General features: G+C 37.2%; 2 protein-coding genes across 2 annotated transcripts; one reads left to right on the top strand and one right to left on the bottom strand.

The window, feature by feature from the left end:
- The first annotated feature begins 25,225 nt into the window (after nt 1-25,225).
- On the top strand, nt 25,226-33,506 carry ERMN (ermin). Its single transcript, XM_047722917.1, has 3 exons — nt 25,226-26,153; nt 26,812-26,904; nt 30,393-33,506. Exons 1-3 carry the CDS (start codon nt 25,913-25,915, stop codon nt 30,908-30,910), a joined length of 852 nt encoding a protein of 283 aa, XP_047578873.1. The 5' UTR covers nt 25,226-25,912; the 3' UTR covers nt 30,911-33,506.
- Nucleotides 33,507-37,826: 4,320 nt separating this feature from the next.
- On the bottom strand, nt 37,827-84,077 carry GALNT5 (polypeptide N-acetylgalactosaminyltransferase 5). Its single transcript, XM_047723057.1, has 10 exons — nt 82,249-84,077; nt 67,474-67,640; nt 65,519-65,638; nt 56,439-56,574; nt 55,720-55,839; nt 52,905-53,022; nt 51,619-51,942; nt 46,345-46,425; nt 43,400-43,561; nt 37,827-40,475 (listed from the first exon to the last, which is right to left on the bottom strand). The coding sequence occupies exons 1-10, from the start codon at nt 83,697-83,699 to the stop codon at nt 40,335-40,337; spliced, it is 2,820 nt and encodes a 939-aa protein (XP_047579013.1). The 5' UTR covers nt 83,700-84,077; the 3' UTR covers nt 37,827-40,334.
- Nucleotides 84,078-144,179: the final 60,102 nt, after the last annotated feature.

Here is a 144,179-nt window from a genome sequence, read left to right as displayed (position 1 = left end):
AACAGGATACTGAGGGAAACAAGATCCCATGATGTGAATTGTTTCTGGATTATTGGTTAAGGCATTACAGAAATTTGTCCAACTTATGAAGGAATCATCATACTTATGTTATAAAATGTGATTCTCGGGGCGCCTGGGTGGCTCAGCGGGTTAGACCTCTGCCTTCAGCTCGGGTCATGATCTCGGGGTCCTGGGATCGAGCCCCGCATCGGGCTCTCTGCTCAGTGGGGAGCCTGCTTCTTCCTCTCTCTCTGCCTGCCTCTCTGCCTACTTGTGATCTCTCTCTGTCAAAAAAATAAATAAAATCTTTAAAAAAAAATGTGATTCTCACACCCTGAAAGTCAGGTCAGAGTCTCTCTATTTTCAAATAAGGAAACCACATTTTGGAGATATTGAGATCTGCTTAAATTTAGCAAGTAAGATCCAGGGTGGAACATGGAAAATAGATTCTTGTGTCCATGTATATTCACATCTTACTCTCATTTCTCTTTTGTCTCCCTCATTAATAAATGGTCTGGATTAGAGTCTTTTATTGGAAGAAGTAATATTATGTTCAGTTATGTTTTGTATTAAATATAGTACCAGTAATCCATTATTTCTTTAAGACTTAAGATTTAGTTTACCAATATGAACAAATTAATGGGTTAGAGTTATGTCTTAATATAATAGAATATTGGTATTAGAAGGGACTATACAAGAGATATTACTTAATCCCTCATACAAAATGGAAGTACTTTCTAGAGCATTCCTATGAGATGGTGGTATTAGATGGATCATTTAAAATGTCTGCCATTTAAATCCCCTCCTGAGAACATCTCTCATATAGGTTACAGTGTTTGCTATCCTATGATCACATCACCCTGGTCATGCTGAGTAGACCATGGCTGGATGGCTGTCTCAAAGGCAGCTGACTAGAGCATGCCATCTGTAAGATCATGAAAGAACAGATGTCAGAAGCCAAATAACAGAGAAACTAGTGAGAAGAAGCCATGAGGCAAGTCCTGCCTTGAAGTATGGAAAGCCACAAGAGGGAAAGACATTAGTGGGTTGTGGGGTAGGTCAATGCAATTAGAGCAGCAAAGAGGAGAAGCACTGTCGCAAGCATGGTCAATGACTAAAGTCACCATCAGGCCTACAAAAACAGTTCTTTGATAATCAAAGGGGTTATTCAATTCTGGCCACCAGTAAATCAAATTTTATTCCTTTTTTAAACATGGCTATGGCATTTCTGAGATTTCCTTTTTCACTACTACTGAATTTTCAGAATGCACTGCTATTAAGTGAAGTAACTGGAAAAATACCTCTGATCCTTGGTGACTTTCAAGAGATTATCTAACAAGCCTAATCTTGCAACAGTCAGTTTTCTTCTGAGACAGCTTATTGAATCATTTTGTTATATAACACCTCAACTTAATCCCTTATAACTATAAGTTGTTTCTCCTAGTTCAGGACTCTAAGAAAACACCAAGTAAGTTTATACCATTATCCTTATCACAGTCTTAACTATGGGAAGAATGTTAACTATCACATCTTAGCAACCTCATATCTCTAGTCAAGTATTTACATCAATTAAAAGATTCCCAGAGTCCCCAGTAAAGTAATGTGATATAGTTCCCAGAACTTTCAACTTCACTGTCAATGTCTGATTTTCATTTAAATTGTCAATATTCTATTTTAAGATTTCATTTTGGGCTAGATATACACCTAATCTCCCTTGACACAGACAGCATACTCTTATTAATGTAGTCTAAGATTTCATTGACTTTTTTTTTTTTTTTAATTTCTTTTCAGTGTAACAGAATTCATTGTTTATGCACCCCACCCAGTGCTCCATGCAATCTGTGCCCTCTCCAATACCCACCACCTGGTTCCCCCAACCTCCCACCCCCCGCCCCTTCAAAACCCTCAGGGTGTTTTTCAGAGTCCATAGTCTCTCATGGTTCATCTCCCCTTCCAATTTCCCTCAACTCCCTTCTCCTCTCCATCTCCCTATGTCCTCCATGTTATTTATTATACTCCACAAATAAGTGAAACCATATGATAATTGACTCTCTCTGCTTGACTTATTTCACTCAGCATAATTTCTTCCAGTCCCGTCCATGTTGCTACAAAAGTTGGGTATTCATCCTTTCTGATGGAGACATAATACTCCGTAGTGTATATGGACCACATCTTCCTTATCCATTCGTCCATTGAAGGGCATCTTAGTCCTCTCCACAGTTTGGCAACCGTGGCCATTGCTGCTATAAACATTGGGGTACAGGTGGCCCTTCTTTTCACTACATCTGTATCTTTGGGGTAAATACCCAGTAGTGCAATTGCAGGGTCATAGGGAAGCTCTATTTTTAATTTCTTAAGGAATCTCCACGCTATTCTCCAAAGTGGCTGCACCAACTTGCATTCCCACCAACAGTGTAAGAGGGTTCCCCTTTCTCCACATCCTCTCCAACACACGTTGTTTCCTGTCTTGCTAATTTTGGCCATTCTAACTGGTGTAAGGTGGTATCTCAATGTGGTTTTAATTTGAATCTCCCTGATGGCTAGTGATGATGAACATTTTTTCATGTGTCTGGTAGCCATTTGTATGTCTTCATTGGAGAAGTGTCTGTCCATGTCTTCTGCCCATTTTTTGACATGATTATCTGTTTTGTGTGTGTTGAGTTTGAGAAGTTCTTTATAGATCCTGGATATCAACCTTTTGTCTGTACTATCATTTCCAAATATATTCTCCCAGTCCGTGGGTTGCCTCCTTGTTTTGTTGACTGTTTCCTTTGCTGTGCAGAAGCTTTTGATCTTGATGAAGTCCCAAAAGTTCATTTTCGCTTTTGTTTCCTTTGCCTTTGGAGACATATCTGGAAAGAAGTTGCTGTGGCTGATATCAAAGAGGTTACTGCCTATATTCTCCTTTAGGATTCTGATGGATTCCATTGACTTTTAGCTTTGTCATCATCTTTAGACTTACAGTAGCACTTCTCCTGGACATTTTAAAATGCACTGTTGGCCTGAATTTTTTTTTTTTTTTTGGTCATTGGACTTTTAAAATATCTAATATCTAATTTAAATTTATCTGTATTAGTCTTATTGGTTTAGTTCTTTTATAGCCTTTGGCTGCCTTTTCCAAAATGCTTCCAGTGAAACAATCATGTGCTCACAAAGGGAGTAAGTACACAGGCACACAGACACACACAGACACAGACACAGAAACACATTTCTCATCATGTTATAAGTTTGAGAAGTTCTGCATTAAAGAGATATTAAAAAGGTTAAAAAGATTGAGCTCTACATGACTTCTTAGAGCCTAATCTCTAGAAGAGAGAAACAGCGGGAGCTGTTTTTCAAAAAAAATTATTTACCATAGAACTCATTTTGTAGAATACTTACCAACTTTTGCAGGAACATGAGTATCTCTGTGACCTCAGGCATGTTATGAGCCTTCTAGAATCATGACATCCTAATCCATAAAGTAGAAATAATAATATTCATCTTCTAGGTTTATTATGAATATAAAGAAAGTGATATATTTGACCCATAGAGAGTTCAAGGTTTTCCCTTGTTTTTTTCTTTTATTAAGATTTTAGCTCACTCAGGACGCCTGGGTGGCTCAGTTGGTTAAGCGGCTGCCTTCGGCTCAGGTCATGATCCCAGCGTCCTGGGATCGAGTCCCACATAGGGCTCCTTGCTCAGCGGGGAGCCTGCTTCTCCCTCTGCCTCTGCCTGCCACTCTGTCTGCCTGTGCTCATGCTCGCTCCCTCTCTCTCTCTAACAAATAAATAAATAAAATCTTAAAAAAAAAGATTTTAGCTCACTCTTTATGATTTTTTTCCATATATTGTTATATTTAGTCATGTAAGTCCACAAAAATGTTGACATTTGTCTTCAGTTTTCCAATGGAATTGCCAGACTCCTCTATGTTCCTTTCTCTATTCTTCACAGTATTCATTTTTACCTAGGGTTATTTTCATCTTGTGTTCAAATATTGAGTTGAAATTCCACTTTGTTAGCTAGTTTTGATTCAGTTCAATTCAACAGCTGTTTCCTGAGAATGAATGCCAAGCGTATTGACCTGGCCTTCTTTGCTGTGCCTCGTGGAGTCCTCATGTGCCTCTCCATCTATTTCTCACTTCCTAGAGTGGGTTCACATTGGGTCTAGGGACTTGCAGACTTTCTTTGACTATCTCAACCCAACTTCTAAATCAGACACACAGCTCTTGCTTATTGAGATGAATAGCTGGTTGCAATAAAGTAGTTATTTTAATTAAGAACCCAATTTCAATGTGATCTTGGCCAATATTTGCAAAGGCTTTTCAGGTTTTGTTTTGTTTTGATTTTTGTCTCTTTCTGTTTATCCTGTGGTAGAAATTGAAAGAAATACATGAAAGTCAAACAGGGATTAGGACCATATTTGCAACTTCTCTGTTTTGGTGGATCGTCTCTTTATATAGAAATAACAGTGCTTCCCTTGTATTTCCCCACCCAGGTGTCTGGGTCAGTCACAGAAAAAAAGCCCCAGCTGCTTGTTCAGCTGTGGTGTGCAGACCAGAAAAGAGCGAGGTGGTGAAGGGAAGGAAGCCAGAGCAGGGAGAAGATGTGGCTGACCTAGCATATTTGCTTTAAAATACAACTCATTGTCCTCATTGTCATTTGGAATATTAGAACCCATTCTACTTTACATTCTTATTACCTCCCTCTGGTAATAATTTGTCCACAGAAAATTTTATGTTAGGAAACTATGTGTATGGGAAGAACTCTTTTTTAAAAAATATTTTATTATTTAACAGAGAAAGAGAGAGTGCACAAGCAGGGGGAACAGCAGGCAGGGGGGAGAAGCAGGTTTTTCACTGAGCAAGGAGGCTGATGTGGGGTTCCATCCCAGAACCTTGGAATCATGACCTGAGCTGAAGGCAGATGCTTAACTGACTGAGCTACTAAGGTGACCCTGGGCAGAACTCTTGAAATTATTCTGAGTCTACCCTTTCCTTTTCTTTGGAAATCTGTAGTCCCCAGGCTGGGTGTCACTGCTCTGGAGAATTTTATGTATGCACGTTACCCTTCAGCCCTTCACCTGCCAGGTAGTGGATGCAGGGGATCTGGGTCCTCTCAAGCACAGATGGGAAATCAGTATTTCCACCCTTTCATACCTCACAGTTTCCTTTACTATTTCAGGGCAGACTTTCTTCCTTAATCCTACAGAAGGCAGCTGTGTTAGAACCATACTTTCATTTCCATAAATACACATAACTGGTGTGTGTGTGTGTGTGTGTGTGTGTGTGTGTGTGTGTGTGTGTGTGTGAAGTATGTGGGCAACATTTGGAGAAGACAGCTAATCTTTAACACCTTTCTACTCCTAATTTCCTCTGTAAAGTGAGGGCTCATCCTGATTTGTCTTCCCTTTCTTAGCAAGACCCCGATCTGTCCCCCTCTTATATCTAGTCACAGAACTTTTTCTTCCTGTGTGGTGACATGGAAGTTAACAAGTTAATCAATATGTTTCCTTTTATGTCACTCGAAAGACTTATGTTCATGTTGTCACTGTGCCACTTTCTATCTGGGTGATTCTGGCAAGTCTCTTAATAATTCTGGGCCTTCGTTTTTTCATCTGTAAGAATGACTCTTAGGTGCTATCCAGTTGTAAGCTGAACTTTAGTTTGTAACCAAGGAGATGGAAATTTTCTTCATTCCACAAGTGTACCATTTATTTCTTGGTAGAAACAACATGGAACTCAGAGTCAGATAACCTAAGTTCTCTATCTCATTTCTTATTAAATTACATCATTGTATCAGTCGGGGTCTTACCAAGACAATAGAAACCACTGTGGGGAACATTGCAGGCTCCCTATGACTTAGGACGCATTGTTTTCTCTTCAGAGAGATGTGGCAGTTTGTTCTTACGGGGAACTGAAGAGTGGTGGTAATAAGCTGTTCCAATAAATAATAATAGTGGGCTTTCTGAAAACTGTGGTCCAAGGACTTCTAGAACTTCATAAGAACATTGTTGGTGTAAGAGGTCCTGTTGGGGTTTCATCTAACAATTGTATTTTTAGAAGAATTCAGAGAAGGGTAGCCCAAATGTAGAAGGAGGGTATGTTTTAGAGAGTAAATAGAGTTTTGACCTAAGGATATGGTAAAGGAAGAATACACTATTTAGGAACATGAAGAAATATATATAAATATAAAATCCCTATATTCCATGCTGTCTCTATATGCAATAAACAGGTGCTAACTTGCGTTCCTGGTCAGAATTTGTGAGTCACAGACTTACATATGGAAGCTTTCAGAAGACAGCCAATTGTCCCAAGTTTGTTCTTCTCTAGCTGAAATCTTGTCTTCTTTGAGAAAGCTGAAGGGAGTATAGAATACTTCCCCAGCCTTCATATACATTCATAGGAGGAATATTATTTGCAGTCTGCTCATTCCTATTCCAAGTGCTGATATTGGTGTGTTAGAAATGCTGACAATGAGCTCCAGAGGTATGACTTTCTTGAACTTGATAAAAAAGAAACAGTAAAAAGTTATTCATGGTAAACACACACACACACACAGAAGGTAAGTAGAAAAATAGAACTTGAACAGAAGAAGCTTGGGAATCTGAATGATGGTCCAGTTGTAAGCATTAGTAAGACTTGGAAGTCCATTTATTTTCTGTTTTCTGCAGAGATGACAAGAGCATAGTAACCATCTTTAATTTTAGCCACATATATATGAACTAACAATAATAGCATTTTAACAGAGGAGCTGTTTCACCATCAAATTTGCCAGAGAGGATACTAAATATCTTTTGAGAGTTAAATTTCTGATTGGGCAGATGAAGAAGAATAGTTGCTTTTCAAGGCAAATAATAAGCTAATATTGGATGCAAGTCAATTGAAATACTCCTTTTAATATTCTAAGACATTCTTAAGATTGACATTATGAATAACACTATTATGGCGCTAGCTGGTGTAATAGAAAGAGAATGGATTTTGCATTCAGACAGACCTGGATTTTAACCTTGCTCTGCCCTTCACAAGTTCCATAACCTTGAATAACTTACTTAACTTTCTAAGCTCAGGTTTCTTACTCCATATAAAGCAGCCAGCAACACTACCTCACTAGGTTGTAGAGAGGATGATGGGAGAAATTGTTTAAAAGCAAAATGGTGCTTGGTCTTTCACAAAGCAGTTAAACCAGATTCCTACTTGAGGGCAGATGGAGACTGCTAGAAAGCTTGTTATCAGCGAGCAGTCAGCCAGCCCAGTGTTCAGAGGATTCAGAAACTGAGGCTCCAATGAACAATCTAGCACGCCAGACAAATGTCAGAATTTTGGCTTCTAGCCAATTATGTTATTTTGGCAGTCATCCATGTCACTTTCTTATTAAGGGCCTTAAGACCAAGAGTCAGAAAAAAAGGAAAAACATAGTACTAGTTGAGAGGGTTATATATGCTTAAAGAAGCAGCTAATCAATTGGAAGTGGTATGAACCTACTAACCTGGCTTCATGGGCAGAGGATTTTAAATCTACCTCTGACTGGCCTTCCTCTTCAGCTTTTGGATTTCCTTTTAGATATTCTAATGAAAAATAATGCTTCTCATGAATATTTAAATATTTTCCATGATGAGGTTCTGGAAACATTTTACATTTCTTTTTGGCTTAGGACTTTGAGCAACTTTCTTTGTGATTAGAATGTAGAGGAGTTATTTTCCCTTTCTTATTAATTATATAGGATTCAAGTACTTCAGACATTGAAACATCAGCAGCCCACAGAGAGTATGGATGTAGATGAGATCCCTGAAGAGTAACATCAAAGGTCTCACCTTATGACTGTTGATAAAGGCGCTCTTTACAAGATATGTGTTGTCATGGTGATGGGGAGAAGGGACTGAATTGGGAAGGAATTAGAGAAGACAGTATAGCATGGTAAAAAGGCTTAGCATATATAAACTACGGAGAAAAGTACAGTTCTTTGATCTAGTCTTAGACATCATACAGAATGTTTGCAGGGTACTGGCACATGTTAGAGAATCAATATATAGCTGAAGATTCTGTGATTCCCAACCGGATTCTTTCGTCTCTAATTTATCTGACCTATAACTTCAAATTTGAAAGTACAAGTTAGGTGCGGAAATTGTCCTGGTAGTTAATAGCTGGAGGTACTTTGAGGAGAGCTGAGAGGCACTGATATCTTAAACATAAACTTCCCCTATATGTCTAAATGTCATTTCAAACATTTGAATATTTACTTAGCAACTGTTGTGCACTCAACACTCTGATGGTTAATGTAGGACATGCAAAGGAGGCAGGATATTACCACTAACCTAAAGGAGATAGAACCAGATATCAAATACAAGTTGTATTTTTATTATTTATTGATGAATCCTTCTAAAGTTATATGTAAGTTCCGAGAATCAGTCTGAGACCCTGTACCAAGCACTAAAGAACTATTTTTTTCTTAGTAATAAGAAATAACTCGTATTAAGACTATTACTTCATTGATAATACTGTATAATACATAAGAAACATATACTTTGAATTATAGAATATTTCCTCAGTCTTTTATATACTAAGTTCATGACTTTTGCCAAAGCTGAACACATCTGTAATAGGCTTTATTTGTTATTTAAATAAATCAATTAGAGGTGCCTGGGTGGCTCAGTCATTAAGTATCTGCCTTTGGCTCAGGTCATGATCCCAGAGTCCTGGGTGGGAGCCCCATTTTGGGTTCCCTGCTCAGCAGGGAGATTGCTTCTGCCTCTCCCACTCCCTGCTATTCTGCCTGCTTGTGTTCTCTCTCTGTCAAATAAGTAAATAAATCTTTTTAAAAAATCAATTAAAAAAAGGTTAAATTAGTTTATTTGAAAAAGAAATGGGAAATTGAAAATAAAATTGCTTGCCATAAATAGAAGGTAGTGTTAAAAATAAATACAACTAAAACAAAATAATGTAATTAAATCGGAGATAAATGCTATTGCCAGCTGAAGGGTAGCCTATGACCTAGTTTCCCTCTGTTTAAAGGGGAGATTAACAAGTGTTAGACAGGTATGAAACCATAGTAGCACCAAAAAGAGATTTTCTTCTTTATATAACTAGAAAGATCAAAGAGAATTGAAATAATTTTCTTACAATGTGACTTAGTAATGTTATTTAATCCATGTCCAACAGCCATCTAAAACATCAGATCTCACATTTTGGAATTCTTGAGGTTTCAAGGTCAAGTTCTTGCACACTATTTTATTTACCCATATGAGGACCTTATGAGATCGGCACTAACAGCATGTTTATTTATTTACTAACCCAATTTTAGAGTTGTGGAAGCACTGGCACAAAGAGGTTAAAAGACCCCTTCTATGTTTAGTTGATGTTAGACAACAGACAAACCTAGTTTTTGGAAAACAAAGCTCTTTTCTTTTTCTTTTTGACTTATTTCACTGAACTCTTTTATTATTAAATATCTCAAATAAGTGAATAACAATAGAAATCAGCAAATATTTTTTTCATCAAGAAACTGATTTCCCTTATTTCAATATCTTGATGATAGGTATTTTATTTTTTTTATTTTGTTTTTTTTTTTTTTTTTAAGATTTATTTATTTATTTATTTATTTGACAGAGAGAGAGATCACAAGTAGATGGAGAGGCAGGCAGAGAGAGAGAGAGGGAAGCAGGATCTCTGCCGAGCAGAGAACCCGATGCGGGACTCGATCCCAGGACCCTGAGATCATGACCTGAGCCGAAGGCAGCGGCTTAACCCACTGAGCCACCCAGGCGCCCCTGATAGGTATTTTATTAACTAGAGAGGTAGTCAGCCTCTACTAGTGATTCATTTCAAGAGGGTCCTAGATTAGAAGTAAATTTTATTTATCTGCATCTGTATAGAGTGAATTAGATGTATCGAGAAAAAAGATATTCGATGTGGGTGGCAGTATAGGAAGTGTACTAGACTTTCTGATGACCCCTGATTTAGAGCAATGGAAACAAGGGAGAGTAAATGTTAAAAAAAATATAAGGTGACAACACAGTGGAAAGCAAAGATCTGAAGATCAGATTTAGAAAAGCTCAGGTCCAAAATGGGTTGCAACTTATGATAAAACCAAAAATGATCAACAGATCTTAGTTACGTTTAGGACAAGAATAAGATCATCATAAGAATGGGCTCAGGAAGGGTGCCTGGGTGGCTCAGTGGGTTAAGCCGCTGCCTTCGGCTCAGGTCATGATCTCAGGGTCCTGGGATCGAGTCCTGCATCGGGCTCTCTGCTCAGCAGGGAGCCTGCTTCCCTCTCTCTCTCTCTCTCTCTGCCTGCCTCTCTGTCTACTTGTGATCTCTCTCTGTCAAATAAATAAATAAAATCTTTAAAAAAAAAAAAAAGAATGGGCTCAGGAATAGGACAATATGTCACAATTCGTGGATAAAGCCGACAGCTGACATAGCAGAGTAGTACTCTTTAATTCTTATTTTGCTTTGTCTTTTCTGTGAAAGAGACTGACTTCTACGCTAAACTTTATAGAGTGAGAACTGGTATGGAAGAATAAAGATAAAGTTGGGATAAAGTAGTGTAAGATAAACCTGCTGCTAAAAAATGAGTTCGAATTTTCTGCTGTGGGAAAAGCGAACCCCAGAGTACAATATCCTGGGGTGCAAATGAGGACAGTGATATATGAAGAAATTTTAAGGACAGAGGGGAGATGAAAGATAGGAAAATGCAAATGTAGATTCAAATTTTAAAAAGAGGAACAAAAAAAGAGTGTATTCTGCCATTCCAGATTAGTGAACTTTAAATTAATTTTGGGCAAGCTTCCAGAATGAATTTTTAAAGAGATGATTCATAAAATCCTAGAAGACGATTAGCAAAAGTTCACTATGATCAATTCATGACATAATTCATCATTTTGATTTTTAGTAAAGAAAAAAAAAACAAAAAAGAACATTGCCTGCTTTCTGAGTATATCTGATATTCTACAGGCACACTGCAATTTTTTCATAAAGTGTCTGGGGAAAGGGTGGAGAAGTATACATTTAAAGCAATGGTAAATAATACCCTATTGCAAGACGGTTCACATATGCCCAAACAAGGGGTGCTTAACAGAATGCTGTCATCCAAAGAGGAGGTTCTTAGTGTTACTTCTCAGGATTCTTCCATGTTTAACATTTCTTGCAGGACAGGTTTGCTGGTGATGAATTCACTCAGTTTTTGTTTGCCTGAGGAAAGTCTTTATTTCTCATTCACTTTTAAAGGATAACATCACAGAAATGGCGTTCTAGGTTGGTAATTTTTTTTCCTTCAGTAATCTATTACATTCTACTCTTTTTTTTGCTTGCAGAGTTTGCTGTCATCCTTATTCTTGTCCCTCTGTAGACAAGGTGGGCGCCCCCACCAGCCTTGTTCATCACTTTCCCTTTTTGTGTTTGGTTTTCTGCAGTTTAAATATGATACGATGAGGTGGTTTTGTTTGTTTGTTTGTTTGTTTTTATCTTATTTATCCTGCATAGTATTCTGATCTCCCTGGATCCATGGTTTGGTGTCTGTCATTAATTTGGAAAATTCTTGGCCATTTTTACTTCTAACATTTCTTCTGCTCCATTCTCTTTCTCCTGATGTTTTTTTTTTTTTAAAGATTTTATTTATTTATTTGACTGACAGAGATCACGAGTAAGCAGAGAGGCAGGTGGGTGGGGGGTAGCAGGCTCCTTGCTGAGCAGAGAGCTGGATGCGGGGTTTGATTCTAGGACCCTGGGATCATGACCTGAGCTGAAGGCAGAGGCTTAGCCTACTGAGCCACCCAAGCACCCCTCTCCTGATTTTTTATTGTACATGTGTTATGACTTTTGAAATTATTCCCTAGTTCTTTGATGTTCTACTATCTTTTTTTTTTTTTTTAATCATTTTTCTCTTTGCATTTTTGTTCAGGAAGTCACTATTGACCCATCTTTAAATTTGTTGATTTTTTTCCCCCTCAGCTGTATTGGGTTTACTAATGAGCCCATTAAAGGCATTCTTCATTTCTATTACAGGGTTCTTTTCTTTATTTTGAGAATTTCCTTTTGATTCTTGTTTCAACTTTCCATTTCTCTTCTTGCACTACTCATCTGTTCTTTCATGTTATAATTTTTCCATTATTTTTTCCATGTTAATTTTTCCATGTTAATTTTTCCATTAAAACCCCTAACATATTAGCCATTGAAATTATATTATAAAATCCCATTCTGATTTTCAATATCATTTCAATATCTATGGCATATTCGAGTCTGGTTCCTAACGATTGCTTTGTCTCTTCATACTGTATTTTTTTTCATTTTGGTGCTTCATAATTATTTTTTTGAAAACCTGTCAGGTAAATATGTAATAAGACTTCCATGTAAGGATTTGTGTTAAGCTGGCTAGCAGTTAGGCTGTCTTTAATGTTCACTAGAACTTAGTTACCAGAGGCTCCACATTTTTTCTTAAATACCTCCCCTCCTGATTTGGGCTTCTCTGTGTACTTTTTTCAGAGAGACTTCGTCTTGCAACTCTATCATCTGTAATCCACTGTTGTTATATCAGAGGCCCATTGCTATGGTGGGAAGGTGTGGGGACTGGAAGCATTTAATAATTTCATGATTAAATCTCAGTCTTTCTTTGTGGGGGTGGTGCTGTTTCTCTGGACTGTCACCTTCACAACTGTTTATTCAGTGGCATAACTTTTTAATTTCTCCCTTAGGTTGTACAGGAAGGCTAGAGTGGGCTGGGCTGGGGGAATGCCCTCCCTTAGCTAGAATAAGGCTCAGGGCAGTCTGACCTCCATCCCCAAGGGTAGGCTTTTGTTATGGAGAAGACTCCAGGATATTTCACACTGATGATTCTTCCCCCATTTTCTGCCACAGACAATAGGGAATCTTTCTCAGGTCTTCACAGGGAGAAGCTGGCTGGGTTTCTGGAGGTAAAGCTCATAGATATGTGGGGTCACCCCTAAGACTGTGACATGCAGAAATTGTTCCTCACACACTAATCCTCACTCAGCCTCTAGCAAATTGTCAAAATTACTCTGCAAATGTTCCTAATGGTTTATGATTCCAGTATCTTCTGCTCTAAGTAAACACATATCAACTATGTCTCTCCAGATTAGAGTGATGTTTTGTCCTAAAACCTCAGTTCTCTGATGGGTACAAGAAAAGTCACTGAGTTTTAGTTTATCCAGATATTTTCATCATAAGGATAGAAGGAATGACTTCCAACTTCATTACATATTGAAGGTGAAAATAGAAGTCCTCAATTCTTCTGTTTAACATTTATGATTCTTGGTCTAAAGATCAAGAAAATATGGTGAGCCAGTCTAAGAATGAGTTATACCAAGTGACCAGACAGGATGAGAGAATTGTGATATTGACAAGCTGAAACAACCAAACATGAATTCAACCAAAGGTAATAAAGGAGGAAGAAAATTAAATTCCTGTCCTTGGGTTCAAAACACATTTTTCAAGGATGGGACAGGTAAGCTGATCCTTAACAATGACACAAAAAATACGTGGGGCTCTGAGTCATCATTTAGATTACCATGACTCAAAAGTGAGGATCAGGTTCCAAGGTATTTAAAATGGTTCACTAAAGTGTTTTTGGGTATTAAAGAAGAAAAGAGTCAAACCTCAAATACATTAGGTAAACCATTTTCTTTATTGAAGACTGTCTTAGAATCTTTAATGTGCTCAATTTCATCATGATTTTGCCAAGAGGATAAAGAATTGGTAGCATTTCCCAAATTTATTTGACCATTGATCTGTTTTTTCACTCTAACTCTGGCACTTAATAGTTGTAAAACAATGGGTAAAATGTGCAACTTCTGAGGCTCTTAGTTTTTGCATTTATAGAATAGGAATAATGCTGACTACTTTATAGTCATGCTATAACAACTAAATGAGAACATTTTGAAAACATTTAATCAAGGGTGGATTTGTGTTTAAGAGCATAGGCTCTGGAGCTTTTTTGGTTCAGAACCTGGCTCCTGGCTGTGTCCCATACAGAAAGACCTTGGCAAGTCACTTAAACTTCCTTGTTTCCTCATCTATAAAATGATGACAACAAGAGTGCGTATCTCAAAGGGTTGTTTTGAAGAGTAAAGGCCTATTGTATTAAAAGCTCTTTGACCAGTGTTGGTGCATGATAAGTGCTAGAGTGTGTTGATTATGACTCTTATGACTATTATTTTTTATTATTACTATTCCTAGATGTTTATCTCAAGACTTTAAGTTTTAAGTCCTCCAAGACAGTTGCTGCCTTTTACTTTTTCCTTGGTTAGGGGTGTGTTGGAGGTTAGAAAGTGTAGCGCTGTTTCTTAGAATGTATACCCGAATCACCCAGGTACTTGCTTATAATACATATTCTGGGCCCTAAGCAAATGAGAATATCTGACATCTGGTAGAAATCCACATTTTAAATGAGGAGCTCAGACGACTTGGGGCAAACTGAACTTTGATGATAGCTGAGTAGAGCCAGCATGCCCTGCTTTAGCTCAATCACAAGGGCAGGCCCTTTTGAGAGCATGTGTCAGACACCAGCCACTGGGCTCTCTTAATCTTCACAAGAGGCCTCCCGGGGCAGGTCCTATCATAATCTCAGGTTTTCAGATCAAGAATTGTCACTTTCAAGGGTTAAATGATTTGCCTAAGATCTGCTGGTAAGCAGCACATTGAAAGATGGGATTGGGTCTGTCTGGCCAGAATCTGGTCCTAAATATGTCAAACAAGTTGTATCCTGTCTGAGCACATGCTCCTCCTCTGTGGAAGCTTTCTCCTCTGGGAAATTTGACCAAAAATACTCACTTTTAGATTAGGGCTGACTTAGAAACCCCTCTACTACAGGATATGTAATATATTCTTCTAATACAGGAAGAATGTATTAGCCACTGTACATTTTACAGAGAGGGTCTGTCCAGTGAGCAGCCAGGAGGTGGATGAGAACAGCCTTCTGTGTAGCCATAGAGCTGTTTCATTTTCTAACTTAAATTCTGTCTTTTGACCAGTAGGTGGTGTCTGTAGAAAACTCAATGAATGTTTAGATCCTGAATCCCTAATATTTAATAAAGACAAATTTATAAAAGAAGGATGGAAAATTGGGTCAGGAATATGTTCAAATGAATTTTACTGTCACATAGAAACCTCTATGGCCAATTCAAAGTGTATGTATGTAACACAGACCATGAACCAGGTGCAATGCTTGCTCCTGCAGGGGGGAAAAATCATAAAAAACTTGCAAGGAATTGATAATATATTAATAAATAGTATAGCTATTATAATTTGGCTCTCACTATGTGTCAGACACTGTAATAGGTTATCCACATATATTTTGTCACATAATCTTTTGAAAAATTCCATGAGGTTAGCACTCTTTGGATGCTCTGAGGTTCTGAAAATTAAGTAATTTGCCCAAATTCATATAGATTTTCAGTGCAAAAATGAGATTTAAATTGAGATCTTTCTTACAACATAAAATTTTTTGGTAGTGAGGTAAAACAATTGTACAAATAATAATGCAAGGCAAAATAATGAGATTTCAATAAAACATAGAGATTAATTGTGAAGGAGGCTCAAAGAAAATATCTAAGTAGAAACTGTGAGTAAAAGTGTCTTAAGATACTTTGTAGAGGATATAATGTTTGTGATAGGCCTTGAAACATCGCTTTGACTTATGTACAGAGTGAAAAGGATGCTAGGTGATGTGAGGATGTTCACACAGGTGTTCCATGTATGGAAAAGAATGAGCCAAGACATGGAAATAGGAAACCATGTTTGGTAATACAGAATAGTTGTCAGTGAGAAGGGTAGGAAAAAGAACGAGGCAAATTTTAGTAAGAAACCTGAAAAGTAGCTGCATCACATTGTAAGTTTGTACTACTTAAAAGGACAAACAATGGAGCAAATGGACAAAAGCTAACTTTGCGTGTGTGTGTGTGCGCTCATGTGTGGACATAGGAGATTATGGCAAAGAGAGAATCTTTAAAAAATTCATTTTTTATTGAACATCTACAGTAAACCAGATAATGTACTATGGGATTATTCACAATATCTCAATTTGGAGGTGATGGACAAAGGATTGTAGATAGTAGCAGAAGACTATTAAATGGTCCACATGAACAAATCTGAGGGTCCCAATTTACTTTACTGTGTCGATCCCACTAAGTGAGTGTACCATCTTAACCACTTTTGTCTTGAGTTGTTCAGCTCCTGAAGTACATTTTCTGTTTGCCTTCAAATGGTTGGGGATGATTAAGTGAGTCAATAAAGCTTTAAAAACACTGGCTCCTGCCCCGCAAACCCTGTTCATCTAAAGGTCGGGAGAATCTACACAGCTATACAATGTTCCTTGGACTCAACACAAAGTTTTTACAAGAGTTGTAAATCTATATGTAGATTTATTTCACTCATCGAGAATGTGTGAATTTTTCCTTTGTACCCTGAGACAAAGTTTACTGAGCCAAATTATCAGAGGCATCTTAGGAAAAATTATATTTGTTCATGGTTACAACACTATCACCTTCTTACAAAAGCAGAGATGGCTTTTTTTTTCTTTAAGGAAAAATGTGTCTAATTGTTTTGTTGCTTTTCTCCACTGAAAAACAACATGCTGCCCTAAACTCCTAGTGACATTCAAAATAGTTCAGGAGAGATGCTGCTGATAGTGATATTACTTTCATACAGCTCGGCTTTCCCAGGAGGATTATAAAATACTTTTAAACTACCAAGTAGACTATATACATGTACAGTTAAAAATTCTTTTCAGTGGTTTTGTAAACACTGTGCACATTCCACTTCTATCTACTGAGCACTTATGGACTCTTCATGAATAGGGAAACAATTCTTTCCATTAAAAAGCATCAAGGAAAATCCCACTGTAAGTAAAATAGGATTATAACTTCCTGGCTAAAAGCTGTAGAGAATCCAGTCCACTGGGGACACTCCCTTATGCATGCACGATAGTATACTCTTAAACTTATTTTCTGGGGCTTCCCTCTTCTTTATCTGTGCAATTGCTCTCCAGTACTCTCAAACATAATTCATTCTCTACTACATGGATTCATGTGGGAGATAGGTCCATGGGTCAGGATTTACAGAGCTACCCTATTATTTCATACTTTTTTAAAAAAGATTTTATTTATTTACTCAACAGAGAGAGAGATCACAAGTAGGCAGAGAGACAGGCAGAGAGAGGGGAGGGAGGCAGGATCCCTGCTGAGCAGAGAACCCGATGTGGGGCTCTATCCCAGGACCCCGAGATCACGACCTGAGCCGAAGGCAGAGGCCTAACCCACTGAGCCACCCAGGCGCCCCTATTTCATACTCTATAAGGATTAGTTTCCATCAAGTCAGTGCAATGGGGTATTTGTAGTCAGCATAAACTGGAATTCACACACTAATCCCAATCCCAGGTAAGAAGGATGAAGTCATGGTACTCATCCCAGTGTGTGTTATTAGATGGAACAGATGCCACCATTATTTACAATAATCCCCTATAGCAAGCTGTTTTAAAGGTGCCAATAGCTAAAATATTTCCAGGGACTATGAGAAGGGACAGGACTGAAGCCACATTAGATCTAAACTCCATGTATGTATACAGGTCTCAGGAGCAGGCATGTCTAAGCCTCCACATTGTCTTCTACTGATAAAAAAGAGCCCTTCAGTGATCGAACTCCACCCAAACTGCTACAAATTTCAGTCAAAACTGTACCATCAAAAAAATGAGAGAGAAGAAAATACAATCTTACTATGAGAGGTCTTTTTGTCCTATAACAAACAGTCCAAGATAGCTGGAATTCAAAAATATATATCCCACAAATGGTTGGAAAGTTAAATTTTCTTCCTCTAGACAGTCAATGGAAATGAAGGCAAAGAAGCAAGAAACTAGGTGTATTAGTTTCCTATTACTGCTGTGACAAAGGACAACAAATTTAGTGGCTTTAAATGGTACAAATTTATTCTTTTTCAGTTCTGGAGTTTAGAAGTCTAAAATCAAGGTGTTGGTAGGGCTGTATTTCACATAGAGGCATCAGGGGAGAATCTGTTTCCTTGCCTTTCCAGCTTTTTGGGGCTGTTTTTAGCTCAGGATTCTTTCTCAGTTTCTCTCCAAATTATTGCTGTCTTGTCACATCTCCTACCACTCCCTTTGACCTTCCTGCCTCCCTTTTATCAAGATCCTTGTGATTATCACCTTAGATCTGATAGTCCATGACAATCTTTATTTATCTTAAGTTCCTTAATTTAATGTTTGCAAAGTATCTTTTTACTATGTAAGGTAACAATTCACAAGCTATAGGCATTAGGACTTGAACACCTTTGGGGTGGCCATCATTCAGTCTACTATACTCAAAGGAGATAGGGGACCCAGAAAAAGACTGAGCCCTGAGGTTTACCCAAGTACCTCCTAATCTTCTAATATTCATCTTGTTTGTGATAGAGAAGGAAAGGTTACCTGTGACACTGTTTAAATGCTTGGATCCAAATAAGTAGAAAACCAACCCTAGACTTTCTAGTTAAATAATCTGTTAGGTTCACAGAGTTTAAGATTCTTCAAATCAGTTTCTATCATCTACAACCCAAATAGGCCTGATTCGTACACTTGCCCAGGGTTAAAAAGCAGCAAAGCTAGGATTTCCTTTCAGGTCACCTGATGTCTGAGTCCATCATCTTGACCACTATAGGGGTCACTGATGATAATGCCCATCTGTCCTTTATTTGAGGGTTCTTCTTAATTCTTGGTTGATGCTCTTATCCTCATGCCCCACCCACCCCTCCTTATCTTGGTCACAGGGACTTACGTTGTGGCTCCCTTCTTTCAGGGTATACTCTTCTCTCATTCTCAACAAATAGCCAGCTTGTTTCTTCCAGTATATTTCCTTAAAAAGAACAGTGACTCAGTGAGACTCCAGGCCACAGACTCTAGGACCACACAGAGATATACCTTTACTGAGGTATAAGAGAGGCTTCATCTTTACAGAGATGAGGGGCATCCCCCAGCCCCCAATCCTGACTTACCTCCAAGATTGGAAAGCATGCTTCTTGTGAGATATGGTTAAATTTTCAAATTCTATTACATTAAATTCTTAAAACTCACATGCTATCCATAGACTTCACTATTGGCTTTCTGGGAAAAAAGCAAAAGAACAACAATAAAAAAACAAAAACAAAAAAAGCAAAAAATAAACCACAGAACATCCTCTATACTTTAAGATCTTATAGTGTCAAAATGGCAGCTGTTATTTTAGACCAGGCACAAATATAAGCACAAGGTACTAAGATGATATCAGATAATCAACTTTATTTAATTTATACTAAGAGGCAGGCAATTTTTTTTTTGAAGTGAAATATAGGGATACTGATACACTTTATTATGTTATATTTTATATTTCTGTTCACTTTATCTGGGTTGCTCTTTTAATTTGGAACGTTAATCCCTTCAGTGAAGCAATTCAGATTATCCCGTCTCCTTCAGTACTGCACATTCCCTTGAAGCATTACCTATTCCATATAGAAGATTCTATGGGTTATGGGTAGGATTTTGAGCTGAAAATTTACATGTGGTACCTCAATGGCTTAGAGAGGTGCTGAAAGTCCATGGTGCTGATGCTATTTGTCAAGCTGGCCAGTCTAAACTACATTTCCCAAAATTCCCTTTCCTAATTGTTTCCAGGAAAAGAAATGTGAACTAAAAAAGGACATTCTTGTGTGAGATTTGTGGGGCAAAGGTGAAGCAGCAACTATTTTGTAACTCAACTCACACACTCTTATTAACCTGTTGGCTTACCTGTTGCATGACAGCACTAAGCCTACAAGTGCCCCAACTTCCTCTGGAGCTTCCTTCAGCTTCTCTGATTCCAAGGCCATGGCATGGTAGATAGACAGATCACAATAGATTGATCTATAGATCTCTTAGTTTTTCTACCTTTCTGTTTCAACCCTGATTGTTAGAGTACCCCTTTTTCAGTCATACAAATCTTTTTGTATAAGAATTGTCTCCAAGCTGATCGTTCAAATTGATTTATTGTTGTTATTCAGTGATCATTGGTCATCTCTTAGATATAATATTGACTTGTGACTTGGCTTTTTACATATTATTAAAGGTCAGAATTATATGAGTTTTCCCCAAATCTTATTTCTGGACCCAGTATAGTCTTAACATTAATCATTTGGTATTTGACAAATGGAGTTGGATATTTATGTATTTTTATTTTGATACTTCTATTCCCAGGTGATGATCCTTTCATTATTATCATATTTTGTTATAGACTTGATGATGGTTACATTTATATGATGTCCTTTATCATTAAGCATAATAACTAGGAAAAAAGACAAACACCTGACTAAACCATCTAAAAAAAGTCATATTTCATGCGTGGAGATTATGCAATAGTATTTGAAGTAAGAATCATTAGTGCAAATTTTAACATACTGTGCAAATCATAGGTTGTTATGGAGGAGGAAAAATTTTTGTCACCCCAATATATGATTCTGGGATGTTCATTATTTTAAGCTTTTAAGAAACTATAGGGAAAAAAAAATTGAAAAAACAGGTACAAATTACCCTTTTTAAGAGATATTCACATTTACAAAGGAAATTTCCATTTCTAAGGGAGTCTTGCTGCTCTACCATAAAGCAGAGAGTGACTCAATCTCTAGAAACTCTTATCAGTGGGGAAGACAATGACTTAAATCCACATAACAAACTTACCCTTATTTACTGTGCTTTTCCTGGTAAGCTTCCATAACTGACTCCCCGTCCTTAACATCTTTTATCTTTAGCTAAAGATGGTATTTAAACTGATGGCTTCAGCTGTGTCAGAGAGTTACTTAGTTTTCCCGGGTCTCTCTTGTGTATATAGGATGTATATGTGTTATTAAACTTTCATTTGCTTTTCTCTTGTTAATCTGTCTCATGTCAATTTAATTCTTGGGCCAAAAAAGAGTCTTGAAAGGTACAGAAAAGTTGTTCCTCCCCAACATTACAAACAATCAGTGACAACTTAATTTTTATGGACGAAATACCCTATATTTTATTTGGTAGATCTTGGTGATCTAGCACAGATCTTGGTACTAAATGTATCTTGTGTTGCCATGTGCTTGTAGGAAAGATAATGCATGTTATAAACCAGTTACAAGTAAATGGTTATTCCATAGGACAACATTAAAACTATGCTTTTTATAGAGGTGAACATTCTGATTACACAGAACTCAGAGTTATTTTTCTGTGTTCCAAATATGAAATAATTCTAATGTTAGGAAAAAAAGTTCAAACCAAAGCAGTCAGAAAGAAGATAATCCAAAAAAGAAAAATGAAACTCCCATAAAAACTAAAGTATAAATTGCACATTGCTATAGGGTCACAAAAATCTAGGTGTAATTGCACATTGCTATAGGGTCACAAAAATCTAGGTGTAAGAGAGAGATAAACTAAACTCTCTAGACTCCGCTACATCCTTGAATTGAAGTGTACAACAGTCTTGAGGGAATTGTGAATGATTGGAGTCAAGTGTTTAAAGTTAATGTGAGGGGGCACCTGGGTGGCTCAGTGGGTTAAAGCCCCTGCCTTCGGCTTAGGTCATGATCCTGGGGTCCTGGGATCGAGCCCCACATCGGGCTCTCTGCTCAGCAGGGAGTCTGCTTCCCCCTCTCTCTCTGCCTGCCTCTCTGCCTACTTGTGATCTCTGTCTGTCAAATAAATAATAAATAAAATCTTTAATAAATAAATAAATAAATAAATAAATAAATAAATAAATAAAGTTAATGTGAGCATTTCTCCATTTCTATGTTTATAGCTGGACATTTTGTTGAAATTTTGTCACTTCCTGCCCTTAAGAGTCTCATAATCTAGAAGATAAAATTATGGAAAATAACGAAGCTGAAAATAAGACAGAAAAGAAGCTATTAAATCATGAATAAAGACATGTATATGTCATAGGAATCCCAGAAAAAGAAGTGTGGGAAAAAGGGGTGGAATGTTTATTTGAACAAATTACAGCTGAGAATTTCCTAATGTGGGGAAGGAAGAAGGCATTTCAGTCCAAGAGGCCCAGAGAACTCTCCTCAAAATCAACAAAACAGGTCAACACCAAGACATATCATAGTGAAACTTGCAAAATACAAAGATAAAGAGAGAATTCTGGCAGCAGCTAGAGACAAAAGGTCCTTACCCTATAAGAGTAGACACATAAAGTGTGTCTGTGTGAAGCAGACCTGTCCACTAAAACTTGGCAGGTCAGAAAGCAGTGACATGATATATTCAACATGCTAATTGGGAAAAATATGCAGCCAAGAATACTTTATCCAGGAGGGTTGTCATTCAGAATAGAAAGAGAGATAAAGGGTTTCTAAGACAAGAAAATCCTGAAGGAGTTCATGAACACTAAACCAGCTCTGCAAGAAATACTAAAGGGGCTGCTTTGAGTGGGAAAGAGAGACCAAAAGCAACAAAGACTAGAAAGGAACAGAGACAATCTATAAGGCTAGTGACTTTCCACATAATATACTAGCACAACATTCATATCTTTCAGTAATTACTATCAATGTAAATGTACTAAGTGCTCAAATATAAAGACATAGGGTATCAGAATAGATTAAAAAAAAAACCCACAAAACAAAACCCATCAATATGCTACTTACAAGAGACTCATTTTAGACCCAATGACACCACCAGATTGAAAATGAGGGAATGGAGAACCTTCTATCATGTTAATGGACATCAAAGAAAGCTGGAGTAGCCATCCTTATATCAGACAAACTAGATTTTAAACCAAAGACTGTAATAAGAAATGAAGAAGGACACTATATCATAATAAAGGGCTCTATCCAATGGAAATATATGATAATTTAAGTATTTACACCCCCAACTTGGAAGCAACAAAATATATAAATCAATTAATAACAGACTTAAAGAAACTGATTGGTAATAATGCAATAATGGTAGGGAACTTTAACACCCCATGCATAGCAATGGACAGATAATCTAAGCAGTTGATCAACAAGAAAACAATGGCTTTGGGGGCACCTGGGTGGCTCAGTGGTTAAAGCCTCTGCCTTCAGCTCAGGTCATGATCTTAGGGTCCTGGGATCGAGCCCCACATCGGGCTCTCTGCTCACAGCGGGGAGCCTGCCTCCTCCTCCTCTCTCTCTCTGCCTGCCTCTCTGCCTACTCATGATCTGTCTGTCAAATTAAAAAAAAAAAAAAATCTTAAAAAAAAAAAAAAGAAAGAAAACAATGGCTTTGAATGACACATTAGACCAGATGGACTTAACAGATACATGCAAAGTATTTCATCCTAAAGTAGCAGAATACACACTCTTTTTGCATGCATGTGGAACATTCTCCAGAATAGATCACACACTGGATCACAAATCAGGCCTCAACCAGTATAGGAAGATAGAGATCATACCATGTGTATTTTCAGACCACAATGCTATGAAACTTGAAGTCAAGCACAAGAAAAAATTTGGAAAGACTACAAATACATGGAGGTTAAAGAACATCTTACTAAAAAATGAATGGGTTAACCAGGAAATTAGACAAAAAAATTTAAAAAATACATAGACTGATGAATGGATAAGGAAGATGTCATATGTATATGATATATGTGTGATATACATATGATATACATGTGATATATCTGTATATATACATATATATGTGTATATATATATAAAAATGAAATATTATGGAATATAATCCCATATATAATAATGGAATATTACTCAGTGACCAAAAAGAATGAAATCTTTCCATTTTCAGCAAAATGGATAGAACTAGAGTGTATTATGCTAAGTGAAATAAGTCAGTCAAAGAAAGAGAAAACTATATGATTTCACTCATATGTGGAATTTAAGAAACAAAACAGATGAATGTAGTGAAAGGGAAGGAAAAATAAAATTAGATAGAGACAGGGAAGCAAACTATAAGAGGCTTAACTATATAGAACAAACTGAGGGTTGCTGGAGGGGAGCGGGGCAGGGGATGGGCTAAGTGGGTGATGGATATTAAGGAGGGCACTTGTAATGAGCACTGGGTGTTATAGGTAAGGGATGAATTGCTAAATTCTACTTCTGAAACCAGTACTACACTATATGTTAAGTGACTTGAATTTAAGTTAAAAAAAAACTTAACTCAGTGGTCATTGTGATATTCTAAGAAATTAATGCAGCAATTTTTATTTTTAAAGCATTTGGCTACATTAAACTACCCTCTTTCTGCTCCTGTTTGTCGGAGCAGCTTGTATGGTTTTAATCTAGATTTTAAATAGATTTAATCTAGATAACCAATCACTAGAAAATGCTGATCTACTTTACAAGGAATCATACTGTTTTATTAGAGTTTATTCTCAAGCTAACACTTTTATTTTTCAGTTGTATTTGATGTTATTGTTCTGTCTCCTTTAAGTCTTAAAGGATTTTTTTCCAGTTCTTAAATTATTGGAGTACCATGAGTCAAATTTTCATATGGAAAAGAACCTAAACTTTGAAGAAGTTGGTTTTCATTTTGTTTCTAACAGAAAACAAATTCGTGAATTATTTTTTTTAAATTTTTATTTATTTGACAGAAATCACAAGTAGGCAGAGAGGCAGGCAGAGACAGAGGAGGAAGCAGGCTCCCCGCTGAGCAGATAGCCTGATGTGGGACTCGATCCCAGGACCCTGATATCATGACCCAAGCTGAAGGCAGAGGCCTAACCCACTGAGCCACCCAGGTGCCCAAATTAGTGAATTATTCACTGAAAAAATTTTTGCACATTTTGTTTGTGAACATGTATTTCAATTCCTATTTTCAATATCACAAGGAAAATAATGTGAATCTTTAATGTGTTTCCATTGAAACTTAATGAGTTTTCATTGTGTCATAAATTAAATTAAATTAAAACAATTAAAATTAGAAATTAAAATAAAATTTAAAATATTAAATTAAAATTTAAAAAATAAAAAAATAAAAAAAGTAAAGGTTGGTAAGTAGTGGATGTTTTCCATAATTATCTGTTTCCCCCAAGGGCAGGCTATGTTGGTGCTATATGATTTTACCAGCATCATGCAACATCAGTAGGGAATATTGAGAATAAATCTGATAGGGGAAAGGGAAAACTCCATGGAGAAAATTATATTATGGGTTCAAAGGATAGTTTGGGCCTTAATAAGCATAAATAAACTAGAGAATAAGAAGCTACAGATCAAATGAATTATCTAAATGTAAAATTTTTGGTATTGGCAAGATGGTAGAATTTCTTGTTTGTTTTTTTTCCTTAGGTCTTTCCTCTGGACTCCTGAAGCACACTATGGAATCTGCTGCCAGAACCACTTACAATAAAGTCGTCCCATTTACAGGTTTTTGATAAGCTGATTTTATTCTTTAATGAATAAGAAACGATGCCATTATCCCCTACAAAATAGCTAAGGTTTTACTTGAACATAATCCGTTTGGAAATGTTAAGCTGGTTACATAGAACTAATATGCCTCAAGGTGGTCATTCTCTCTGGATTAAAGCTGTGGAACAATTGTGGCTCCTGTTACAAGGAAAATGACAAAGGGCCATTATGAAAAGGGACAAAAATCTCTGTTCCCAGAGGGGGACTGACAAGCTGAAAGTCCCCTTCTACATGCCAACACAAAAGCCTGATTGCCTCAGATTGTTTGTTTATGTAAATCAAAATGCTGCCATTAATTCAGCAAGTGGGCTGCTCAGAGACAAAGAAGGTGGTGATTGGCTGGATGCTTGCTTCTGGGCTGGTGGCAAATCTGACAAATCCTATTGCTTCTGTTCTAAGCTCTATCTGGACACCTTTAGGAAAAGCAGCTTGATACTAGGTACTGAAGCAAATACTTTGTATTCTTAGAGTAGGAGTTGGAACTATAGAACTTGAAGGGGAGAGAACGCATCTATCAAGGATCCTTTCACTCAGTTTCCTCATAGCTCTCTCTGCGTCCTTGTACTCAACTCTACATCATGACAGATGTTCCAGGGATACTGAGTCGGGCTGAGTGCAATGGGGATACACCACCTGAAAATGGTCAACAATCGATCACTAAAACAAATGAGGAAGCCAGTGATGTGGATGGTACCCCACTATACTACCGCATAGAACCCCATCTTGAAGACCTACCCACAGAAGGAAATCAAGAGAAAAGTGAAAAATTACAAGGGAATATTGTAGGCAACTGGTCCACGGATGAGAAGATTCTAAAAGGTAAAGCATTTTTCCTTTCTCCTTGATTTGCTCGATTCAATTTGTAAATTCATTCGTAATTCTTTTGATAAACTGTTATGATGGAAATGTGCTCTCCATCCTCCTACCCATGTCCTTGCCCAAATGTGGTCTCTTATTCTACTGGGGCTGGATAGCTAAGGACCAACCCTCTGCCTCAGGTCAAATCCAGGTTTATTTATTTGATAGCTTTATGACCCTGGACAACTTCCCCAGCCTCCTGAAGCCTTAGCTTTCCCAGTTAGCAGAAAGCAGAAATAGAAGTACTGATATTTGAAGGGTTGTCGTGAGGATTACTAAGTGTTGGTTAAATGTTAACTATATTATTTATTATTATTATGGACAGCCCCGATATTTTTTAAGCAAAGAAAATTCAGCATTTCAAGTTTTCCTTCTGAAATATACCTGAACTTGTCTGAATTCATGGTTCTATAACTTACTAGATGGAAAAGGAGAGGTTATCCTTATGTTTATAAGTAGGAACCAATGAAGAAATGAGTTGGGAGAGTGAAACAGTTACTTTTAATGATCACAATTGCAAATCAAATCGATCTACATAGCTAGAGTCTAAATTGATAATTTATTTAAACTTAAACTGCTTAAATATAGTATTAATCTTGTGAGTATTTTTTCCCCCCAGAAAAACCAGAAGAGAATCTTTTTATTGTTCATAAGGCTATCACGGATCTTTCTCTCCAAGAAACAAGTGTTGATGAAATGACATTCAGAGAAGGTGAGAGGAACTTCCATTTTGTACACAGACGTTGTCTGACTGAATATGGATGGTAGTTTTTGCATGGGATGTTCTGTGAGTGTGATGTTGAAAAAGCAATCCAGACAGTGCCTTCAAAAGCTCAAAGCTGCTATAGGCAGATAAGAGAGTAGTCTTGATTATCTGTGGGTTTCACCTTAAAAAGTGTTCCAGAAGCATCAAGACAGAGACTGCATGGGTTGGTCTAACTGATTGGCATGCCTTGACCTGACAAAATGGTATCAGTCTCTTAATAAGTTAGTCCACTAAGATTTATTTAGTGTCTCTAAATCTGTGTCAGGCACCTTGTGAAATGTGAATGTTTTAAAAATGGGTTTATCCTAAAAGCTTACTATTGACATACATTTAAAAATAGTATTATACATTTATTTTATCTATAGAAAAATTTTAAGCTTCTATGTAAGCTGAAAATGGTTATCTAATTCTTGTTAAAGAAATCTACCAGGTAATGAAGGTAATTTTAATTGTGGTCTTTTAGAAAATGAGACAATAAAAAGAACATTGATTTTTATATTTCAGATAAACCCAAGAGACTAAGAAACACAAAACCTTTTAGATTTTACTTCTAAGAAGATATCTATGTTGAAGCAATTTCCAAATCAAGTTCAGGATAAATACATATTAATTAATCACTCATTTCCTCTTTTGCAACCATAAGCATCTTATCTCAAAACTGAAGTTGGTTCTTTAGACCTTGAGCAATTTAGCTTAGTTTGGACCTTAACAGGCAAAATATGGAATTATTTTTTAAAAATTTTATAACATCACATAAAATTGTAGATGTCAAGGAAGACAGGGATGTGACTGGCAATTTTTTGGGTTTGTCTACTTTGCCTGGATACCTCCCAGACTATCTGCTGTCCCTATGTAGCAGTGGAATGTAGTAAGGAACAACCATTATTAAGCGTTTATATTAACACAGGTAATTTATAAAACTTAAGCCTTAAGCCCCATAAAATGAACTAAATAATTTCTCTGCCCTTATCTTTCTGATTCCAATGTAACAAGTTCTCATAGGCAGGGATCTCAAGGTGCATGTAGAGACCCTTTCAATTTTTTGTTTTAAGATTTATTTATTTATTTAAGAGAGAGGCAGCATGCACACACAATGGAGAGGGGCAGAGAGAAAGGGGGAGAGAGTCTCAAGTAGACTCTGAGCTGAGCATGGAGCCTGACTGGGGGCTCAATCTCATGACCTTGATATCACAGCCTGAGCTGAAACCAAGAGTCTGGCTCTTAACCAAATGCACTACCCAGGTGCCCATAGACCCCTTCAAATATCTGATCAGGAAATCCACTGGAGATAATAGTTTGCTAGGATCTTTTGTTTTGTCAAATACAGAATGAAAGCAGTCTGGATTTTTAAGTAGATGGTGTCAGGGTGAATTTTTCCCTGAATGAATTCTTTTGTGTTTGGTGGAACATATGCTTTTCCTGTAAGGCACATGTTGGTGTCTTCTATTTTCACAATGACAAACAGCTATAAAGTCTCCAAAGAGAATACTCCTGGGTTGAAAAACAGCAAGATGCTAAAAATATTGAGGAAAAACTATAATTTAAATTCAAGAAGTAATTTCATGCATGACAACTCCATGCCTGAGTCATGTTGTGAGCAAAAAGATCAGCTTCTTTGGCTCTTATGGGAAAAAATAGAATAAAAGAAAGCTTACTTAAGATTACAGAAAACATGCTAATGTATATTTATTTATAATGTAAAGAACATTAACTGGGCACCAACAACCCGATAGGAATTGTATACAACCAGTTAGGAATGAAAATCCATCTTGACTTCTATCTCTTTCTGTAAGTGTACAATCTGATCCCTGTGTTGGGAAAACAAAACAAACAAACAAAAACAAAAAGAGAATGAAAAATCTTTTTTTTTTTAAGATTTTATTTATTTATTTGAGAGAGAGACAGTGAGAGAGAGCATGAGCAAGGAGAAGGTCAGAGAGAGAAGCAGACTCCCCATGGAGCTGGGAGCCTGATGCAGGACTTGATCCCGGGACTCCAGGATCATGACCTGAGTCGAAGGCAGTCGTCCAACCAACTGAGCCACCCAGGCGTCCCGAGAATGAAAAATCTTGAATGGAAATGGACTTAGAACATCTTTCAGTGAAAGTAGAAAGCTGTGATGGGGAAAGACAAAGATGAACACTGCCTCTCACTCTATTTAAAGACTCTTATGGTGTTGAAAGGGAATAGTGAATGGAAACCTGACAAGGCACACAATCTAGACAATATTTTAAAGTCACACATAGACTGAAGCTTCTCATAGTAGCCCCTTTAGAGGTGAAAGCCCAGAGAACAACCTCCACTCTAATTCTTTCTAGCAAGCTCAATAAATATTGTTAAGGATATGCTGATGCGATCTGTTTGAAAAGTGAAATTTGACATGAATTAAGCCTTGTAAAAGTCACTGTACGGTACCAAACGACTTGAGTTAATTAGTCGTTATTAGGGATATGTCTAACATGACAGGCTAATCTACCAATATATAGAGATGACCACAACAAGATTTTTAAAGTCTGGCTCTCTAGAAATCAATGGCAGATCTTAGATGACATTGTGTGTGCTTTGATGGGTTTGGTGTCACTGTTAGCCCAACAAAGGACTCCTGACCACCCATGGCTCCCTGCTCCTCCTTCCACAACTGGTACTTTAGCACAACTCTGAGAATCATGGTGGCAAATACTGAATGTGCTACTCTGAGCATGCCCATTTGGGAGAAGTCATTGTTTTTACTACTAGAAGAAAACCTTTTTTCTCCTGTGAGATATTTTTCTAATTTTCCTTGAGGAATGTGGTATGTGTGTGTGTGTGTATGTGTGTAAAAGATAGGTCCAAATATTTTACTTTCTATGTTCACATTTCTAGTCATTACACACTAGACAGGATTTTAAAAGTCTGTCTCAGGAACATCAGTCTCACTGGATACAACAGTCCACAACAACAAAAAAACGTTTTATGGTCAAATGAAGTTGAGTCATCAACTTCTTAGAGATCCACAATATTTATTGGCATTTTAAAGGCTTGCATAAATTCTGAGGCTTACTTAACTGTGTTTAATGTGATGTTTTCCAAACTAATTTGATAGTACAACCCATTTTATTGTGTAAAACATATTATTAACCCACAGAATAATATCCTATAAGGTATGTGTAGGGAAATGATTGTCCAGAAACACAATTTAAAGAATAAGAGTTGGGTATCTCGGGGCGCCTGGGTGGCTCAGTGGGTTAAGCCTCTGCCTTTGGCTCAGGGAATGATCTCAGGGTCTGGGATTAAGCCCCGCATCGGCTCTCTGCTCAGCGGGGAGCCTGCTTCCCCCTCTCTCTCTGCCTGCCTCTCTGCCTACTTGTGATTTCTCTCTCTCTGTCAAGTAAATAAATAAAATTAAGAAAAAAAAAAGAATTGGGTATCTTAATTACTAATTGATTTTGCTACAGGACATCAATGGGAGAAGATTCCTCTGAGCATCAGTAACCAGGAAATAAGTAGAAAAAAGGAAAGGATTGCTGAACAACTTCTAGAAGAGAAGGAAGAGGAGGATGGGAAGAACAAAGCTCGCCAGGCAACTGAAATTGAATGGTTGGGATTTCGGAAACCTAGCCAAGTTGATGTGTTGCATTCTAAACATGAGGAGGAGGAAGAAGTTTGGGATGAAGAAATTAATAATGATGACGATGATTGCAATGATGATGAAGATGAAGTTCGAGTGATAGAATTTAAGAAAAAAAATGAAGAGGGTTCTCAATTAAAAGGGGAAGGTGATGCAAACGAGGACTCCCCACTGAGCAGCCCCAGTTCCCAACCTGTGACACCTGAGGAGCAGCCAGCCTTTGGGAAGAAGAGTGATATCTCTAGGAATGCTTATTCAAGATACAATACAATATCCTATCGGAAAATCAGGAAGGGGAACACCAAGCAGAGAATTGATGAATTTGAGTCTATGATGCACTTATAAATTAAACAGAACTGAGGAATTCTCCTGCTCACTAAAGCAAAATCTAATTCTATTTTCCTGAGACGCATCTTTGCATGTCTTCTTTGAGTCATCCCCTTTAAAGATGTGAAAGCTTAACCTCTATTTCACTGTAGAAAAATATGGAAATAATCCTAGACAAAATTCAGTCTGGTAACCTCAAGTCAAAAAGCTTTAGATTCATTCATGGGCATTTGCTTTTTAAAATTTCACTAATATGGCCTTGTGTGATAAGCACTAAACAGCAAACAGCAAGCACCCCTAGAGAATCTGGCATGATTTGGCTTGTTAAAAGTAACAACACTGGGAAATACAGTCATCAAATGAAAGAGGACTATGAGAAATGACCTGTATTTCTTTTGGTGTCTTTCTTCCTGTACATTGAGGGTGCTAGAAAGTCTAGTATTAAACCTCTGTTTCATTTCAACTTGTTATAGACACCGGCACTAAGCTGTCCATAATGTTTTGCCTTTCCTATTATCTTCAGAATAGATTTTAAGTGGCTTTCCTTGGCATCTACAGAGTGAAAAATCTGTATAGGCCTTCTTCCTAGGTGTTACCATTCAATGAATTTTCTCACTAGAGGGGCTGAGCAGTTGTCAAGTCAGGAAAATTCTGTTGACTAAACGTTGGTTTTATGCAGTCAAGATGAATAAAATCCATTGTGAGGTTGATACAGGGAGGGGCTAGAAGATTGGTGGGCAATAGACTAAGGAGTCAGATAGTTTATTTTTGTGACTGAAAATAAAATCTCGTCTAGCACAGTTAAAGTCATTAAAAGCGAAAATGACAGCTTTAGCACAGTTTTAAGAAAATACCCTTCTCTATTACCACACTTTCTCTTATTAACAGTATCTCAGAATAATTTTCTTTCCTTAGAAACCCAAGACAACTCTAGTCATAACTGTACTAGTTACTATGAAAATGGAAATAATTATCTTAGGATATTTTCAAAGTAGAGTGTGAGCATGTATTTTTAGTAAGAAAGCTCTGATAGTCGTCGGGAATATATAATTTACTGGACCTCAGCCCAAATCAAGATGCTTAAAACTGTGCCTATGGAGTTTCACTCAAGCCATTGTATCAAATAATATATTAAATATTTATGAAAAGGGAGAGTCTATATTTTTATTCTTAGATAGTTTCATAATTTTTCATTTCAGGCTTCCATATATATCACCCTGAAATTTCTGTCACCACGGATAAAGATATTTTTGGCCCTGCAAATAAAAAACAATTCCTTATTGTCTGAATGTAATACAGTCTTCATTGTACTATTCAACCCTTTGTTTATTTCTTTTTCATTTTGTGAAAAAACCTGGGTTAGGCCTTCTTAGATTATTGCTTATTTATGTGTAACAAATCCCACACATTCTAATGGAAATTTCTTTAATTCTTCCTGGTCACATAATATATTTCCAGGATATCATATACTATTATTTACTGTTTACAAGACTCAATTTTGAATTCAAGATTGAAGTACTTCTTTTATTCTTTCAAACAGATATTTCACAACCTGATCATGTAAAAGTGCTGTTGCTCTTCATTTGTAGAACCTATAGATTTCATTCTTGATGATGCAGGTTTTTCAGAAGAAAGCCAGAGAAATCAGGTGTTTATTGGTAAATTTAGATAAAAGATTGGTACACTCAGACAATTTCCTATTTATTTAGATCCTCTAAATCGTTCCACCTGGGCAACCTATTTTCTTTTCTGGGTTACTGATGAGCCCTACAATTTTCTACTTAACTTCAAAGCACAGTATTGTGTTATCCATCAAGGAACAGGAGCATATTGTTAACCTACCATCAACAGAGCCTCTATTTTTAATTGTTCTAACAGAAGTGTTGAATTCCTATGGAATCTGAGTGAGCTGGGTGGTCCATGGTGTGACATAGTCAAGCGACTGGCTCTTATGGGGATCCAGTACATAGTAACACTGGCCTTTAAAGCTTTGTGCTCTTACCATATAATTAACCAAACATGAAAGATATTGTCCACAAAGACTTTTTCAGGGTACGTTCAATGAGCAAATGCTTAATGCTTATGGATGAGGCAGTGCAGTTACAAAAGAGCACTGAAACTACTCTTTGACATTAACACCCAGTGCCTGTGCTTCCATCTTACACTAAGGCCACAGAGTTAAAGTGATCAGAAGCAACATGATGGGGTTAGGTGACTATTTGATTCTTTATAACCTAGGAAAGGCAAGGGTATGGTTCTGATTTCATGAGGGATATTTAACATATTAGACATTCCTACAGAACAAGTTAGAACACAAATTGGTAATAATACTGGAGGATTTACTGCTTTTGTGATCTAAGGTTCGGGTTGGATGGAAGAAGGACTCTGGTACCTGGCTGGTAGGAGGGAGAACTGATTTCTTGTGAGAATGTTGCTATTTCTTACATGACTTTTAATTTTTCTTAGTTTTGGGGTGAATATGAATTAATAAAATCTCTATTTCTTTGTCAATATAAAATTTACTTTTCATATAATGCTATATTGGAAGACATGGAATATGTCAGAATCCACCTATCATCTGTCTACAGTTTAAATAAAGAACTGCTCTGTCTGACTTGCTCTCAGTAACAGTGTGTGTCCTTGTTTTTGGTGTGAAGGATTTATTTTCTTTTGCTGTCCTTTAAAATTTAGGAAGAATGCTTGCATATCAGCAGCTATTAAAGACCATTAAGAAATGATGCTTTAGAAATCAAGAGAACACTTTATTTTAATCCAAAAAGCATTATTTATTTCAAAAAGGTCTTAAAATGATTGTGTACACAATTGTAAAAAGAAAAAAAAGAAACACAAAAACTTCTGGCAGATACGTAATGTATCTGGTAGATACCTAATGTTCCTGAAAAATTTGTATTATTTTTATAGGAACTGAGCTCTTGTTTAGATACACCTTAACTCCAACAACCTGAAAAACACGTATGTATCTCTCTAGTCATCAAGGTAATACATTTAAACCATGCTGACACTTTTATAGTAACTGTTTCTGCCTATTTACATGGGCTAGTACTTTTGGCACATTTTCAAATGAAGAACGGACATTTAAGTTTTTCAAAGTGATAGGAAAAACATTTAAAATAAATAATAATAGAGAATTATGGAAAAAGATGAAGCACCAGAGTATTATAAAAAAAAATATGTTTGACCATATGAGAAAGGCAACTACTTTTATTTTATTTTTTTTAAAATTTTTAATTTTTTTTAATTTTTTTTAATTTTTTTTTAGTTTTTTTATTTTTTCAGCATAACAGTATTCATTATTATTGCACCACACCCAGTGCTCCATGCAATCCGTGCCCTCTACAATACCCACCACCTGGTTCCCTCAACCTCCCACCCCCCACCCCTTCAAAATTCTCAGATCGTTTTTCAGAGTCCATAGTCTCTCATGGTTCACCTCCCCTTCCAATTTCCCTCAACTCCCTTCTCCTCTCCATCTCCCCTTGTCCTCCATGCTATTTGTTATGCTCCACAAATAAGTGAAACCATATGATAATTGACTCTCTCTGCTAAGGCAACTACTTTTAAGGGCTTAACTTTCATTGCTCTATAAAAACAAGAGGGCTATAAAAAGTAATGTCAAAAGTTGTAGCAAACATTTGCCAATATTAAAATATCAGAGAGTAACATAATAAATATGAATACAAAAATGTGCATACAGCTTATGAGGAACACAAAGTGAGTCAACCACACAATCAACATAAACACAATGACACAGGTAGTAATCAACAGCAGAAATCACCCAACAGATACATGGCAAACTACAAAATCAAAGGACAATGCCTCATAATCAACTGCTAGTGTGGGAGAGTTTTGGAAATGAATTTGGAAAATAATCTGAATCTTTAGTGACTTAAAATTACATATTTGATTCCTTCTTTATGATAACATCAGTTAGTAGAGGCAGAAAATTGGGTACTTCAAAATGTTCAACTTAACTCCAAATTCCTTTATATTCCATTGTTTCAATCTTGTTCTCCCATTAACAGAAGTTTTTAGGTAATCAATAAGAAAATTCACTAATCTGACCTTTGCCTTCTCTTATTTTTCTGTCCACCTTTAATAGCTAATATGTATAAAACTAGCAATGTTTGGACAGTTGTTTGAAGGAGGAGAATTAAGATGTGCATAATCTGAAATGTATAAGCATCTTGATAATTTAGAGTTTGGTTACTCCCTTCAAGTATGGAAAGTGATACCCAGATCAAAGTCCACTGGAGATACTTTTGTACAGAAGGCCAGATGCAGACAAAATTGTGCACTTAAAAGAATTAAAATTATCCAAAAACATTTCATAGTTTTCTTTATATTTGTAAGCAGGAAGTCTTGGTCTTTTTTTTCTCCTACTTCAAAGCATAAAATGTAGAGATTCATATATATAATTATATATACACACATATATGAATATATACACATACTTTTCTATATGAATATATATGTATGTATATATACATATATATTTACAAAGACAGATACATTTTGGTCAAGTAATGATAATCTAGTCCCTCAAAAAATTGGTTTTTATATCTAATATAAAGGTTTTATTTTACATAGATATTTATAACTGAAATCCTTGAACTGGTAAATACCAATCAATCAATAATAAAATAGCCTCTGTTGGGGCGCCTGGGTGGCTCAGCGGGTTAAGCCGCTGCCTTCGGCTCAGGTCATGATCTCAGGGTCCTGGGATCGAGCCCCGCATCCGGCTCTCTGCTCAGCAGAGAGCCTGCTTCCTCCTCTCTCTCTGCCTGCCTCTCTGCCTGCTTGTGATCTCTCTCTGTCAAATAAATAAATTAAAAAAAAATCTTTAAAAAATAGCCTCTGTTTTCAAAGATATTATCTGTTATTTATTTAATGGCAACTGTCATCATTAGAAACTCACCATATTAGAAGTTGTTCTATTTGCCGAAAAATGAGAACTTTCCTGTGTTTTTGCAAAACAATGATTCACATAAAGTTGAAAAGAGACCTAATTGGAATGGTAACTACTAGTTGACCCATTAGGTTGAAAACAGAGGCATTGAATCTGCTTATCGTGATGGGAATTTTTCCCCTTTCTTTAAGGTTCCAACACCTACCTGAAATACGATCCATTAAACCTCATCAGCAGTATTTAATACTTTACATAGCTTACGCAAACTTGTCCACAGAATGGTTGTTTGCTAAAAATAAGTATTTTGTACATTAGCTTTGGTTAGTGTTCCTTTTCTCATTTCAAGGCTTGTGGCTCATAGCAATTTTTAAACAACCTACACAAAAGTTGTAAAAGCACTATGGTGACAATCTACACAATGAAGTAAAAGTTACAGGTTTTGGTGTGTATTTTAAATTAAAGGACTCTTCAATGTTTACTTCCCACCTCTGTTCAAATTGGGCAATCTGTCGGCTTTGATTAATGGGTTGGGGAAAGAAAGAGTTGGCAGTATTATTTAAGGGGAAGCAATTTCTCTATGTCTGCTTCTCCTTCTCATATTTATTATAGGAAATGGAAAAGAATATATCCCGCATGAAGTCAAGGAGATAGACCACTGTAAACCATGTGGGGATAGCTAAACTTAAGCCCACATTTCAGGTGATTAACAGAAAAGGTGCAGACTCTATATCACAACCAAGGGAGACCTAAGACTTCACAATAAAGGGATTTTAATGGAGCCCACCTGAGTTAACTCCCCCACTTAGAGGAAAAAACAAGTCATAGGAGCATGAGACTCTTTTCTTCTACTTCTCCTCCTCCTCCTCCCTTTCCCTCTCCCCTTCCCCCTCCTCTTCCTCCTCCTCCTCCTCCTTCTTTTTTTTTTTCCAGTCAGGTAGAATGGAAACTAGATTTTAATCTCTTACTAGTGGGATGTTCTTAGATAAAATACCTCTCAGCCATCCTCTTTGTCTGCATAATGAGAAGAGTAAGACCTAACTCTCTGAGTTGTGCACAACAGTGAGATGGGGAACAGTTGGTGCCTAGCACATGACAGGTACGCAAAGATAATCAGTTCTCATCTGGTTTCCCTTTATTCCCTGTAAATTCCTTGTTTATACCAAAGATATTGGGACCCTAATCTGAGGCATAATTTCTTTTCTGTGTTTGAACATGGAAGTTAAAGTTGTTAAAACAAATAAAGATGGTACTATCTGGCCAGCTTCAACCCCACTCTCTTTGCATGAGAATCCCTTGAAAATCATCCTAAGCCATTCATAAATTCAGGGTTGACTGGAGAATTTGAATTCCTATACACTATAATTGATATCTTTGCCCCTCTACAATACCTAAGGCAATACTATAAGCAAGGTGTTTCCCTATTTAAAAGAATATTTCCAAATTAGTTGTGGAGACACTAACAATACATTGTGATTGTGGCATATGGTGGTTTTTGGCCCTGTGAATGACAGCTGATTGAATGTCAGCAAGCAGAATTGAGCAAATTTGATGCTGGTGATAAAACATGGTTGTACCAACAACAGCTGTGTCATCCTTCAGGGAGAAGCTCTGGGTAACTGCTAAAAAAGAGAAAGGAATGGTACAAACCAAAAAGTTCAGAAGCACTCAGATGGTCTGGTAAGTTAGGTTTTGATCAAATAAGTCCTGTAAAAATACCAAAACTATGCTTGTGTTTAAAGTAACAAAACGTATAGACACTTCTCTAAGAAAAGGCAATGATTTAAGCCAACCCACGGAAAACTCTGATGTCTCCCATAACACAGCCTCCTACTAAAGAATTTAGGGTTGGGGCACCTGGGTGGCTCAGTGGGTTAAGCCTCTGCCTTCGGCTCAGGTCATGATCTCAGCGTCCTGGGATCGAGCCCCACACTGGGCTCCCCACTAAGCAGAGATCCTGCTTCTCTCTCCCTCTGCCTGCCACTCTGCCTACTTGTGATCTCTCTCTCTGTGTCAAATAAATTAAAAAAAAAAAAAATCTAAAAAAAAAAAAAGTAAAAGAATTTAGGGTTGACTAGGACCCTAATGTGTCCCACTCAGGGGTTTCTCACTAGAAGTACCAGAGGCCTAGTAGCATTTACGATTTTATTTTAGTCTTCTGAAAACAAAATATTGAGGGTAATGCTTAAAATAGTGTTGGTAGGAGATTTCACAATTAGTCAATACTCTGACGTTTAGGTCTATAAGATTTCCAATTAGTGATTAGTTCCTTGCATCTTAGAGTAGTTGAGCAAATACAAGGAAAAAGCTCTTTTTAAAAATTTTTTCCAAGAACAAACATGTCATGTATGGAAACAATCCTTTGCTATATTGACAACCATATAGCTTTGTATTAAGTCAAGGTGAAGTCAGGAAGAGCACGCTCTGAACAACAGACTGTAGAAGTTTTTTTTTGTGAAAACATTTTAATTTCTTTTATTGCTATGTCCCGAGGTAAGTGTTTCTGAACCATAATTTGTCTTTTTCTGAACAGACTTGATGTGTTTTGTGGAAACTGTTTTTGAATAAAAAGCGTCTTCAGACAGGGGGCAAAAAAACCTTTCAACATTTTTGCAGTTACACAAAGAATTGTATGAGGCACTCAGCACATTCAGTTTGGTCAGCAATTCAGTTAGTCCTTTGGCAACTGACTTGTGTTTTATCCCCCATATGGCTCTGTTTTGAAAAGAATTATCTCATTTTCTAGTCATTCTCTTATCTCATCTGCAATGTCAATTATCTAAATAAAACATCTTAAATATGATGCAAATAGGCAGAACTCTTTCCCCTTCTGAGTCATAGCTATAGCTCTGCTTTTGTGCAATTAATTGGGAGATAAAATTAAATTTTAAATAGGAAGTCAGAACTAAAGATGCCCAGTTGAACCACCAGCTCAATTGAACAAAGCTTCATTTTTATATTAACAAGCATATAGCACGGTTTTCCTCCAGACACCCAACCCCAGCAAAAACGTTTATGTCTCTCTTTCTTAAGAATGCTGTGGAACAGATTTGTTTAGGCCAGCGGCCTGGGGCAGTGAACTGAGCCCTGTCTCTAGGGATCCAAATTCGAATTCTCATCTCTAACTGGTGTGGGACTCTTATGTAATATGTTTTCCGGGCATCAGTTTTCTTACAAAAAATGAATATAAAGGATGTTAGGATTTCTAGACTCTCTTTTGGTATGCCTAAATACTGGCATATGTAAGGTTAGGAATTCAATGTGGATTGATGAAATATTGTTTCCTCAGATTTTATCAATGTTATCATTAGACCCACACCTATGGCCTTATCTCCCAGCCCCACCCCACAGAGGTGCCAGATTCCTTTTCTTTTCTGGCAAGACTACGTCAATTTTTTTCTTAACTCTCTTCCAGAGGGTTTCTTACCTCATTCTCTTCCCCTTTCATTATGTTTACTTCATTTTATTCCTACTTTGAAATCTTTTAGAGCTTACTTTTAGCATATTTCATCCTTGTGAATGCTGTTAAATCTAAAGTCTTATTTTGTATAAATCTTTAGTAATTGTTAGTGCTCTGTCGCTGCTTTATTCGTTTCAGCTCCTTTTATTTGGTCTTACATTACAGTGCAATTAGTGTATTTTTGGTGCCTTTTTGGTGACTACAGTGCCTTATGGCCTAGCCTCTTTCTCCTTGCTTTTTTTTTTTTTCTTTTTTCTTTTTTAAATGTCCACCTAAGTCTTGGAAGTTACTAGTATGACCGTTTCTTAAAAGTGTAGCTTTAAAAGCACAAAATGAATTGAAACAATGTCCATATCTGGAACTGAATAAACATTTGACTTCCTCACTTAAAGTTTTTTCCCACTGACTCAGATTGGGAAACAAAAAACAAAAACCAAAAACCATTATGTAGTCATCTAGATCAAAGTCCTACCATTGAGTAGTATGATAACCAATACTCATTCAAACTGTTAGGTGCGCAGGCGTGTCGCTGGGAGGGACTTCACCAAGATGACAGCTGTGTGTTTCTGAGTTCTTTTTGCCATAGGAACTCAAGTAACTTTTTTTTTTAATTAAAAATTTAAAAAAGCAAATAAAAGAATAGGTTCTCATTGATTATACCTACTTATGGGCCAAAAGAGCGGGTTATTATCCAACTCAGTCATCATGAATATCATTGTATTTCCTTAAGTACTTTTGGCTTCATTTCCTGTATTTCCTGTTACCTGTTTGATTGTTTGATTGCATGGGGAAGTTTGCAGGCTGAGGTCCATCCAGCATGGGGCAGGAAGCATGCAATTCAAAAGGCCACCTGGAGCTGAAGACAGACTCCAGTTCAATGTTAGGTTGTTTCCCTGAGCTCACTTTTTGTTTCTCAAATATTGCGGGTTTTTAAATCTCCTATTCAAATGCCATTAATTTTGAAAATGTAAACTACCATGGATAAATACAGTCCCTATGTCCACTGTCATTTTCACAGTGTCTAATGGGTTTACTAGATAAAAAATATTCGTTGTTCTTTAGTCTTCATAATATTTTTCAAATTTCCACTTTTGGTATTGCTTCTCTGGGTCACAAGCAGCAACTTTCAGGGTCTTCTGAGAAACATTTCCTTCTAAGCATAACAACTGATGATAGTTCCCAAAAACAATGTGATTCACCTAGAAAGAAAGGGGATCTGGGAATGAGCCACACAATGAATTTGACAACTGAAATATAAAGAAATGAAAACTAATAAAAAATTATATTTTTGATTCATTAGGAATTCTTCTGAACTAGATGAACAACATGAATACAGTCTTTGGACTGTATTAAATTTGTCTCCATCTCTAACTTCTCACTTCTTCAAGCTACAGGGCTTTTAAGACTTTTATGACTTCCTTAGGGAGGAAGCAAAAGATTTATTTTCTGATGATGGGTCTGGTAACTGTATTATTTAAAGGAAATAATTCCATATGGCATTTGCTATATTTGATGGATGACGGCTCTCTAACTGATGGTGGTCATGAAAAAACAACCATCACAAAAAGCGAGTCAGTTAATTTCTTAATTAAGTTCATACCTTTGAAAGCAAACTTAGAATACAAAGTGCCAGAAATTGTGTATTTATTTATAAGCTATCCACAATAATATCTGATAGTATATAATGCCTGATGTCCAGAAAATCCAGATGTAATTAGAAAAAAATCAAAGGTATTTCAGAGTTCTATTATTTGTTAATATTTATTGAATATCCTAGAAATAATAGATAACCAACTTAGAACTTGCTCATGACTTTATAATTTTTTTCACCTATTAATCCTCTCATTTTTTCCATGACTATGACAAAGATAATCTTAATTATATGTATATTATTTTGAAATGTTTTAAAAAATATAACAAATAGGGGTAACTTCATAATAGTGTATTTTAAAGATATTCCTACAAAACCATTGTCATCCTTGTAGGACTTTGGAAATATGATGTTTGAGTATGCTCAAGGTTTTGTAAAGGAGTTGGCCTTGAGCAAAATCATCCTGGATTATCTACAACATTTTGCCAGTGGATTGTAAAGAGGTAATTGAATAACTTGTCCCCAATCTAAAGATACTTGATGAAGGGACAAGTGGTGGAGGTTCATTCCATGTCACAGTACATAGGAACTACCTATGAAAGAATTTCCTCTTAGGGGTCTATAATCCACAATACTTGGAGTGATCTGGCCTAGAGAATATCTTTCAAATGTAGATTAGAAATGTATAATTTTAACAATTCATTGGTATTCAGGATCAAACTCACTGTTACCCTATTTCCTTCTAAGAAGCTCTCAATTCCTAATGCTAAAGGGAGAGACATGTTCCTGTTATTCAGTATTTTTCTCCGTTTATTTTTTAAAGACTTAACAAGATATGGAGGACTCAGGAGGTTTAGTATGAAAATTACCAAAATACTGAAAATATAGGGAAGACTATTATCAAGATATTAATCTCCATGACATCTAGCAGCATGGAAAGGGGAACTTAAGGCAGAAGAAGACAGCTGTGTGACATGCTACAAATTCATAAGCACAAACAGCATCGGGAAACATTGAATTATTGCCATCTTAATTAAATTACTGTCTTACTAATTGGCTTGCCATTTAGAAGGACCAAAATTAAGCCTATATGAAAATCAGCTAATGAGGGCTTAAGTTCTCAATGGGGCCAACCCAGTTTATAAATAAGACCTATGTGATTAAGGGCTGCTGGCTCCTACATATTTTCTAACTAGCTTGAATTTTCTTCTGGTAACAGATTCATTTCCGGAGATTAAAAATGTGTTCTCATTCTCATCCTTTCTCACCCCTGGCCCAACCTCCAGCTTTCTTTGGCATAAGGTTAACGAAGCAGAAGGTAATATTTGATAGATGTTTATGGATTTTTCCAACATTATGCAACATAAAATTAGTAACTGGTACACTACTAATTTCTAATTTTTCTAAATAACTCAATAGTAGTCATTATCACTAAAAAGAAAAAAAAATGAAAGATTGAAAGGGAGAAAGGGATTGAAAGGGAGAAAGACTGGGTAATATGATATTGACCCCAAGTAGGAAGAAAAATGCCATGGAGTAGTCACTGATTGTGACATCAAAAAAAATGGAGGCACTTCAAGGAGGAACCAAAGTGCTTACTTTGGCGACAACCCTGAGCAAAATGATGGTCTTCGTATACCCAGTGTATTTTGTGGATTTGGTGGTCACTTGCAGTGAGATAATAGAAAATTTAAGAAGGTTGACCTGAAATTATTTTTGTCACCTCAAGATCTTACACCAAAACTTATCACTTTTTATCTTGTTAAAATAGAATTGGGGAAACCGATCAGAACTTTAACATTTATCATTTTGGATAGAGCAGGGGCGGTCTGGTAAGTATTAATAACTGGACCTCTGGAAAACCATCCCTGGATTAGTAAGTAATATAGGGTTGTGTAATTTCTCCCACCATGGCTGGTTTCAAGCTTTCAGGGTGATGTCACTGAATGTGATGTTAGGAAGTGCACGTGGCACACTGTCAGCTCCTATGACAAACAGGTGGGAGCTGCCTCCAACACCTGTTGAGGCCCAAGTCTCTGGGAATGAGACTTGGGGGGTGAGAAAAAGTCTCCCTTTATGGAAAGGAGTTAGAACACTGAAAAGCAGAGTCATTCTAAAGTGCAAAGCTTGTAGGAAGTACACTGCTTCTTGCTTTCCCTATATACTTTCCTTCAGGCTTCTCTGATAACCAGTGAGAACCAGTTCTAGCCCATAAGCAGGATTTTTGGCATTGTTAGTTGACTGAAGCGAATGACTTATAGAAACAAAGATGCTGATAGCAATATAACCAAAGCAAAGGGTGACTTATGTTTAAAAAATAACAGATTTGAAATAAATTTTGTAAAAGAAAAAAAGGACTTGACAATTTGCAAAAATATCTGTTTATCTCTCTGTATGAACTTTTTACACTCCCTCTTTTGCCATAAACACACTGAAAGCTTCCGACTGAGGACGCGGACAATGAGAGTTTTATGTCCCATTTAACCAGAAGTTGGATTTGCGATAAAGAAGAGGTACCCGTATTTTGCTTACCAGCTCTGGTTGGAAGACTGATGTTGATTTATGCAGCCATCTTAGCCCTTTGTTTCTGTTATCACAAGGGTGCAGCCTCAGGGCCCCAGTTTCAGGGACAGGAGCTAAGCACCACTCTCCATGTTTAATAAGTCTTAGCCAGGTGTAATTGAATTGTTGAAGCTGTGGGGAAATGAACAAGGAGAAGGTCACTTTAGGCAGCAGATACAGGTAGGGGCTCTGCCAAACATTTTGGTTGGCGGTGGTTAAGGATATAGGCACTCGGGTCAAATGTTTTGTACCCAAATCCCCAGTATTGTCACTTTCAATTCTGACAGCATGGATATATTATTACCATATTTAATTTCATTTTTATTATTTTTAAGTTGGATAGCAATAGGGAGTATCTCAGAGAGTTGAGGTAATGACTGTGAAGTTACTATAAGCCCTCAATAAACATAAGCTGCAATAATAATAATTATTTAGTACAGTTAGCGTGTATCTGCAAATGGAGGTTATTTTAAGTGGTCTGAATCCTAGACAAGCCTGGTGCTTGAAGTAGTGGGACATTCAAACCATGTGTAGCCATTAGGGCCATAAGGAGATCCAAGTCATAGTCCCAAGTTGCTTTGGTGGAAATTATTATGCTTCTTTGTTTAAGACTATCCAGATTACCAGATTCCTGGAGGTTTTGTAGGAAAGGCTAAAAATCTTTCTTAAGACTAAAAAAAATGTTCCTATTTTAAGAAAGGTTAAAAATCTTTCTTTGGTGATAGCAGAAAGAATCATCAGGTTCTGCTCTGTTAGCATCCCGTGGTTCATAAGAACTACTCTTGGGAGAAGTCCAGTTTTGGGGAGTTGCCAATGTCTAAAATAAATACTGATTCAGATAATGGAATCATGTTTTCAGTTTTTATAAGTAATTTTTCCAGTTACTTACACCCTAGTATCATCTGCCTGGTCAATTTATTCTAAGTCTGTGGGTCTGCGGGAAATTTGTTGTTTCTCACCCATGTGAACGTAAAAAAAGTAGACTGCTGGTAAAAATCTATCTAAATGCCTTTGTGTAGAGAATCATTTGTGATGTAATTGAGATTTAACTTAGATCATCAGGTATATCATTGGGTTAGACATCACCACTCAAAGGGTAGTCTCTGGACCAGCAAAAGCATCACCTGGGAACTGGTTGGAACTGCTGAATCTCAGCCCCACCCTGAACCTATTGAATCAGAAATCTATATTGCAACAAATTTCCAGGTGATTTGTATGCACATTAAAAATTGAGAGGCATGGTCTTATGTCATAATAAAAGGAAGTTATGTGGCTACTAAGAGAAGCTAGACATTACGTTTAAAAGGGACATCTCAAATGGTTGAAAAGTTAATAGCTAAGTGGACTTTCTAGGTAAAGTGAAGGTTAAGGCTTGGTGGTTCAATCCTCGGTCTTTATTCCTTTAGAGCTTCTTTTGGATGAATGCTATAAACTGGCTTGGTATTAAACTTCATTAATTCTGCCAAAATAAATTAACTTCCTCCAAGTCTCTTTACTTTTTGTTATTAAGACAAACTACACGCTAAAAATGAGGAACAAGACAAGAAGGGAGATGGGGGTTTGTGGAAAGCAGGGGCTACATATTCATACTTTTGCCTCCCAGTATCCCCTTGAGAGCCTCAGTGGTTATCCAGACCACAACTTGGGTCTTCAGATAAAATCCTGGTTAATCAGGTACAGAAAATCACAAGAAGAATGCATCTTGAAGGACTGAATTAAATAATACCTTACTTTCATATAATTTGGACTACTTATGGTTTTATTTTGCAATTTATGATTTTATTTCCTCTTTGAATTGTTAATATGAGTTGTATCTTTCAAATGATTTCTGACACGTTTCTCTTCCTTCTACCTCCTCTCTTTCCTAATTAAGAAAGAGCTTCCTCAGAACTCAAGTTTACAGTCCGTAGCTGAATTGTAACAACAGAGAGGACAAAAATGTCTTTTCCGCTTTAAATTAAGAGGTAGAGAGAAGATGTGGTCAGAAATAGAAGCAATATCCCTAAGTCAAAGCAAACAGGTAAGCCCGGGGAAACCTAGATTCTCACCACAAAAGAATTTCTTTACCAAAGAGTGATCTACAATTTTAGGAAGCTGAGTTCTACTCATGAATTGATGTTTCTATGAGTTGTATTTGGCATCCAAACCAATAATATCTGCACAGAATGAGAATGGGTGGGGCACATACACTGAAGAGGGAAGTACCATCACTCAGAGCTCACCTCCAGCTCTGCAGAGTCCCTGCTCTGGGTGTCCCTGGCCCTCCTTCCTCCCCTAACCATTGTTTTCTGAGTTTGTCAGAGATTGTTGAAGGGTTTCCACCATGGATCATGGATTATGTAATTTGCATTACTCTCAATATGTAGGAGAACTGAATCAACAAAATGGCTCCCTTAGATTATTTGAAAATATTCTCTGCCTTTATTTCCTTTATTATTTTACCTTTATATGTAATTTTTATTTTTCACATTTTTTGTCTTTATTATTAGAACAGTAAACGTCTATGGAGCACTGAGGGTTAAGTACTGGTCTATATGCTTCATCTGTATGACATAATTTGATCCGCAAACCTGATTTAGGGGTTGGCTCTGTTATAACTGCTGTTTACCTAAAAGTTAAAGGATTGGCAAAGTTAACGCACTTGAAAGTGATGGAGCAAGAACTGGGTCCCTGGTGGGTTGACTTTGGTATGCATAATTTTACTCCCTTAGTCACTATCTTTACATTGAGTGGCGGGCTACCTTATCACCAACCTTATGATCATGCAGCAATTTATAAATTAATTATTGTTTGTACAGCAAAAATGAATTTCTCAAGTGAGCAGTAAATGTACCACACTCTGCACTTATCAGGTACACCTGGACCATCTATCAACTGTGTCTGTGATGAGAGAGAAAACCCAGCCCATCGGGTACCTTGCTGCTCGCATCACAGTCTTCCAAAGTGGCTGTGGTGTTTTCAATGGAAATGCATTTGCCCAAGGCCACATTAATAAGCTAGGGAACAAAATATAAAATATGCATTAAGAAAAAAATATTTTAAAGTAGAACAAGACATTCAGAAAGCACAGACTATAAAACTATAATAAGGTTAAAAGATAGTTAAGTTGATAGCTTAGCATTACTTAGCACTATACGATTTTATTGGTTGCTATCTCTAACAGAGACATAATGTAATCTTGCTAAAGTACAGCTTCAATCTGTCAATTTAAACCTATGATTCAGCCTCAGAGCCAACAAACAGAAGCTTTTAATTAACCCTTGCCTGGAATACTGAATAGGGAATGAGCAAAAGGTAGCATGAAAAGTAGTTATTTTCTTGTCTCAAGTTTTTCTGATGCATACATTAAAAGTCAATGCACAGACTTGCAATTTAATCAAACCAACAGTTATGGGCTCTGTTCCCTGGCTGACCCCTTCAAGCAATTTCACTGCTTAGGCACTGAATCATAGATAAATTGAGTCCTTCAAAGAATAGCAGATTCCAGCTGATTCCCTGTCAGAATCTTCCTAATGACTCAGGCAAGCCACAATTCATTATAGGAAAGTCATGAAAGCTAATACAGAGCCAACCTTAAAGGCACTATTTGGCAGGCCCCCAGGTTTTTAATGGATTTGCAGGGTCAAATATGGAGGCAGCTTTCTATAAGTCACCATTTAATGCAGAAAAATGTTGATTCCCTTGCCCCCTTTGACATTTGGGCAAGGCTAACGAGATGGTGAGTTAACAGTGCAATTTAGACTTCTTAGATTTCTGGAAGAGCAGTGTAGAGTCAAGTCTACACTCAGGAAAGCCTTCTGAGCTGGGAGGTGGTGAAGTCTATGTTGGCAAGGACACTATTTGTGCCCCGTCCTCTTCTGCGGGTGTTGTATGATACAGCTGTGTAGATCAGAGTTGAAAACCTTCATGACAGGGTGCTCTTGGGGTAGCCCTCCCTTTTACATGCATAGTTTAGCTTGCAAGAAAATCAGGGACATCTTCGGGGACCAGAAAATGCAGAAAATGAAGTAAAACAAAACCCTTTAGAAAGTGGGAAAACTGCAAATACTGTTAGGCAAGGGACCAACATTATTAAGGACAGGAGAAAAAACATGGGTAAGCCAGAGGGTTGGAACCGCAGACTTTCACATAAAGATGGATGACTAAAGATTTAGACCCTCAGTAGAACCGTGTCCTAGGAAAAACAATTTACCCCGTAGCACAGGGAGACAACATGTAGCTAGAGTCTCCCTTGGGAATCTGAACCTTCTGTGGACCTTCATCTGGGTTTGAGATACAAGTTTACTCTACTTCCATTGGATAGGAACTCTGACAGACATAAAAATAGTACCAGGTTGGGGGCCCCTGGGTGGTTCAGTTGGTTAAGCATCTGCCTTGGGCTCAGGTCATGATCCCAGGGTCCTTGGATCCAGACCCACATCAGCTCAATTCCAAGGCCTGCAGCAAAAGGCTCATTCATGCTCAGTGGAAAGTCTGCTTCTTCCTCTCCCTCTGCCCCCCTCTGCCAGCTCATGCCCCCCACCCCGCTCTCTCCCAAATAAATAAAATAAAATCTTAAAAAAAAAAAAAGTACCAGATTGGTTACTTCTTGGGTGGCTGGCATGTGAAACAAATCTAGAAGGACAGAATTTCCATCAGAAATCTTCAGAGAAAGCTTATTCACAATGTAGAGTGACAAATATGGGAAGAGACTATCCACCAGTAGTAAATGGAGACGTCAGGATGCACAAGAGGAATTAACTTCAGAGAAGAGATTTAATTGAAATGCATGAACGTAGGATAATCCTGGAGATTAAAGAAAGGAAATGTGCTCCAATTGTTCTCTGGATTTTAACAGAGATAAACATAAACTTCTGTATTTGTGGATTACCCAGAAAACATTCTCTCTTCCCACGGGTTTAGAAGCCTGGTTTCAATATAGCTGAACAGGTTGTACTGCTCCAGAATCTCACAGAACTTTGAGTACGTTAATGTTTAGCTCTCTGCTGTAAGAGGGAATGCAGCGTGAGCGTCTGCCAAGTATATTTGGCCCAGGATCCTATTTCTGGCAGCACAACTAACATTGCCCAAAGCAGTGTATGGGAACCCCTGGTTTAACTGATTTCTTTGTATTTATTTTGTACAGTCCCGTCTGCCAAGCATAGAAAAGCATTAGATAGAGGGGGAAATTTTTCTTTCCCTTGCTTTCTGCCACCCTTCGTTTTCTCTGAAGATTTGTTTCCCTTCTTCCCTACCAGAAATTTCTGGAGAAACTACTTTTCTTCACACAGAAATGATTTATGAACTCCTAAGGAGTTGTTACTCTTTATCTCATTATGAATGGTTTTAAAAATTGATTCTTCATTTATTTTCAAGGAATTATATTTATGCTTTTATTGTAAACCATTTCAATCTTTTTGAAAAAAAAATCAGTCAGTATATAAATTTTAAATCACCCATTTTGAATTATTTCACTTTCTAGTTTAGGAGGTGGAGTTCCCCACAGTTTATCACAGAATTACTAAACATTGGGCTATAGGCTAGTTGCTAAGCATCTAATTCAATACAAAGACACATTATTAGTGAGGTTCTCTCATTCATTAAGTATTTTTGGTTCAAAAAGATCTGATATGTTCTTATAGAAAAAAAAGAAAAGGAAACAAAAGACCTTGCACTGGATTTAAATTCCTAAATTAGTTGAAAGAAGGAAAATGTGGAGCAAATAACAAAAAGTTGTAGAGTTTATTTTCTTGGTACTTTTCAAAACTGTCTGTTCAAAATAATGGTCAAGTTAATCTTAGTCTGAAATGTCTGGAAAACATCTTTTAAAAAAATATTAATAATGCTCCTTACTGGTTATTTCAGAAGGCAGGAAATGATATCTTCTTTATGATTTGTGTAAGGAAAGCAACAAATAGAATTTTAAAAAATAATTTAAAAATATTTTCTGCATTTTAATATATTATAGCTCAGACATCAACAGAAGGCTGTTTTAAGAGCGTTTCAGAAATTTTCATGGGAACGCAATTATAAGTTAACCTCACAGAGGAGGCAAAAGGTAGTTTTTTAGTTCCCTCTGGTGGTTAAAGTTCAGTAATGCTCTTGCTGAGAGTGTGTTAGGACAGGAAAAAAAATTACCATGGTGAGAATTTCTTTTTCTCTTACTCAGGAGTTAGAATTAAAAAAGAAAAATATAAATTTATTTTACAGAGCATTTTTTGAACAGCATATAAATCCAGCATATTCTTTCTAATGGGTTACCTAGAAAAAAACACCAGGTTGAACCACCAGAAATAGTTGCTATTCTATTTTGACCTATAAAAATGACAATTTTATACTACATTATGTTACATACAAACAGGTCACATGTACTGGTTTGTCAGTTGAATTTTTTACATTTTCTCTCTTCCATACTCTTCCAGAATTCTTCCCTGTACTGTCAGGGAGAATGGCTCTACTAAGTCCTTGTCATCAGGAAATTTCCTAGGCAGAGAGTGATAGATTTGTACAATTCACTTTCTAGGGAGACCTGAACAAAAATGGCCTAAAACAGCAGACTTACTGATGATCAAGCCTGAGAACCTCTTTTATGAAGAAAAAGAAAATTTTTAAAGAAAATGAAATAATGCCAGGAATATTTATAAATAAAAATAAATGAGAAAACAATAAAACAGATTAACGGTATGCATGACTGGGGAAGAGCTCTAGGTCAAGGCTTGACTAATCACTTCTAAACCCATTCTATGGTAAATAACCTCATGTCTTGCCATCCTCTTCAAAGTAAGCCCCACTCCTAGAATGGGTTTGAAATGGCTTTCATCCAGGTTCTCTGCTTTCTTGCTTTAATTTCTTAGCTTTGTATTCTGTCCAACCTCTTTAGTGTGGTTTCTTCCCCTTTTGGTACATTACACAGTGTGCTGGAATTTTCTTTGTCATCATTTGGCAATTTCTTTTATATTCAACCCGTTTGACATCTGTAAAAATTGAATTAAATCATGTCGTACCATTGCTTAACCTTACTCAATAACCTCCTGTTACATTCAGTAGAGGCGGCAGGAGAAGAAGAAAGAAAAAGAAAAAGAAAGAAAGAAAGAGGGGCGCCTGGGTGGCTCAGTCGTTAAGCATCTGCCTTCTGCTCAGGTCCTGATCTCAGGCTCCTGGGATCAAGCCCCACGTCGGGCTCCCTGCTTCTCCCTCTTCCACTCCTCCTGCTTGTGTTCCCTCTCTCTCTGTGTCAAATAATAAATAAAACTTAAAAAAAAAAGAAAAGAAAGGAAGGAAGAAAGGAAGAAAAAGAAAGGGTGGAGGGAAAGAAGGAGAGGAAGGAGGGAGGGAAGAAGGAAGGAAGAAAGAAAGATCCTTACTCTGCCTACAAGGCAGAATGAGTCTTTCTCCCTCCTCCCCTTCATATCATGCCATTCCTCTCCTTCATACCCTGACAACATTCATCTTCTTGGCAGTTCTTCAGGGCCTGGACAGTCATCTATCTTAAGAGTTTTGCACAAAGATCATCCTCTGCCTAAGACTCTCTCCTTCAGAGCTTGGCTGACACTTGTCTTTCAGGCCTAGGCTTCAACATCTCCTCGGAGTTGAATACTCTAGCTTAGAAAGATTCATTCCTTACGACCAGTTCCCTAAACGAGAGCCATTCTATTTTTTATTTAAACATTACATACTCGTACCTTGTTTTCCCTACTCAACTTTAAGCTCCACAAATAGGAATCAAGTTTGCTTTATACATCACCCTATAGTACGGTTCTGAAATGCTATCTGGTTTATTGATACCCAGTAGATATTTGCTGAAGTAATCAATGAACCTGACTGCCTAAAAGCTTCCCTCAAGTTCACCTATATTTAACCCTTAACAGTGCTCTCTCATCTGCACTCATACTTGGTATTTACTTGTAATGTAAACCTTTATTCTTTTCCACACATTTTCAAGAGCTTTTAAACTTTATTTTTATGGGGGCGCCTGGGTGGCTCAGCAGGTTAAAGCCTCTGCCTTCAGCTCAGGTCATGATCCCAGAGTCCTGGGATCGAGCCCACATGGGGCTCTCTGCTTAGCGGGGAGCCTGCTTCCTCCTCTCTCTCTCTCTGCCTGCTTCTCTGCCTACTTGTGATCTCTGTTAAATAAATAAATAAAATCTTAAAAAAAAAAAAACAAAACTTTATTTTTATGGAGTCAGAATTTAATTTCTGCTTGAACTTACCACACCCTTAGCCCTCACAATGGGAGCCTTCAAATCAGGAAAAACATTCTCCAAGTACCATTTGAAACTTTTGCATTTTAGTTTCTTTCGAAGTTCCCGTTGCTCGGTGAGGTTTCCAACATCTAACCCTTGGTCTATGAGGTGGTCCCCATGGCCATAGAATAGCTCCTTGTATTCATCGAGCCAGACCTCAGCAACCCGCACCAAGTTCCGTTCTACTGTCTTCATCCGGTCTTTGGGGAAGGAGTATGGATTGTCATTTCTGAATATGTGGCCCACTCGGGAGCAGGGAATGATTTCAATTTCACCACCACACATCCACACCTGAAACAGTTTGATAATAAACATCAATTATCAAATGATGTCCCCAAATCATGGGCGTTAGTTAACAATAACAACCACCTGGTGACCACTCCCTCCTCCCCCCAGTTTGAAGTAGTTTTGTCCAATAGTTTCAAGTTAAACTCAACAGGTTTATTTAGTTTTGTACATTGCTGTGGACCATTTTAGGATTGGTAAAATATATATATGTTTTTCCCTACCCTGTAGTGTACTTCTTATTTTATGAAGAAATTCTCACTGAATCCCAAAGTATAAAACATGGAATATGGATTCCTCTTTTGGTTGGATCAAGGAAAGGAGTATATATTTCCATGTTTTCAACTTTCCCTTCTCATCTTGGGATGACCCATATGGAGCACAACTTGAAAATGAGCTCAAAGTAATACCCCTTTTACAATATATCACCCCATTCCTCAGGAAAGAAGTTGCCTTTTGGATTCTCTTTACTCTGGCTGTTGCCAAGACTTGCTTAGCTGTTGATCAATGATTATAAATACCCAGACCTGTCTGAGATGTCCAAAGTTGCTGCACCATTGCCTGTTGATGGCCTGCTCTAAAGGCACTTTATGTACTTCTGTCACTTGCGCTAACGTGACCCGTTACTCAATGATTTCATTACTTCCGATATACTAGAAAAACATTCCTGGAGATATTTTGTATGAAGTATGAATCCCACAGCACTTATACAGAATGGCAGACAATTATTTCCCCCATAGTCACATGTAGAAACAGTGTTATAAAATACTAGGGAATTCTAATAAATTTCATGAGAGCCATTGATTCATCCAAATTTAACCTGTGATATTAAAACATTAATCTAGAGGCCCAAAAATTTCAGTAGAATTTCCTCCCCGAGGCACTCCCATATCTAATTATATTAGTAAAATGAAACCAAATGATAAAGTCTTAATTGTAGAGAGAATTTGAGGACCACTTGGTAATACCTTGAAGGAGAGCTCCATATTTTCTCCACCCCAGACATCAAGCCCAGGGTCATATGTTCCAAGTTCAAAAAAGTAATTTTTATCAATAGAAAACAATCCACCTGCCATGACGGGGCACCTACAAAAAGAAATGTTTGTGTTTTTAAGCTTGCATGTCATGGGAATTCACTTTTCAAGTGGGTCCCCTGTGCAATTGTGATGGCATTAAGAGCTATTTCAAAATAGCTACCAAGCATGGGGAGGTCTTAGAATGGAGTCACAAATAGCCCTGAAGTCATCATTCCATGGTTCATGGTGGCAGAACTTGATTAGGGTCAGGAAAGATGGGGCTTGGAAGTAGGATTCTTATTTGCCCTTTACTCTCTGACACAAACTCTCCAGATAGGTTATTTTTAACAATGCTTATTTAACAGTTGCAAAAGGAGTACCAGGCACTGTTGTATTATATATGTACTATCTCAGACTTTATGAAAATCCTACAAGTATGTACCATTAAGAAACTACAACACAGAGGGGCACCTGGGTGGCTCAGTGGGTTAAAGCCTCTGCCTTCGGCTCAGGTCATGATCCCAGGGTCCTGGGATCGAGCCCCGCATTGGGATCTCTGCTCTGTTGGGAGCCTGCTTCCTCCTCTCTCTCTGCCTGCTTGTGATCTGTCTGTCAAATAAATAAATAAAAATCTTAAAAAAAAAAAAAAAGAAACTATAACACAGAAATGGTTAGGAATTTCCCAAGGTCACAGATTACTATGATGTACATCAGGGGTTCAGTTTAGGTGGTCTGGTTTGACTCTATGATCTCTCACTCCACTCTACTGCCTCAACTGTAGACAGAGTTTGCTGACAGCTTATTAGGCGGCAAACACTTTTTAAAGCATGTCATATAAATCGGATTTAATTCTTAGATGATAGAGGTAACTTCTTTTTTTTTAGTCTTAATGCAAAATATGAGGAAATGAGATTCAGAGAGGTTAAGAGACTTTTTAAAGCTTACACCATTAGGAAGAAGTAGAGTTGAGATTTAAATCCAAAGAGTCAGATTCCAGAGCCTTCACGACTGTTATAGATTATGGGGGATAGAAACTACACTTGAATCAGCAGCTGGACAAGGCAGTAATCACTTCCCATGGTGGCTACCACTGACACAGTTGAAAGGTTTGTGTGGAGAGCCTGTCTTGGGTTTAGGGTACAACGCAATGTAAGATAATTTCTGCCCCACATCTACTTCCCCTCCCCTACAATTTATGCACATATTCTGTCTGAATGCCCAAATGTCCTTTCTAGTCCATCCAGAATGCATTCTCTTCCTAATGTTACGTGGTATATAATCTGAACTCAATCACTACACTGACCCTCAAAACGGGAGTCTGATAAAGGCAGAGGTTCTTTATTTTATTTTTATTTTTTTAAGATTTTGTTTATTTACTTGACAGACAGAGATCACAAGTAGGCAGAGAAGCAAGCAGAGAGAGAAGAAGGGAAGCAGGCTCCCTGCTGAGCAGAGAGCCCAACATGGGCCTTGATCCCAGGACCCTGGGATCATGACCTGAGCAGAAGGCAGAGGCTTTAACCCACTGCGTCACCCAGGCACCCTGGCAGAGGTTCTTTAGATGTGGGATCAGATTAAATGTCTTAAATTCAGGCAGATATGGGTTTGAATCCCAATTTGTTCTTTTACTAACTGTATATCCCTGGGAAAATTACCTCTTTTAGGGTCAATTTCCTCATCTCTAAAATGGCAATACTACCATCTCTCTCCTAGGGTAACAGAGAGGGTTAAATGCACAGTGTTAGACTCACTAGGAATAACAATTCTGAAGGGATCACACCTAGCAAGGAATGAGGCATGCTTTATTGAGGGTTAAATTCTGAGAAATAGTGCTATAATCCACTGTGGCCGGAGGCTTTCTCTTGGCACTTTGCTCAACTTCTCTCTCCAAGGGGGAAGGCTTTGGGATTCCTGCTGTTCTGCCTGAGGCGGGCTGCATGCTTGTTCTATAGGTCTATACTCTGGAGGAAGTGTTCAGAAGTTCTCACTTTGGCTTCAGGTCTAAGCTGTGTTCTTCAATTCAGCTTCTCCAGCAATAAAGCCTCACTTTTAATTCATATCTTCCTTCTGTATCTATTTCTCAACTCATTCACAGAATTTGGCACCCCTCCCATGGAAAGGGTAAGATTAGAATTGAAAAGAAAATCCTGACAGTAGCTATTATTACAATATTTTTACTACTATTACTTACTCTTCTAATTTTTACTCATGTTGGCTTTAACATTATGTGTGTTTATATAGCATTTATGCAGCATATTCAATTAGTATGTATTTCTTTTTTTTTTTTAAAGATTTTATTTATTTATCTGACAGAGAGAAATCACAAGTAGGCAGAGAGGCAGGCAGAGAGAGAGGAGGAAGCAGGCTCCCCGCCGAGCAGAGAGCCCGACGCGGGGCTCGATCCCAGGACCCTGAGATCATGACCTGAGCCGAAGGCAGCGGCTTAACCCACTGAGCCACCCAGGCGCCCCAATTAGTATGTATTTCTTAGGTTGTAAACCCCAGAGAACAGGAATAGTATTAGTGAATTTCTCTGGGTTCAGGGTGAATAAGGTGCAATTGACCATACAAAAAATGAGTTTTGGTAGTGGAAAAGTAATACCTTAGGAAAACTTTGCTCACTTTTGATCATCTATTGGTTAAAGTTGTAATTCTTGATGGTCTACAGAATGACAGGAAATACTCGTTTTGTATTTATAAAAAGATACATGATTGCTTTATAAAAAGATACATGATTGCTTTCTAATCTTAAATTTCACATACTTACCTTATTATATCTGTTTCTTTAATTCTGTTTTTTACAACAATGTCTGGAGGAATTGTTCTCCAACCAAAGTTCATGGGCCACACAAAGATACCTCTTTGAAAGTTGTCTACTGTCATGTAACTAACACAGAAAAACAAAAAAACAAAAGTGCTCCCTGAGATCATCACATATACTTAATCAACCTGATACCATGTCTTGTTCAAATGAATGGAACAAGTGCTTACACAAATGATTTTAGATTATCACAAACTTTTTAATAACATTCAAGCAAATTTATGAGTGCAAGTCATATTAGTGACTAACTGGCTGGATTGTTAGTTTTTAACTTATACTTAACTTTTAATAATGTTCTGACTATTTTTGAGGGGAAAAAACAATTTAGGAGCAAATGTATATTTCCCACAAAAAGATGAACTAATCTTAAGGAAGGTAGATATTTTCTGGGTTCAGGTACAGCTGACTAGAAAGAGGAAAGAACTGGACAACGAATATTAGGATTTATTGCTCTTAAGAGTTAAGTATTTTGATGACCAAATAAACTACTGGATTGACTTTCTCTGATCCCAAGATATCAATTATGTATTTTCATTTATTTAAATGGATGAACTGTATATTTCTTAGATTTCCAAAAATGTGCATTTTAGGAATATGACCAATACTTTCTGCTGTTGTTAGTTAAAGATAACTTAGAAGTATCTTGTAGAATATGACAGTATTACCTCATATCCTTATCATTGATGACTTCAATTACTGGACAGGCTACTTTCTTTCTACTTAAATAAACTCTTTCCAGAAGAGGTTCCAACCAACCAACATTACATTCCACGTGAGAATCTAAGAACGTCAACACATCACCTAGAGAGGCAGGAAAAAAAAAAATTTGAAAATGCAGATTTACTGAGTGTGTGTACTTCATGTTCAAAGGTCTTGGGGATTGCTCCAGAAAGGTGATTATAAGGGTAATAGTCTTCTTACTGAATTCCTGGTCCCTAGAATTTCATTCTATAGTGAAATAAAATGAATTTTGTTTCTAGAAGTCCTTAGGGCAAGCATCATTTTTGCTTGTGAAAACTTGATAAGCCACTTAGAATGGATAGCCAAGACTCTGAAGGGAATCCTTAGTAGTAAAGGTGGCTGCTTTGTCTTTTCTAAGGAGGGTGGGTCCCATTAACCTGGAATGGGGGCCTGTGGACCAGGCAGAGTTTGGTATTCCAAGGTGGGCTTTAGGAATGACAAAAAGGAGAAATCATTCTGCATAACAGGGGTGAAAACAAAAGAGGAAGAATCAGCAAAGCTAGAAGGTAGTGTAAAAAGGGTTACAGGGAGGGCGCCTGGGTGGCTCAGTGGGTTAAGCCGCTGCCTTCGGCTCAGGTCATGATCTCAGGGTCCTGGGATCGAGGGAGCCTGCTTCCCTCTCTCTCTCTCTCTCTCTGCCTGCCTCTCTGTCTACTTGTGCTCTCTCTCTGTCAAATAAATAAATAAAATCTTAAAAAAAAAAAAGGGTTACAGGGATAAGGAGGGAGAATAGGGAATAGTTTAATGGGTACAGAGTTTTAATTTTGCAAGAGGAAAAGTGTTCTGGAGATTGGTTGCACCACTGTGTGAATATACTTCAGAGTACTGGACTGTGCACTGAAGAAATAATTAAGATTTTATGTTTATTTTACCACAATAAAAAATCAAAAGCTTGCAGGAGAGAGGAAAAAAAGAAAGAAAAAGAAAAAGAAAACTTGGAGTCCAAAAAACAAGCATTAAAAATTCTTTTTCCTATTAGTTGTGTGAGGTCACACTCTCTCTGTAGCATCTACATTGTTCCAAATGATTTTACACAAGTGGGGTGTGTGTGTGCGTGTGTGAAGATTAATAATAACCTGAGGAATTTGGGTTATGACCAAAATCCTAGATGTGCTTTTTCAGGCCCAACCATAGCCAAATTACAAAGGCTTTCCCAGCAAGTCCTCATGTGTGGAGGCTGTCCTCTCACACCAGACATGGCCTGCAGCCAGTACACCACAGCCTGTGAAGGGACCTGCAGTCAAGAGGACATGCTCTCAGCATAGCTTCATTCCTAGCTCAGGTTCCTCCATTGGAGGCCTCCTTTAGGCCAAGATCTCTGTCTTACTGCCTGGTAGGTCAGGAGGTCTCCAAGACATTTTCCTCCACCTGCCTCAACATTCAGTACTTTCCCACTCCAAGTCCTCTCCTTTTCCCACTGTAGGCCCAGGCTGTAATGTATATAGGAGGAGCCTTTTGTTCTGGGCTCCTTAGGCAGTGAGATGATTCTCACATCTGCCCAATCTACCAGCCCGTTTCTATACAGGGAAACATGGAACACTCAGGGAGTCAGAACTTTCTTCTGTTTCAATTCTTATACTTCCTAGTTATATTAGTGGAGGAAATAAAGGTTTGAGTGTTACTTTCCTTTTGGCTTTATTGTTTGAATCGACCACTCTGACACCTGGCTGCTCCCCTCAGCTCTTGACAAACCTATATCAACATCAGTTACCTTCTATTAAGTGCTTACTCTGTGCCAGACACTGTCCTAAACATTCTTCATGGTTGTCTTGTTTAATCCACACAACAAACCTGAAGTATAAATCTAATTTGTCTTTCCATTTAAGAAATGAGATGTAGGTCTGAGTTTTATTCCCATTTAATAGAAACAAAGAACTTAAGCACTTTTTTCAAGTTTGCTCAGTAAAGTGGCAGTTTGATATTAGAAAACACATAGTTTATTCCATTGCCTGTGTTCCTAAAAAAAGAAAGAAAAAAAAAATGGTCATAAAGAGGCAGGGCTATGAGAATGGGAAAGCTTAAAGTTAGCCACTAAAAACTATAAACTACCTCTTAATTAGTGGTTCCATATCTTATTAACTGGTCAACAATGGTATTTTTGCATGAGGGTAAAGAAACTGACCTTAGCCAAGGTCTTGCTGAGGAATGTCCTTGAGAATTATCCAGGCATAACCAGGCTGTGCTAGACTAAAGCCCCTCTTCTCTTACCCCCAACTTTTGGAGACAATGGTTACAACCCCTATCATGCTGGTGGAGTCCTATTTTCAGAGATTATGGGTTAGTTGATTATAGCTCATAATCAACTAAGGGTGTTATTTTGCACAGCCCACTCCCTGTGTGGGAAAGTTCACAGGGGTTATCTAGGTATGTAGGGTATGCAAGCGTGGCCTGCTTAAGGTCCCACTTGGCTATGAATAGCATATGCAGAAGATAACCTCCTTTTCTCACTACTTCAACTCTTGGTCCATTCAAACCAAAGAGCAGTCTCTACCAGACTACCAGTCCCTATCCCCAGAATAAGCTGGTAGGGTCAAAGATGCCTAGAACGACTTTCTAAATCCCTGGTGGCAGCCGGATGGGTACCCAAACTTACATTCACTTCCCACCTGGCCCAGATTCCCATACAGATTTTCATTCACTTGTTGCCAGAACCCAAAGGAAGCAGCTTCTGCCCAAAACATAGACTGGAATTTTATACTGTTTTATTTTGGGTGAGAAAAGAATCCTCCCATGCATGAATGTCATTGCTCCACTTTCAGACACTTTCACTTAAAATAAGATCTCCGGAACTAGACCAGGGAGCTGTCTATGTAGCTGACTCTGGCTAGGACTTCTACTTGTAGTGGGTATGGTCTGCGGACATTTCATACACTCTTCCTAACCCCAAGTGTCATGGTGAAATGAACATAGGATCGAAGCCACAGAGCTCTGCTTTCCTTAGCCACACTGGATAATTACTTAATCACTCCGAGATTTACCTTATGGGCATAGTTCTAAGATCTATCTAATACCTAAATTCCTTATAAATAGCTAATGTTATTACTGTTTTTTCAATGAGTGTTTAAGCTAGAGCCCCAAAGAATCCTATCTTGATGACCACGTGACAGGCTTTTCTGTTTCCTGAGTAGATAAAAGTGATGCTGGATTGTTTGCAGATGGGTTTGATTGTAACTTATTTATTTATTTACTTTTTGACCAATCTAGAGATGCACAACGGGCCAGAAAGCTTTGGTTCCTTGTTGAGTACAGGCCCCCCATTTCTACTGAGCCAACCAGCTTGGGATATTGTTGCCAGCACCAATTAGTGTTGGCATGTTGTGTTTAGGGTTCTTTGAGGGATGTGGGCCTGGCTGGCTGTTTAGTTTTACATAATAATTTATAAGTGATGCTAAGGAAACCATCTGTTTTACTTGCAACAGAAACAAATTGTAGAAACTTACAGAAGGACTATCACTTTTCAGGAGACCTCAGGGCTGTCCAGGAGTTAGATGTCATTTTAGTTCACATACTTAAAGTTAGCCAACTGATTCTTTGGAACGCTCACGGCAATGTCATGTATTTTGCCAAATGCCCTTGTTATAAAGGAAATGAGAAACTAATCTCTACTTTGACTCTCCAGAGTGTACTGTTAAACCTGCCCATGCAGACTCATCTTGGCAGGGCAATAATTTGCTCTTTTGTTCAATACTCACATGAGATCTGAATGCTCGGCTTGTTCACTTTGTACCTCAATTACTGCATCTCTTTTTATTCCTGTTGGCTTCCTGCAGGACACTTTCCCTAGAGACCCACTGACCCTGGACTGCTGTTCAGATTTTTTTTTTTTAAAGATTTTATTTATTTACTTGACAGATAGAGATCACAAGTAGGCAGAGAGGCAGGCAGAGAGAGAGAGGAGAAAGCAGGTTCCCTGCGGAGCAGAGAGCCCGATGTGGGGCTCAATCTCAGGACCCTGGGATCATGACCTGAGCCGAAGGCAGAGGCTTTAACCCACTGAGCCACCCAGGTGCCCCTGCTGTTCAGATTTTTTTTTTTTAAAGATTTTATTTATTTAACAGACAGAGATCACAAGTAGGCAGAGAGGCAGGCAGAGAGAGAGAGAAAGGGAAGCAGGCTCCCCGCTGAGCAGAGAGCCCGACGCGGGGCTCGATCCCAGGACCCCGGGATCATAACCCGAGCCGAAGGCAGCGGCTTTAACCCACTGAGCCACCCAGGCGCCCCTGCTGTTCAGATTTTTAAGTCCTACTTGAACTCTGTATCTCCTTCATCTCAGGAAATGACTGATTGGACCCGATCTTTTTGCCTGAATCATATCCAGATGAAGAACCTGTCATACACTGGAAACTGAACATGTAGTGAACATTGCTAGTCGTCATAGAGTCACTGTTTTGCCCTTATTATTTCATATTACATACTTTTGGAGAGTCTAATAAAACCCTGGGACCAAAATGGGGCCATCTGGCTAGTTTCTGTAGGTCCTTGGATCTTTGATCTCATCCTTGCTTGTGGCTTCCCCTCCCTTTTCTCTGAATCCTAAAGGAAAAATCCTTTAGGAAACAATAGCTGTCAGGGCCTGTCAGATTTTGAATTCAGATTCTGTCTCTCATCTCTTTGTTTGGCTGAGGCGGTCTAGAGAATATTTCTGCCCTGGCATCTTTGCTGATCTCTGATTACAGAGACTTTTCAGGCCCACAATGTCTCCTGCCTGTGCTTTACTTGTGATGGCTGCAGAATGCCCAGGGAGAGTCTGGGAGAACGAACAGGCTGGCCAGCCCCACTTAGGGCCAGTCCCCGAATGGTCCTTGAATTATTTCCTCAGCCAAAACTGGTACAGACTTCTGAATCCCCTTGAATTGCCCACAGGAGTCAGGTACACTTTAGGGCTTTTGGATGTATCCTTCGACAAGGCTGTTACTAATCCCAACAGAACACACTTTTCAGCTTCTTTCCAAATTCAGGGATTGGTGTCCCGCCAATGCTACTCAAAGTGTGGGCCACAGACCCTGCCATCAGACACAGGAACAGAAATTGAAAACGAATGCTTTAAAATTCCAGCAGGTTGCTGGAATTTGTAAATTTATTCTCTGTTTTATATATGTGCATATATATAACTTATATGTCATTATTTATGTTGTGTATTTATGTTATGTCATTTTTTATGTTATGTATTTTGTCTATGTTATATATACATACATGTATATGTTATGCATAATAAATTATGCATATATCTATACACATATAGTATAGATGTATGCATATATAATTGTGATTATAGCTTTATTTTTTCTATTTCTCTCTTAGGTAGTTTATCTTTATTATAATTTACAAAGGGGTGGGTCCACAAAATTTGGAAATTAGAAAGAAAAAAAGTTCTTCTCTGATAGTTTGAGAAGCAACTCTTCACTAGACAGTGGCAAGCATTTAAGATGCACCTAGCTGGACTCTCCAAACTAGAGTTGTGACCCATTAGCAAGTGATTGCAACAATATGGTGAGCTTTGTCAGACTCTAAGAAACAAATAAAATAGAAAAGAAGGTATTAGAACCTGCTACACATGTTATTTCATGAAATGTCTACTGTAGTTATATGGGTAACATATATATGCACTGGGTTGTGATGTAAGATTTATTTCTTAACATGGGTCATGGTCCAAATAGTTTGAGAGTTACCCAACAAAAACTGAGCTAATGTGTTCAAGCGTGCTAATGACTGACTGAAAGCCAAGTTTATATTTTTACATTTGGATTTTCTAAATTCAAAGAAATTATTTGCTGGCTGTATAAACTCAAGTACTTGAGCAGGCTGATTAGGCAACTGCTTTGAGCGAGTTCATGCAGCCCATCCGAAGAGGACTCCCGTGTTGTCTAACAGTTTGGACTCTTCTGGAGATCATCGCCAGCATGCTCTGTGCTCCAGGCAGGCACAGAGAAGGTTTTTATAAGCAGTACATTTTTGGTTCTGCACTTGTCAGCTTTCTCTACATGGATGTCTCATTTTCATCTCAAATTTACATGGACAAAATCAGAACTCAACTGCAATCCCAAATCTGTTCCTCTGGTTATGGCCCTACAGCCCACCAAGTTGCTCAGATGCCAATTCTAGGGTTTTGTTTTGTTTTCTGGGGTTTTTTGGGGGGACTCCTTTCATTATTACTCTCTTCATATCTTATCTGATGACAAGTCCTGTGGTCTCCATGTCCACAATATAGTCTTACTCTGACCTTTTCCTTCCACTGTCCTTGTACCTCCCTTGTGCTTGGACAACTATAATAGCCTCCTTTTTTCCTCTTTAAGATTTTTAAATTTATTTGAGAGAGAGAGAGAATGAGTAATGGGAGCGCAGAGGGAGAGAGAATCTTCAGGAAGACTCTCCTCTGAGTGCAGAGCCAGCTGTGGGGCTCAATCCCACCACCCATGAGATCACAACCTGAGTGGAGGCTAGAAGTGGACACTCAACTGACTTGAGTCATCCAGGTGCTGCTATGATAACCTCTTAATCGGTCTCCCTCCTTCCTTTCTCCTCTCCCTAATACCCATTGTCTAAATTAAGCCAAACAATTTTATCCTCCTCTTTAATGTACTTCATTGGTTTCATATGATACCAAGAATAATGCCTACACTCCTTGAATGACTCAAAGCTTTACAAAAGCCCACCTTTGCCTTGCCCCACAGATGAATCTCCTGTCACTCTCTCCAGGCTCAGCACCCATCAGCCATAATAAGCTTTCCTTAACTTTAATACACAGAATATATTTCTCCATCAGGACTTTGCACTTTTCTTTTTCCACTTGCCTGGGAAGGTTCTTCAACCAGATCTTAGCCCCAAACTTCCCCACTTGGACTATTTCCTTACTATCCTATTTTTGTATCATTTGTGTGTAATTATTCCCCAAAGAAATCAAACATGGATTTTTACTTAATCTTTCAAATGCGGTCTATCATTAAGAATCTTAGTTATCACCGCAATGTCAATTTTGGTGTGATGTATTTGTAGTTTATTTTAGATTTCCATTACAGGCCAAAGAAATTTGTTAGCAAACCAATGGGATAAGAAAAGTTCAAAATTTGGGGTCTAGTTATAAGGAAGTATAACTAGATGAGCAGATAATTTATCATTAGAACGTGCTTTTAAATGTACGGCACCTGGGTGGTTCAGTCAGTAGCATCTGCCTTTTGGCTCAGGTCATGATCCCACGGTCCTGGGATGGAGCCCCACATCAGGCCGCCTGCTCAGTGAGGAGCTCCTTCTCCATCTGCCTCTCCCCCATCTCATGTTCTTTCTCTCTTTCAAATAAATAAATAAAATCTTAAAAAAAAAGAAAGAACATGCTTAAATTCAAGCTGGTGAGATCAGTAATGCCATAGCTTAGAGCAAGAGTGGCTAGATGTCTAGAGGTAGGAAAATGTAGCAGATAAGAGTGCAGATTTGGAGCTAAGTTTTCTGGGTTCCAATCCTGCTATAGCACTTACTAGCTGGGAGAACTTGGGCAAGTCATAACCTCTCTGTGCTTCCATATCTTCATCTGTAAAATGAGGAAAATTATTGTACCTAGCTCCTAGAGTTATTGTGAGGATGAAATCAATTACTGTAGAAAGTATTTAGAATGGAACCTGGTACATAAGTTCAGCTATTATTACAGGGAATAGGTCTTTCCACAGAAGGCTGTGAAAATAAATCAATATGTTTAATGTTTTTTTTAGAGTACTCATGGGCAGAAGAGATTTGGCTCCTCCCATTCACTCACCAACACCCACACACTAAAAAGAAGTGAAGAGAAGAAGATTATATTGCTCTTTGGGAAGACAGCACTATTAGAAGAGCAGACATGCACATAGGTCAAGGAAGAGAAAAGTAGACAATTCTAAATCCACAAATACCAATGAGATGAGGTCAAAAAAGCATAGGCTTGAAGGGGCTCCAAGTGGTCCAATTTGGGACAATCTGAGTACAATAAGTAAATAAATAGATAAATGAAGGAAGGAAAGAGGGAAGAATAGACAGAAGAAAGGAAGTTAATAATATACACATAGAATTTTTTAAAGCATAAATGCCTGCTGATGGGAGCATAAGAGGGGAAGAAGAAAGAGAGAGAGAGAGAGAGAGAGGAAGGGAAGAATAAAAAGAGGGAGGGAAGGACAGAGAAATGGACAGCCTTCGGTGTAATAATTGATTCAAGTAATTATCATCAATGGGTGCAAAACCATTGAGTAAAATGTAAGAAAAAAAGTATTCATATGGATCAAAGTATCACATTACAAATACTTCCTACCCCATAAGAAAAATCTGACTGTCAATATTTTAACCAAATGTTCAAAATTACTATCATCCACAGTGGGACAACCTGACATCATGTGTCAATGATTTGAAGCCATTAAGCAATATGTAATTCCTACCACCTACATAATAGAATTTACGAACTATTCATGCCAAAAACATTTATCCTGAGTGTAACATCAGGAAACAATGAGAGAATTTCAGAATGTGGTCCCATGTACAAAACAAATGGCCTGGACTCTTTAAAAACACGTCAACAAGAAGTAGTGTGTTGTCTATGCTAGACTGAGGAGCTGGGAAGACTAAACAACTAAATGTGGTGCATGAAACTTAATAAGATCTCAAATTTCAAAAGAGAGAAGTAGCTATACAAAACATTTTAGGAGCAATGAGGAGGTCTGAAAGAGTATAAACCAGATGATATTTAGAAAGGGAAGTGTGCTTATCTAAGAGAATGTCTATATTTTGCAGAGATGCCTACTAAGGTACAGAGAGCTGTAGTGTCATGATGTCTGTGAATTCAAAAGTTGAAGACAAAACTGTGTATGTATAAACACGGGTTTGTGTATGTGTGTGATGAAGCACATGGTGCAGAAAGTTAAAATTAGTGGCATGATGATGGCCATGTGGGTGTTCACTGAAGTATTATTTCAAGTTTGCTATATATTTGAAAGCAAATAATCTAAAACGAAAATATAAGTAAAACAAAAAAGAATTGGCACCTTCTTACCTGTTGCATTCTGTGCTCCCGCCAGCCTGGCTCTTATTAAGCCATGTCTCTCTTTGAGACGAAGAATCCGAACTTTTGGAAACTGAGACATGTATTTATCCAAATTACCTTTTAGGTAGTCTATATCACAGTAAGAACAGACAAGGACACATGTTAAGTAACAAGATCGGGATAATACGAGCAGTGGCTTCTCAACATCAAATTCCAGAAACCATGTTTACTGTAGTCAGTAAATTTTACTCCTCGGGGCATGATTTTATTTTCTGATGTCATTTTCTTGGGTGAATTTTTTTCTGTATTCAATACTCCAAGCTATCTGTTTCTCAAATTCCAAATCCTTCTTTTTAGTGTTGCCAAGTGATGCATAGGAGGGCTCATCTTTTCTAAATATTTGTCAGGACAGGGGCAAATTTGCCCTGAGATAAATGAAACTCAGGTTTCTGTACAAAATTCCTGGCTTACAAAGACCCCTTCCAAGACCCAGACCAGAGGCTAAACATTGTATGCAAACTGGAAAATTTGTGAAAGGAAGATATTACAACTGCAATTGGTTAAGGGCACTGTCACTTCCCTACTATGACGCCATCTGAGCCATACCTCTTTTGTCTTTTGGGTGGCCAAGGAGGAATCCATCTAAAGGAATGTTGTTGGGGTTTTATGGGATATATTTACATGACTTGCAGTCACTTCTATGTGTAATTAAGCTATTGACAGATATTCCAGGTAGGAATGGTTTCCAGAAGTACTTCTGCTGCTCACTTTCCTACTGACTTTGTGGGATTTTTTTTTTTTTTTCCTTAAAGAGGACCCTGAAAACCATGTAAGCTCTAGATCTCTCCAAATGTTTCTTCAGGTCCTTGGATCTGTCATTCATAAAAAGACTGTTATTTGCTTGGTGAATGGATACTATTTCTGTTTATGCTTTCAAGGCCCTTTCTCAAGATTTTCAACCAGTTTTTTGTTTGTTTGTTTGTTTGTTTTTAAGGCATTTTAGTGCTAATGGACCTCAGGGTGATTATGGTAGGAATTCTGAGGCTGATGAAACTGGCTCATGCCATTTTGGTCATGAACAGAACTGAGTTGTTCTATTGGGGCTGTCCTCTCTTTGCTATTTTCTTTCTTTTTTTTTTTTTTAAAGATTTTTTTTTATATATATTTATTTGACAGAGATCACAAGTAGGCAGAGAAGCAGGCAGAGAGAGATAGGAGGAAGCAGACTCTCTGCTGAGCAGAGAGCCCGATGCGGGGCTCGATCCCAGGACCCTGGGATCATGACCTGAGCCGAAGGCAGAGGTTTTAACCCACTGAGCCACCCAGGCGCCCCTCTTTGCTATTTTCTAAAAATTTCTAAAGTGCATTGCATTTTGGGAATTTGTAATGTGGTGGCTATGGGACCTCAGGTGGAAATGGACCATTTACATACACAAATTATGTGAGGACCCCAAGAGGAGATTCTTCACTTCTTCCAGACCGTTTCTGCCTTTGCACTCTGTTGAAGCCTCATCTCTTTGGTTCTTTTGGCAATTTGTCTTCTCAACACTTAACACATAATTTGCTTTGCTATTGAGGAAGAAACCATCGGCCTTCCATTTCTTTGTTTTCCATAGAGTCTAACTCTGACTTGTTATTACCACTGGGAAGGGCATCCTATTAATTGTGAGGGTACTAGCTTATTAGATTTCATTAAAACCGTTGAGTATCTTCTGGTCTCTGGGATTTCAAAGTGCTCCAAGGAGCTATAGTTAGAAAATCATTTCTACATGGCAGAGAAGGCACTGCGGAAGGGAAGTCTGAGACAGCTAACTGAAGATAGAATTCACTTTCTATATCCCATAGATGCTTGGCTTTATGCCTTCAAAGCACCACATGAAACAATGATTTGATATTTTTGCCATCCACCCAAACTGCTATTGCCTCATATCAAACTTCCAATTTTTCAGGAGTGGTTTTCCTACCTTTGGTGCTGAAGTCATCCACCAGCAGAATCTCCTTGATGAGATGTGGAGGAGAGCGATTAAGGACACTGTGAACAGACCTCAGGAGAGTGGACCACACTTCATCCACAAAGCACATGATGACACTGGTGGTCGGGAGGTTATTGTGAACGAGCTGCTCTGCACACCTGGGCCAGGACGCAAGCAGGACTCATTTTAAAACTAATGAGATGGTTTTACAAGTCACAGAGGGCAGTTGTATATAGATATACATACACTCACACATTCTGTTTATCTGTTTGCTTGTCTATCTGTTTGTCTGTTTATTCATTCATCCATCCAACATCAACTATATATATCAGTGATGATTTTATCATGTGTTTTTCTTGGGGAGGGTTATAAACAAAATAGACAGCAGAGTAAGAATAGCCAGTAACAGTAGTTGCTGTGAAAGGACTAGCAATGCAAGATAAGACGTGAGAAGTCCCTGTAGTGGCAACTCGCTGTTGTGGACAGGAAGGACATAGGCTTTGCAGGTGGTTAGACACTATTTTGAATCTCACCCCCAATATCTCCCAGGTCTTTATCCATTGATACCATATTAATCACTCTGTATCTCTGCTTCTACATCTTTAAAATTAGGTAAAGTTTCTTATTCAACAGAGCTTTACAGTCTAGTGAGAACACACATGAAATGTCTAGCACAGTTCCTGGCATAGGAATTCACCAAATGGTAGCTAGTGCTATCCTACTTAGACCATATACCACAAGAGAACACTCTGACTTATTTAATGTTACCAAGTAGTTTCTGATTGCCCTTCCAAAGGGCCTCCTGCCAAGTGCCAAAGGAAATATTTTTTCTCCCACCTTGATGTGAGTGTATTTATGGATGTATATGGAGATATATAATTAAACTCTTCATCTTCTCTATCTATTTAGGGGTTACTTGCTGAGACTCTCTGTGCTACAGAGTAACCACAGTTGAAATAAGTCCTGGGATAGAGAGGAGGATAAAGCTACAGTGGGAGTTGGTATTCAGGTGGGTTGTAATTGGTCTTGGGTTGTTTTTTTTTTTTTTTTCCACACCCTGCAATGTGTACTGCCTCACTGCTGGCATTCTTCCATCCCCTGCCTGTTACTCTTCATAGGAGGGTGCCGAGTGGAACCTCACGAAGAATATTTGCCATCCTCTAACACAACTACTGTTATAATGTCATAATTAAATTATAAAGACCATAAATAAATATTATAGGCATGATGTATTATTTCAATTTAAACCAACAACATCTCTTCCCTTTTTTATGGATGAATAATTAAAATCATGGCAAGGCAATTCATGATTATACTGTTAGTAAATGGCAGAGTTGGGACTCAAACTCTGTCCAGCCTGGCTCCAGAAATAGCCATTCAGGAAGCCTTAAGTTCTCAAGAATAAAAGAAGCTGGTAGCAGATGTAGCATTTTGTGGGAGCAGGCACTTCTGCCAGACGACATAGCTACACTTTGCTTAGTCCCTAAAAAAGAAATAGATAAGAGCAAAAACCATAGTAAAACCACATTTCCATGCACTCACAATTTATCAATAGTACTTAATAAAATATTATCATGTAGATAACTATAACAACTGTCTGAGATCCATATTTTTACCCTCTTCTCTAAATAGAGCAAACTGAAGCTGGAGAAGTTAGATAAGCTAGAAGCTTATCCAATATGATTCACCTAGAAAGGATATATATGGAAATGTGAACAAATTGTTGTCATTCTACTGCACTATCCTGATTTTTCTGTACTAAGAGCATGGGTTTTGGAATCAGGTAAGTATGTGGTCAAATACCAGATCCCCTAATTACTGGCTTAGATAAATTGTGTAACTCCTTTGAACCTCAATTTGCCCGAGATTAAGAACATCCAAGCAGAGATGAAGAATGGATTTATTGTGAGATTAAGTGCAAATATTTTGTAAAACTCACCTACTATTTATCTGACACACAGCAGACACTTAAGAAAAGATAGGCAAATCCAGCTTTGGTCTGTACTTTCAATGGTTCCTTAAAGTGGATGGTTATGATACTAACCTACAAAGCCTTATGAAAACATACATAGCCAATCACTAGCCCCAGAAATTCTATCCAGCAGTTCTGAATAGTCCCTGAGAATCCGTGTCTTAAAGAACAAACAAACAATGTAAGTAAAGTTCTACAAACAATGTAAGTAAAGTTCTACAAACAATTAGACGACCCACAAGTTGTGATAGGCCAGTTTGGGAATCTGAGCTCTAAGACAAAGTGGACTTAATTTTACTTAACATTGGTAGATAATCTTTAAAAAAATATATATTTGAGGGCTGATAGGAGCATGTCCCAAATCTTCAAGTGATATAAAATCAAAATGATACATTTTTACCAGATACCCTGATCTAGTAATCAGGTACCCAGTGTTAACATCAACTAGTAGGCAACTCAAACTGATCTGATTCTACATTAGAGATCAACGAATTGGCATTTCTAAATAATGCAAGATATCCCTAAGGGCTGTATTAGTTTCCTGTGGCTGCTGTAACAAATTAAAAAAAAAAATCTGCGTATCAGTTTCTCTCTCAATTTATCTCTTTCTTCTCACATTTTACTATGAAAGAAAAGAAATACCAGTTCACACCCTCAACATCTGACTTGGAATTCTCTTCAGTTAACTATCTAAGTTCATGGCTTACAATTTCTGCTTCCACACAGCTATTGGTCACAATTTAGACTAAGTTTCTGCCACTATCTTGTGAGGGTCATTGTCACTCCTGTTCCCAGTATTGTAGTCTACATTTACTTCTGAACCCTCACAAGATGCACTTAGAATGGTTATATTTTTTACCAACATTCTGTTCAAGTCAGTGTGTGTATTCTTAAAGACGACAGAAGCTTTCTTTTCTGTACTTCTCACTTCCTTCCAAGCTCTCACCTGTAGCATCTTTAATATGTATGTTTCTACCAACAATTTCTTCAAGGCAATCCAGGGTTGGCCTGTTGTGCTTCTCAAAATTTTCCCTGCTTTTATCTATTATTCAATTCTTTCGATATTACTTGAATAATCCTTCCACATTTTTAGGTGTTTGTGACAGCAGCAACCCACTCTTTGAAACCAAATTATATTAGTTTCCTCTGGCTGCTGTAACCAAGTTCATAGCTTAAAAAAACAGAAACATATTCTTTCATGGTTCTGGAGGCCATAGCATTAATTTATTGATTTTATTTCTTATTTTCTGCATCCAGAATTTCCTGCTTACTACCATGCTTCTAGCATAGTTACACATAATTAATGTGTATTTGGCAGATGTGTATTAAATGGGTGGATAAAAAAATGGAAATGGAATGGAGCTTAAATCAAAAGATTAACGGTGGAAGAAGACATTTTTCTTTGAGATAGGAAGAAAAAAGGTGGTAATGTATACAGATGAGTTTATGCACAGAGAAGTTGAAAGAATTTGTAGCTCATGTTGGAGGAAAGGTTGTTTGTTAATGTGATAGGGTAGGGCTTTGAGAAGAATAGAGAGTATTTTGAACTGACACTATGAATAATGGGAGGGAGTACTGGCCAACTACTTATGAAAGGATTTCTGAGGGGCACTGAGTGCTTTCCTGAATTAGGAGATCTGAAAATTTTAGTCAAAATGCTGGTGTGATTTACTCCACCAGGGTCTGTCAGCCTGAGTTTAGGAGGAGATAAAAGAAGATTGGTAAATTAATCCAAGTCTAGGGGTCATCAGAGCAAATGAAATAGAAAGGAAAATGGTAGAGGATTTTTGAGGATACTGGTATAATATGGGTAAAAGTTCCATCGTGAACTATATGTTGGGAGAGAATAAGTAAAGAAAGCTAAGAGGAGTTTAATAGCTTGAGGAAGACATCAGTGACTCCCTATGACTTCCTCATCTCTAATTTTATAATGCAAATGGATGGAAAATGCACATTTTACACTTAAATACTCCTTACACCATTCAGTGCTAAGAAAAATAAACCAGTTCTAAAAAGAAAGGGTCAGCTGCACAATTTCTGCCAGATCCGTCTGAACCAACATGCCTCTCTGTGAAGTCCTGAGAATTGCTTTACTGTTAAAATTTGGTTGATATTAGAAAATCTAGTTATAAACGAGAATACATCGGGGAGTTAACCTTGTAGGCTGACGCCGATGAATCTTCTCATATAATAATAAATCAGTAGATTTTTGGTCTCTTTTAGAAGGAAGTTCCAAGAAGTGTTGTCATATTAGCCAGTTTGAAATTAGAGATTGGAAGAGCTCTCAGAGATTTGAGATTTGGGGAGAGGCACCTCCATTAACCAAATATCTGAGCTTTCATTCTCCCCATCCCATCATGGTGCCTTAGTTTTAAAGTTAGAAACCCAAATGGGTGGGGTCATGAAGGATTCCACTAGATGCCAGAATCCCAGGAAATAAGCAGGAAATCTGCCAATTATTGGCAGACATGTATTTCGGATGCATTTAAAGAACCCACTGAAGAGGACTCTGTGGGAGATTATATTGTACAGGTCACACTGGTGCCTGGAAAAAGAGGCAGCATCAAAGGATGGGGAAAAGGGGCACAGAAGGAGCTGAGAGAGACTGGAAATACAAAGTTACAGAGTGTGCCTTGCTTTGGGTGGCTGAGAAGTCGGGCCACGCTAACATTTATATGTACCTGGTTTCCTGCACAACTCAGCAGGGCAAACAAGTTTCCAGGTGTCTAGTAGCTAGCTAGCTTTGTTTAAAGGTGCAGTGCATCAGACAGAAGGGCTTTCCACATTATCGCCTGCACCCTTTTTTTTTTTTTTTTTTTTTTTTTTAATTTTTTTTATTTTTTTCAGCATAACAGTATTCATTATTTTTGCACCACACCCAGTGCTCCATGCAATCCGTGCCCTCTACAATACCCACCACCTGGTGCCCCCAACCTCCCACCCCCCACCCCTTCAAAATTCTCAGATCGTTTTTCAGAGTCCATAGTCTCTCATGGTTCACCTCCCCTTCCAATTTCCCTCAACTCCCTTCTCCTCTCCATCTCCCCTTGTCCTCCATGCTATTTGTTATGCTCCACAAATAAGTGAAACCATATGATAATTGACTCTCTCTGCTTGACTTATTTCACTCAGCATAATCTCTTCCAGTCCCGTCCATGTTGCTACAAAACTTGGGGATTCATCCTTTCTTTCTTTCTTTTTTTTTTTTTTTTACAGCGTTATAAACATATATTTTTATCCCCAGGGGTACAGGTCTGCGAATCGCCAGGTTAACACACTTCACAACACTCACCATAGCACATACCCTCCCCGATATCCATAACCCCACCCCCTCTCCCAACCCCCTCCCCCCATCAACCCTCAGTTTGTTTTGTGAAATTAAGAGTCACTTATGGTTTGTCTCCCTCCCAATCCCATCTTCTTTCATTTACTCTTCTCCTACCCCCTCAACCCCCCATGTTGCATCTCCTCTCCCTCATATCAGGGAGATCATATGATAGTTGTCTTTCTCCGATTGACTTATTTCGCTAAGCATGATACCCTCTAGTTCCATCCACGTCGTCGCAAATGGCAAGATTTCATTTCTTTTGATGGCTGCATAGTATTCCATTGTGTATATATACCACATCTTCTTTATCCATTCGTCTGTTGATGGACATCTAGGTTCTTTCCATAGTTTGGCTATTGTAGACATTGCTGCTATAAACATTCGGGTGCACGTGCCCCTTCGGATCACTACGTTTGTATCTTTAGGGTAAATACCCAGCAGTGCAATTGCAGGGTCATAGGGTAGTTCTATTTTCAACATTTTGAGGAACCTCCATGCTGTTTTCCAGAGTGGTTGCACCAACTTGCATTCCCACCAACAGTGTAGGAGGGTTCCCCTTTCTCCGCATCCTCGCCAGCATCTGTCATTTCCTGACTTGTTCATTTTAGCCATTCTGACTGGTGTGAGGTGATATCTCATGGTGGTTTTGATTTGTATTTCCCTGAGCCTGCACCCTTTTTATATACTGACAGTCATCTAGGTTATTACAGGTGGTGAAAAGAATTTCAAATGATCCTCCACTGACCAACTAAAAGCAAATTTCCTTTCTTCCTTTTGCCTCTTGGAAACCCTGCTTTCTGCTGTAGTGAGGGGAGGAGTTGCAGCTCAGGTGAAGTCTCATTTAAACGCAAGCTATTCCTGGGTTTGTAATCTTTTTTGAGGTCAAGAAGTCATATTTTTATTCTAGATGTTCATCCATTTCACAAGTCAGGTGTTAGAGCCCACAGACTCCGTGCTATTTCTAAAAACTAAGCTGATCTGTTCCGTTTGGGGGAAACCTGGACCACATCATGGCGGCCAATCCAGGTACCGACCTAATTAATGGAGGCTCTGATGTGAGGTCAAGCTGACCAGCACGTGGCTGAAACTACTTTGGTGGAACAGCTTTCTGGACTTTCTCTAGACTTGAGAAAGATGAGAAGGGACTGAGTTTTGATTCCTTTCTGACACTTACTGGCTGCGTGACCACAATTAAGCTGTGTAACTGTGCACACCCTCAGTTTCTTTACTTTTAGGGTGAAGATTACAATGCTTTCCTCACAGAGTGTGAAGATTTGATGTGATAATGGATATAAAAATACTGTGTAGGGTCCATAGCAAAAACCCATGTGAGGACTTGAGAGTATCCACAATGCAAACACACACATTTTGACTGGGTACACTGACCTTTTCTCAGGCAAACCTTTAGTTCAGATCTGTCAAGGGCTCGTCAGTTATCAAGAGACTCAGGGAGTGATGTGTTTTGCCTTTTTGGCTTGTGAGTGCTGAATGCTCAGCCACTAACCTGATTTGAATGTAGTCTGTCCCATAAGGAAGGTTTCAAATCATAAGATTGGGGAAATGATAACATTCTTTCATTTTTATGAATTTTTCATTTTATTCTGAAACCATCAAAATGTACTATGTGGGTCAAGTCTCAGTCTTCTAAGGTTTGAACAGAAGGTCGTGGAGAATATTTCTCAAGTCCGATTTGCAATTCAACTAGTGCCTGGAGGTAAGCCTTCAGGGGCCTTCACTCTCTGAGCTCTGCTATCTTTGGGAGGATCAGAAGGGGGAATAGGGCATCCCACTGAGGAGCTTCCTCCAGAATTATATTCTTTTCTAGGAGATGTTTGATATATTGGGGCTTCTTGACTTCTCCCTGATAACAGGGTATAGTTATATAAAAAGTTTACTTTTGTGTTTTGTTCTTTCTAGAGTAGACAACCCTGACATTCAGTCAAAATTGCCTGACTGCTAATTTAGAAGATTTCAGTCACACTCACCACCTCTACCCCAAAGGTCTCAGCCAGCTGAGGCTGTGGTTTCTGAGGTTGCCTTATATCCATCAAAGCTACTGGACTCTGGATCAACATTTCTCAGTTTAACAATGGACTATTTTGAGCAGGCAGCTGTTGGAGTGAAATCAGCATGAAAGGGAAAAGAACAGGGGTGATGTCATGTGGCAGAAATAATTCTGGGTGACGGTCAGGGCATCTTGGGGGTAGCTATGACCTTGAGCAAGTCACTTCCCTTCTCAGACTTCTCTCTAACCTAAGGGACTGGATTAGATCAACTTTGATGCTTTATCCAGTAGTAACATTCTGAGATTGTCTATGCAACTTGAGCCTTGTTCACCTGTAAGTGCTTCCCTCTGTGTCACAAGACCCTTGAGAAAAGGTAAATCAAATGGTTTTATTTTCCACATTTTCTCACTGGTCCTTAGAAGAACCTTAACAAGGTTCTGAGGGGATCTGTGTTCTGCTTACTTTCCATGGTCTCATTTCCACAACACTCCCCAACCTCATGTCGGATTTCCTTCAGTTTCTTAATGGATTTTTTTTCTTTTTACCCTTTTCCCCCACTTCTCTGACTCCCTACCCTTTCAGGTCTCTGTCCTCTCTCAAGCCAGGTACAGGGTCTCTCTTCCTTACTCTGGGAATACCCTGTGCTTCCACAAAACGTTCTGCTGTCCTTGCCTTGGAGGCAGGGACCTTGCTCAGATGGTAGATCACCTAGTGGGAGCTTAGAGCCATTTGCTGTGGTTGACAGCAGTTTTAGACTCCCCTTTGCTTAGTGCTGTATAGAAAATACTTTCCTACCAATTTTCTCTCTGAGGAGGTAGCTGATATGCAACACTAATTCCTTTCACACAACTCTGACTCATGTGTAAGGAAGAGGAAGAGAGATCTTTTAATTTGTCAAAGTTGTATGATTATAAGGAAGCAAAGGAAAAGGAAGGAGGAGATGTATCCTTATGAAAAGAGGACTGGGATTAGATGTTAGGAAGTTTTAGCAATTTGGCTATTGGCTTGCAGGGACAGCAGATATATCATCCGTTCTTTTCAAGCCTCGGCCTCATTTTCTCACCTGTAAAACATCTGCGTGGTAATATGTCTTTCATAGCATTGCTGTGAGGGTTGGTTGGAATAAAAGTGTGCATACACATACACTTATAAAATCTACACATACATGTGCACACACAAACACAGCATTGCCTAGAACATAAATAAGCCCTTTTTCGGTGAGGCCCCGCAAGTGAGAATCCCCTTATTCAGACAGCCTCGGCCAACACAGGAGAGGTGAGGGTAAGGGTCACTCTGAGGCAGGAGGAGCTGGTTGGGGGAGAGAGCCAGCCCCGGATGGTGGAATCTTTATGGAGTGAGGAAGTATCAGAAGGCTGAAGTTTGCGTTCCAGTGATGTCGCTTGTGAGCGGTTGAACCCTTGGCCAGAATACCTTTCCTTGAGTTTTTTTTTTTTTTTTCTACCCCCTCATCTCTTCAGGGGATGTAACACTTAGCAGTATGGCACGACTATTGTAAGGCTCAAGTGGGAAGGTGTGCGTGAAGGATGAACGGTCCCAGCTCCCTGGTACAGGGAGCCCTACTCCTGATAGGCGGTGAGCAGACAGCACATGGAAGGAAGGGGACTGCCACCAGTGAATTACTGGCCGCTGTTTAAAAGCTCAGCTGCCTCTTCAAGGTCCAGTTTCTCCATAGGCAGGGCTGGGATGGTGACTGTCCCTGCCTTGAGGGACGGTTTTAAGGATCAGATGACAGGAGGTAAGTCGGAAGGCCCTTGTAAATACTGTTTCTCCGTACGGCTCCTTCTCACACATGTCCATATAACAACATTTTAGAAGCGGAGCCAGTTTTGGAGATAATTTAGTTTGGAATAATGTAGACTTTTTTTAAACATAGAAGGGACTCTAAAAAGCTCCTTTCATTTTGAAAGCAAACAACAAAAGAGAGCTTCTAAACACTGTTATTTTCCCCCAATTTTCTGACCCTTGAGCAAACAGTGTTTCATTCTTGAGAGGCTCTGCAGGGGATGGGTCACCCAGAACAGCCCAACAGGTAATTATTTTCTGAGACAAAGCGTACCCAGGGCAATACTGCAGCCAGAGTCTGATAAAATGAGGCCGGTGGTTAAATTAGGCACATGGATTAGATGAGTAAAAGAGAAGTGTAAAAGGTTCGAATTCCTACATTTATTCCCTCCTCTCTCCCAGAGACATTTCTGGGTCTTTGGCAGTATTTAGGGGAAAAAGTCACTGATCTGCTTTAACACTTCTCAGTTTTCCATAATCAGGCACTATTTCACTGTTTTCTTCTGAGTTAGTAGCAGAAATGTGTTTTGTGTCCTCTGATCATCTTTCTCCTTCCTGCTCTCAAGTGATGGGGAGAGTGTGATAAATGAACGTATTGAAAGGCCCTGTGTCATCTTTCAGCTACGTTTAACCTTTGTTATGCTGTGGTGTAGCCTGTACTGTTTAAACAAATTTTGCTGTTTATTTTCTGCTCTCTGACATGACTTTTCAGTGAAATAGCATGCTGTGCTTCTAACACACAAACACACAGATGTGCGCCAATGTACATGTATACACACACACAAACAATTCAGAAGCACCCGAAATAACCCTTTTAAATCAGCTTGTCAGATGTTTCTTTCCTGCTCCTGTTTAGTTTCCCAGGGAGCTCCTGCAATCAGTTTTAGATAATATTCCCTTTTCACTGTTAGTCACAAAAGCAATCTCCTTTCATCAATTAAAATATCCACACTGTGTAAAAATAAAGAATATGAACTTCATTTAACTTTCGAGTTTCTGTTTTCTCCCAGCCAGATAAACTTTCAGGAGCCTGAACTTCGGAAACACATGTTGTCGGTTTATTTTCTCTCCTGACTGCTCCTCCTCCCCTAGTAATTTATTAGTTATGGTTTTTGACCTCAGTAGGACTGAGAGGGGAGGAAGGAGTGGAAATTAACGTTCTAGAAAGGTTTTTCTTTCCCCCTCAGTAATTTAGACTGGTCTGTGGCAAACGCGTGGTGCTATCCTTTCCTTTTCCTATGCGCCCAAAGAAAAAGTCTCTTTAGCTGTGTGGGAAGGAATCAAGTCATTGGTTGACAGTCCCGGCTCTGGGCTAAGAGAGTAAAGATCAGTTTTAATTGCTTTATAAAGGAGCTTGCCGGAGTTCTGTAGAAAAGCAAAGCATTAAATTAAGCAACCGAGTAACCTCATGACGATGCAGCAGTGGTAGGACAGCATGCTATCATTCTTATTGTACTTTAAAAACTAAATGCTGGCAGCAAAAAAATTTTTGAGTCATTTTTTCTCTAAAACAGATTCCGGAAGTGCACTCTTAAAATAAGTTCACTTTTGGAGTGTCATTTTAAGTAGATCGTGGCAGGCCAGAAGACAGACATCTTGCCATACAAAGGCCCTGCCTTTCCCATAGATAGGACTGTGTTTTAGCAAAATCTGCATGTATTGATTATTGCTGACTGAAACGAACTTCAGTAGTTGAGAGCAAGCACTGTAAGGATTAGCTCTTTATAAAGAAAAAAAAATTAAATATGGAACTTTAAAAGGACTATATCAAAAATTTTTATTTGAAGCATATTTTATAGGAAAAGTTCTAGGCAAAAATGAAACTGTATTTTACTTATGGAAACCAAGCATTGTTATAAACAAAATAAGGAGATTTTTCCTCCCCTGAAAGTCAAAACATTAAAAGGAAAAACCAAACAATGAAATTATGGACTAAAGAACAGTATGAATCAATGAATAGATCATAGTGTTAGAACAGGATGTGTTTACCTTAAGCCAGATACTAATAACATACTCTATATATCCAAAATGAAAAGTTAGGAAGCCATTATTAGTTTATAAAAAGAATTATCGCGTGCCGTATTTGAATGATTACCTTTCATTTATTGTTTTAAAATAGTATCAATTTTCAAAAAGCATTTCTGAGAAACATATCTTTTAAAACCATACTGTTCAGGGCCAAGGGGGCAGAAAATGAAGGAAAAGACAGAGTTTCCTAGAGAAGCTTATACATTCACTGAGGAGGCAAACAGATTCTTAAGGCTCTGGTGAAGGAAGAGCACATGATAGGGAGTATTTCAGTGACTGTGGGCACATTAAAGGTTGTTGGAATTTAGAGGTCACAGTCAAATCATGGTCTAAGAGGAGATGAGCTGCAGTTGGGTTTTGAGTAATGTCAGACCAGCGTGCGTGGGAGGAAAGGGTAAGGATTCCGCAAGGTGAGGCTGGTCGGGCCAGTAGGAAGGCACCAGTTGAGAGGAACATCAGTGGATGGTACTGACCATGATTGCAGGAAAATGTAATGAGATACTTTCCTTATGCAGAGACCCCACAGTAGAGAGAAGGTCGTATGCAGAAAGCTCCAGCTATCATGCAAGGGACAGAGGTTAGGCTGACGCTGAAAAGGAGATCGAGAATAATGTTCATGACCGACAGGGGTCCTTGTGCTTTTGGAAGAGGCCACGACTGCATCTCAACAGCTTAGAAATGGTTCTCTGGGACTCAGGAGAAAAGGAGGGAAGAGGAGCTTTGGAAAAGAGAGTTTGATTTTGAAAAGAGAGCCGGTGAAATTGTCCTGGACATCCTGTTTGTCTCCCTCCTTCTCAGGGCCAACCTCATCCTGGCGCATCAGTTAAATCATCCTTAAAAAGTTATTAACTTCCTGGTTAATATCTTTACTCAGGGGAATTGAATTTAAAGGAACATACTAGCCAATCTAGTAAAAGGTTTTCATCCTTTATTTGGCTCAGTGTGTATTCAATAGGCAGTTAGTTATGCCAGTTACTGTGTTAATCGTTCCACAGTGGTGCATTTTGGGAAATGTAAAGAGCAGTGAGGAAGATATTCCCCAGAACTCTTAAAATTTAAGGGCTTCAGTGGGTTGCTACTGTGGGTAATTTCAAGGCAAGCCCTCCTGTTCTCCTGTGTCCTTATAGATCTCTCTCTCTCTCTCTCTCTCTCTGTCTCTCCCTCTCACATGTTTTCTTATTATATTCTATGACAGTTTTCCCCTTATGCTGACTTCTAAAATGTATTATCTTCAAAAAATCTTAGTGTGTGCATTCTTGTAAGCCATTTCAGATACTTTCTGAGCAAGGCTGAAAATAAATAAAATCAAAATAAGAAGACTTCAAATTCGTGCCAACCTGATGAATCAAATGTTTTTCGTTTGTATTTTTTCCCAACCTTTATCCATATAAATCCATAATTGGCACATATTTATAGTCAGGGTGTTCGGGTAAAAGAGAGGAAAAATAATTTACCCTCTTTCAAGGAAGAGTGGCACACACAGGCTGTAAATACTTCAGCGGGCCCTCTGCCTAGGATCCCTGGTGGCTACGGAGTCACCTCCCCCCTATTGGCGTGGAGCATCAGGGAAGCAGCTTGTGGAGAGCGCCTATGTTTAGCCAAGGTGGGTTGTGTGATAAGAGGGAGGGGGCCCGGCCACATGCTGGCTGACTCATGCTCTCAAGCACACGTGTCAGCGTCTCCTCAGCTGGGACAGCCTCCATCAGAAGACTGAGCCTGACTGTGACTTTTCTGCCACCTTCATCTTCCACACACCAATTTTCAGAACCTAATAGGTGCTGGGCACCGCTGAGCTTTCAATAGCTCAGAGGACCGATAGCATCATGATTACTTGTTGCTGGCCCTCACACGATTGCCCTTTCTCTGGTTTGGAACTGCAGCCCGAGCTTCTGTGCAGTGCCTGACTCTTCCCCAGGTTCCAAAGCAGTCTGCCAGACCACTGAAAGGACATCAAAATGGAGCTACTTGACCAACTGCTTCGTTCTCTGGCATTTTGTGTTCCAAACTGGCAAATTTACATATGCGTACATAACTATATGTGTGACATGTGATATACAGCATTTCAGATCAGAGGTGGTTCCACATAATTTAGGATCCTTTTGGGGGGTAATCAGCCAGCGATAAAGAGCACAGCCTAATTCTGAGCATGGATTTTTAATAATTTCTTTACATTTACTGCTCTATGACCACAGACAATATAAGTTCCCATGGCCTCAGTTTTATCATCTTTATTTTGGACATATTTGTGTTGTTCTCCATGTTCTGAGTTTTAGGAGAAAGGGACATGAGTGGCACGGTCCTTAGCCTAGCAGGCGTTGGTGCTTGACCGAGCCACCTGCCAGTGGCCGAAAGAGTTGAAGATAGATAGATAGACATCATCGTGAAGAGGCTCCTTTTACTAATATGAGAGGCCCATCTATACCTGCCTTCCTCCTAGTAACTGGCCACTTAGATCATAAACAAGAGTTTTTCACTGAGGCCAAACAAGGCCATTGGCTTACCTACCCAAGTGATAATTCTGAATTATGACATTCCCTAATTCCAACTTGAAGGCAAGCATCGTTTGGCTCAGGAATTGACTATCAAGGCCTACATGGAACCGTATCGTCAATTAATGGTTAGTGAACATATGACTACAAAGTGCCTTCACTTAGGAGGGGGCCAAAAAGAACCAGGAACCAAACTGCATTTGAATCAGATGAGATATTTGTGATTTGATCCACATCCCGGTGATGTAGTTACAGGACTTTAATTCATTGAGGAGCTGGCTCATGAAGGCTCACTGGGCAGCTTTGGAGCTGTGCTGCCTTGGGAAAGTGATAAAATTTCAGAGGGCCCTCATCTATGAATTTGAACCCATCATATCTACTGGCTCCTATCTGGGGGCTCTTATGCAGTTCATGTGATATGCATGCAGGCTCTTTGTAAATGGTGAAATTCTAAACATATAAGTGGTTGTTTATATGCTCTTATACATCCTGCAGGTGTCGCAAGCTATTGATTGATTGACTTTTCCCAACATTATTTTTCCTCTATAACTAAACTCTTATAATATCTACCATCCCACCTACAAAGGATATTAAATTTTAGGGAGTAAAGTCATTTCTTCAGTTGCTATTATGATGATCATTAGTCATGATTAGGTGAAATTCTGCTGGTTAGAATATAATTCCAGGGAGGCCTAGAAGACTCCTTTTTTGTGCTCATTTCCAAAATATATCCCTGACAAACTTGCTAATAATATAAAGTTCTGAAATTGGGAATTCACGTCCTTGTCACTATTTTAATGGAATTACATTTTAAGTTCTACCATTCATATAGACCTTATTAAGAATTAAGTTCATCAATAGTTTTAATAGGTTTTCAGTAGAGCAAAGGAATGGGGCATGAGCTAATAGGGGTGAGAGCCAAAGTCTCAGAGAAGTTAAGTGTAGAGAGAGAACACAGTGGGTATGCTCTATCCGAATTTTTCTCTATGTGAGTGGTAGACTATCTGGGCTCTGTCTCACGATTAATGTTGCTTTCCTTCTCTAGGTGACCAAAAATATGCAAAATTACCTAGAAATAAATCTTCTCTACAAGGGCCAAAATACTTCAGGTGGAAGAAAGAGAAGAGAAATGGATCTTACCCAACAGGTCTTGTGTCTTCAATGGCTCTGTCCACTGGGATCAAATCGCTGAGGTAGACATTGAAGTTTCCTTCTTTCCATCTTCTTTCTGCCTCCCTCTCCTTTCCACGGGGAACCACTACAGGCCGTCCAAATTGGCCTGGAGCTTTGGGGTCCCTTGGAGAAAGTGTCACATCAATTCTTAACACATGGTGCATTCCATGTTCTTCAGGTAACAAGGCTTTTATGTGACTTTGGTTGAGTTCTGGAGGTTGGGCCTTGGCAGTCAAGTTGATTCTTGCTGGCTCTAGCCCTTCAGCTAAGGCTTGATGAGACTGAGATACCACTGCTCTCTGTGGAGCAAGTGTGGGGAAAGATGTTTCACTTCTATTCCCAGAAATGTGTTTCCCTCGGCTTTCACCCAAAATAATAGGGAGTACAGTTTTGTTTTTAAGACTGGGGGCCTGTTTGGAGTCTGTCTGGAGCTCCTCCTCCTTGGTTATAATCACAACGTGGCTTTCAGAGAAACTGAATTTCTTCCCACCAGCCACTTTGGCTCCATCATCCTTTGGCAAGCCTCCCAATAGTACTTCGTTAATAGATTGCTTCTTTGAGCGATTTGAGTTGGCAATAAACTTGGAAAAGGGAAGGCTCTTATTGGCTCCGTGTTTATTTGAATCTAGTTCTCTGCTCTGAGTCTCAGTTTTATTTAAGGCTATGGCTTCCCTAGATTTTGGCAACAGTGGGCCGGCAGGGTGTGTCCTCTCATTTGCTACTGCCTGTGATTGCTGCTTTGATCCGTCAGTATTAGGTCTGATGGTCACATTTGGATTTCTTTCGGCTGCTTGTTTTGATGTGTCACTGCCGAGACCATGACTCTTCCGGGCTTCCTGGTTTACACCGACAGGTCCCGCGTGTACAGATATTTTGGCCAAATGAGTTTCTCTTGCAGCTATGAATGGGGTTTTCTGAGCCCCCTGAGTTCTCATTTGCTTTGCCAAGCGGTGAGAGTAGGCTTCAGGTCTGAGGTCCTGCCTCTCTGTGTTCTGCTTGGTAAAAGTCACTGGAAGGGTCTGTAGGTACTCAGGATGCCACAAAGGGGCAACCTTGCCCCTTCCTGGGGCGTTGTACATTTTTCTTTCCTTCTGGGTTTGGTCCAAGTCATCCTCAACCTTGACCATACTCTTCTCAGTTTTTCTAAAGTTCTCTTTACCCCATATGCCCCTCCCGTGTCCCCTCAGTGGGGGCTTCATCTCTTTTATGCTGCTGTAAAGGATCTTCATTTGGTCTGGCTGAACTCGGAATCCTACCCGCTCCCTCCTGACGATGTCTTCCTTGAGGACCCGAGTGTTGATCTCACTGAATGACAGGCGGAGAGCTGCCATGTCAAAGAGCAGCCAGATGACAGAAGCGACAAATATAAATGCCAGGACTCGCCCACTTCCTCGGAAAAACTTTCGAATCTTGTTCATGGTGCAGAGGCTTTGCTTGCTGCCTACCCTCCCTTGGAGCCTGCTTACCTTGAGCGGAGAGAGAGCTGAAGTAGCAGCAGCGGCAGCAGAGTTGCCAGAAATGCCCCCTCCCCTGAACACAGCAGGAAACAGCAGTCCAAGAGGGGAAAGCTCAGCTCCTACTGCTTGTCAGTCTCTGCCTGCGTGGCATTTCCCAGCGGAGCATCTGTGCCTGCTCAGCTGGCCCCTGGCTAAACCGTGCTGAACACTGTCCTTAGGTCACTCTGGGAGCAGTCAATTCCAGCCACCAGACAGTTCAACATATCACTTGTCTCCCCGAGCCCACGTCCACCGTCCTATGAGCCCAAGAAAAGGTGGGGGCCGGGCTGGGGCTGCCACTTCTCTCCTCCCAGCGCTCTGCTCCGTCTGCACGCTGTAACTTAACACCACTTCTCATAAGGAAAACATTTCAAGCCATTACCCAGAAAACTTCATTCAGCTCTCACCTTCCGTGTTATGTGAGAGTGTGTATGTTTTTTTGGCTATTAAAGGGAAAGAAAACTTGAAGGGCATGTGTTCCTGGTTTGTAACCCCACCTACCCCATGCCTGCTCATTAACCCTGTTGTGCCCAGGTCTCTGAATGATCTGGTCCAGCAAATAATCTTTGACCTTCCTATTTTGGCTTTGAGAGGCAACAGCTTAAAGAAGGGGTCTAGCATGATCTCAATTCCAGTAGTGGATGTTTAATTATTCAACGGTTTTCCTTGAGTGAAAAGCAAAACATTTCTTTAGAAGTCAATGGTGTTTTAAAATGACTCTATTTTCATTATTAGATCGACGAGACATCAACTTAATTTGTCATACTGCTGTAAAAGCTTCTAAACGCTTACCCTCAGTTACCATACTTATCTTGTCACAGAGCAGTAACAAATACCTTGCAGAGTGTCCTGTGGGTTGGACAGACTTGGGGAGGCACTGGGGGGCTGGCAGAGCAGTGGTCCCCATGCAGGCTTCATGTTAGACTCACTCTAAAGAGGTCCCCCGGCCCCTAATTTTGATTGATTGATGAGGGGCGGGGGCAGCAACAGCAGTTGGTCTGGTGTTGTGCTTTTTTTTTTTTAAATTCATTTATTTGACAGAAAGAGATCACAAGTAGGCAAAGAGGCAGGCAGAGAGAGAGAGAGAGAGGAGGAAGCAGGCTCCCCGCTGAACAGAGAGCCCGATGCGGGGCTCGATCCCAGGACCCTGGGATCATGACCTCAGCCGAAGGCAGAGGCTTTAACCCACTGAGCCACCTAGGCGGCCCAGTTGTTGTGCTTTTAAGAAGCTTCCCGGGTCTTTATAATGTACAGTCAAATGTGAGAAATACTGGTTTAGAATAAAATACCTCTTATTTTCTTTCAAAGATTTTATTTATTTATTTGACAGAAAGAGCACAGAAGCAAGAGGAGTGGCAGAGGGAGAGGGAGAAAGACACTCCCCACTGAGCAGGGGGCCCAACATGGGGCTCAATCCCAGGACCCTAGGATCCTTACTGAGCTGAAGGCAGCCACTTAATGACAGAGTCACCCAGGCGCCCCACGTTTTTTGTTTGTTTTTGAGCACTGCTCATAATTTTTGTGAAATTCCCTCCCAGACAGATTAAAACTGAATCAAAATCTGCATTTCAACATCACCTGTTAAAAACATTACCCATGAAGTTTGAGAAGCACTTTCCAGGAGCCCTGTTCTCCTGGGAACTTTGAGGGATCTGTAGACGGCAATGCCACTTATTACTCTAGTATTGGGAGCCCATAGCATCTCTGTTATCAGGTAAATTTAGCCCCCTACAGGTTTGGGAAGGGAAGAAGGACAAAGTCTGAATTCTCTATACTTCTGCATTACCTTCGGTAGCATTTGGCTTTTAAATTTGTACCTTGCCCCAAAGGAGAAAAGCCTGAAATATGCAGCTGTGGTAACATGTGTCTTGAGTCCGTGATTCTCCTTTTTATTCAGTGCCTGCTTACTCTGGTTTGGACTGTCTACATGGAGGACAGCATTGGTATCTCAGTCATTTCCTGCCTCTGTGATTCATCCACCTTTCCAATATTTGTTATGTTTTATGGCTTAGGTCCTATGTTAGGTGTTGAGGGATATGGAGTAAAAGGACATAGCTCTTGGGCGCCTGGGTGGCTCAGTGGGTTAAGCCTCTGCCTTCGGCTCAGGTCATGATCTCAGGGTCCTGGAATCCAGCCCCACATTGTACTCTCTGCTCAGCAGGGAACATGCTCCCTGCCCCGCCCCGCCCGCCTCTCTGCCTACTTGTAATCTCTTTCTGTCAAATAAATAAATAAAATCTTAAAAACATAAAAGGACATAGCTCTTGTCTTGGAGATCTCACCCTCTATTGGTGGATACAGACAGGTAGGAGGGTTTACAGGGGACATGATAAGTAATACGAGAGAATAATCTACTGGATTCTATAGGGATCTGGCTAAGTTCTGGGCTGCATGAATAATTTTCGAAGAAACTATCTTTAGACTTGAGGGGTGAATGAGAACACAATTGTTTCTGCTTGTAGTGTGGTCCAAGAAAAGAAATATTATTTGGATGGTGAAAGGCAGCTAAATTAGTAAAATCATAGTAGTGAAGACAGAGTACAGTACATGAGGGAAAAGCACAAATGTTTGAGAACAAGCATGACTGGAAACACAGGCTTTGCCATGAATGGCCATGAGTTTGTGTGTGTGTGTGGGGGGGATGTGCCCAAATGTCCCAAACACTTTATTAATCTCTTACCTTTGATTATCTCACTCAATCTCCAAAAATCCCAATAGAGGAGATGCAGTGAGAACTATCACTTTGTTATCAAAGAAACAAAGCCGCAAGAGGTGAAACAACTCGCAGTAGAAAAGGAGGATTTGGATTTGGAATAAATGACTGTGCGACGCTATAGTCCATGTACTTAAATGCCACATGGTACTGCTTCTCTCCAGCTGTCTAATCTTGTAAGTTAGTTAATTTTGTGTGTTTACTCTGTGATTAAAAAAAAGAAAATAAATTCTATCTTGCAGGTAAATGTAAAGATTAGAGAAAACAATTTTAAGTTCTTGTTATATTGAACAATGTAGTTACTGCCTCTAATATGGTTGCTGATATTTTGTGTGATAGGAGTATGGGGTGCATGGGGAAGACAACATACCATCTCTTCTCGAAAATCAAATAAGAAGACTGATGACTAACAGGCTTTTGGCAACAGGGCTAGAAGGATATTTGAGTATTTTATTTTTGGCTTCCTGTTCCTAATTCCTTTATTTTGGAGTCGATCAATGAACAGTTGTTCTTTGAGAACTCACTATATGACCAAAACATTGAAGTAGGTAACTTTGTTTCTGCATCCTAATGACTTTAAAATGTCACTGAATAGAACACCTTTGACATCAAGCATAGCACAACTATTTAGGATCCAAGTTCCAAAATAAAGTGAGAAAATGATGGATATATGGTTTACATTACAATATTGCTTTAGATATGAAAACAGAATGCTTTGGAATATTTTACTATCCAAGATTTAAATCTTGTCCAACCACATCCCCACCTCAAATGGCAGCTGGAATTAGTCAAACTCCTGTTAGAAAAGTCAACACGTATTACATCCTTACTAATCTTGACAGCTTGAAAACACTGCTTGAAAAATATCCTAAGTCTTTTATATTTATTTGATCTAAGAACAATGATTTCTCTCTCTCTCTCTCTCTCTGGTCTGTCCATATAAATTAAAAAAATAAAGCACTTGCAACAGGAGGAAAAATTGTTAAGAAAATTAAAGGAGAGTCTTGGCTTATCTACCTTAGGCAAAATTACTTACTAACTCTGGCTTAGTTTTGAGTTTTAACTGATGTAGAATACAGAATAAGACATGAAGAGTACATAAGAGAGAAAAGAAATGTTGACCTAGTCCCTTGCAACAGAAGGAGTAGATTGGCAGATTTGGTCTAAAGTACTGACTTGACCCTTAATAGACATGACCATGGATAGGATCACACAGGAAAGAGCTCCGCTAAAGGCCTCTTCCAGCCACCTCCCCATTTCCCCCCACTGGTGAATCTATAAGAATCTGTAGGAATGACAGAAGTTGGTTATAAGGTACATTATAGTCCTAATGCGATGGATCTTTAGGAACCTGACAATAATTTCTGGTGGCCTCCAGGAACTATACATATCTCCTCTTTTTCCTCTCTTGTCTGGACACATGATGTTCATACCAATGACAGAGTGTAGATAAAAAGAAATAGAAAACAAAGAAATTAAGAAATTCTACACTTAATAGAAGTCAAAACCCATATTATCCAACAGAAGACCTTTCATATAGGTAAATGATGCAGTTTTTTATGTTAGTTGTATTTATTTCCATGTTACCAACATAAACCTAAATAGAGGGGTGAGCTGACTATTTAAGATACTTCTGGCTATCATCCTAAATCATAGCTTTAGCTGCTCAAATTTCTTAAGAATCTATACATACTTAGTTGGAGTGGCTATCAGTCTAAAAATATTGAGTAATGAAGTAATCCTTGGGAGGCTTTTGGAGGTGCTATTCTAATTTTCATTCTGACTTCAACTTGTAGTAAAAAAATAAAAAATAGTTTAAGCTTTTTCTCTATAAAATGGGTATATCAATGAGGGAGTGCTTTCCTTTACTTGGTTGCTGTCAAATACCATATTAATAAAAACCTCTTATTGAAAATTACTGAATGCCTGCCACTAGGTTCTCCTGGACTAGATCACAGACTGTTCAACAGGAAAGCTCTGTTTTTAGAGTAGGATCTGAACCTTTATACTACTTCCATGGCAAATATCTCTGAATCATCCTCATTGTTAATTGAAGATTAATAAACATGTTTTTACTTCTAGCCTCAAACTTCCCTAGTGGAAATACAGAATCTTAGAAGTACTGATTCTAGTTCTCTGGATTTGCAATAGTGTTACTTTCTCAGGGTATTTGAGTGTTGCTTGAGTATATATGTATATTCCAATTAATATCTGATTTCTTTAATGATTTTTACCTAACTGCTTAGCCCTAAGTACAAAAGATATAAAAAAGGAAAAATGCATCTAGACATATATTTTATGGAGAATAATGATAATTTATAGATGTATCACTGAATTTGAATTTAGATTTAAATTTAGAGATTCTAGTTAAAGACAATACGGGATGAAGTTATTATTCATTTGAGAAATTCAAGTGGGAAAGCCAAATAAATATTATGCATCATTTTGGTTTCTTATTTTAAAATGGTCATTTTTTTCCTTCAAAATTCTTTTTTTTTTTTGAGAAAAAAAGTGTATTTAGTAAGATAACACCATCCTGTGAACAAAATCTACAAAAAAGACAGAAGATTGAAAATTATAATTTTGAGGCTGGAGTTATTGCAAAATCCATGGGTAGACTAAAAATACAAATCAGAATCTTATTCTATTTTAACCAGTTCTTCCAAAGAAGATGGTTGACTATAAATTCTGGCAGCCATCTAAGCATTGGTGTATGTCTTCTTCTTTAGAAGTTTTGGAAGCTGGTTAAGAAATAGAGCACTACATCGAAAACTAATGATGTACTGTATAGTGACTAACATAACATAATTAAAAAAAAAATGGCCTCAGTGGCTAAGGCCCACAGAAGGAGAGCGGCTGTAATATTCTTTTAGATATTTGTTCTTGAAAAGGATTACCTGGGGCACCTGTGTGGTTCAGTCAGTTAAACATCTGCCATCAGCTCAGGTCATGGTCCCAGGATGCTGGGATGGAGCCCAGCATTGGGCTCCCCACTCAGCAGGGAGCCTGCTTTTCCCTTTCCCTCTACTGCTCCCCCTTGTGCTCTCTCTCTCTTTCTGCGCCAAATAAAATAAATAAATAACATACATTAAAAAAAAAAAAAAACAGTGTGGGAATTCCTCAAAAAAAAATTAATAGAATTACCTTATGATCCAGTAATTCCACTATTGGGTGTTTACCCAAATAAAACAAAAATACTAATTTGAAAAAATATATGCACCCCTATGTTTATTATAGCATTATTTGTAATAGCCAAAATATAGAAGCAACCCAAATGCCCATTGATAGATGAATGGATAAAAATAATGTCACACACACACACACACACACACACACACACAGAGGAATATAACTCAGCCATAAAAAGGGAAATCTTGCCATTTGCAATAACATGATGGATCTAGAAAGTGTAATGCTAAGTGAAATAAGTCAATCAGAGAAAGACAAATACTGTATGATCTCACTTATGTGGAATTTAGGAAACAAAATGAATGAACAAAGAAAAAAAGAAAAAAAAGACCTATTTTTTTTTCTTTCAAAATTTTATTTAAATTCAGATTAGTCCACATATAGTATTGTATTAGTTTCAGGGGCAGAATTTAGTGACTCATCAATTTCATATAACACCCAGTGCTCATTACATTAAGTGCCTTCCTTAATGGCCATGATCAAATTACCTTATCCCCCACCCCCCACCTTTCCTCCAGCAACTCTCAGTTTGTTCCCTATAGATAGCAGTCTCTTATGGTTTGCCTGCCTCTCTGTCTTTACCATATTTTATTTTTCAACAGATTCTTAAATACAGAGAAACTGGTGGTTGCCAGAGGGGAGGTGGGTGGAGGGATGGGTTAGATTTAAAGGGATTAAGAGTAGAGTTATCTTGAGCACTGAAAAATGTTTAGAATTGTTAAATGATTATATTTATACCTGAAACTAATATAACATTGTATGTTATTTATACTTGAATAATGTATGTGTGTGTATATACACACATCTCTATAAAACTCTGTGTGTGTGTGGATATGTGTGTGTGTAACAAATATTTATTGAGTACCTACCATGCAGTAAGCTTTGGGAAAACAAAGAAACCAAAGCTCATAGTTTAGTGTAGTTCTTAATTTTCTTGTACATCAAAAAAAGCTCATGGGGAGCAATTGTTAAAATATAGATTTCCATGTTCTATCCTCAGAGATTTTGAGGTCAGATGTAGGACTTAGGAATCTAGATTTTTAAATTAGATTATTGGATGATTCTGATACAGGTGAACCGAGAAACATACTTTGAAGCTCAGTGGTTCAATGGCAGAGGCAAATATATTAATATTAAAGGAAAAAAGTGAAACAAACAACTGATTTATTGAGGGTGCTTGAGAAAGCTTCTGTGGTGATGACTAATGAAGGATAGTTGGAAGAAAGGCAGGCAGGGACAAGGGACCCCGCCATAAGAGGAAACCACACTTAAGAGGATTTTGCACCACTCTGGAAGAAACTTTGCACCCTTTCCCACTGGATAGTTAGGTGACAGGTGCATGGAGGGTTAATCAGATTAAAAAAGCCTGCCAACAAACCCATAAAACCCCCAAGATTTAGAAACTCTGGTGGCAACCCTCTCCCAGTCCCTTCCTTCTACGGGAGCTTTGTACTATCACTCAAAAAACTTCACTTTGCTGCCCACCACTCTTCATCTGGTCTACCTCTTCATTCTTATGAAGTGGGATGACCAAGAACTGTGGGCATTGAAGGAAAAGAAATCCCAAAACAATCGTATGTGAATTCACCTTATGGATAGGGAGGGATGCCAGACCCAGATTTAGGGCAAAATTTTGCCAGGGTCCCTTTCCAAGAGTGATGGTGAAGGCTTTAGAAGTATGGGTGGGTGAGAGGGGTCGGGGAACAGAACTCAATGCTTAGGAGTGATGAAGTTTTAGAATGTAAGTGAGGTTTGGTGGGGTGAAGTCCAAAGCCGATGACCAAGAAAGAATTCTTGAGACATCTTTGGTGCAAAATGGTGGCTTATTAAAGCACGGGGACAGGACCTATAGGCAGAAAGAGCTGCTGCCCCGGGGTTGTGAGGAGTGGTCCATTATATGCTTGCAAGTTGGGAGGGTGTCAGGGATGGTGTAAGTCTCTAAGGAATTTTGGAAATAAGGTTTCCAGGACCTCGAGGGGCTAGCTATTGTTGGGAAAAAGTTATTTATTACGAGTAATAAAACCATGGTCGTGAGACCCTTTAGATGTGTATCAGTGGGCCATATGCTTGGGAACGATTGTCAACATTATCTTGGAGGGTTTAGAGATAAAGGAAATTTCCAAAGGAATTGTTAAAGTAGACTGACAGGATCCTGGCTGGGGGTAGGGGTCAGTCAGGCTAGGATTGCCCTTTGACTGTAATAAAGCCCTAGGTGGAGGTAGTTGAGTCCCTAGAGGAGTGTCACTCTGCCTGTTTCAAGGGCTTGTCAGTGGGTAAGGAAATTTAATAATTTTTCTTCTGCCTCTGTTTCCCACATCAGAAGGGTTTGATAATCAATTGTAATTTCTCCATGAGTGAGAGAAGGAATATGGCATAAATGCAGGGAATACAGAACTCAAGATTTCTACTCAGGTGAATGGGTGCATATATTTTTATCCAGTGGTTCCCCAACTGTAGCATGAACCAGGACCACTCAGAGGACTAGTGGCCCCACTCCCAAAATTTCTGATTGAGTGGGTTTGGAGGGAGTCCCAGAATTAACTTGTAATTTATGATAAATTCCCTAATGAGGCTAATTGTGCTAGTCAGGTGACCACACTTGGAGAAACATTGGCTTTTGCCAAGAATGAGGACAGTAGAGGAGAAATAAATGTGTGGAGGATGATGATGATTTTGATTGGTCATGTTGAGTATCAGATGCCAATGGATATTTGATTAAATATGCTCTTTGCTTAAAAAAAAAAAAAAAAGATTGTTTTGGATTTCAAGAAAGAAGCCAGGGCTCAAGGTGTCTGTGGAGTCATAAGCATATGTTTAATATTGTATGCATAAGGTTACTCTAATATGGCAAAGAGCACAAGCCATGAAAATGGCTGAGAAACTTGTATAAATAAGGTAGAAGCAGTGTACAATAAAAAAGAACGAGAAAGAATAGAGAGCAGGAAGGCTGGACAAGAATAATGTCATGAGATCCCATGGAGGAGAGAATGGAAGACAGTCAACAAGGTCAGAGGTGTCTAAGAAGTTAAGCCAAATATATTCTAAAAATAGTCTTTTAGATTTTTTAGTTAACAGTTCTTCAGTGGGCTTCCAGTGAATCTGTTTCTGAGAGGAAATCCATATAAGAAAATTAAATTAAAGTGAACAATTCAGTGCCTCTTAATACAGTCACAGTGTTGTATAAACACCACCTCTATCTAGCCCCCCAAATTTTATCATCCTAAAAGGACACCCACATATTTAAGCAGGACCTGGAAAACCTAATCTGCTTTCTGTGTCTATGGATTTACTTATTCTGGATATTTCATGTAAATGGAATCATACAATATGTGACCTTTTCACAATTTTCTGGGCACTGAGAATACAAGAGCGACTAAACCAGAGAAGTTTCCATCCTCTTTTAGTTACACTCTAGGGGGGAGATACACAACTAAATTACCTGACAAAAAGTACAATTTTAGTTATTGATGCATGCTAGAGAGAGAAATAAAAGGGAATAGAGATGAAGAAGGATAGAAACCATGCATGCTTCTTTAAAGAGATAATATCTAAGCAGAAACATGAACCAAATGAGAGAGTGTGTGAAACATCCTGGAGAAGAGATTCCAGGTGAAGAAAGCAGAAAAAGCCAAGACCTGAAATTGAACCCAAGCCTGGAGTGTGGGGTATGGGTAGAAATGTGAGAGCAGCTGGAGTGGAAGGGGTGAGAACTGGAGTTAAAAGAGGTGAGTTTGGAGAGGAACCAGATTTCCTAGCTAGATTATTGTAGATACGATTGAATTGGCTGAAAGAGTGGACTAGAATTCATGGCATTACATAGATTACTTCAGTTAGTCTTTTTAAAACATCAGCAGGGTGGAATAGGTGCTAATATCTCCATTTTACAGGTAAGAGAACTGCAGCACAGTGAGGTTAAGTAACTGGCCAAAGCTCACACAACCAGTGAAGCATTGGAGGGTATAGAATGTGAACCCAGGTAGTCTGGATCCACACCAGTTTTTCTCAATCTCCTTTTCATTATTGGACCCCATTCCTTGGCAGAAAAAGAAATTAAAACTCTCCCTGAAGAAATAAATTAATCACTAAGAATTACTATTTTATTGAGTAGAGTTAAACTTTGGAAGACCAGAAACAATTGTAATATTTTAGAACTTTTTGTCTCCAAAGAACCAATTTTTACCCCCTGAAGGGCAACTTCATTTCATTGAGAAAAAAAATGCATGCACTGCACTGTAATGCCTTTCATAAGCACATAACTTCTGGTAAAATTTATTGTATATACATCTTATAAATAAAGGAATACTTTTTCTTATAAATAAATAATGTCTTTTAAATAAACACCTTCATTCTAAAATTTTCTTACAAGTAAGGGAATAAAAAGGAGAAGTCAGTAACTTGATGGGACTGTCTTTTATTTGCGGATGGAGAAGACCTGAATGTTTTTCAAGAATAAGGCAGGAAAATGGTAAGATTGAAAATAAAGTAGAGATAAGGCCTTATCAGACGAAAGTGAGGTCCTAGAGGAGACATAAAATAGGCCTAAGAGCTCAGGTGGCTGATTTAATCCATTAGAAAAAACTAGGGGCATGTTTGATTTTAATATTGTAACTGTTTCAGGGCAGATAAGAATGAATGGAAGCAAGGGGAGTTGGGGGAATTGTGCCCAAAATCTTCAGATTGTTTTAAATAAGTACAAGGCAGACAAGACAAGTTTGGTACCAATGAGAAAGGGGTCAATGCACTTGGCAAAAGGTTGGAATCAGTTATGAAGAGAAAGAAAAGCAGCTAACTCAGAACAAGAGTAAGAATTGTCAGAAAACTTTGAAAGTCTTATTGACATTTAAACCAATGTTTCTAATCCAGGGGAAAACAGATCGAGTGACAATAGAACAGAGTGGGGATCTGGATAGTCACACAGCATTCATGGCAGAGTGACAGAGGGTGATGGGAAGCAGAAACAGAGTGGTGATTTCTTTTTCTTCTCTTCTCTTCTCTTTTCTCTTCTCTTCTCTTCTCTTCTCTTCTCTTCTCTTCTCTTCTCTTCTCTTCTCTTCTCTTCTCTTCTCTTCTCTTCTCTTCTCTTCTCTTCCCTTCCCTTCCCTTCCCTTCCCTTCCCTTCCCTTCCCTTCCCTTCCCTTCCCTTCCCTTCCCTTCCCTTCCCTTCCCTTCTCTTCTCTTCCTCTCCTCTCCTCTCCTCTCCTCTCCTCTCCTCTCCTCTCCTCTCCTCTCCTCTCCTCTCCTCTCCTCTTTTTTTTTCAAGAAGACTTCACACCTGAGGTGGAGCCCGACAGTGGGGCTTGAACTCACAACCCTGTGATCAAGACCTGAGCCGAGATCAAGAATCAGGGGTTTAATTGCTTGAGCCGCCTAGGCATCCCCAAAGTGGTGATTTCTGACCAGCTTGGTGGGAAGCAGGGTTTCATGGAACACTTCTTACCTCTTACAGGCAGTGGAATGCCTGGATCTTGAAGAATTTCATAGAACCTGTACAGGTTAGAATAGGAGGTAGATACCGTTTTTGTTTGTTTGTTTGTTTTTTGTTTTTTGTTTTGATTTTTTTTTTTTTTGCTGTTGTTGCTGTTTGCTTTTTTTGGTGGAAGGAGATATACGATGATGACCACAGATGTGCAAGGGATTTATCTTTTGAAAATCTATTACCAATGATATAAAAATTCTTCCTGCATTACTTTTGGCAGAAACTGGATTAATCTTCAGCTGCTCTTTGACATCACTCACTTAAAAGTTTCATTGACTCATATGTAGAGCTTGGGTTAAGAGAACAAAGATGTGGGCAAGTTTTTGGCCAAAGCAAAGTTGCCAGCTGCAATGGAATGAGCACCTGATGCCCCCAAGGAGCTCCACATGCCCGTGTTGGGCCCCCTCTTTGGTATTCTCTGTGTCTACACAAAAATGCCCTCAGAACATATCCTGACACTGTTTTCTCTTCTCATCCTTCCTATTCTGGAATCTTCCTGTTCTCTCTATCACCTCCATTTTAGCAAAGAAAAGAGGAGTAGAAAAAGAAGTGTCATGGGAGGAGCAGATAGCAGGAGCTATGGAGGGCATACGAGGGCACTTTTCATGTGCTGTGAAGAAGTGGGATGAAATTAAAGCCTTTCAAACACAGCAAGATGCTGTTTCTTCTTTCCCCCACTCCCCCCACCAACTCAACTTCTGCCCCCAGGAGAAAGATCAAAATAACTTTCTGTGGGATGAAATGCTGACAATGACTTGGGATCCAATTACATTATCATAACCTGGAAACAACCCTTTCGTTTGAGGCTTGCTAAAGTACTGAACTGTGAAACTGAAATCCCAATGTGAGAAATGAAAGAGATTTGAACTCAAGGCCTTTTGGACATTTCCCTCAATATCAAAGTAGATTTTTCAAATCTGCAAACAAGATAGGAAAGGGTCAAGTGATGCACTAACTGAGAAATGGTGGAAACAATACCTCATTGGAAATGAACCTAAAAAAGGAAAAGACAAATAGGTTCAGATTAACATCAGGCTTGTAGTTAATCACAAGATCTGAATTTTGTTTACATCATCACACAGTTTCAGAGTTACTCAGGTCCTCTGATGAAGCGTGACTAGATGAAGTGGAAAATGAAGATTAATTAATTACTCAATGTGAGCACATAGGCAATGGAAGTATGCAAGCATCCATTCATAACTGAGTTATGAAAGGTAGAGACAGCTAGAGCACCCACCCCAACCAATTCCAGGGGGGATGAATTAAGTCTGGAATTAGGCAAACTCTCCCCACATATTGAGGCTAGACTGGAGCCACACAAAAGAAGGAACACTTGAGAAACACTTGAGAAAGAAGGAAAGATGAGCAACATGCAGATTTTCCACATGTGCACATACATGTGTCTGTATGTTTCCAGGCAAACCCAAAAACTCCATATGCAGTTTGTTTGTGTGCACATATTCATAGTTACATGCATATGTATGTATGAGCTTACAAAGCACACCCAAACAAATGCATGCCACATGTGCTAATTTGGAGCTCTGTAAAAATTACTATTGAGAAAGAAATGAAATAGGGCATTTAAAGACATTGGTCATACTACCAGTTATCCTGTTTTTTGGAGGACATATCGTATGTTTTGCATATGTTTATATTGAGTAAAAGAAGACTCAGGGGCAACATGACAACTGCTTCAAAATTTGGGAGCAATATCATGTGGAAGAAGGATGTAACTTATTCCATATGGTTCCAGGGGGTAGAAATGAGGCTGAGGCGTAGCAGATTTCTATTCTAAGTGAGAAAGACTTCCTAACAATTAGTACCATACAAGAGAGACATAGATTCCTTCTAAAAGTAGATAATGATCTGCCTAGCTCTTGGAAATGACATGTGGCAGAGGCTGCATGGCCATCTGTCACAAAAGTTGTTGGGGGCATTCTTCCATTTGGTGGGCGTTGGGACTGTAGTCATTTGCTGCGCCATCTCCATTCTGAAATTCAATGCTTTTTGAAAATACATAAACATATTTTGAGGCAAGTCAAGTCAGATAATGGTTTTGGCTTTATGACTATTTTTATCTTGTTCAGTGACTTGTGAGCAGCTCACTCCTATCTCAATAGATCCTACAGATAATGATAATTTTTCCTTCTATTTGGTTTCCTTGAAGTTTTATATTTCTGTTCTTCTTTTCTTTGTCTTTCCTTCATCCTGTCTATGTCCTCTAGATGTAAGGGATGGAGTAAAGGTAATGTTTGTTGAGAAAGTAAAATGAGGAAGAAAAATGTTTAACTCAATTATATTTTCACTTCAAATTCTGGCTGTGTATGAGTATGTGAATATGCATATGTGTATGTATATGTGTGTAAATCCTCAGTGAGCTGTGCTATTGCTGGGGAAATAAGGCTCGTAGTGTTTTTAACCTAGACTATTTCTCTCCCAAGTGATGTTTGGAAAAGCTGGTGCTTGAGAACCACTTTTAGTTGTCATAATGCCTGGGGACTTTGACTAGCATTTAATTGGGAAAAGGAATGGAATGCTCAGTGTCCTAATATGGGCAGGGACAGTTTAATCTAATCAAGCATTCTGCCTCCACAAATGACAATAGAGTCCCATTCACCTTGTAGGAGAAGGTTTTGGAGATAGACCATTAGTTTTCTTTTTGTGATCTTGGTCAAGTACTTTAACTTTCCTGGGCCTTTGTTTTTGTCATCTGTGGAATGGAGGGTAATAAGGGCATCCACCTCACAAAGCTGTGGTGAAGATGGAATGAATTAATGAGCCCAGTGCTCAAAAGCGCACAGACAAAGAAAACACACCCAATGAGGGTCAGCAATGATTTTAATTTTTCCGAAATGGCCAGGAATGGATTATTTGGGTTCATTTTACACACTGAGTATATGTGAGTTTCTACATGCTTTAATTAACCAGTTTTCAGGGAAATAGAAAATAATGAACCAGTACTTACCAAAGTGTGGCCGATGGAGCCCTTCAAGTTGTGGAGTGGCTGGGATACCACCAGCGACGCATATGAGCAGTAAGCATTGGCAAGATAAAATTAGTCTTTCTTTTCCTTCTCGTACATATGCAAAACATTCCTAAACATTTCCCTAACACACACATGCACACACACACACACACACACACATCCCACACATAGTTGTAATTAATAAAATGTGAATTCATTTAAAGTCCTAGGAGTTTTGTCACTATGTATTTGCTCAGTAAGTGGATACAAGAGTACATTTACAACATGTAGGGACAACAGAATTTTGAAAAAAAAATTTTTTTCTTTAATTCCTTATGCTGGAACAGGTTGTGATCCATACCATAGATCATTTTTAATTCTACACTGATAATGAAGATTATTTTCTTTTTAAAGAATGACTCAGAAGGCATTTCAAGATTTGCCATATCTCAAGGTCAGAATCATGGACATTTATGATAATTCTATCATAAACCAGCTCTGGGAGGCACATTTAATTAAGGAGAATCTATTAAAACATAGTACTGATGTAGAAATTCCTCTTAGGAAAAAAAAAAAAAAAAACAACGACTCCTGGCATTAGCTTGTTTACTTGTCATTTTTAATCTATTTTATGCAAACAGGGTTAAGATCCTTCAGAATAATGTGTATTTTGGTACAATGAACAATATCTCCAATTGATTTTAGTCCTATTTGTTTAAATAATTTCTCCCATTTTGAGTGGCCATTTGGGGAGAAACACAAGTGTGTATGACAGTATGTATTTTCTGAACTATATTACTCCCCTTTAAGATGACTATTGTATTTTTCTATAAATCTATATTGAAAAGTGTTAAAACTTTTCCTGCCTTTCCTGCATGCATTTGCTGATCTACGTGTGACACATGTAGCCTGCATGTGTGGATGCCACATATTCCATAGAAAGAATGGAGTCATTTTATAGTTTATTAAAATGTATATTTATCCACTTTTTGATATTTGTTATGAGGATTAAATGACTTCTTATGAGTCAAGGGTTAGAAAAACACAGACAAATAAAACATTCAGCAAGTGTCAGCTACAATTTTGATATTACTGAAATGGCTGCGAATGAGCTATTTAGATTCATCTTACATGTTGATTATATGAGAATTTGTGTATGCCTTAACTGGTTTTCAGAGAGCTAGAACATGATGAACCAGACCTCAAAAAATTCCACGGAGAAGATAGAAATAGTATATAATGATTAAATTAGGAGTACTCTATGTATCACTCTGGTCCCAGATCTTAATAGTGGTGGCAGTAGTGAAAATCGGGAGATAGGAAGTTTATGGGAACTGTATGTACTTTCTGCTCAGTTGTGCTGTGGAAATAAACCTGCTCTAAACGATAAAGTCTATTGGGGTGCCTGGCTGGTTCAGTCAGTAGAGCATAGAACTGTTTATCTTGGGGTAATTAGTTCAAGCTGTCATGTTGGTTGGGCATAGAGTTTTCTTAAAAATAAACAAACAAATAAATAAATAAATACAGTCAGTCTCTTAAATGCTCAAACATACTACCAGAATTAAGACTGAGCTTGTAAAATAATAATAATAATAATAATAATAATAATAATAATTGAATAACTCAGGGTTTATAAAATCAAACAATTTATAAAATTTTATAAAATCAAAACTTTAAATGACTTCTTTCCTCTCATGTGTACCTTCACCCATAACTCCACTGGAAGTGTTACCAGAATTTGACTTAATAAGGAGTTTTATTTACTGATTTGTGTTTGTCTGCCTCTGAGGAAGCCCAGCTTAGGAAAGAAAGCCAACAATGGTCTTCATGGCTATTGATTGGCTTGCTTAGGGTACTGCTGTTCTTCTGAAGTGTTCTAGGTTCACTGGTTTACATGGCCAAGTTTTGGGTATCATTTGCTTTGTTTTCTTTTCTCATTACTGTTCTGTTTGTTAGTGCTTTTGTGCATTAAAGGTCTAGTTGCATAGGGGCCCCCCGGGTGGCTCAGTGGGTTAAGCCACTGCCTTCGGCTCAGGTCATGATCTCGGAGTCCTGGGATCGAGCCCCGCATCGGGCTCTCTGCTCTCTCGGGGAGCCTGCTTCCTCCTCTCTCTCTGCCTGCTTGTGATCTCTCTGTCAGATAAAAAAAAAAAAAAAAGTCTAGTTGCATAAAAATAAATGAGTATTTACCCTGTGTTTATTTTTTGTAAAAAACGAAAACATTGAATAGAGAACCATATGTGCAAAATTCTCTTAGGGGGACAGCCTGGTATAGTAAAGCACAGACAGAGTTTGAGGTCACTGAAACTTAAATTTATATCTCAGCTGTGTTGTTTTCTAGTGATGGAGCTTATACACCCCAGAACCTTCATGTGCAAACTGTGGATTTTGATGCCTATTTGTTAAATTTGTTGTGAGAATTGGATACAAGTAGGGTAAAAACACCTAGCTCTGTGTGTGGCATATAGTAGATGCTTATTATATGCTAGGGTAGCAATTAATGCCAGATGATTTTTTTTCTTTAACGTTTTATTTAAATTCACTTAGTTAACATATAGTGTATCATTAATTTTAGATGTAGAGTTCAGTACTTCATCAGTTGCATGTAACATCCAGTGCTCATTACATCAGGTGCCCTCCTTAATGCTCATCATCCAGTTACCTTCCCTCCAGCAACCCTCAGTTTTTTCCTATAGTTGAGTCTCTTATGGTTAATCTCCCTCACTGATTTAATCTTATTTTACTTTTCTCTCCTTTCCCCTATGATCCTTTGTTTTGCTTCTTAAATTCAACATTTGAGTGAAACCATATAATTGTCTTCCTCTGATTTACTTATTTTGCTCAGCATTATACCCTCCAGTTCCATCCATGTCAATGTAAAGTGTAGGATTTTATCCTTTCGGATGGCATGCATCTATATCTATATCTATATCTATATCTATATCTATATCTATATCTATCTATATATCTCACATCTTTTTTATCCATCCATCTGTTGATGGACATCTGGGCTCTTTCCATAGTTTGGCTATTGTGGACATGGCTGCTATAAACATTGGGGTACAGGTGCGTCTTTGGATCACTACATTTGTATCTTTGTGGTAAATACCTAGTAGTGCAATTACTGGGTTGTAAGGTAGTTCTACTTGTATCTTGAGGGACCTCCATATTGTTTTCCAGAGTGGCTGTACCAGCTTGCATTCCCACCAACAGTGTAAGAGATGTCCCTTTTCTCCACATCCTCATCAACATTTGCTGTTTCCTGACTTGTTAATTTTAGCCATTCTGAGTGGCCTGAGGTAGTATCTCATTATGGTTTTGATTTGCATTTCCCTGGTGCTGAATGATATTAAACATTTTTTCTTGTGTCTGTTGACCATTTGTATGTCTACTTTGGAGAAATGTCTGTTCATATCTTCTGCCCTTTTCTTGACTGGATTTTTTGTTCAGAACCTTTGGGATGCAGCAAAGGTGGTCCTAAGAGAGAAGTATATAGCATATTTCTCAAGAAATAAGCAAAATCTCAAATACATAAGCTAAATTTACACCTAAATGAGCTGAAAAAGGAAGAGCAAATAAAGCCTAAATCCAGCAGGAGAGGAGAAATAATAAAATTAGAGCAGAAACTGATGAAATAGAAACAAAAAACCCAGTAGAACAGATCAACAGAACTAAGAGTTGGTTTTTTGAAAGAATTAATAAGTTTGATAAACCCTAGCCAAACTTATCAAAAAGAAAAGATAAAGGGCCCAAATAAATAAAATTATGAATGAAAGAGAAGATTACTATCAACACTGCAGAAATACAAACAATTATAGGACCATATTATGAGCAACTATATGCCAACAAATTAGGCAATCTGCAGGAAATGGATGCATTCCTCGGAACATATAAAGTACTGAAACTTAAACAGGAAGAAACAGAAAATGGGGACAGAACCATAACTAGCAAGGAAATTAAAGCGGCAATCAAAAACCTCCCCCTGAAAAAGAGTCTGGGGCCAAATGGCTTCCCAGGGGAATTCTACCAAACATTTAAAGAAGAATTAATACCTATTCTTCTGAAGCTGTTTAAAAAAAAATAGAAATGGAAGGAAAACTTTCAAACTTGTTCTATTAGACCAGCATTATCTTGATCCCAAAACCAAAGACCCCACCAGAAAGGAGTATTTACAGACCAATATCTCTGATTAACATGGATGCCAAAATTCTCACCAAGATACTAGCCAATAGGATCCAACAGTATATTAAAAGGATTGGTCACCATGACCTAGTGGGATTTATTCCTGGGCTACAAGGGTGGTTCAACATTTGCAAATCAATCAACATGATACATCACATTAATAAAAGAAAGGAGAACCATATGATCATCTTAATTGATGCAGAAAAAGCATTTGACAAAATCCATCATCTTTTCATGATTAAAATTCTCCACAGTATAGGGATAGAGGGAACATACCCCAATATCATAAAAGCCATCTGTGAAAAGCCCACAGTGAATAACATTCTCAATGGGGAATAATTGAGAGTTTTTCCGCAAGGTCAGGAGCACAACAGGGATGTCCACTCTCACTAGTATTGTTAAATATAGTACTAGAAGTCCTTGCCTTAGCAATCAGACAACAAAAAGAAATAAAAGGCATCCAAATTAATAAGGAGGGAGTAAAACTCTCACTCTTCCCAGATGACATGATACTTTATGTGGAAAACCCAAAAGATTCCACCGCAAAATTTCTAGATCTCATACAGAAATTCAGCAACATGGTAGGATATAAAATCAATGAACAGAAATTAGTTGCATTTCTATACACTAACAATGAGATAGAAGAAAGTGAAATTAAAGAATCCATCCCATTTTCAATTGCACACAAAACCATAAGATACCTAGGCATAAACCTAACCAAAGAGGTAAAGGATCTGTATTCTGAAACTACAGGATACTTATGAAGAAATTGAAGAGGACACAAAGAAATGGAAAAACATTCCATGCGCATGGATTAGAAGAACAAATATTGTTAATACGTCTATACTGCTCAAAGCAACCTATACATTCAATGCAATCTCTACCAAAATACTATTGACCTCTTTCATAGAGCTGGAACAAATATCCTAAAATTTATACAGAACCAGAAAAGACTGAATATCCAGAAGAATGTTTGAAAAGAAAACCAAAGTTGGTAGCATCACAATGCCATACTTTGAGGTATGTTACAAAGCTGTGATCATCAAGACAGTATGGTACTGGCACAAAAACAGATACATAGATCAATGGAACAGAATAAAGAACCCAGAAATGGACCTTCAACTCTATGGTCAACTAATCTTCCATGAAACAGGAAAGAATATTCAATGGAAAAAAGACAGTCTCTTCAACAAATGATATGGGTAAAATTGGGCAGCCACATGCAGAAGAATGAAACTGGACCATTTCCTCACACCATACACAAAGATAAACTCAAAATCAATGACAGACCTAAATGTGAGACAGCAATCCATCACAATCCTAGAGGAGAACACAGGCAGCAACCTCTGTGACCTCGGCTGCAGTAACTTCTTGTTAGATATGTCTCCAAAGGCAAGGGAAACAAAAGCAAAAATGAATTATTGGGACTTCATCAAGATAAAAAGCTTTTGCACAGCAGAAGAAACATTTGGCAAAACCAAAAGACAACCGACAGAATGGGAGAAGATATTTGCAAATGTCTTTTCAGATAAAGGGCTAGTATCCAAAACCTACAAAGAATTTTCAAACTCAACACCGAAAAAACAAAAAATCCCATCAAGAAATAGGCAGAAGATATGAATAGACATTTCTTCAAAGAAGACATACAAATGGCCAAGAGACACATGAAAAAAAGGCAGTTGCTATTATTATATTATTATCTTGATGTTAAAATTTTTGATAAATGAGTTTTGTTATAGTATTATCACTTGTTTTCAATTATGACACTATGGAGTGTGTCTGTAGCAATACTGACAACAACAAAAAGATTGGAGACTAAGCCCAATAATTTGCTCTTTAGTCAGTAGGCAGAATCCCACAGTTCCCAGATAATAATGGCCAAAGACTTCAGAGACAAGATACATGAATACTACCTTGTGTGACTAAAATGTGCGTATGATGAACTTACATCTACACATCATAATCACTCAAATTCCATAGTTCACATTAAAGTTCACTCTTAGTGTAGACATTCTGTGAGTTTGGATAGATGTATAATGACATGTATCCATTACTGTGGTATCATACAGAACTGTGATACCAGAAGATCATATTTTCACTGCCCTAACAACCTCTGTGCTCACCTATTCATCTTTCCTCACATCCGCTCCCTGAAAATCAGTGATTTTTTTTTACAGTCTCCATAGTTTTGCCATTTCCATAATGTCAAATAGTTGGAATAATACAGTGTGTAGCCTTTCCAGATTGGCTTCTTTTACTTAGTAATGTGCATTTAAGCTTCCTCCATGTATTTTATGGCTTGATAGCTCACCTTTTTTAGTGCTGAATAATATTCCACTGTCTGGATGTATCTCAACTTATTATCTATTCACCTAGTAAAGGACATCTTGGTTACTTTCAAGTTTTGGCAATTATGAATAAGGCTGCTATAAACTGCTATATGCAGGTTCTTGTGTAAATGTAAATCATTTTCAAATTTTCCTTTAAAAAATAAGACTGTAGAAACAAGTAAAGAGTGGGGAGAAAGAAATACCTTTACCACAAAAAATTTTTTAGTGTCAAAACTGAAGAGAGGCCTCTATGGATGGAATGCCATCATAGTGGGCTGACTTGGGGGATATTCTGAGCAAAGAAGACTTTTGCCTTTTCTTAAAACACTCAACCCAAGGAGGTCACTGATATTGCTACATTGAGGAATTTCCTTGCTAAAATTCAGTGGTTTTCATTCTTTTCAATTTCAGAGTTTGCTATAAATTTTAGTGATCCACTTAAAAGAATTGCTAAAGTCAATAATCCCTACTGCAGTCTGACAATATTCTGATCTGTCTTGAACAGCAACTATAATTACTGAAACCAACTTTTTCACTGATCAAACCCTTTTTTCTAACAGATGCGACATTTAATATCTTGACCATGATTTCATATTTCCTCACTAGGCAAGTTCCTAGAGGAAATGCCATTGCATGGTTCTGGCAAACTCCACTACTTTATTCTTTGAAAATGGTGCCCTTGGAGTTGTGCAATACTTTTGTGTGCTGTGTAAGCACATAATATTTGTCTGCTTTCATCTTGACGTTTACTCCATTCTTCCTTAACCTGTGCTTTTCACTTTCTGTTCATATACCCCATTCAGCTCAATGTTCTATTTGGCAAACCATAATAACATACTAACTAAAATGTCCATACTAACTAAAATAAAATGAGATATTCTTGTTCTTGACTTTAGTTTAGTCTCAGCACTGAGTTCTAGGAGGTTGAGGGGAGTGGGTAAAAAGCGCCATGATTATTTATTCTTTGATAAATTTGCCCTGATTACATGCTTCCACTTGCAGCAAAAGTAAATTTTACAGGTGGTTAAGTTACCTATAGTACATTTTTATGTCTTTTGAACACAGTGGCCAGCCTTGCAGTCGATTTATACTTAGACATTTATAGGGACAACGTATCAGCATAACCACCAAATGTCATAAGCCCCTCAAATAGACTTGATTTCTGTTTTGTTGTTTCCTTCAAGTTATATAAATTATTGGTCACCATTTTTTAAATTTCCTTTTAATCACTAGCTGGAGAAACTTTCTAGTCACACAGAATATTTGTCTTGTTCTGCTATGAAGGATATCTCACTACTTAACTGAGAAACTTCACATCTTTGAATGCTGAAATATAGCTCTTCGTGATACTTTAAAATTGGAGTGGGACAGGCTTAACTAATCAATTTATCCATACAAAGATTTCCTCCCTTTTCTCAAGGGAGGAAATGCTTTTCAAATAAACAGGGATATGTAATTTATTTGTAGAGAAACTCGGTCTATAGTGCTTGCAGTGGGCATATTTGGCCAGACTAATAGAAATGTTTTTCAGAGTTCAGGCCAAGAGCACAAAGTTTTAAAGTATAGAGGGTTATCTTCAGGACTTTTTATGAGAAACTATGGATGATCAGGTATACAACTGAGCTGTGTCAAATAACAGACATCATTTTCTCCAAACATTCCCTCCACTTTCCTCCACCTCTTTCAAACATAATAATCTTTTTTAAATGAAAAGACAGTGACATAATAACAAGTTGCTATTGGAAATTTAATTTAGAGAACTTTATAATTGGTGGAAATATACATTTTTCTCTTTCCTTTCTTTTCAAAGAGAGTTTCTTATTTCATTTTAATATAGAAATAGCTACGGTATTTAATGTCAGGTTATTCCAGATACTGTATTGAACCCACTTTGAAACCTCTAGTCTCTGTGCATTCTACCACTCAAGAAGGGAAGAATTTTATAGCAAGAGACCATTTTATGATCTGCAAGTATCTAGAGACCTTTCCCTTTCCTCTTTTTTCATTTATTCATCCACAGTATCCAAGACAGTTGGGAAGAAATGCAATTGTCATTGTATTTTAGATAATATGATTGCATAAATAAAAAATTAGAGCCACCTGTTGATAAATTATTATAATTTGTAAGTTAATTTAGCAAGATTGCTATGAAAAGAGGTCAGCTGAAAAAAAAATCAGTTGCATTCATATATATGGCACACTGTAGGATCTGAAATAAACTTCAAAGATAAATCTTAGCTAACTCACCTAGCCGAATGCAAAATTTTAGACAGACTCAGAAGTGGAATTATTTTTAACCCAACTGAGTTTGTGAAAAGATTCTATCCCAGAAGACTGTAAAATTCTCTGAAGTTTGTGTTACAGTCTTTTGCAGTAGAATCCTATAGATATTATGAGTTATTTGAAGAACAACTTTAAATGAAAGAAGTTATTTGAAGAATGAGCCTATTTTTCTTTTATCTGGGCATATCAATATCTATGCAACTTCTTTCAAGGGCAATGGACAGCCAAGTCTCATGCTGGAAAACCCATCGCCAATAGTTAAATGGGTTTTGTTCTGCCACACTTCCTCCCTGCTTCTTCCCAGGTGTCAGCATCTCCTCGTGAGCAGGCTCTCTCTTTCCAAGCCCTCCCTGTGGTGATCCCAAATGTTGTTTATCAAATGGGTGTAATTCAACCCACTAAAATACATCCTTGCCAATGGGATTTGTGCTCTGAACTCCAACCCCCTCTGTCTAGTGACATATGCAGGTTGTTCTCAATCTGCGTCATGAAGATCTGTAGGCAGATGTAGGTGGTACCTAACACATGCAAAATTATTATTTTTTGTATTTTTCTTGCATCATTTGGACACATTGGTAGAAAAGTAATCATTCCTTAGTTATAAAGGATTCAGAGAAAGAGTTGGTACTGGGGCTCTCCTCCAACCCCCATCTGTGTGATGTATCTTGCTTGATCTTTGGAAAGGAAAGAATCCATATAAGCTTTACATTCTGCAGTTGATTTTTATCCCAGGCATGCCTATTGTGTTTCTTCAGCTGGGCCACACTAACGTACCACACATTTCTAACTGGCAAACAGGGCAGGAAAGCAAGACATGCCTGAATGGAATCTGGACCTATAATCGTAACATTTACTTTCCACTCTTATGTTAATTTAAAGATGTGGTTGTTACTATTTACCTCTAACATTGAAATATTTTTAAAGCAGCTTCTAGGACTCAGAAAATGTAAACATGTTTTAATTACCTAGCAACTGTCTATAAGTTTAGTAGACAAATGAGAAATATGAGAGATGAAAATGAGAATATGATTCTAATAAAAAAATTTCTATAAAAAAATCTCTTCTCTTACCAGGAAGAACAGGAAACTCCCTACATATAGGGTTTGGAAAGATCCTCTGTTGAGTTAAATCCTGAGTTGAACAAAAGCAAAAAAACTCCAAGTCTGTAACCTATGTTATTCCCTCTTATTTTTTTTACAGAATGTTGAATCTAAGGTGAATTTCAAAATGATTTGGATACTTTTTCAGACATTCAAAGTATTGTTTCAAAAGATCTTTCATAGTAGTTCAAATAAACATAAAAAATGAAAACAAGTAGATGCAGCTTGCTACATCTAAACAAGATCATTTTAGAAATCAAAATCATGACATTTGAGGAGGATCTAAACTTGGCAGAATTGTGCCTAGAATAGAAACAGTAGATTTTGAAAGTATTGGAAGACATGCAGTTCATAATGGAAGATTTCACCACATGATCAAATTGTTCAAATTTAAAATCATTCCCCTTCTTCTAAATGATGTACATTTTGATCTCTATCTTCCTGTTTTCAGATTCGGAGCTGAATACCACTTCAGCTTCAAAAGTATTGTTTTTAATTTTTCCTTAAACATGTCAGATTTGAGGTGTGCTGGGTGGCTCAGTCAATTAAGCCTTTGGCTCAGGTCCTGATCACAGGGTCCTGGGATCGAGTCGCACATCAGACTTCCTGCTCAGCTGGGAGCCTGCTTCTCCCTCTCCTCCCAGCTCCTACTCTCTGTCTCTCTCTCTCTCAAGTAAATAAACAAAATCTAAAAAAAAAAAAGTCAGATTTGGATTGTCTTTTCATGTATTCAGTGGGTTTTTGTATTAAATCAGATGGCTATTTTTAGAAAGGAGAGAAAGGTTCACATTTAGTATTTTGATTGATCTTGACATAAATTCCAAAGCCTTTCACTGTCTGTTAATGGATGAGTGAGGATGGCCACTTTGGCTGAGTCCTTGCCTTGAGTTGTGATAGTCTATCAATTTGAGAGTATTGCCAAGATTTCCACATTGTTTTCTAGGAACCTTCCTCAATATCTGTTTTCAAATGTCTAAGTTATTACTTGAAATATCTCTATTTGTTAACATTAAATTAAGGCTTTATTTCATTATGTGAAAAATGACTTACGGCTTTTATATTCACATTTCTTTCTTTCTGTTCACTATACAGCCTTCAAAGCCATATCAGGCATAGAATATTGATAGTATAAAATGTGCCAGAATGCTCCAACACATGATTTTTTGGTGTTATTTTAAGCATAAACCTGTCTCTGCAGCAGAGTCCATCATGGATTTTTAAGACTTACATTTAAAAATTTATTATGATTTATCATCTGAAATTCACACTAAATATACAAATTTTTAAATCATTGGCAAACAGTCATCTGCCCCTTGTCCAGAACACATGATGATTTTGCCAGGTCAGGGTAATATAGTATGGTAGGCTCTCAGTTTGTTCTGAGCCTGCCCCCATTCTCTGACACAGTGTTGACTCTGCCTGACCTCTCTTACTTCCTAACCCCAGGAGAACATATCAATTAGCCACTTCCAATGGGGTTCCTCAGCCCAGAATGTAGCCATCTTGGACAGAATCCCATAGACTTGCTTTGAACCTATCTCCTTTATTTAAGTAGTGATCATTTGGCCTAAGGAGACTTAGGCTTTCTAAGCACACCAACTGCTGAAAAGGACAGGTTGATCTCACAGCTGAACTGTCTCCTCTCACAATCCACCAAGATCCTTGCCTTCAACATTTTCCAAGTAAGAACCAGATTCCAATCTCTTTGTTCACCGATGTTCCAAGTCTCCATGGCACACTTTACAAACTCTGCAATCACCTCATCATGTCACTCACTTCTGGTTCCCTAATATCTCCTTAGTTTAGCAAATATTTAGCTGTAAAGTTAAATGTCTGTCTGAATTTCAGACACTCCAGTCTTTTTTGCTCAAGGGTGGGAAGCAGTTCCTTTCTCTTTATATGTTGGGGAAAGGAAATGAATGACACAACACTCTTCATATTATGATCCATCTCAAATCCCCTTTCCAATTTATTTTCTACTCTGTAGAGGCAGGAAGTCAGTCATTTTGATCAATAAAATTGTTACATAATTTCTGCCATTTTAAATTTAGCATAGGTGTAATTCAAATTGTTTTTTTGGAAGGTGAATATGCTTCTTGCCTATGATTTTCATTATTAGGACTTCAGCAGAATTCCCACAACAATAGGAAAAGTTCCCTCAACCTCCTGTTGCATTCCCTTATAGAGTAGTCAGCAGGTTGGCAATTTTCATGGTTTTGAAAAGAGTTAAATATTCTAATTAAGCAATTACTAACTTTCTGTTCACATGTTTCTGACGAAATTTCTGCAAGCTTACTCCTGTGAAGTGATTGAAATACATGTTTAAAGAAATCATAGAGCCATAGCAAGGGATTTCTATCAGAGGTTACTCATGGAGTCAAAAGCCAGAACATGCTAGGTCACTGGAAAAGCTGAAACTCAAATACCAGAAGCAGAAATAAAGTTAAGAGTAACAGATCAAGAAGACTGGGGCTTAGTAAAGATGAAATGAGGGAACTGATTGGGAATAAGTAAGAGGAGGCTAAGGAGAAAAGCTGTAAACTTTTGTGGATATTTATGGTTTGTGTTAATGGTTTGTGGTATGTGCATGTATTTGTGTTGGCCTGGATTAAAAAGCCAGAGCTAACCATGAGAGAAATGAATATGTTTTTCTTATTTAAGTGGATTTTTTGGTTGGAAACCCAAGATGCCTATGAGAATGAAATTTCAAGGCTCTTTACATATCTAAAAGGCTAATAAGCTATATATTATCTCCTGGGAAGTTATTATCTCTTATTTATGGTAGCATAAGCCAATTTATTTTAAACATATGATGCTCTCTGGGAAAGCACCAATAACATATACAATACCATGAATCCCAATGGGTCCAGAAGGCAGATTTTAGTCCATAATCTGAAACCAAATTATGAACCAGGGAGTAAATGAAAAAGAAACAAAACAAAAAACAAACAAACAAACAAAAACCAAAAAACCACTCTAAATGATAAATGAGAGTCCAGAGTTTTTCCAGAAAAGAGGTTGGCACACTTTCAAAATCTTACCCAGACAATTATATACAGACAAAGAATAGATGAAAAGTGGTAATATAGTGACAACCAGGAGAAATAGCTGGTTTCAAAGAAGGCTAGAGAACTCCTTGTGTAAAGGAGAAGCATATTAGGGACAATTTACCCAGAACAAGGGACCTTACATGTCTCATGAATTCCTAGGCTCAATAATTCATAATCAAAATGATATCCTCTGAAGTTATCATTATGTAATTTATCTTCTTAAAAAAAAAAAGGTGGTTTTCAATGAGTGATATTGTTAAAAGGATTTGCTTCAAAATCCATGCTAAATAGTTGATCTTCCTGATAATGCTAGGCATATTGATTTTGTTACTTGTTTTCCAAATGATACATTTGAATCTTTGAAGGTTTGGTTGGAAAATGGTAGATTGCTGATGAGGAAAGTCATTAATTTGGAATTCCTGTGTCTCACCAACTCAAAGAAATATGACTGTTGAGTGGTTATGTTTGGAATGGTGGTAAAGGGAAAGGGTAGGGTCTGAGGTTTTTACTCATTGCAAGCCTGCAGATTTAGATTCAGATCTATGAATTCTTTAAAACCAGATTTCTTATTGCCAATCAATGAGTGGTACTTGTTGAATTTTGCGGTGTGGTTCTCCATTTTTATCCGCAGCCCAGGTTACTGAGGTCAAGATTAAGAGGTTAGTTTAGGAAAGTGGAACGGAACCAGAAAGAACTCAGGACTCTGTTATGTCTAGGGGACCAGCTAATTTGAGGGTCCTCTGTTATGATTGCTGGTGCTGCTTGTATTCTGCTCCTCACCACAGGAGGCGCCATCATAAGACTGAATAATGAAAGCAGTCAAAAACAGTATTTTCTTCTTTTTTTTTTGGCCTTGGCTGCAAGAGACTTCACAGCTTAAGTTGGTGTTGAAATATGGCAACCACCCTTTGCTACATTAAAAAAAAATTGCAACTATTTCAGGTTGTGCCAAATTGCTTATTTTTTCCCCATTATTGTCTTCTTAATGGATTGGTTCTTTGTCTTCCACTGTATGCCTTTTATAAAAAGTTTTTATGGAATATTAACATGAAGCACTCCATAGGTTTCTTGCAATAGAAAGAAATTTTTAAAAGGGAGAAAAATTCTAAAAGAAAAAGGAAAGAAAAAAAAGGTAGAATATTTCAAACAATGGAAGGATTGTGATTGTAAACAACGTTAGAAAATAGTGAACAAAACCTAAAAGCTCTCATATGTGTTGAATAACTATTGAAGACACTTAAGCTACATCTTTTGAAACACAAATTGCTCTAGGTCATAATCCTCACTCTATGAGATGCATTGTGGCTTGTCTGTGGTGATACTGCCTTGAACTGGACACAGTTGAATTCTTACTCATTCATCATTGACATGGTCCTAAGTGTAATGCAGATAGATTAGGTTTTGACTTTGGGTGTGATATTTGGGTAATATATAACCATAAAATGTTTTTTTCCTTCCTCCTTCCCTTCCTTCATTCCTTTCTTTCCTTCTTTTGACATAAGGGAGAGGATCTGTCTTTCCCTATGGTACATGCACAGCTTCTTTCATTGGGGCATGGTGTATAATTTTAGTTCTGTTTTTAAGTTATTGAGAAATTACAGGATTGGGATTAGTAGGCCTTGCTTTCAGTATTGTAGGCACAACACTTAAGAGTGAATGTTTCTTAGGATGAAAGGGGGATATAAAAGATTTTTTTTTAATTTTAAGGAGTGAAATTATATGGATATAATTGATGAAGTAATTTAGAGCTAAAGTAATTTCAATGAATTCTAAATTTGGATGGGATTATTCTCCTATGAATTGAAAAGGGTAGTGCTTCTCAGTTCCACTGCCTCTTCAGTTTAGGGGATTTTCAACCTGATTATTTTAGTTAAGCAAGCAATTGTAAAAATAAAACATATTTATATAATAATAATGCTCAGGTTTAAAGGCCTTATATTATTAATTTGAGCTTAATATTTCTGGTATGGCTCCAATTCCTGTTCATCATTCTTCCAAGAATTTAGTGCCTATTTTTGAATTATTTATATTATTCTTCTCTGGGCTATTTCAGTTCTCTCTATATACCATCAGTAAAGTAGCAGTAGTTTCCATAAGAATTGTTGCTATTAAAAAATAGGCAAAACACAGGAAAACCAAGACTGCTTAGCACATTATAGTCCTTCAACATTTATTCCAAACCTAACTATATCAATATGTACTTGTTTATCTCTATAAATGATAATATCAAGCAAAATCTAAAAAGTAACTTTCCATGAGATGTATGTATAGGTGTTCTCAGTAGGTTAGTTTTAAGTTTGGGACAGGGAAGGACAAATGTAATCTGCAAGTTAAGTCAAGAGCAGGGAAGGATTATGAACAGCTGATGAGCTGTGCACAGATAATACGAGTGAGGTCTCTAGTCAAGTACCTATCTAACTTGATGGTCATACTTTGACTTTTATGATGTTAACTAAAAATTCTTTAAAATTCAGTCTTCTTATGGGTTAAATAAGATAAAACATACATTCATGGAACTGAGTTAGAGATTACCTGACTGGTATATAGCTAGAGATAATCTCAGTGGTGGTAGAATGAGTTGCTCCTTAAAAGGTTTTTATGTCCTTCTTGTAAACCGAATTTTCATAAATCTACTTAATTGGTCCTTCAGTCATGTCCAGTCTTGATGTACCTGAATCATAGTGTAAACATAGCTTAACATAGGATGGGAATAATTCTATAAATATAGTCATGTTATGACTCATTAGGATTCCAAATTGTCTTTTTACTCTGTTCATTTGGAAACTTTCTATATATTTTTGCCATTATGATTTCAGATATATTTTCTTGTCATATCATTCACTAGAAATTGATAAAAACATCTTGAAAATTCTTGGCTTTGGGCTACATTATCCAAACAACTTATTGGAGGAGAAATGTGTAATATTATTTATATTTTGTGGCTTTGTAAAAATGTCTTGGATAGATTATGATAGCCAGGGTTTTTCCCTCTGTAACAGTATGTTAATTGTGGATATGGAACTGATGGTAGTTGTCATCATGAAGATTGAGGTTTTGAGTATGGGTGAGTACATGCATATGGGTGTATATTTCAATGAGAGTAGTGGCTAGAGAGGGCTACTTAGTATTGATGAGGTGAACTTTCAGCATTCACTATTTCATAAAAATGTATTAAAGACATGTTAATATATTTTTCTTGATTTTTTTTTCTGAATCACCATGAAAATAAACTATAAATCTTTGGCAAACTCAAATGCTGTTTTATGTTTTTTTATTTGTACAAATGTTACTAGAGCCAGCAAGCTATTATAAAAGATTAAATAAGTTTGATAGGGCTTATTTTATCAAAGCCATTAATCTGTTGTTTTTCAGTGCACTGTTTTATTCAAGGTGTTTACAAATTAATCTCATTTTAAAAATTAGAATCATGATATAAATGTACTGTTCTTTGAATATAGGACAAAACGTGGGTAACAGTATTTATGCATTCCATAATAATTGAAAGTAATTCTTATGGAAAAAAAACACAGTGAATTTCAGAATGTAAATGAAAATAAAATCAAGGCTTAGTAATTTGTGCAGAGGTTGTGTTTCATTAAAATGTGTCTCATATAAGCAGAGAGCATGTAAAAATAGATGGCATATCTGACCAAGAGTTTAAAATTAAAAATTATACATAGAATGTGTGTTAAATTAATTGGGGAATTAATTGAGAAGCTTGAGTTAAGGAGAAAACTAGTTGATGTTGTATAACATTTGATAATCAGAGTCATTTTTCTACAATTGTTAAATGTAATTTATCTCCTAATGTTATCCTTTGGTAAATTGTTACAACATTGTATGATATATGTAGCTTATTAACAGTTTCATTAATTGCTATTAGAGGAATGAAGCTATGAAAGCTGGTGCACATAGGAACAAATGTTGAGGCAGATGGTTGAAATTAGTGAAATGTGATCAGTTGCTGAACTAGTTTACTTAATTAGCTTTCTACATCAGAATAGTTGAAATAAATTTGTAATATTGTCTTCAGGAAATTGAAATTTGGAAGGCAATCATCATATATCGTAGTTTTAAAAATAACAAGACAAACAGCAAAGAAATGTGGGCGCTGACCCATGACTATGAGTTTGTTCTGTACTGAGTCGGCTGAACAGTTTCGAATGAGTGGGAAATTTTCCCATTAGGGAATACCAATTGTACTGACATCTTTCCACTGCCTGTTAACAGGGAAAACAGAGGGAGAAGAGCAAGTGGAAGTTGGCCACTGCCCACAAAATTTCCTTGATGCTGTTGCTTCTTAATGAATAATTCTTGAATAATTCTTAGAGAAGCTGAAAGAGATTTTTGAAATAAAAATTTTATAAAACAATTTAATCTTCAGTGGGATATCAGAAAACTCTAAGGCATTGAAATTGTAATGATTTTCATACTCAGGCCATTTTTGGCTATACTACTGGGGATGGGAGGAAAGAATCATTTTTTTTTTTCAGGTACTTATCTTTGGTTAATTGTAGATTTGAATTTTGCACCACACCCATAACAGGAACAACAAATAGTTGAAGGTGGTGGAGATTTTGGTGGGAACACGGTTCATATACTGGAGAAAATATATGTTCTGAATTGTTTAATATAATTCTCCAGATGTGAGGGGATTATTACATGGTTTATACCTGCTGAGGTTTATGTAATTTTTAATAATTTATTATCCCCTCCCACCGGAATGTTTTCCTGTATTTTCTTTAATTTTTTCTTTTTCTTTTTTCTTTTTTTTAAGATTTTATTTATTTATCTGACAGAGCGAGAGATCACAAGTAGGCAGAGAAGCAGCCAGACAGAAAGAGAGGGGAAAGCAGGCTCCCTGCTGAGCAGAGAGCCTGATGTGGAGTTGGATCCCAGGGCCCTGAGATCATGACCTGAGCTGAAGACAGAGGCCTAACCTACTGAGCCACCCAGGTGCCCCACCTGTATTTTCTTTTAAAGAAACACTTTCCTTTTTCATGTGTTTGCTCATAGGAATCTGAATAATTATAAACATGTATGATCCATTATGATACAGCTCTCCTTTTCACTATTAGGATGTAAAGTGTGCTTTTTTTCTGCTAGTTTTAGTTTATAAAGTTGTTGGTTTTTGATTTAGGAACTACAGAGCTGCTGCTACTAGTCCTTTGGCCTTTGTCTTCTTCCCTGCCTTTATTACCACCCTTGGACTCAGGAAAGGATATAAGGGTAAGATTATTTTATTTATAATACATTTATAGGCACTGTGCCAAGAACCTTTGAATTTCTTAAGGTTCCAGAGAATATTTGCATCTTGAACTTTTTTTTTTTTAAGATTTTATTTATTTATTTGTCAGAGAGAGAGAGAGAGAGCGAGCACAGGCAGACAGAGTGGCAGGCAGAGGCAGAGGGAGAAGCAGGCTCCCCACAGAACAAGGAGCCTGATGTGGGACTTGATCCCAGGACGCTGGGATCATGACCTGAGCCGAAGGCAGCGGCTTAACCAACTGAGCCACCCAGGCGTCCCATGCATCTTGAACTTTTAAAAACATATTTTTATAATATGAAGCCAAAGTTGAAACTAGTAAGTTTCTGTTTATTTAAAGCATGTAATTCAAAAAAATAACCAGTTGCTATTTTACTAAACTCTTCAACAGTAAGATGTAAGTAGTATTTAATGTGGGAAGTGGGTTTATTTTTTATGTTAATTATGAGGAAAACTTTAATACAAAATGGAGCCATCTGACAAACTACCTTCTTATTTCCATGCTTTTATTCAACAAAAAACCAAGGTGCATATTTACCATGAGTTGAAGGCCATTACATTTTAGCCATTAATTCTAATACAGTTCATAAAAGACAAGAAAATGTTAAGCATGATGTTAGCTTATTAAAATTTAGGAATAAAATTTAGGGAGCCTAGAATGATTATCTAAAAAATAAGGAAGCTTAATTTTATTCTTACAAATGATGACAAACATAAGACAAAGCTATTACAAATATTCTACATGTGAAAAATCTAGAAACAAATGTATACCATAAACCATGTTAGTATTATTTTGATATTGAGCAACATAGGACTGGCTCTATGAAAATTTGAGTCAGCAAAGCTATTTTTGTAGATTAAATGTTCTGGCTTCTTAGCTTAAAGAATTATTATTTAATTATTCTTGCTGAACTATTAGAATTAGTGTTGCAAACCCATCATTTTCATGCATTAGATTTGTAAAGCCTTAAGAGTAGAGACATTGCATCATTATTTGTCTTTCCAGTAATTGTAAAATAAACAAACAACCCAAACTGACAGGTGTTTAATAAACATGTCTTGGTTCAAAAACTTTTTAGTCTGGATGTTGGGAATACTGGGGAAAACTGCCTCTACTTTGGATATAGATTACTCCTAATCTAACAACAAAAATATGAGATCATCTATAAAGTCATAATTTATTTGTTCTCATCAGAGGACTGAAGTTCCAAAGAAACTAGGATCACTGAATTTCAAAGAATGATAAGCCTCTCTAAAGAGAGGAGGTCTACAAAAGATTTGCCTCTGTTAGAGCACAGCAAAATGAGGAGGAAGTCATACAATCTCATAAGAAGAAAACAATTGTGCAGCGGTTAATTTTATGTGTCAATTTAACTGGACAATGAGATGCTCAGATATTTGGTTAAACATTATGTATTATTATTGAGTTTTATTATTATTAAAATCATTATTGGATATGTCTGTGAGGATCGTTTCTGAATGAGATTAACATTTGAATCTGTAGACTGAGTAAAGCAAATGACCTTCCTTTTTTTCTTTTTCTTTTCAAATTTTTATTTAAATTCTTATTAGCTAGCATACGTACAATATTGGTTTTAGGAGTACAAATCAGTGATTCATCACTTACATATAATACCCAGTGCTCATCATAACAAGTGCCCTCCTTAATGCCCATAACCCATCTAGCTTATCCCCCATCTACCTCCCTCTATCAATCCTCAGTTTATTCTCTAACTTTAAGAGTCTCTTACAGTTTGTTTCCCTCTCTCTTTTTTCTTTATTTCCCCCCTCCCATATGTTCATTTGTTTTCTTTCTTGAATTCCACATATGACTGAAATCATATGGTATTTGTCCTTCTCAGACTGACTTATTTTGCTTAGCAAAATACAAAGCTCCAGCTTCATCCATGTCATTGTACATGGCAAGATTCATTCTTTTTGAAGGCTGAGTAATTCCCCATTGTATACATATACTACATCATCTTTATCCATTCATCAATGGGTGGACATTTGAGCTCTTTCCACAGTTTGGCTATTGTTGATAATGCTGCTATAAACAACAGGGTGAATAAACCCCTTTGAATCACCATCTTTGTATGTTTTGGTTCTATACCTAATAGTGTAATTGCTGGGTTGTAAGGTAGTTTTATTTTTAACTTTTCTAAGGAAACTCCATACTATTTTGGGGTGGATGCAGCAGTTTTCATTCCCACCAATAGTGCAAGAGGGTTCCCTTTTCTCCACATCCTCGCCAGCACCTATTATTTCTTGTGTTGTTAATTTTACACATTCTGATACGTGTGAAATAGTATCTCATTGTGACTTTGATTTGTATTTCCCCAATGATGAGTGATGTTGAACAAGACACATGAAAAGATGTTAAAACACTTTTTTCCTGTTTTTAAAACATTTTAAAAAGATAATTGAGTGTATAAAACAAGAATAATAACACCATATATTGTATTTATAACATAAGGGTAAAAATATAAAAATAATAACAATGAATTAGTGGAAGAAGATAATATTCCATGGTTCTTAAAACATATTGAAATTATATATTTTTAGAAAATGTGTGGTGAGAAGTTGAAGATGTAAAATGTAAATCCTAGAGAAAACATTAAAAAGGAAAACAAAAAGCTATAACTAATAGGCCAATGGTGGAGTAAAACTAAGTCAGAAAATATTCATTTAATCTAAAAGAAGGCAGGGAAAAAAAAGAAAAAGAACAATGAATATTTGACACATTCAGAAAGCAAATAGTAAAAAGGTAGCTTTGGGGCACCTGGGTGGCACAGTCAGTTAAGTGTCAGACACTTAGTTTCAGTTTGTGATCTCAGGTCCTTGGATTGAGCCCTGCACTAGGCTTGGTGCTCAGCATGGAATCTTATTGAGATTCTCTCTCCCTCTCTCTTAGTCCTTCCCCCACAATTTACTCTCTTTTTCTAAAATAAATAAATAAGTCTTTGAAAATAAGGGAAAAAAGGAAAAAGTTAGATTTAAATACAAACCTATTGATCATTCTATTAAATGTAAATGGTGCAAACACACCATTTGAAAGCTAGATATTATTGAGGCACCTGGATGGCTCAGTCTGACTCTTGTTTTCAACTCAGGTCATGATCTCAGGGTCATGAGATTAAGTTCTGCTTTGGGCTCCTTGCTAAGTGTAGAGGCTGCTTAAGATTCCCTCACTCTGCCCCTTACTCTCTCTCTCAAAAAAAAAAAAAAAAAAGGTAATAAATGAATGAATGAATGAATAAATAAAAAAACACACAAAAGCAATCTATTAAACTGGATTAACAAGGGGTGCCTGGGTGGCTCAGTGGGTTAAAGCCTCTGCTTTTGGCTCAGGTCATGATCCCAGGGTCCTGGGATCAAGCCCCACATTGGGATCTCTGCTCTGTGGGGAGCCTGCTTCCTCCTCTCTCTCTGCCTGCCTCTCTGCATACTTGTGATCTTTGCCTGTCAAATGACTAAATAAAAAAAATCTTAAAAAAAAACTGGATTAACAAAAGCAAGATCCACCTATGGTCTGTCTACAAAAAACTCACTTTACATATAAAGATATAGATAGATTCAAAGTTAAATGATGGAAAAAGATATATCATATAAACACTAATCAAATAAAGGAGAAGCAGGTATATTAGCATTAGACAGAGTAGGCTTCAGAATCAGAAACATTACAAGAGATATAAAGGGACATTACATAATGCTAAATGAATATATTTTATATCAACAGGGACAGGACTGGAAGAGATTATGCTGAGTGAAATAAGTCAAGCAGAGAGTCAATTATCATATGGTTTCACTTACTTGTGGAGCATAAGGAATAACATGGAGGACATTGGGAGGTGGAGAGGAGGAATGAGTTGGGGGAAATTGGAGGGGGAGACAAACCATGAGGGACTGTGGACTCTGAGAAACAAACTGAGCTTTGGAGGGGAGGGAGGTGGGGGGATGGGTGAGCCTGGTGGTGGGTATTATGGTGGGAATGTATTGCATGGAGCACTGGGTGTGGTGCAAAAACAATGAATTTTGGAACACTGAAAAGAAATAAAATAAAATAAAATAAAAAAGAATATCTTAACTACAAAAAAAATATTATTTGGAGCATTTGACCAAAGTTACTGATTGACAAAAATGTTTGTAAATTGAACAGCAGAAAATAAAGCTAGCTTCAATTTTTGAACAACAACAACAACAACAACATAAAGGAATTATTTAATCCAGGAATTTTAATAATTTTAAATATACATTTTTCAAAACTAGACCTCCGAAATATTTGAGAAAAAAAATAACCTGATAGAACTGAATCCACAGTTGTAGTTGGAGATTTCAACATTTCTCTCCTTATAAAGACATAGACAAAAAAAAAAAAAAAATCTGTAGGAAGACGTGGGCAATGCTATTAACCATCTTTATCACGCTGACATTTATAGACTATTTCAGCAAACAGTAACAAAATATACATCCTTTTTATTTTTTTTTATTTTTTTTTTAAAGATTTTATTTATTTATTTGTCATAGAGAGAGAAGCGAGAGTGAGCACAGGCAGACAGAGTGGCAGGCAGAGGCAGAGGGAGAAGCAGGCTCGCTGCCAAGCAAGGAGCCCGATGTGGGACTCGATCCCAGGACGCTGGGATCATGACCCGAGCCGAAGGCAGCTGCTTAACCAACTGAGTCACCCAGGCATCCCATAATATACATCCTTTTTAAATGCATATGGAGCAGTAATTAAGAACATTTTTTCTGGGCCATTCAAAATGCCATTCAAAATGCCAAAAATGATAAAGAAATGAAACCATATAATTTATGATGTTTAGCCCAAAATAAATCAAATTAGAATTTAATATCAGAAAGATACTTGGAAAATCCCTAAATATTTGGAAATTTAACAATGCACTTCCAAATAATCCCATAGGTCAAATACAAATAAATATTTATATTTATATATAAATAAAATAACAGGTATATTAGAAAATATCTTGAATGATAATAAAAATACAACATATTAAATTTGGGGGATTCAACCAAAGAGCTGCTGAATTCCAAATGTATAGGGTCAAGTGGTTTTATTACAAAAGAAAAAAAAGACAGTTTTGGGGGGTGTATGACACCAAAAGCACAAGCAACAAAACCAAAAATTAACAATTGGGACTACTTCAAACTAAAAATCTCTGCACAACAAAGGAAACAATCAACAAGATGAAAAGTCAACCTACAGAATGAAATAAATATTTGCAAACTATATTTTTGATAAGGGACTATTATCTAAAATATATAAAGAATCCATACAACTCAATAGCAGAAAACCCAAACAATCTGATTAAAAAACAGAACTAAGACATTTTTTCCAAAGAAGACATAAAAATGGCCAATTTATACATGAAAATATACTCAACATCATTAACCATCAGAAATATGTATATCAAAACTACAATAAGATACCATCTCACATCTATGAGAATGGCTATTATCAAAAAGACAAGAAATAACACATGCTGGCAAGAATGTGGAGAAAAGGGAACCCATGTGCACTGTTGGTAGAAATGTTAATCAGTATACCCAGTGTGAAAAAGAGTATGATGTTTCCTCAAAAAATTAAAAACCAAACGACCATATGATCTGGCAACCACATTTCTGAGAATATAGCTAAGGAAGATAAAATCACTATTTTTTTTTAAAGATTTTATTTATTTATTTGACAGGGACAGATCACAAGTAGGCAGAGAGGAAGACACAGAGAAAGAGAGAGAGGGAAGCAGGCTCCTTGCTGAGCAGAGAGCCCGATGTGGGACTCGATCTCAGGACCCTGAGATCATGACCTGAGCCGAAGGCAGCGGCTTAACCCACTGAGCCACCCAGGTGCCCCTGAAATCACTATTTTGAAAAGATATCTGTATAGCCATGTTTATTGCGACTTTATTTATAACAACCAAGATAAGGAAATAACCTAGTATCCATTGATGGGTGGCCAAACAAAGAAGATGAAGAGTGGGAGTAATAAGGAAATTTTGGCCAAAGGATGCAAAGGATATTTCTGGGAATATAATGTACAATATGGTGACTATAGTTAAAAATACTCTGTTATATATTTGAAAGTTGCTAAGAGTAGAGCTTTAATGTTCTCATAATAATAATAAAATAATAAAATGTTAATTATGTGAGGTTAAGGATATGTTAATGAACCTTCTTGTGGTATTTCATAATATATATGTATCAAACCATCACACAGTATGCCTTAAAGTTAAACAATGTCAATGTCAATTACATCTCAATAAAGCTGGATTAAAAAAAAAAAAGGAGAGAGAAAAGGAAAGAAGGGGTTAATGCCAATAATCTAATATTCCACTTAAGACTCCATGAGAACAAAAGAAAATTTAAACATAAAGGAAAGAAGGAAGGAATAAAAAGATAAGAACAAAGATCAATAAAATAGAAAAAAAAAAACAAAGCTAATAATGGAAATGAAACCAAGAGTTGGTTCTTTGAAAAGATTAAAAAAATGAATAAGTATTTAGCCAAACTAAGGAAAAAGAAGAGGATGTAGAAATTGCAGATATCAGGAATGAAAAAAGCTAACATTACTATAGACCTTAAAATGATATTTTAAAAAATAGTAAGGAAATATAATGAGCAATTTCATGGTTATAAATCTGACAACTTATAGGGAAGAATTTCTTAGGAAATAGAATCTGCCAAATGTCATGGAAGAAGGGATATATAATCTGAATAGTCCTGTATTTATTTAAAACACTGAATTTGTAGTATTTGTAGTTAAAAATCTTTTAACAAAGAAACTTCCAAGACTACTTGACTTCACTGGTAAATTCTTTAAACATTTAATGAAGAAGTCATAGCAACATTTTATAAATTCTTCCAGAAATTAAGAGGATAGTCTTCTAAACTCATTTTAGGAAGTCAATATTATTCTTTTATCTTGATACAAAAATTTTAGAAAGACACAACAAGATAAGAAACTACAGACTAAAATATCTCATAATTATAGATGGAAAAATCATCAACAAAACATTAGTAAGTTCAAATCTAGAAATATGAAATAATAGAACGTAATTACCAACTTGGACTTAAACCAGGACTGTAAGGTTGGTTGAATCATTTAAACAGCAATTGATGTCCTTTATTGTGTTAAAACTAGGAAGATTCCTTTCCTAAAAAAGGAAATGGTCATAATATTATGTTAATAAATATGGAAAAGGATACAAAGTCAATATACAAGAATTAATTTATTTTTATATACAAGCAACAAACAACTGGAAATTGAAGTTAAAAAATACTATTTATGTAGCATAAAGTATATCAAATACTTAAGAATAAAATTTTTAAACATATATGCAAGACCATTACAATGAAAAACTATACATTATTGAAAGAAATTAATAAAGGCAAATAACTAGAAAGCAACACTGAGTTTATGGATCAGAAGACTCAATTTTGATAAAAATGTCAATTCTCATCAGACCCCAGCAGGCTTTTTTCCCCCATTTTTAAAAAATTTAAGTTCAGGGGCGCCTGGGTGGCTCAGTGGGTTAAAGCCTCTGTCTTCGGCTCAGGTCGTGATCCCAGGGTCCTGGGATCGAGCCCCGCATCGAGCTCTCTGCTTGTCAGGGAGCCTGCTTCCCCTCCTCTCCCTCTGCCTGCCTCTCTACCTACTTGTGATCTCTGTCTGTCAAATAAATAAAAATAAATTTAAAAAAATTTAAATTCAATTAAGCAAGGTATAGTACATCATTAGTTTTTGATATAATGTTCAGTGATTCATTAGTTGACTATTACACCTAGTGCTCCTCATATCTTGTACCCTTTTTAATCCCCATCACCCAGTTACCCCATCCCCCTGTCCACCTCCTTTTCTGCAGCCCTCAGTTTGTTTCCTGGAGTCAAGAGTCTCATACGGTTTTTCTCCCTCAAAGATTTCTTTCTATTCGGTTTTCCCTCCCTTTCCTGTTGTCCTCTGCACTATTCCTTATGTTCCACATATGAATGAAACCACCTGATTGACTTATTTTACTTAGCATAATACCTTCCAGTTCAATCCATTTCAATGTAAATGATAGATATGCATCCTTTCTGATGGCTGTATATATGAACCATATCTTCTTTATCCATTCATCTGTTGAAGGACATCTCGGCTCTTTCCACAGTTTGGCTATTGTGGACATTGCTATTGTGAACATTGGAGTGGAAGTGCCCCTTCTTTTTACTACATCTGTATCTTTGGGGTAAATATCCAACAGTGCAGTTGCTGGGTCATTAGGTAGCTCTGTTTTTAACGTCCTGAGGAATCTCCATGCTGTTTTCCAGAATGGCTGTACCAGCCTGCATTCCCACCAACAGTGTAAGAGGGTTCCCCTTCACTACATCCTCGTCAACTTTTGTTGTTCCCTGTCTTGTTAATTTTAGCCATTCTGACTGGTATAAGGTGATATCTCATTGTGGCTTTGATTTTTTTTGTAGAAATTGACAAACTGATTTTAGAATTTATATGGAAATTAAAAAGACAGATTACCCTGAATAATTTAAAATATTCCCAAATTCGGAGGAGTCACACTACTTGATTTCAAAACTTACATTAAGTTACACTAAATGAAACAGTGTAATATTAATTTAAGGACAGACAAATTAAATAAGGGAACAGAATTGAATCTATAAGTAGGCCCACACATATATGGTCAATTGGATTTTGATAAAAGTGCCAAGGTAAGTTAATGGGAATGAATAAGTCCTTTTAACATGTGAAATTGAAAAACTTCAGATCTGAATGCAAAATAATGAAATTCAACACCAATCTCAGATCATGTAAAAGAAAATTGGTGCAGGGACCCTGGGTGGATCAATCAGTTAAGCATCCGACTCTTGATTTCAGCTCCAGTCATGACCCCATTGTTGTGAGATTGAGCCCCAGGTCAGGCTCCATCCTGGGTGTGGAGTCTGTTTGAAATTTTCTCTCTCCCTCTCTCCCCCTCCCCCATCCCCATTTCACAGTTTCTCTCTCTCTCTTCTCTCAAAAAAAAAAATGCATTATTGATCTAAAATGTAAGATCTAAAGCTAAAATAATTTCTATAAGAAAACATAGAAAAATCTTTCTACCTCATATTTGGCAGAGATTTCTCAGGTGGAACACACACACACAACATGAATCATGAAAAGAATGTAATTTGAGCGTACTGACTATGTGACTTTGAAAAAGTTACTTGCTTAATCTGGGTCTCATTTTTCTTATCTATAGACAGAGATAACAATCCCATTTTCATTAGTGGTTGTGAAGATTATATAAAGCATATAGTAGCTGCTCAAATTAGTGGTGTCTATTTGTAATTACTATTTTTATTAACAGAAATATTAGCAGTGATATCTAAAGCAGGATGATTCTTTTCAAGAATTTTCTTGCTTAAACGGCTTATCTTTTCAATAGGAAATGTTTGTAAATATCTAAACACTTCGTGCAAAGATCAGAAAGAAAATTTATGGTAGAACTTACATTTTTTTCTTTTCTTCTTATGTAGAGTCATTTTGGGGGGTGTGGTCACTAGAAAATGAATCAAAGTTAATTTTAAATCCATTTCTTTCAATTTCTTTTTTTCTTCTCCCTAACTTTCTTAAATCTAATAAATCTATTAAATCTATTAGATTGCTTTGATGCTTCCTTATAGTTGGTCTATGAGGACGGATTTATATTATGTAAATACTACTAACTGAGTTATGGGAAATGCTGATTTAAATGTGTGCTTTTTCCTACTAGAAATAATTTTCTTTTATGATAAAGCCATGAACAACAGCTTATAAATTTATCTTTGACTTGAACATTAAAATGTATAACCACATAACATGATATTAGAAATTGACTTTTAGAAAAACATATTTTTGCTTTTTGTTATATGTCCCATTTTAAACAATTGGTGAACCTTTTTCAGATCAGTGACCCAATCTTTCTTTTATTCAGTGATTAAAGAACCTAGTAGATTAACAGCACTTTTATTTGGCTCCTTGTTGATTATGACTCTAGCAAGTGAACAGAAGGGCTTATTTTTTAGAAATTCTGGTGAACAGTTGCTGCAAGTTTAGTCAAAATAAGTTTTTTTTGACCAAGGTTGTCCTTCCTGGTATATAAGGTGACAAAGGTAGAGGACTTTATGGAGTCTTGTAGGGGAGTCTAAACTAAAAGATGTGTTATTTTTGGGGGTTCCTAGAAGGTCCTTGCTTGAAGACTTTGCATGTTTGCTGATGTCTTATGGGAAACTGATTGATTTTTGCAATCTTCAATCTAGCCCCTAAAAACATGTCAAAATATAGTATGTAAATTTTAGATTTGCTATTTAAAGTGATTATTTGAAATATTTTGCATCACAATCTTATTTTTAATGATTATATTCAATATTTAGAGAAAGAATTAGATCTGAACATATTTAGTGTCATAGTCTTGTTACAACTCTAACAAATTGCTAACAGCAGAAAAATGGGATATGTAAATGTGATTATAAAGGTTCAAATGAACTTAATACTTAGGCTTTCACTACTTACATTTTCAGATAATTGAAAACTAGGGGAAGTTTCAAAGGACCACAAAGACAGTGGACTGTATCTTCAAATATGAGGGCATTTTTTTGAAAAGAAGGTCAAGATAATTTCACCTTTTACCTTTTGAAAGTCATTATTACTTTATGGCAGGAGTGACTTTGCCCTACTCCCCCACCTCAGGATGTTTGGCAATGTCCAGAGGATATTTCTGTGTCATCACAACAGTGTAGAGAGGTTTGCTACTGTTATCTTGATTATCTACAAACTTATTTAGACAACTTCCTATTAGGTTGTTCCAAAAGTTGTTTTTCGAGAGGTAGGGAAAATGAAGTAGATTGTCCCATGAATTTGTATCATAAATGGAAGTCTTATGTTGTCAAGCACCGATATTTTAGATGCATTGTGTTTGTCTTTATCATAATAAAGTACGTATTATTGTGCCACTTACATATGGAAGAAGTGAAGAGAGGTTAAGACACAGTCTCAGGGTTATCTGACCAGGTAGTGTCACTAGCATTTTGAATGTAGGTGTTTTGACTAACATATTCTATCTCACTGTACCCTTCTCTCAACTGCCTTGCATACATATAACAAATTATTCTAAAACTATAATTGTAAAAAGATGATTATGAGTTTTAAAAAGTTTTATGTTCCTGGTTGCAAAGTAAGGACATGGGACTACATCTACTATCTATTCTTGCTCCTGTTTTTTAAGTTAGTATTTAAAAATCAGTAAACCTTTGGAAAATGTGGGGGAATATCTCATTATTCTAACTGGTAAATAATAGAAAAGAACACACGTTTGTTTATCTTGACTTCTTCTTCTTCTTCTTTTTTTTTTAAGGTTAAATTCAATTAACCCTCACATAGATCATTAGTTTCAGATGTACAGTTCACTAGTTCATCAGTTGTATATAAGACCCAGTGCCCATCACATCACGTTCCCTCTTTATGCTCTTCACCCAGATAACCCCTCCCCTCACCCACTGCTTCTCCAGCAACCCTCAGTTTCTTTGCCATAGCTAATGGTTTGTCTACCACTCTGATTTCTTCCCATTCCATTTCCCCCTCCCTTCCTCTGTGATCTTCACTATTTTTTTTTATTTCTCATATGCATGAAATCATATGATAATTATGTTTCTCTGACTTATTTTGCTCAGCATAATACCCTCCAGTTCCATCCATGTTGATGTAAATGGTAAGCTTTCATTCTTTCTGCTGGCAGTAGTATTCTATTGTGTGTGTGGGTGTGTGTGTGTGTGTATGTATATATGTGTGTGTATATATACATCATATGTCATTAGGAAATACAAATATAAATATATATATTATATATAATATGTGTATATATATATGTATATATATATAAAGAAGATGTGATGTATATATATATCACATCTTTATCCATTCATCCATTCATGGACTTCTCAGCTCTTTACATAATTTAGCTATTGTGAACATTGCTGCTAAAACCATTGGAGTGCAGGTGCCCCTTCAGATCACTACATTTGTATCTTTGGGGTAAATCCCTAGTAGTGCAATTTCTGGGTCATTCCGTAGCTCTATTTGCAACTTCTTGAGGAACACCCATACTGTTATGCTGAGTGGCTGTCTCAGCTTGCATTCCCACTGACAGTGTTAGAGGGTTCCCCTTCCTTTCTCCACATTTTCACCAACATTTGTTTCCCGACTTGTTAATTTTAGCAATTCTGACTGGTGTGATGTAGTATCTCGTTGTGGTTTTGATTTGTATTTCCCTGATACCAAGTGATGTTGAACATTTCAGATTTTTTCATTTGTCTGTTGGCCGTGTGCATGTATGTTTTCTCTGGAGAAATGTCTGTTCATTTCTTCTGCTATCTTGATTATCTTGACTTTTTGTATGAATTCTGTCTCAGGGCAACTGAATAGTTGATGAAGGGAAGTTTTCTTTGCTTTTTCCTTTTTATGTACCTTTTTACAAATTAATAAACTTTGTTTTTTAAAACAGTTTTAGGTTGACAGCAAAATTGAGCAGAAAGTACAGAGAATTTTCATTACCCCCCTCCACCCCTATCACCCTACAAATCTTCCCCCACTATCAGTATTCCCCATCATGGTAGTACATTTATTTCAATTGGTGAACATACACTGATGTATCTTCACCTGAAGTTTTCAGTTTATATGAAGGTTCACTCTTGGTATGGTACAGTCTATGGGTTTTGACAATATTATAATGATATATACCCAACATTGTTGTATCATACAGAATAGTTTTCGCTGCCCTAAAAAATCCTGTTTTCTGTTTAATCATTTCTCCCTCCCCCTTAACTCCTGGCAACCACTTGATTTTTTTCTTTTACTGTCCCTATAATTTTGGCTTTTCCAGAATATCATATAGTTGGAATCATAGAATATCTGAAGATTGTCTTCTTTCATTTAATAATATGAGTAAGGTTCCTTCATGTCTTTTCATGGCTTGAGAGTTCATTTCCTTTTAGTAATGAATAAAATTCCATTGTCCGGATATACTATATTTATTTATTCATCTACTGAAGAGTATCCTGGCTGCTTCCAAGTTTTGGCAATTATGAATAAAGCTGCTTATAAACATCTGTGTGCAGGTTTTTGTGTGGACACAAATTTTTAGCTATTTTGGATGTCAAGAATCATGATTGTGGGATCATATGGTAGGAGTATGTTTAGTTTTATAAGAAACTACCAAACTGTCCCCCAAAGCGACTATCATTTTTGCATTCTGAGCAGCAATAAACGAGAGCTGGTGTTGAATATCCTCTCCAGCATCTGGTGTTGTTATGTTCTGGATTTTGGCCATTCTAATACTTGTGTTGTTATATCTCACTGTTATTTTAATTTGTATTTCCTAATGACATATGATGTTGAATATATTTCCACATACTTACTTGGCATCACTGGTGAGGTATTTGTTCATGTCTCTTCCCATTTTTAAATTGGGTTGTTCATTTTCTTATTGTTGAGTTTTAAAAGTTCTTTGTATATTTTGGATAACAGTTTCTTCTCAGATGTGTATTTTGCAAATATTTTCTCCCAGTCTGTGGGTTGTTTTCTCATTCTCTTGACATTGTCTTTTATAGAGCAGAAGTTCTTAATTAGGTCTAGGTTATCAATTATTTCTTTCATGGATTGTGCCTTTGGTGTTGGATTTGAAACCTCACTGCCATATCCAAGGCCATTTAGGTTTTTTCGTATGTTATCTTCTGGTAGTTTTATAGTTTTGCATTTTACATTTAGAACTATGATCCATTTGGGGTTAATTACTGTTAAGGGTGTAAGGTTTGTGTTTAGATTTTTTTTTTTTGGCATATAGATGTCCAGTTGTTCTAGCACCATTTGTTGCAAAAATTATCTTTGCTTCATTGTATTGACTTTACTCCTTTGTCAAAGTGATGTTGACTATATTCATGTGGGTCTATTTCTGGGCTCTCCCTTTTGTTCTATTGATCTGTTATTCATCTGTTGTTTCACCAATATCATGCTGTCTTGGTTATTTATTTAGTTATCCTTTGAAAGCTTTCATCACAATTTCGTAGTTTTCTTCATATAGATCTTCTTTCTATATATTTTTTGGAATGGCATAATAAGGACTGCTAATGTAAGTGGTAATGTGTTTTTAATTTCAAATTCCAATTGTTCATTGCTGGTATGTGGGAAAGGGATTGAGTTTTGTATGTTAACCTTGTGTCCTGACATCTTGCCATTACTCCTTATTAGTTCTAGGACTTTTTCATCAATTCTTTGAGAGTTTCTACATGGACAATTATGTGATCTGTAAGCAAAAAGAGTTTGATTTCTTTATTCCCAATCTCTAAATATTTTATTTTATTTTATTGTCTTATTGCATTGGCTAGGACTTCCAGTATGATGTTGAAAAGTAATTAGTTAGACAGTTTCAAGTTTCTCACCATTGATATGTTGTTAGCTGTAGGTTTTTGTTTTTTTTTTTTAATAGATGTTCTTTATCAAGTTGAGGAAGTTCTCTTTTATTCCTCGTTTGGTGAGTTTTTATCATGAATGGATGTTGGATTTTGTGAAATGCATTTTCTACTTCTACTGATATGGCCATGTAGTTTTTCTTCTTTAGCCTATAGATGTGAATACATTAATTGATTTAAAAATGTTGAGCCAGCCTTGTATACCTAGAATAAATCTCATTTGGTTGTCATATATAATTCTTTTTAGACATTATTGGATTTATTTGCCAATATTTTGTTGAGGACTATTGCATCAGTGTTTATAAGAGATATTGGACGGTAGTTTTTTTTGGTAATACCTTTGTCTGAGTTTGGTATTAAGGTAATCCTGGCCTCCCTGGTGCTTTCTGTTTTAGAAGACTATTAATTATTGATTCAATTTCTTTAGTAGATATAGATTGACAGAAACCTATTTCTTCCTGTGTGAGCTTTGGCAGATTTTGTCTTTCAAGGAATTGCTCATTTTGACTAGGTTACAAATTTCTGGACATACAGATGTTCATAGCATTCCTTATTATCCTTTTAGTGACCATTTGATTTATACTGATGTGTCCTCTTTCTTTCTGATATTAATAATTTATGTCATCTCTCTTTTTTTCTTAGTTAACCTGGTTAGAGGTATATCAATCTTATCAGTCTTTTGAAAGCACCAGATTTTTGCTTTGTGGATTTTTCTCTATTGATTTCTGCTTTCAACTTCATTAAAGTCTCTCTAATTTTAATTCTTTCTTTCTTCCTTTCTCCCTTCCTCCTTTCCTTTCTCCCTTGCTTCCTTCCTTCCCTCCCTCTCTCCCTTTCTTTCCTTCCTTCCTTCCTTCTTTCCTTTCTTCCTTCCTCCTGCTTACTTTGAACTTAATCTGCCCTTCTTTTTCTAGTTTCCTAGGGTAGAATCCTAGATTACTGATTTTCGATCTTTCTTCTTTTCTCATAAAGGCATTCAATGCTAAAAAATTTCCCTCTAAGTAAGTACTCCTTTTTTTGGATCCTACAAATTTTGATAGGTTATATTTTCATTTTCATTTAATTCAAAATTTTTTAAAATTTATCTTGAGAGTTCTTTTAATTTTGTATTATTTAAATGTGTATTATTTAATCAGCAAATATTTGGGGACTTGCCAGCTGTTTTTCTGTTTATTAATTTCTAGTTTAATTCCATTGTGGTCAGAGAACAGACATTGTATAATTTTTATTTTTTAAATTTATTAAGGTGTGTCTTATGGCCCAGAATGTGTTCTATCTTGGTAGATATTCTATGTGACCTTGAGAAGAATAATTTGTTATTACTGGATGAAGTAGCCTATATATGTCAATTATATTCAGTTGCTTGATGATATTGTTGGATTCAACTATGTCTTACTGAATTTCTACCTGCTGTATCTGTCCATTTCTGATACAAGGTAATTACAGTTTCTAAATATGATAATAGATTCATCTATTTCTTCTTTTATCTATTATTATCAGTTTTTGTCTCACATATTTTAATGCTGTATAGTTAGGTGCATGTGCATCAAGAATTGTCGTCTTAGAGTACTAACCCCTTTGTCATTGTGTATTGTCCCTCTTTATTTCTGATAACTTTCCTTGCTCTGAAATCTGCTCTGTTTGGAATACATATAGTTACTCCCATTTTGTTTTGATTAGGTTAATGGTATTTCTTTATCCCTTAATTTTAAATCTGTATTTGTTTATATTTAAAGTGGGTTTCTTTCTTTTTTTTTTTTTTTAAGGTTTTATTTATTTGACAGAGAGAGATCAGAAGTAGGCAGAGAGAGAGGGGGAAGCAGGATCCCTGGGCAGGGAGCCTGATGCGGGGCTCGATCCCAGGACCCTGGGACCATGACCTGAGCCGAAGGCAGAGGCTTTAACCCACTGAGCCACCCAGGCGCCCCAATGGGGAGAGAATCTTAAGCAGACTCTAAGCTGAGTGCGGAGTTCAACATGAGGCTTGATCTCATGACCTTGAGATCATGACCCTGAGGTCATGCCCTGAGCTGAAACCAAGAGTCAGATGCTTAACTGACTCTGCCACCCAGGAACTGCAGTTGAATTCTGTTTTTGGCCCATTATGACAAATTGTTTTTTTAATTGGTGTGTTTATACCATTGATATTAAAGTGATTATTGATATAGTTGGATTAATGTCTACTATAATTGTTAGTTTTCTACATTTTGCCCTTGTTCTTTGTTGCTATTTTTGCCTCCTACTTTTTTCCTGCCTTTTGTGGTTTTAACTGAGCATGTTATATGATGCCATTTTCTGTCCTTTCTTAAGCATGTAAATAACACTCCTTTTCCTCCCACATTTTTTAGTGGTTGGACTATAGTTTACAAAATATATTTACAACTAATGCAAGTCCAGTTTCAAATAACACTGTACTGCTTCATGGGTAGTGAAAGTACCTTATAAAAAATATTCCTAATTCCTCCCACTCATCTCTTACATCATTGCTGTCATTTATTTCATTTATACACAGTATATTTAAGCATATGTGAGTATATGTATAAAAGCAGATGCTTATATATGTGTATATATATGTGTGAGCATACACATTCAAATAGGTTGTTGCTATTATTTTGAATTAACTTTTATCTGTTAGATTAATTAGCTGCCCAACAGTTCTTGATATTATATATATTTTTGTCTTTGTCTTTGTTTTCACTTTTTTTTAAGAGTATTCTCTATTATTCACTATTATTAAAGATTCTATTTATTCATTTGTCAGAGAGAGAGAGCACAAGCAGGCAGAGTGTCAGGCAGAGGAAGAAGCAGAATCACCACTGAGCAAGGACCCTGATGCAGGACTCAATCCCAGGACCCCAGGATCATGACCTAAGCAAAAGGCAGACACTCAACCCACTTAGCCACCCAAGCATCCCTGTTTTCACTTTTTGAAGTTTCTGTTGCCACACCCTGAAACTCAGAAATTCTTTCCTCATTTGTGTCCAGCTGACTAATGAGCCCATGAAAGTCATTCATTTCTGTTACAGTGAGGTTTTTTCCTAGCATTTCTTTTGTATTCTTTATTACAAATTCCATCTCTCTGTTTACATTATCCATTTGCTTTTGCATGTTGTCTATTTTTTTTATTAAAGCCTGTAGCATACAGTTTTTAAAAAAATTCCTGACCTTATAATTTCAGCATTTTACCATGTCTGACTCTGGTTCAGATGCTTTTGATGCAATCTCTTCTATTTTTTTTTTTCTTAGCTTTATTTGCTTGGTTTTTGCCTTTAAGTATGCCTTGTGATTTGTTGTTGTTGTTGTTGTAGAAAGGTGGACATGATGTACTGGTAAAAAACAATAACAACGACAACAACAAAACTGGTAAATAGTCCTAATGTAGTGGTTTGGGAATAGGGGAAGTGTTTTGTAGTCTTATAATTAAGTCTTGGTCTTTTAGTGAGGCTGTGTACTTAGACTGTGAACATCACCAATGCTTCTCCCCACTACCCCTTAGTAAAAAAGAATGGCTGAAAGTGGGCTGGAGTTGTGTATTTCTATTCTCCCAGGTTGGTTAGGCTCTGGTAAAACCCCAGCAGTTTAGCCTTTACTAAGACAGTGACTCCTGAGGACATGGCTTGTTAACAAAAATGGAATACTCTGATGTGTTTCAATATGGTTCTTTTCCTCTCCTCTGGCTAGAGCACGAGGGGATTTTTTTTTTCTCTGATTTTCACTGTGAGAATTTGCTAAAACTGCTGGAGGTAAGTGTGGTCCTCACCCGTCCCCTTGCCGTGACTTGGACCTTTTGGAGTTGTTAACTAGCAGAGTTGTCCATGCTTAGCCTCCAGTAATTTGTCAATTACAGTTCAGATTTCCCTACCCTGACACTGGTTCCCACAGAGTTTTCTTCTTGTGGGTTTCTGCTTTCATAAGTAGCATTTCTCTGTATCCATCTGTCTGTCTCTCCAATTTTAAGGACAGAAGATAGCCCTGTGACCTCATTTCTTTACAATCCAAGAGGAGTTGTTGATTTTCAGTCTGTTTAGTTTTTTTTTTTTTACTTGTTGATAGTTTGGAGTGCTGACCTCTGTTTATTTATTTTATTTATTTATTTTTTGGAGTGCTGACTTCTAAGCTCACTACATGTTGGACCAGAAATGAAGTTGGGAGGTTTTTCTTTAAGGAATGATTCCAATTAATAAGTGTGGGAAAATGATAAAGTCAGGATATCATCCTTTTACTATCCCTATTTTAAACAAAAACAAAACAAAACAACAACAACAACAACAACAAAAATATATATATACATATATATATACACCTATCTACGGAATGATCGTCAATAAGTGCTAAAACAGATGAAAAGCTGGTGGGAATTTTTAAATGGGTGGTTCAAGATAACACCCTGATTAATCTTAACAGCCAAAACAGTATGCATAATAGAAGTATACATTATCACTTGTGAGGTAATCTTGCCAAAACATTGAACATTATTTTTATCAAACCTCAAGACCCTTTTATCAGCTCATAAGAGAGGAGATAGAGAGACTTGCTGGATGACACCAAAGGGATCCCATCAGCAAAAACCAGAGTATGAAAAATTCTACCGAGAAAACTCTGCTTCTTAAGCAAGTGCATTGGGGGAAAAAAGAAAGAAAACAAGGGGGGTGGAGGGATACATAAATTCAGGAAAGACCTAATAGCTTTTGCATTCTGTGCAATAATCAACTAAATCCAATAAATTATGAAACAATAGGGGAAATTTGAATGTTAATTGGATATTAGACAGGGTTGAGAGTTTATTGTGATAACTGCATTGCATTTAGGTGTGGAAAAAAACCCTTTTGTTTTTTAGAGGCATATGTTGAATTTTATTTTATTTATTTTATTTTATTTTTTTAAGATTTTATTAATTTATTAGAGAGAGAACGAGAGAGAGAGCAGGGGGAGCAGCAGGCAGAGGGAGAAGCAAGCTCCCACTGAGCAGGGACCCTGATGCGGGACTCAATTCCAAGATCCTGGAATCATGACCTGAGCTAAAGGCAGATGCTTAACAACGGAGCCACCCAGGTGTCCCTGTAAAGTATTTATTATTGAAATGAAATTTTGCCTGAGATTTGTTGATCATAATCTGTAAAGGTAGGAAAGAAGAATAGGAAAGTATCATAGAGTTTATTTAGTAAAAAATCTTCATTTTGTTGATAAAGGGACAAATTCAGAGGACTAAGGACCTTATTCATTGAAATCAAATTCAGGGGGCGCCTGGGTGGCTCAGTGGGTTAAGCCGCTGCCTTCGGCTCAGGTCATGATCTCAGGGTCCTGGGATCGAGTCCCGCATCGGGCTCTCTGTTCAGCAGGGAGCCTGCTTCCCTCTCTCTCTCTCTCTCTCTCTCTCTCTGCCTGCTTCTCTGTCTACTTGTGATCTCTCTCTGTCAAATAAATAAATAAAATCTTAAAATAAAAAAGAAATCAAATTCAGGTAATAGCTAAACTGAAACTAAAATTAATTGTTGATTTTTATTCTAGTACTTGACCATAGAACATTTTTAATATCCATAATCTAAATTGTATTGATTTAACAAAACAAAATTTAGAAAAATACAAATCTCTAACTGAATAATAATATTTTTAAGCAATTGAGTTATGAACTAATAGCATTTTACATAAATTGAAAGAAATGAAAACTATGAAAGAGCTAAACTTCTTTCCTTTTATTATCTGTTTTTTTCTGAGGGAACAAAATTTCTACAAAAGGTATCATTTTAGTGTTGCCCCATTTATATTTGGACCACATAATTTATGAGTCTCCCATATCCCATACTGCAGTTTTTCATTAATGCTGGCAATTTTTCACAAATCTAATTTTACTCCAATTACTTCATAACTCGAGTTTCCTAAATAGTTTCTTGCAAGTGACTAGCTAATGTAATAAAGTCATTTCTGTGAGATGTTAATGGCTGACAACAATTCAGTGGATGTGGAAGTACCATTTCTTGAAATACCTACAAGACTAATATGGGAATTTATGCAACCATGGTAGACTGGTGGTGACTAGGGATATTTTTAAGTGGCGGGTGGGAATCTTTCAGTGTTTCTCATATAATATTACATACAGCACATATCTTCTAATATTTGGGGTCACCCTTAATCCCATTCTAATATTTAGCTATTGTTCAGTATTCCTTTTTTAAACTATATTTATTTATTTTTATTTGAGTATAGTTGACAATGTGCATTAGTTTCAGGTGTACAACCTAGCAATTTGACAAGTTTACACATTATGCTATGTTCACCACAAGTATAGCTACCATCTGTCCCATTACATCATTACAATATCATTGACTATGCTCCTTATGCTCTGCTTTTTATTCCTGTGACTTACTCATTCCATAATTGGAAGACTGTATCTCCTTTTCCCCTTCACCCACTGTGTCCAACCCCCCATCTCTCTGGCAACCATAAGTTTGTTCTTCATATTTATAGTTCTGATTATGCTCTTTGTTTATTCATCTTTAAAGATTTCATTTATTTGAAAAAAAAAACAAAAAAGATCCTTTATAAGTGGACTTATATGGTATTTTTCTCTTCCAGTCTGACTTATTTTGTTGTAATTTAGTTCCTTTTGCTATCTATCAAACTCTTTTAAGAATAACTCTTGGTTAGTTTCCTTCAAAGTAGCTGTTAAAATACTTATTTTTTTAATTCAATTTTACAATATATTTACCAAGATAACTTTCCACAACCAGTTGAAAGTGCAAGTATTTACACTTACCATTAGCATTCAGAAAGTTTTTATCTTTAGCATTAGCATTCAGAAAGTTTTTATCTTTCATTTCAAATAAGTGAGAAAGGAAGAAGCAAGTTTGTATAAATAAGGCTTAAATGATTTTTCACTGAAAATTTTATTTTTAAAATTTATAAGAACTTTAGAAAAATATGAATTAAATTTTCTTCAATTGATAAAAAAACTGAATTCTCTTTTACACCACTTTTTTGTTTGTTTTCATTTTTCTTTCTCACCATTCATTTCCCTCTTCTATTGCTGGGATGAATTTTGTGATGACAGGTCATATTGTTTTCTTAAGTGACTTTTGTTCCAGATACATAATCTCGTGGCCCATTTAGAAAAATAGTTAATATATAACTTCAAAAGAGAATTATGGACTTCAAAAGAAAATATTATTTCAGCAGGATTCCAAAAGTTAATTTTAATTTCTAAATGTTGGCTTGAAGTTAGACATCAGTTGTTTTTAAGTTAATTTAATTTCTTTTTGTCAGGTAACAAAATATTGAGAATTTACTTATGCTAAAAAACAAACAACCCAGATGTTAAAAGAGATTTTAGATGAAAAAAGACACAAAGTTTAAATTACAAGAGTGAAACTTCACACATACATATGCTTGAAAAATATTTAAAGCAATATATAAATAAGATATCATTATTATTGTACAGATGAGCAGGGTAGGCAGGTAATTCAGAGATTGGGCAAGAGTACCAACTGAAACTGAAGAGATCTGGGTTTGGATTATTATCTGCAATTTATTTTAAGACAGAATAAATCAGCCACGTGGATTACTCAGTTTCCCTACATTAATAATCAGAGGTGTGCTGAAGTCTACTTATAGTGCCTTGAAAAAGCCAATTGTTAAATTTTTAGGAATTTAGAAATCTAATTATTACAATTGTCATTATTAAAAATTAAATTATATAAACTTTTAATTAAATAATGTTAAACCCAAAGGTAACATATATTCAAAACTCAAGACTTCCTAATTATTGTACTACATTTTAGTATTACATATGTGTTTAAAATTATTTATGTCAATGATACTTGTAGGATGAAAACAATACATAATAGTATATGCTGTACATAAATTGACAACCATTTAAATAAGATTTTATCATTTTGTTGATTTTTAGAAATAAGAAATGATGGTGAATGTTAATATTGTGGATTAAATCTAAAAGAATATCATTGTTTGTACCTTCTACATTGTGAATAGTACAAAAAACTGAGGATATATTCTTCTGTTATTTGAAAACAATTATCTAATTCAACAAAACAGTTACTCACTGATGAATGAATGAAACCCAACATACACCTTTTTTCATTTTTTTCTTACTAATTAACCTAATAAAATATCAATTACATTCATGTCAGAACTACACTTGTTTCTCACTTGCAACCATAGGTTGGCTACAGATAAAGAGATGGATAAAAATCAGTGAAAGCATTCTGTGAAAATCAGTTGGTTATAAGGAATTTACAGTACAAATTATTTTATATTTTATTATTATATAAGCATGACAAAATACCTAGAACATCTTTCATGATATCTGCTGCATAGATGATGGTTGTTGATGTTACCTTTAGTTAGTTACTTTTAATGTAGTGAAGGAGAAATTGAGAAGAGTAGTTGGGTTCATCAGGAGAAATTTTAGAGTAGACATGCTTTGGAGTAGACTTTGAAGAAGTGGAGTTATGAATTGAGATAGTCTAAGACTGATAGCTAAAATGAAAAGAATTCACTGATGTTCAGTTTTGACTTTGTTTAATTATTGTGCCTGTTACTTTCAGCTCAAATATGCTGATTTCTTTTACTAGAACCACAGGGAGTTATTTAAACATAGATTCTTGGACTTCAGAGCCAATCTACGAATCAAAATCTCCAGGGTTTAGAAACACATCCTTAGTAATCCTGGGGCAGCAAGTCCAGCTACACCTGAGGATGGGGTTTGGAAGCTACTGGAAAATAAGGAAGGGGACCCCGAGTTTTGGATTCAGTTCTGCTTCTGATTTCTCTCAGTGCTGTGAACCTGGGCAAGTTACTTTACCTTCCCATACTTTGGTTATTTCAGCTCTAAAGTGGGAATGGTGAAAAAATAGTAATAAAGTTGCAATGTATAAGAAGACAGATGATATTCAGTATTGTTAAAAGAGAAAAATATTCTGTGGTTATGTTCCCATAGTCTACCAAATTCTGTCAGGATATTTACTGCTGTTTAAATCATTCTTATCTCAATCCTTCTCTTTTCCCTGTGAATGAAATTTGTCACATAAAAATGCTAATATTTTTAAAATTAATTTTATTTGTATTAATTCTGTGAGAAAAAAATGCTACTTCCTATTGGACAAATTACTGACTGTATTTCTAATTTTAAATGATCAATAGGAAAAATTTTATTAATAAATTACAAAGACTAAGCTTTTGTTCATTATAATTAAATTCTATTTTTGTTTCAAATTTGTCTACGGTATTTAAGTCTCAGATGGTTATTAGGTACTGGGATTTGTAATCATGAATCTTATCTGTATACAAATGTATTAAAGGTATATTCAGTTCTAAATTGTATTAAGTCAGTTAGCCATCTGTTCCAGAGAAAGTTACCAAGTGCTTAAAATTAAACTTGACAAATATTTCATAAAAAATATGTGTGAAAAAAGTTATTTGTGACTCAGATTGGCTTGCATTGAAGTATTTTTTCTTTTCAGCCACAAGATGGTGCTTTTGCACTCTGTATCTCCATTGGGAAAGTAAAATCTCTTTAAAATGGTTGACAGAAGACTTTAATTTTGTAAGAATCATTAGAGTTCAAAGCGCTTGCTATCATTTCCAAAAAACATTCCTCACTACACCCTTGGGTAAGAAATGTTAATATGAAGGTGAAAATGAAAAGCATTTTTTTAATCCTTTGAGACAGTTCATTTTATCTCTTTTTAAGAAGGGCTGTGACTCTCACAGTGTGTTTGTTATTTCTGTTCATAACTGAGGAAAGTCTCTCCCAGTATATTACTGTATAATCCCTGACATATCATAGACCCATTTATTGAGATGCCCAAACTGGACCTTGTGAAATGCTGCTAGTCATGGTATGTGGTTTTTGTCAATGTTGTTGAGTCTAAAAGCAAGAAGGTAAAAAGAGAGTCCTCTAAAAATGGAGGTCATGTGCTTTGCATCCAACATGCCTTGCTTTCTTTTTCATAGATGCCATCGTGTCATTCTCCTTTTGTTTTCTTATCCTAAAAGGACTTCTTGTCTCATACCATACTGAGTTTATTCCTTCCACAAGACAGTCAAGGACTTAAACTCCGTAGTTAAAGAGCCTATAAATACCTTTCATTCAAACTCTAAGCCAGAGAAGGCATTCTTTGTGTATCATCTCTTGATAACTCCAGTCCTTGCGCCATCAACAAGAAGCTTTCTGTGATAGCTTTTTTTCCCTTTTTGTCAAGTGCTCTGCTCATTTTTTAAAAAAATCTGCTAACCCTGTGTCATACTATGCTGCCTTAAGAGAGTTTCCTGCAGATCAAATGGTTTCACTCATGGTTTTACTATATTTTGCCTTTTAAAATGTAAGCCACTAAAGCAAATTATGTTTGAAGAAAGAATCATCACTTACCTGCCCGGCAGAGTTGTTGGAGGTATTGCATCCCACATTTTTTCATGAAGTTTAAAGGAAAAATTATAAAATACATTAAGAGTTTTCACCTAGGACTAAGTAAGCTTTCACCTTACTTCAAATTTCAATCTCACACTGATTAGATGTTTCTTTTTCTACCTGCTAGATTTTTGCCTGATCCCAAAAGCAGTACACAAGAATGAATGCTGTCTCTGTGAAGCATAGTCTTTTTTTTTTTCATTCAGTAACCATTATTTTATATTTTTAAAGATTTATTTATTTACATCAGAGAAAGAGAGACAGAGGGAAGGAGGGGCAGGGGGAGTAAGAGACAAGCAGACTCGCCACCAAGTATGGAGCCCTACATGGGGCCTGATTGCAGGACCCTGAGACCATGACCAGAGCTGAAATCAAGATTCAGATGCTTAACCAACGGAACCACCTAGGCAACCCCATTATTTTATAGTTTTAAATATAAATGTTCACTAAGTTGATAAGCTCCTGCATTTTTTCTTTTAAGCCTTTGTGTGTGAATGGTTTTATAGGTTGAAGGGGAGGGAAGCAGAGGGAAGGCGAAGGAGGAGGATGGGGCATTACCTAACTTACATGGAATGAGCAAGGAGACACCTGCATAAAGGACTCACCTCTGTAAGTGGTTCCCTGTCTTAAGCAGCTATTTAAAGTCTCCCAAAGTCTCCAAAACAATTTCATTTGACCTTTTGTTAAAAACCGCTTCTACTAAGCAACCGATTTTCCTGTTCCCAAGGGTGGAGAGTTGAGACAGGTTTTTCTGTTGCTTTGTATTAAAATTGTATCAAACCATGTGGTTCCTGTGTAGTACTAAAAAAATCCTTAGTCATCGGAGGAGAAGTCACATTTATAATTCCTGACTCAAGAATTATGTTACTACAATCGTGAGTGACATTATTTCTTAAATTCTTTACTCCTAAGAGAAGATTGAACAGGCAGAGCACTTCTGTTTGTGAAAAAGGGATGTTTTAAGGGGGGGGGGGTTAGTAAAGGTAACTTGACTTGTGATCTGCACCCATCTTGGGTTAATAATGTGTAAAGTGCATGGACTACTTAGGGCAACATGTCAATGAGTGGTATGCTTCCATGTCTAGCTGCTTGAGGGGACAAAAGGACTATTTAGCACACATTGCTGAGGTAAAAATAATTCAGATGACTTTTCTTTTCCAGGTCTCCCATGCCCATTGTCCTGTTAAATTGAGAAGGGAATATCTGCCATGTTGCAAAATATATTTTAAGATGTTGCATTATATTTCTATGGAAAAGTATCCTACACTCTTCTCCTCATGAGTATATAAGGTGTTCTGATATGAGGGTGAGAGAGTGATTCAGAGTATGGTAGTCAGTGTGCACACAGTCCGTATCTAATTATACTTGCCTTTTTCTTTTTACCCTCAAGTTTCTTCAAGTGGCCCGGTTCACAGTTTGCATAATTTAAGGATGTCTCCTGTCTGGGAAGACACTGAACTACATTTTCTATTCAACTTAGAGCATGAAAGAAGTAACATTTCTACCTAGTCCTTCCCATACTTTTCTAACTTCAGTAGATTACGCAATGATCAGTCATTTAGTTCTCAGGCATTGTCCTCTGACCAAAATTGATAATAGTACCAAAGGAAGAGAACAAGCAACACCTGTGAAGTCTCTTCTGCCAAGGGTGGGAATGGATAACAAGCTGTCCTTGTATTTTGAAGCCACAGATAGGATTAAAATCATGCAGAACAACGTAGGTCCGTACATTGAAATAATCCAACACTTCAGCACATAAGTGTGGTCCCTGGATTCAGGTCAAAGAAAAGCAAACGCTGGCTCAAGAATTTTGGGGTGACATCAGGAAGGCAGGATAGCTGGGGAGGTCTGTAGACAGGAGAGCATAACATTGATGTCTCACTATCTGACTGGGGCATCTTTCAAGTCCTATGTAAGATTGTAGCCCTTGGTACCTTTTATATAATGAATTGTGACCATTGACAGCAATTCAAACTGCGATTTCTTCTCACATCTGACTAAGTTTGTCAGAGGATAATTATTTACCATCCTGATGAGTCCAGGCGGTCCGCTAATTAACTCTTCAACGGGATGCTTGCCATCCTTGTTGTTCCTTCATACTGCATACTGAGGGTTGTGCATAACTGGGATTGGCACAGGGCCTACCATAATGATTATACACGTTGAACACTTGGTGCCAAGTGCTATTTAATTCAGTTTCCCTGAGGTCAGGGAGGGAGGGTTTCTGCTGTGCCATGTATTTACAATTTGTAGAAAAAGAGTGGGTGAAAATGTGGTTTCACAAAAATTCCTAGCCTGGTGAATATTGGAAAATAATTAGGATTGGTACAAATGTATTACAGATCTTCAAATTGAGGTTAAATGCATCGATTGGAGGGAGAATTTGGTCACATATTAACATTTTTACCAGCAAATATAATCACAAGACTTAAGAAGTGCAAGGTTATAGAACTTATTATAGAATTTATTATTGAAAATAAATGAGAAATAAAGTTAACATATTTTAAACAAGTCTGTCTTAAAAGATGGGCCTGGAGGGGTGCCTGGGTGGCTCAGTGGGTTAAAGCCTCTGCCTTCGGCTCAGGTCATGATCCCAGGGTCCTGGGATCGAGCCCCGCATCAGGCTCTCTGCTCAGTGGGGAGCCTGCTTCCCTTCCTCTCTCTCTGCCTGCCTCTCTGCCTACTTGTGATCTCTGTCTGTCAAATAAATACATAAATTCTTAAAAAAAAAAGATGGGCCTGGAAATGATATGAGTCAGATTTGCCTACTGGCATGAATTAATTAAAATATGTTTAATTGATAAGGATTGTTGATTAGTTATGTTTTCTTGAACTTTCTGCTAGAAAACTCAAGCCTGGAGTTAAATTTTTTCAGTTTCATTTTCTATACACCGTCTTTTAAAAAATTCCAACTTATATTATTTTATGTTAA

The sequence above is a fragment of the Lutra lutra genome, chromosome 3 (assembly GCF_902655055.1).
Source record: "Lutra lutra chromosome 3, mLutLut1.2, whole genome shotgun sequence".
NCBI classification, from domain to species: Eukaryota; Metazoa; Chordata; class Mammalia; order Carnivora; family Mustelidae; genus Lutra; species Lutra lutra.
The sequence above is the reverse complement of the archived record's forward strand: the minus strand, read 5'-3'. Positions and strand labels throughout refer to the sequence as shown.

What these genes read in the sequence shown, in the direction of transcription:
- GALNT5 (XM_047723057.1), bottom strand. Translation starts at nt 83,699, where the DNA reads ATGAACAAGATTCGAAAGTTTTTCCGAGGAAGTGGGCGAGTCCTGGCA. An exon ending in GGATGACTTCAGCACCAAAG is followed by an intron (nt 65,639 to 67,473) that starts GTAGGAAAACCA and finishes ACTGTGATATAG; the next exon opens with ACTACCTAAAAGGTAATTTG. An exon ending in CAGTCTTCCAACCAGAGCTG is followed by an intron (nt 40,476 to 43,399) that starts GTAAGCAAAATA and finishes CTTTCTTTCTAG; the next exon opens with GTGAATCACATTGTTTTTGG.
- ERMN (XM_047722917.1), top strand. Translation starts at nt 25,913, where the DNA reads ATGACAGATGTTCCAGGGATACTGAGTCGGGCTGAGTGCAATGGGGAT. An exon ending in GGATGAGAAGATTCTAAAAG is followed by an intron (nt 26,154 to 26,811) that starts GTAAAGCATTTT and finishes TTTTCCCCCCAG; the next exon opens with AAAAACCAGAAGAGAATCTT. An exon ending in TGAAATGACATTCAGAGAAG is followed by an intron (nt 26,905 to 30,392) that starts GTGAGAGGAACT and finishes ATTTTGCTACAG; the next exon opens with GACATCAATGGGAGAAGATT.